This window comes from Rattus norvegicus, chromosome 18 (genome assembly GCF_021556685.1).
Source record: "Rattus norvegicus strain SHRSP/BbbUtx chromosome 18, alternate assembly SHRSP_T2T, whole genome shotgun sequence".
Classification (NCBI taxonomy): Eukaryota; Metazoa; Chordata; class Mammalia; order Rodentia; family Muridae; genus Rattus; species Rattus norvegicus.
This window is the reverse complement of record NC_141551.1, coordinates 12,156,212-12,299,239: the sequence shown is the minus strand read 5'-3', so window position 1 is coordinate 12,299,239 and position 143,028 is coordinate 12,156,212. Positions and strand designations below refer to the sequence as shown.

At 44.7% G+C, this 143,028-nt stretch overlaps 3 protein-coding genes, 2 long non-coding RNA genes and 1 pseudogene across 21 annotated transcripts in view; 3 read left to right on the top strand and 3 right to left on the bottom strand.

Moving 5' to 3' along the window:
* Positions 1-2,564, top strand: part of Trappc8 (trafficking protein particle complex subunit 8) — a 76,394-nt gene extending 73,830 nt beyond the window's left edge. For all 9 annotated transcript variants that reach the window (XR_015642225.1, XR_015642224.1, XR_015642223.1 and 6 more), the window contains 2 exon segments: positions 539-628; positions 1,498-2,564. Coding sequence is in view for 6 of the 9 variants with exons in the window: in NM_001437437.1 (NP_001424366.1) it covers positions 539-628; positions 1,498-1,732 (325 nt within the window). In the remaining 3 variants the exon portion in view is untranslated.
* LOC147999678 (uncharacterized) lies at positions 2,173-39,922 on the bottom strand. The gene is made up of 2 exons (XR_015642802.1): positions 39,709-39,922; positions 2,173-2,855 (listed from the first exon to the last, which is right to left on the bottom strand). It is a non-coding gene; the product is annotated as an uncharacterized LOC147999678 (long non-coding RNA).
* Positions 39,923-59,478: 19,556 nt separating this feature from the next.
* On the top strand, positions 59,479-61,557 carry Ipo5-ps1 (importin 5, pseudogene 1; annotated as a pseudogene).
* A 13,590-nt stretch (positions 61,558-75,147) lies between these two features.
* LOC102551486 (uncharacterized) lies at positions 75,148-84,961 on the bottom strand. 7 transcript variants are annotated; one of them, XR_015642795.1, is made up of 7 exons: positions 84,742-84,961; positions 82,326-82,369; positions 81,848-81,928; positions 80,888-81,047; positions 80,051-80,177; positions 77,775-77,873; positions 75,148-75,779 (listed from the first exon to the last, which is right to left on the bottom strand). XR_015642795.1 is itself a non-coding variant. In XM_087593661.1 (5 exons), exons 2-5 carry the CDS (start codon positions 82,355-82,357, stop codon positions 80,136-80,138), a joined length of 315 nt encoding a protein of 104 aa, XP_087449787.1. In that variant the 5' UTR covers positions 82,358-82,369; positions 84,742-84,961; the 3' UTR covers positions 80,027-80,135. The 7 variants fall into 7 exon arrangements, 1 of the variants encoding a protein (XP_087449787.1); XR_015642798.1 differs by having other exon boundaries at positions 75,149-75,779; positions 79,159-80,177; positions 80,809-81,047; XR_015642799.1 differs by lacking the exon at positions 75,148-75,779 and having other exon boundaries at positions 76,268-77,873; positions 80,742-81,047.
* On the top strand, positions 83,983-142,162 carry B4galt6 (beta-1,4-galactosyltransferase 6). 3 transcript variants are annotated; one of them, XM_087593460.1, is made up of 11 exons: positions 89,045-89,146; positions 92,263-92,380; positions 100,008-100,213; positions 101,406-101,522; positions 111,006-111,119; positions 122,465-122,589; positions 127,791-127,907; positions 135,956-136,143; positions 137,502-137,624; positions 137,806-137,907; positions 138,288-142,162. In XM_087593460.1, the coding sequence occupies exons 4-11, from the start codon at positions 101,423-101,425 to the stop codon at positions 138,433-138,435; spliced, it is 1,017 nt and encodes a 338-aa protein (XP_087449586.1). In that variant the 5' UTR covers positions 89,045-89,146; positions 92,263-92,380; positions 100,008-100,213; positions 101,406-101,422; the 3' UTR covers positions 138,436-142,162.
* Positions 117,618-129,764, bottom strand: LOC147999677 (uncharacterized). Its single transcript, XR_015642801.1, has 3 exons — positions 129,694-129,764; positions 124,541-124,695; positions 117,618-118,887 (listed from the first exon to the last, which is right to left on the bottom strand). It is a non-coding gene; the product is annotated as an uncharacterized LOC147999677 (long non-coding RNA).
* Positions 142,163-143,028: the final 866 nt, after the last annotated feature.

Sequence of the window (143,028 nt, the reverse complement as noted above, 5' to 3'; positions counted from 1 at the left end):
AGGCTAGCAGTCTAAAATGCCCCAGAGAGGTCTGATATTGGTGGGCCATAATGTCAGCAGAGTCTGCAGGTTGGACGGCAGCAGGAGGAGAGGGGGTGCTGCACACTGGTGCAGGAGGCTCGCAGATGTCTGAGTCTTAGAGCATTAGAGGGTCAGGTTGGACTGGCATAGTGTAAGTTCCAGGGCTTCTGCTTTCCTGTGATCTACACATCTGTAGTGGAAATGGAAGAGCTGATGCAGGCTGCGCACAGCACCAGCACACCCTGGGCCGTGCGTGTCTCTAGACACAGCGCTTCAGCTTAGCAGAACTGCTTATAGACGTGCACGTTCTGATACTTATCATGGAGAGAGTTTACTAGTGAGTTTTATTTACAAAATAAGTTACCTAGAATGATTTTGTGACTGAGCTTTTTTCCCCCCTTACTTGAGTTTTATTTAGACCTGTGTTCTGTTAAGTCTCCTTGGGTTATTTTAAGAAGCCTGTTTCTGACAGGAAAGTGTGTGTATGGCTAATGGCCTTGTTTGTTGTCTTCCACAGCCTTTGCTTAGTGCCAGTCACCCTTTTACTTTCTAACTGTTCTAAGGCTGAGGTAGATGTAATAGTTGATCTCCGGCATAAAACAACAAGGTAAGAATTTATTTTGTGAATGGTTATTTTGTAGCCCAAAGTTTCAGTATCCTTTAAAGCAATTCAGTGTTTTGAAATTATGCAAATCCTTGCCTAATGTGGATAAAGTTAACTCAAACATGCTTGAGATTTGCTTATATGGCATCAAAGAAATGTTTACAGAGCTATTAAATATGGAAAGTTTTTTCCCCCTGATTTGAAAATAATACTTTACAAGGGAGTCTACATTATACTGCAAGAGCTGCCAGTAGGTTTGTCTCAGACATTTTTGTTTTAGAAATAAATCTGGGGTTGGAAAAACGTCTCAGTGGTTAAGAGCCCTTGCTGCTCTCGTAGAGGGCTCTGTGTTCGGTTCCCTGTATGGTGACTTACAGCCAAGGTCCAGGGAATCATACCTGCTGGCTGTGCAGGTACCGAGTCACCTGAAGAATACTCTGTAGGTTGTCATGTATACCTCAGTGATCCTTAAGGTCCAAGCACAGTAGACGGTCTGTGTGTCACACACCAGATTACGCTGTGTTGTTAGGCACTGCGTTGTTTTCACTGTGTGGTTTTATAAAGTTTAATATCATGGACATTCTTTTACACACAGCTTTTATATGTGTACCACCAAGAGGTTAAGAGCTCAGTTTCAAATCATGCTCCATTGTTTACTAAATACCATTATATAGGCATTAAATGAAATACTCTACCTTAGTATTATTCTTAGAGAACAGCAATAACCATTAACACATGGTTGATTATTTCAGTGATAATGTTATTGTTATTAATTTCATAAGAATTCCTAGGCATAAAAGGATTTGATGAAAGAAAGATGTAACACTTCAAAGGAAAAAGTTTACATTTTTACCATTTCCTTCCTCCTTTAGTCCAGAGGCATTGGAAACTCACGGATCATTCACATGGCTTGGACAGACACAGTATAAACTCCAGCTGAAAAGCCAAGAGACGCACAGTTTGCAGCTGAAGGCATGCTTTGTTCATACAGGCGTTTATAACCTTGGAACTCCAAGGGTATTCGCCAAGTTATCGGACCAGGTGACAGTATTTGAAACAAGTCAGCAGAACTCCATGCCTGCTTTGATTATCATCAATAACGCGTGACAGCCGAGAGTCACAGACTCAGTCTGACTTTGTGGAGTTGGTTTTACAACAGCGTTTGAAATACCCAACTTGTTCAGGAAGTTCTCTGATCACTGCAAAACACAGGGGCTTGGCACTTAGCTGACACAGTATGCTGGGCTGAGAATGCTTAGACTCCCCCTTTTTTTTTCCCCTTTTAAACCTGGTAATAATTTACATGCTTATAATACAGAATTCAATGTATCCATACACCTTAAGCCGTGTCTTAAAAAAACGTCCAAGTCTGTTGCAACTTAACGGATGGTTGTGACTCTTAGGAGTGGTTTTGAGGAATGAAAGGCCTTGCTGGTAATACTCCTGTTAAGCCATTTACCACTTACCTTTACTGTGAAATTCTAGAGAGTGTTAAATACAGATTGTCCTGCCTTGCCCCAGACAGTCCTGTGAGATGGGTTTTGAACTTCGGTTGTGGACACTCATACTTCAGTGTGGTGTCCTCTGGCTTATACATAACTGTAAAAAAGCTTTTCTGATGCTTTGAACATAGTTTTGGAAGGAGTTTGACTTTATTCCCTTGCTCATCTCTTACTGTCACACTATTTCACAATAAGATTTTTGTCATTAAATCATATTCTTTATTATAACTAACAATTAAGTTGATCTGTTTTAAATATAAATCTACTCCAGTTAAAAATAAGCTTTTCAAAAATGTATTATATTTATAACAAATTTACTGTAAATAGAATAAAGACATACTATTCACTGTATAAATTTATTAGATGCCTTTTTTAAAACCTGCTTTGTGAGGACTTCATATATTCTTTATTTAAAATAAAGTCAGACGTGTACAGTAGGCCCCGGCCTAGTTTTCTGTGGAGGCTTCATTGCCGTTGTTCAGAAATGAGGCATGGCCTTTGTTCTTGAAGAGCGATGGAGTTTTTATTTGCACATGTCCTGTCTGGTGCTGCACTCAGTCTGCACGGTCTGGCTTTGCGCTGGTGAGAAGGGATCAGCACTTGCACACCTGCCATCCCAGGCGCTGGTGCTGGTTACTCAGACTTCCTGTGGGAAGAAGGTACAGCTGAGCTGAACAGGAAGCAGCTCCTCGAGCAGTAGCCAGCCATTCTCTTCCGGTGGGAAAAATCTAGAACAAAGCACAGAGCCAGGACGCTGGCATCGTGGAGACTGCTCTCAGGATCTAGTCCCTTCCAAGAAGCAACGCAGAGACAGGCATAGGCTTTGTGTGCGTGGAGGAGACGATGTGTAAGTCAGGAGAAACGTGTGACTTGAAGCAGGGGAAGGGGGAGGTTGAGCTAGTGGGAAGAGGTAAGAGAACGCTGACATGGTGGAGTCCGGGAAGAAGAGAAACACAGGCAGTGAGGAGAGAGCCTCACAGATGTCCAGATGATTGTCACATCATGTCACTTCTGTCTGCATGTGTCCAGGAAAAACCGCTCAAGGTGGAGGAAGGCAAGCCCTGAAGGCCAGAGCACTTGCGTTCCCTCCCTGCAGGGCCTGCCCGCAGACGGGGGGCCTGCCCGCAGACGGGGGGGGGGGGGCCTGCCCCCAGACGGGGGACCTGCCCCCAGACGGGGGGCCTGCCCGAAGACCGGGCGCCTGCCCGCAGACGGGGGGTCTGCCCGCAGACGGGGGGGCTGCCCGCAGACGGGGGGGGGGCTGCCCGCAGACGGGGGGCTGCCCGCAGACGGGGGGCTGCCCGCAGACGGGGGGGGGCTGCCCACAGACGGGGGGCCTGCCCACAGACCGGGGGGCCTGCCCGCAGACCGGGCCTGCCTGCTGGGATCTCATGCACTTAGACAAGTCAGCCCAGGGCCAGAAGAGCAGCCGTAGTTTTACTCTGAAGTTCAGATTGGTCCTGAACTTTACTACTACAGAACTTACTTTAATTTTTACTACATTACTGTGCTTCACCTTAATTTTTAATTTAAAGAAATTACTCTAAGTTTTGAGTGGCCTTTAATTTTTGATCCCGTCTCTTCCTTCCAAGTGCTAGCTAATATTACAGCCATTTATCTGCAGTGTTGGGGCTGGTACCAGAGCAGTGATTCTGTCATTCCTGCCATAAATAAGAGGCTAAAAGAAAAGCGGATTTATCAGGCAGGGGTTTAAAATTCTCGGTGCTCTCCCACTCTTTCACAGGGAAAGAGTTAGGCTAAATATAGCACGTGATGAGGAACCATGCGAAGCCAAAACTGAGCTACACCCCCAACCCCTAAGCCGCAGATTTAAACTTAGCAAAAAGATACCCTTGCAGAAAGGGAGTGAATAATATCTTCAGACCAACCCGGAACGTTCAATTCAGGTGGCTGTTAGCTAATGGCAGCTGCCCAAATCTTCCCATTCATTCTCCAGATATGTGTATGATCCCACAGTGAGAGCAGTGGGGCCAAACCTAATTCTTAATTTCAGTATAGCTAGGAAGAGGATGCTCCCAGCTCCAAAGTTTACACTCGTGGGAATTCAGCGCACAACTCCAGCGAGCTTGTACTTGGAGCCTTGTAGAGACTGGAAGTGGAGACAACGGGCGTGCAGACAGATTGGAAAGGAGAGAGGCAAAGGCTGAGCTGGAGTCACTGGAGAAGTGATGCTGGTGCGTTTGGGGGACTCCAGGGAGAGAAGACTGTAGGACCAGGAGTCCCTCTCCAAGGTTTCACCATAGCAAGGGGTTTGTGAAGCCATGGCCACAGGAGGGCGCTAGAGGCACAGCTTTCAATCGGCCTGCCAGGAAGGTGTCTTTCAAGCTGAAATTGGTGTTGTAAGAAGTGACACTTGGCTGAGGGGAGAGGTGAATAGCTCTTGCTCTTTAAAGATTCTTACTAAATCCTGTGTGTGTGTGTCTGTGTGTGTGTATGTGTGTGTGTCTGTGTGTATGTATGTGTGCGTGTGTGTGTGTGTGTGTACCGTGTGTGTGTGTGTGTGTGTGTGTGTGTGTGTGTGTGTGTGTGTGTACTGTGTAGAAGTTAGTATAACATGTGAATGTTGCTCTATTCCCATCATATGGGTCCTGGGGTCACACTTAGGTTGTTGGACATGGCAGCAAACACCCTTAATTGCCGAGCCTCCTCTCCAGCCCTATCCCTCATTTCTTTTTCACAGTGTATAGTCTTTAACCAGCTTCCTTTCTCCTCCATCCAAGGATGCTAATCCTACCTATCTGGCTGTCCTTACGACAGTTTCTGGCTTCTGAGGCTGCCTGTGATCATGGGGCAGGCAACAGGCTTATCTTCTGCAGCTTTACCCATGATACTTTGCACCAGCCTTTAGCAAACCCAGTTCACTTTAAGATCCCACAGACAGCCAATCTTTGGCAGTGAATCAGAACTAAATGAAAGCTTGTTAAGAAAAACTAGCTGTGAGACTGTTCCAAAGGAAATGAAACAACTGGAATAATACCATTTCCAAGTTTAAATTAGCCATTTCTGTAGAGCTATTTGTCCCAACGGGCTTTCACCAGTTGAACACGAAGTATCAACAATTTGACCTATGTATTACAAAGTGTTTGTAGCATACAAGGCTGCAAGCGACCTGCAGGCCTCCCTGCACATCAGTATGCCAGCTTTGTGACACCAGACAGGAGGCATCTCTGTTCCTGCAGGCTCTTGGAAATTGAAGGATGGGTGATTCTGCCAACAGGAGTACTAGGGACCCAAGGAGAATCGTCTCCCCTACTCTTGGACATTTAGAAAACTGTCTTGAGGACTATCAAGAATAGCAAAAGCGGTTTGAGAACATACTTCCGGAAAATGACTCCTACATCTCACAAGTGATGGAGCCTGAGCAGTGGTGGCGCTCGCCTTTGATCCCAGCACTTGGGAGGCAAGGCAGGCAGGTCTCTGAGTTTGAGGCCAGCCTGGGCTACAGAGTGAGTTCCAGGACAGCCAGAGGTGCACAGAGTGCTGTGAAAAAAAGGTTGAGGAGGAAGAAGGAAGAAAGCGAAGACAAATGTGAAGATGTGAAGAAATTGTCAGGATTGCTGACAAGTGCTGAGGTAGGTGGGCAGACTTGGACCACTCTGGTGTAACATCACGAGCAGGTTGGAGCAGGTCTGGTGGGATTTGTTGGTGCTCCACACCTGACAATCATCAGAAGGTCTCTGCAGATAGAGAAGATTGCTCTGCAGTCTATGTTCTCAGTGAGTGACAAAGCAATTCCAGATGTCCTACCCATTGTAACTTCAGGTCTAGGGCCATCAGAAGCCCTCTCCAGGCACTGCAGTACATATGAATTCATACAGGCACACACAAAAACATACTTTTAAATCTTTAAAAAGTAGTTATTTCTATGGATCAGAGAATAAATTTATAGATATAAACGATGTCTCGGGTTGGAGAGATAGCTCAGTGGTTAAGAGCACTGACTGCTCTTCCAGAGGTCCTGAGTTCAATTCCCAGCAACCACATGGTGGCTCACAGCCATCTGTAATGATATCTGAGATCTGATGCCCTCCTCTGGTGTGTCTGAAGGCAGCTACAGTGTACTTATGTATAATAAGTAAATCGTTTTTTAAAAAAAGATGTCTCATATACACATGTACATGGCACTTTCTAAGTCATTTTTTAAAGGTTTAAAATACTACGAAATGGACTGTCTAGATGGCTGAGGAGTTAAGACTACCGGCTGCTTTTCCGGGGATCTGCATTTAATTTGCCAGCACGCACTCAGTGGCTTACAGCTGTCTATAACAGGACACTCTCTTCTGATCTCTGGGTATGAGGAATGCACGCGGTGCACGGATAGACTTGCAGGAGAAGCCGCATGCACATAAACGCAAGTGAACTAGAAGCTGTGGGAGTGTTGCTCCGTGCTAGGGTGTGTGCAGAGCAGGTGCAAGACTTCGGGTCTTATCCTCAATACCCCGGCCACACCCAACAACTACGAAAGAGCCGTGACCCTCCTGTCATAGATAAGAGGCTAAAGGCAATGCTAGTTCATCTGGCAAGAGTTTGCAGTAATGCCGCCCAGTCTCTCACAGGGAAGGAGGAGCCACGCTGTGTATAGAACGTTTTGATAAAGCACGCGAAGCCAAGTGGTGTATAAAAAGAAGGAAATAACAATCTGTGAACCAGGTGTCCGCTTCCCAAATAGAAAGCTGCTATGTATATCTGGGTGCTGGGAACTAAACCAGGTTGTCTTCAAGAGCAGCAAGTGTTCTAAATCACGGAACCAGCTCTCTGGCTGCAGCAATAACTCTAAATTAAAATTTTGGCTAATGTACAAAGGAAATGGGTTTCATTGGAAATAGTTGTTTTGAAAATTAAAACTGCAATCTAAATTAACTCGTTTGGAACTGGTTAGGAGGTTTATGCAAATGAAGTTCTGCAGTTTTATTTAAATTAAATTCAAATTTTCACTTGTTAAACTCGAAATGCACAGAATCAGTTGCTGGGGTCATTTTATTAGGCCCCAGCTGGTGGAGAAGGCTGACCATGGCCAGAAGATTTGCTGCTCCTTTCTGCTTTCAGAATGTGGTATTTACCTCCCAACATTCCCTGCTCATAGTAGACAATTCCAAAGCCTTGCCCAGAAATGAGATTCTTTAATCGAAAAACAAAGAGGAAATGAGTTTATTGTATAGATGTGTAAGGCGTGGTTCTAAGTCCAAAGGGCATCTGCTCAGATATCCAGGTTCTTGTATCTTAGAACAAAGAGTTGGACCAGAGCCATGTGGGTAGTTTTAGAAATAGAGATAGTTCAGGCAAGCCAAGAACAGAAGCAGGCTGGAGAGCCGAGACATGGAGGAGCTGTGGTGACCTCCAGCATGCAGTAAGGGGAGCCCATGTCGGTCATTTGCACAGCACCCAAGTTTTCCTGTTGGGAATCTCAGGCTTTTTCTGCACACAATCTGTTTCATTACATGTAGTTCAAAGTGTAGGGGTAGGTCTTCCTCTGCCATTGATTTCTGACTTGATGCCCTGTTCTCCTGCCACATTATGGAATCCTCTAATGAGGATTTGTTTTATTCCCCCGTCCCTTTTAAATACAGGGTCTCACTGTAAGCCTTGACTAACTTGGATCTCATAGCAATCCCTTGGCCTCCTAAGTATTGGCATTACCGGCATGTATCACCATGGCTAGCAGAAGTTTCTTTTTGTTTGTCTGCTTGCTGTTTTTCTTTCTAGACAGGGTTTCTCTGTGTAGCCCAGGCTGTCCTAGAACTCACTCTGTAGACCAGGCCGACCTCATACTCGAGATCTGCTTGCCTCTGCCTCCTGAGTGTCTCTTCTCTACTTCATATTCTTATATTCTATTGTATGAGTCTGAACCTGTGTCTCTCTGTCCCTGTGTCTGTCTGTTGGGTGACTGTGTGGGTCCATTGTGTCTCTCTGTCCCTGTGTGTGTCCGTTGGGTGACTGTGTGGGTCCATCGTGTCTCTCTGTCCCTGTGTGTGTCCGTTGGGTGACTGTGTGGGTCCATTGTGTCTCTCTGTCCCTGTGTCTGTCTGTTGGGTGACTGTGTGGGTTCATTGTGTCTCTCTGTCCCTGTGTGTGTCCGTTGGGTGACTGTGTGGGTCCATCATGTGTCTGCTGTTTCTCTGTGTGTGTCTCTGAGTGATTGTATATGTCTGTCTGTGTCTGTCCCTAACAGAGGATTTGCTCTGTTTATTAAACAGCAGAGAAGCACCAGATGGGGACGGAGTGGGATACTTCACAGCAATCTTGAACAGAGTTTTACAAGGGATTAAGTCACTGGCTCCAACTGTTCCCAACTGACCCAGATAACAGACATCCCTGTTAGCCAATCGCTGTAAATGGTTGCTTTCAAACTTTCATGGTGGATTTTAGGAAGTTACTTCCAACTTTTGTATTTTCTGCTTCCAGCAAATGACACATGGACATTGCCTGGGTCAGGGACATGGAAGAGTGTATAACTTAATATTACAGCTATGCATTAGCTTAGGTTATAAAGTTGACCTCGTAGGAAAACCAAGGCGTGCGAGGTTGGTAGTTCGATGTTCTTCTCTGAGAGGCAGGTTAAACAGTTTGAGCACACATACAGTAGGCTAACCATCTTAAATAACCACAGGGTATATCATTAACTCTGCCTGTGAGGTCCGGCAAAACTTCCAGTCTCTTAGAATGTAAAAGATATTTTTAGAGTATTGCATTGCTAGGTCTCTTGATTAAAAATACACTGTAGGAACCATGCCTTCTTAAGGAATTTGAGCCATTAGGTCTGGGCTGGTTCCTCTAGGATTTGTTTATAAGAAACATCTAGGTGACTCTGCAGTCCTGCTTTAGATGGCTGTGTTGGGGCCAGGCAGGCATGCATTTCAGGTCTAATCAGTTATGTTTGGACTGCAGAGTCAGCCACCCAAGGAATGAGGTAGAATTATTTGGCAGCTGCTCTAAGAGGGCGGTGCAGTCCTTGGGCCCCACATGGCTTTGTCTTCCCAGACACCGTGTCAGAAACAGATGGTGCATTTGATGGGCAGGGGGCGGGGGGAGGAGCTACATGTTGGAGTTGACTTGCAGAGCATGAACGTTTGCCTTATTTGTTGCGTTTTGACACTCGGGCAAATGAGCCACTAAGCTCGTCTGTGGTTTGCTGTGGAGAAGCTGCTTGTCTGCCACTGCTGGGTCCAGAGCTAGCTACACTGTATGCTCACAAGGGTCAGCCCTATGTAAGGCACACCCACAGACAAAGGAAGACTGAACAAAACCAGCCAGGCCTTTTAAAAAAATCTTACACATAGAACTGGGCAAGCATGTTGTAATCCCAGCATTTGGGAGGTTGAGAAGCTAGAGGATGAAGATCAAGGTCAGCCTTGGTTACTTAGCCAGTTTGAGGCCAACCTGTGCTACATGAAACATCTCCAAAACATATCGAATATGAGGTATTCGCCATATATTCACTGAGATCCTTGGGAGGTAGAGAAGATAACTCACTTCCACGGTGGTTTTTGGGGTGGGGTGGGGCTTGGTGATTCCCACAGGCTGTTGAAGGGTTTGGAGGAGGAATGAAAGACCCATCCCTGCACTGTGAAAGGTCAGTTTGCGAGGTACCTAGCATAGGCCACGGGCGGCTGCTCCTGTGTGCCAGGCGGGAAGCAAGGTTCTCTGCGTGGTGTCTAGTGCCTAATGGACTCTTAGAAGAAACGGGATTTGGGTTTGTTTGTTTGTTTGTTTGTTTTAGAGACAAGTTCTCACTATGTATCCCTGCCTGTCCTGGGCCTTACTCTGTAGACCAGGCTGGCCTCAAATTCAGATCTACCTGCCTCTGCCTCCCTTGTTCTGGGAGTAAAGGCGTGTGCCAGCACCGCCCTGCGGTGTTTTTTTTTTTTTTCCAGAGGTGGGGACCGAACCCAGGGCCTTGCGCTTGCTAGGCAAGCGCTCTACCACTGAGCTAAATCCCCAAACCCCCCCCCCCGCAGTGGTTTTTATTTGTCCGTTTAATCACATTTGTGTATTTATTATGTGTGCTTGCGTACGCACACACGTGCACACATACCCCAGGCAATTGTGGAGTTAAGAGGGCAGTTCACAGGAGTCCTCTTCCACCACCATGTGATCATGTCTGATCATCCGGCTTGGCAGCACCTTACCCACTGAACCATCTTGTTAGAGTTTGTTTTAATTTTGAGAAGAGAGTCTCACACGAAGCCCTTGCTGCCTGGAACGGGAGAGCTCCTGCCTTAGCCTCATAGATGCTGAGATTGTAAGTGGGAACTACTGACCTGAATTTTTTTTTTTTTTAATTTGTAGGGTTATTTCTTTTTTAAGGAAACTGAATCTCAGTACATTTCCTAGGTCGCCCTCAGAGCTCTGGGTTCCAGGAAGCCTCCTGCCGGAGTCTACTATGTGGTAATGCTATAGTCATGCACCTTTGTGTCCGATGGAATTTAGCATTGTATGAAGAATACATTCATTCATTCTTCTGTTTGAAAGGGAGAAAACCTAGTTACTCAATCCCCAAACCTCTTTTTTCCCCTAGTAAAACTACATCTGTTTAAAAAGTTTTCAAGCAGGCACTCTCAGTATACACCTTTAGTCCCAGCACTCAGAATGCACAGACAGAAGGATCTCTATGAGTTCAAGGCCAGCCTGGTTTAGAGGGAATTCCAGGACAGCCAGGGCTGTTACAGTGAGAAACCCTGTCTAGAAAAAAACAAAAAAAAAAACAAAAAAACAAGATTTCATAAAATAAAAATCATTCTTTTGGTAACCAAACATCTTTCATGATAGCATTTCTACATGACTCTACCTAGAAGGCTCTAGAAAGTAGTCTATGCATGTCTGTAACTCTATAAGGTCTGGGCAGTCAGTATGTTCCTCACTACATCCCAAGACTACAAACCAGAGGAATGGACCTGAACACAAGCTGAATGTCCCTGAAAAGGGACGTCCTTGTCTCGGCTGCTCAGCCAATGTTCTGGCCTGGTTTAATGAAATGCAGCCAGGATAAAATCAGTGACTTGTGCCAAAGCAAAACACCATGGCCCTCTCTCCTTCCAGTGCAGGCCTGGCATCTGTCCATGTGAACCTACAGACAGTTAATGACCCCGCATCTGCACAATGGCTTTCCCTACTAGCTTTCATTGTCCCTGATAAACGTTTCAGAACGCTTGCACTGCCCCCATTGGGGTTTCTACTTTCTGAACAAATCTGAACCCCCAATCCCATTTACGCTTGAGAATTTACCACTCACCGACAAGTTTGGAACATGGACTCTAAATGTTTGTTTGTTTATTTATTTTATGTATGTGAGTGCACTGTAGCTGTCTTCAGACACACCAGAAGAGAGCATCGGATCTCATTACAGATGGTTGTGAGCCACCATGTGGTTGCTGGGAATTGAACTCAGGATCTCTGGAAGAGCAGCAGCCAGTGCTCTTAACCACTGAGCCATCTCTCCTGCCCCCGGAACATGGACTCTAAAGAAGAAACCCAGTCGGATTCCAGGTGACGTATTTGGTACACTACTAGGCAGGTTATAAAGCAGAAAGGGCAAATCACTACCCCAGCTTGGGACTCACTTTAGACACTTGTACCTCCAGGGAGAATTATCTAGTTAGAAGAGGGAGAAATGGCCACCAGATGAATTATAAACCAGGAACTGTGCTAGCCGACCTACATGTTTTCATTTATGGAATAGAGGACAGGGTAAACAGTTTTCAAGTTCTCAAAGAAGGCTAATGCATCAAGTCTTGTTCCTAGAAAGTTTTTGTTTGTGTCCATCTCACTTATGAAAGAAAATGCTTGCAGAAACTTAAAATCCTCTAGGAGTTCATTTTAGACAATAAAATGCAAAACATGATAATGTTAATTTAAGGGAAACTTCTCAGAACAACAGTGATTTTTCTCCCACTTGTGACTCACCGATTACCACAGATGAACTCCTGCTAGCAGTCTGAGGGCAGCTCCTGGGCAGCAGGGACAGAGCTTGGGCTGACTGGGGGGATGCGGGGATGAGGGGATGAGGTGATGCCGGGATGGACCACTCGAAAACTTAAAATCATCAGCAATGTAGCAAGTTGTGGAGAACGGCACCATTGTCGCAAAAGTTAAGCATGACTTTTTTTTTTTAATTTCATTTTGCCAGCAAACCCATAAAGAAGAGGGAGATTTGGCTTGACAATCAATTTCTCAATCTGCTTCAAGGTACAGATGAGAGAGAGAGAGAGAGAGAGAGAGAGAGAGAGAGAGAGAGAGAGAGAGAGAGAGAGAGAGAGAGAGAGAGAGGAGTGTAATGGTGTCAGCATTTAATACCAGCACTTAGAACCAGAAGCAGGTGTCTCTCTGAGAGTTTGAGGACAGCTCAGCATGCATTTTGAGTTCTAGACCACCCAGGACAACATAGTCTTTCTTGAAAGAAAGAATGAAGAAAGAGAGAAGGAAAGAGATTTTCTGGATATTTCAGAATCACCTCATTTTGCTTCTTTTTTTTTTTGTAAAGAATTCTTTTCACTTTTTAAAATATTATCTTTAATCCTTTTTTTTTACAGTCCCATCATTATCCCCCTCCCATTCTGCCCTCCCACAGTTCCTCATCCCATTCCTCCTCCCCTGACTCCAAGAAGATGTTCTCACACTCCCACATCCCGCATACCCCACCAGGCCTCCCCACTCCCTGGGGCCTCAAGTCCCTCGAGGGTTAGGTGCATCTTCTCTCATTGAGGCCAGACCAGGCAGTCCTCTGCTGTATATGTGTCGGGGGCCTCATATCAGATGGTGTCTGCTTCCTGGTTGGTGGCTCAGTATCTGAGAGACCTCTGGGGTCCAGGTCAGTTGAGACTGCTGGTCTTCCTCTGGGGCTGCCCTTCTCCTCAGCTTCTTCCAGCTTTTTCCTAATTCACCCACAGGGGTTCCCGACTTCTGTCCCCTGTTTGGGTGTAAGTATCTGTTTCTGTCTCAGCTTGTTGGGCCCCTTAGAGGGCAGCTATGCTAGGCTCCTGTCTGTAAGAACACCACAGCATCGGTAATAGTGTCAGGCCTTGGAGCCTCCCCATGAGATGGGTCCCAATTTGGACCTGTCACAGGACCTCCTTTCCCTCAGTTTCTTCTTCATTCTTGTCCCTGTGGTTCTTTTAAACAGAGACAATTCTTAGTCAGAGTTTTTGACTTTGGCATGGCAACCCCATCCCTCCACTTGATGCCCTGTCTTTCTACTGGACAAGTTTCCTCTCCCCACTGTTGGGCGTTTCGTCTCAGGTCCCTCCCTTTGAGTCCTGATACTCTTTTACCTCCTGGGGCTCTGGTACATTCTGCAGGGTCCCCCCCCCCCCGCCACCTCCCACCTCCTGAGGTTATGTATTTCCATTCATTCTGCTGGCCCATGGGGCTTCACTCCTGCCCCCTGCCCAATACCTGATCCTGTTCCCTTTTTCCCTTGCTCCTCCTGCTCCCCTCTCCCACCCAATTCTCTCTCTCCCTCTGCTCTCTGGTTTCTTCTCCCTTTCTAGTGGAATTGAAGTTTCCTCACTTCAGTCCTATGGCTCGTTAATCTGTGGATTGTCTCCTGGGTATTCTGTGCTTTATTTATTTATTTATTTTTGGCTAATATCCACTTATTAGTGAGTACATATCATGATGCCCTTTTGGGTCTGAGTCACCTTACTCGGGATGATATTTTCTAGTTCCATCCATTTGCCTGCAAAACTCATGATGTCCTCATTCTTAATAGCCAATAGTATTCCATGGTGTAAATGAACCACATTTCCTGTATCCATTCTTCTGCTGTGGGACATCTAGGTTGTTCCAGCTTCTGGCTACCACACATAAGACCGCTATGAACATGGCGAAGCATGTGCCCTTGTGGCGTGATGGGGTATGTTTTAAAAAGATTGATTTATTTTTAATTATGTGTGTGTGTTGCATGCATGTATGCACCTATGAAGGCCAGAAGAGGGCCTTAGATCCTCTGGAACTGGAGTTACAGGGTCATGAACTACCATGTGCATGCATGGACCCAAGCCCCAGTCCTCTGAGGGAGCAGCAGTGCTCTTACAGCAAGCCATCTCTCAGGCCTTTCTTCGTTTTCTTTTTCAAAGACGGGTAGACCAAGCTGTCCTCAAACCCACTCTGTAGATATCTCTTTGGAGAGAAATAAGTCCCAGGTGCTCCAATGTGGGCTCAGACTCACTAGACAGCTGAGCTGAAAGCTGGCTTTGAACTCCTCACCTCTACTCTCCAGCTTCCAAATGTTGAGATTCTGAACTTGAGCCACCACAGCCAGCCTGTCTGTGGGACCTCTCAACACCGTGTGATCTCATCTGGCCACTTCCTCAACACCGGGGCCTTGACCAAGCTTCATACCTTTTTAGAAGAAGAGTGAAATCATAAACACAGTTATCTCCCTATTGGTTGGTTGGTCGATCGATTGATTGATTGAGACCTGGCCTCACTTTGTAGCCCTGACAAGACTGGAAAACATTGTTTTCTTGATCCACTTAACTCTAACATAAGATCAACTTCTATTCCTCCAAGCCCAGAAGGAGAAATGCTCTTTTTTCTTATCTCAGGTAAATTTCTCTATGTGGCTTGATAGAAATCTTGCTCTGTGTTCTGAACCTGTTTGTTTTTTGTTTTTTTTTCCCAGATACTTCCTGCCTTCAAATTCTTCTCATTAACCCTTTCTAGATGTGGAAATACCCAAAACTTACTTTATCCCTATCAATCCCAGTGCCTTCACAGGAACAGATACATCACGTAGCCCGGACATGGAGCAGCCCAGAGAATTGCTGTAGAGGTGGAGATGTGGTTAGGATTCACAGAGGGCATTGCCTGTGTTTGTAGCCCTACCCCACACACAGCTCTGGTTTTAACCAGGGGACTTTTAACAATGTCTGGAAACTTTTTGGGTGGTCTCAACTGAGAGCGTTTAGAATGTGTGTGTGTGTGTGTGTGTGTGTGTGTGTGTGTGTGTGTGTGTGTGTGTGTATTTAAAAAGAAAGAAAAATATTAAAAAAAAATAATTATCCAGTTCTGCTCTGTGAGCGTGTGAGAGAAGGGGTGTTTGGAATGGAAGAGAAAAAACGTCACACTATGGAAATGCAAAGACTCTCAGAAGAAATGCTTCTGAAATAGAGTCTGGGGAATCTGGTGCTTTAGAGAAGACAGGGTGAGAAGAGAGGAAGGGAAGGCGCTGGAGTGGGGAGAGGAGAGAGAGAGGAGGGAGGCAGCAGCAACACAGCAGGCAGGTTGTTCAACTGCCCTGCTCAACAAGAGTAGCGAGAGCCATTCACTGCACTCACTTCAGACAGACACATCCAGGGATGGCTGAGCTCAGGAACTAAGCATCCCCATCGTTTGCTTTCAAAGTGCCAAGCTGAAGAGGAGTTAAAGGTTAAAACTAACCAAGTCATGAGGCATAAGACTCCAGGGGAATGACAGCTGTCCCCCACCCCGATGGGAGTTTATTTGAAGACCTTTTTCATTTGTTTACACTTTTTAAAAAATAGTATTTAATGTATACGAGCACACTGTAGTTGTCTTCAGACACACCAGAAGAGGGAATCCGATCCCATTACAGATGGTTGTGAGACACCATGTGGTGTCTGGGATTTGAACTCAGGAGCCCTAGAAGAGCAGTGCTCATAACCCCTGAGCTGTCTCTCCATCCCCTTGTTTATACTTTTAACAGTACAGATGAATCACAGTATCTTGTGAAAAGGTAACAATGTATTTAAAATAATTTAGGCACACAATTGGCATTCTACAAAGGTTTGTGTGCGTGTGTGTGTGTGTGTGTGTGTGTGTGTGTGTGTGTGTGTGTGTGTGTGAGCAGACATGGCTTTGTGGGTCCCTGCACCTGTGCACGGAGACCAGAAGAGGATGCTAGGTGTCTTCTGCCACTCGTTGGCCATCTCTTTGAGGCAGGATCTCTCACTGAACCTGGGCTCATGTTTCCAGGGACCTTCCTATCTCTGCCCCAGAGCTGAGAAAACAGATGTATACAAGGTGCCTGACTAGTTGGGTGAGTGAGTGCTGGGTTCTGAACTCTGGCCTTTATGGCTGTGTAAGAAGCTCTTTAGCACCGAATCATTGCCCCATCCTCATGATCAGCATTTAAAAAAGGAAAAAAAAATAGCTTTTATCCTTTCCAGTTAACTTGCATATCACCAGAGGCAAAAGGGCAAAGAACAAAGAACAGAGCCACCTGCCACCCAGTCGCCAGCAGCTTGGTTGAACATGACCATGCCCTGCCTGTGCACACGCAGCCTCCTGAGCTGGTACAGTGTGCAGCATGCCCTCTCAAACGCCGAGCATTCACTAATTCACTCACTAATTCACCGATGACCCAGAACACACTGCACCTGCTGGATCTGTTGGTCAAAGTTGTACTCCTGCCTTCCTTGGGGACAGAGTTTTCACAAAACTAACACCAGGTCTCCAGCTGGAATTACTGGCAGAGTTACAGTAGAAATTCTCCATTTCCTTAATGTCCAATTTAAAACGAAACACAAGGCAACAGACTGCACTCTGTGTGGCATTTTTTGGGGCCTGTTATCAGAGGTAGACTGCTAGGGTATTAGCGAGGAGCTGGGTTATCACTGCTTCACTGTAGAAGAAGCAGAAGGCGCCTGTGCCAGCGCCCTTCTCAAATCTAAACCCTTTTCCTGTCCCTGCATCTCCCCTCTGAGGTCAGTCCAATCAGCAGGCCCTAACTCAGCCTGGCTGGAAGGACACTCACATGCGACCACACTCACGTAGCCACATGTGAACACTCCTCACCCCTAACACAGAAGACAAAAAGAAAATTACAAATGTAGCAAGGGGGGGCACTAATCTGCAGTCTGTAGTAAATATAAACACTTGGTCCTTAAAGGAGCCCTTCCTTCCTCCTCTCTGTTCTCAAACCAAGTGCACAGGTACAGAATGTGCAATGCTCACTCGCAGTTTCACAAAAATCCAGTACAAATCCATTGCGGGGGTATCCACCGCATGGATCTTCACAGAGCGGTGTGAAGTGTGCTGATGTAAGTGCTTTGCCGTGGGCTGGCAGCCGCTGTCGCACCCGGAGGTGAGAAGCTGAAGGGCTTCTTCATAGATGTCCGTTACATACGGTACGTATGTGCATACATGCATGGAACATGCAGAGAAACCGCATGTGGGCAGGTCCGAGTGTAAAAGCGCTAGCATGTTTCTTTTGCAACTGTTTCTTTTCCACGCCTCCTATCCCCTGAAGGAGGGCAGACGAGTTGCACACAGAAGCGGTGTCTCAGTTCTGTTCCCCGAGGAAAAGACTTCCTGTGAATCTTACTTAGTAAAGAGTTATCTACAAAATGGTATTCACTGCCTCACAGTTCGCCTGCCTGGGTCCTTCTAAATATATCAATACACTTGACGTTAAAAAAAAAGACTCAAGGGCTGGAGAGATGGCTCAGCGGTTAAGAGCACCCGACTGCTCTTCCAGAGGTCCTGAGTTCAATTCCCAGCAACCACATGGTGGCTCACAACCATCTGTAAGGAGACCCAATGCCCTCTTCTGGTGTGTCTGAAGACAGCTACAGTGTACTTATATATAATAAATGAATAAATAAATCTAAAAAAAAAAAGACTCAGTTTGCCCACTGTGTACAAGTCAGCCTTCAGCCCACTGGATATTTATCACAGTAATACTGGGCTGCTGGAGAGATGGTTCAGTGGTTGAGAATGCTTCCAAAGGTTTCCAGAACCCATGCCACATGGCTCACGACTTTCTGTAACTTCAGGAACACCCCCGACCAACACACAACAGCACAGCATTCTGCCTGTCTGTCTGTCTCTCTCTCATGCATACTGTGATCTCTGTATCTCTGACCATGCATATCAATAAATATTTTTAAAAAACCCTTTCAAGACAGGGTCTTATTATAGAGGTGTAGCTGGCCTCGAAATTATGATGTAGACCAGGCTAGCCTCAAACTCACAGGGATTCACCTTCCTCTGTGTCCTGAGTGCTGAGATAAAAGTTGTGTGCCATCGTGCCTGGCCCATCATAACCTCTGGACACCCTATGGTCTTATGACCTAAATTGCAGGTAGGCTAGGGAATTTGTTCATGTCTTACCTCAGGAATAGGAGTGGGTATAAGCACAGGTCCCTGACCTTTTCTTCTGCTCTTTGTTTAAAAGCTAAGGTGTCATGTTTGGAAGTAACGTATTCTATGGGCTCTGGGAATCAGGAGGAACTTTGCCAAGACTATCGCAGAAGCGATGGTTCTCAACCTATGGGTCGAGACCCCTTTGGCAACCCTGTCTCCAAAAACATTACGATTCATAATAGTAACAAAGTTACAGTTATGAAGTAGCAATAAAAACAATTTTATGGTTGGGGTCAACACAATATGAGGCGCCGTATTAAAGGGGTGTCTCATTCGGGGGCATTGAGAACCACCAATGTCTGAGTCAGAAATTTAACCCCATCTTCAGCATGCTGAAGAGGACTGAGGCTGGGTTGTTAGAACATGAAAAACTCAAGCCAAGGTGTTTTGAAACCCTCAGCCCCACAGAACTAACCACTGTGGCTTCCTACTCCACAGCCATCTGCTTCATAACTGACGTAAGGATGTGCTTGGGTCTTCCAGACTTGCAGCTAGTAAATCTCACTCAGTTACCTCCTTCCCTCCCCTCTCCACCACTCTGCACCTCCGCCCTTTTGCACAGCACCCCACCTACTCCTTCCGAGGTCTGCCTTGGGAATTATTAAGGAGCACAGCACCTGCTGATGTCAATCATAGGCGAGCAGCTGCTCTCAAAAGACTGTTTCTTTCTCCTTCTATTTTGGCAGCTATGTAAAATTCTCAGGCAGGTTTGGGAGACGCTGTGTAAGGGCTGAGGCGGACATGACTCATCCTGGAGGCCCCAGATGCATGGAGGGAACGTGGTTCCCATCTCCCCTTTACAAAGCAAATCTACGTAAATGCAGCTGCTTCTGAAATTGACTTGCAGTCTAGTGTGGCCAAGAAAATGGTCAGCGTCCAAGCCTGGTTGGGGACCTTCTTGGCTTCTACTAATATGAACCATTTCTTCTCTGTACATTGTCATCTCCTCGTGTAGCTACATTACGTTCCTCTTTATTTCCATGGTACACAGCCTGCTAACACCTCACCTTGAGGATGGAACCCTATACGAGGCTCTGTGTGTGCTGTAATGTATGCCCAGGGCGTCAGATCACGTACTGCCCAGAGTTCTGGTGAAATTATGGGCATCTGTTACACACAGGTCATCTTAGTCTTGATATCTGCACACACAGCATGTATTCACTCTAAGGACGGAATCTCGACCTTAGTTTTATGGTGTAGTCATTTTCATAACTCTGCTGATCTGCTGTTGGCACGCAGGGAGTGGCTACCCACAGCCATACTTCCTGTGCTGAGAACTCTGCCCTGCTTCAAAGTCTAACCATGTTTGTGTGAGGAAGAGTCACTTCCCATCTGAGATGTGACTAGATCCTCCCCTCCCCCAGGACCTTAACCTGTCCCTATAAAGTCATCATACTATTTCCTAGGAGTGGGAGTGGCTGAAGTTTTCCTATCTCCCATCCACAATGTCAATCTCCCCAATGAGCAGTCTAAAAATTGTTAAAAGTATAAAAATAGGGACTGTTGAGATCGCTTGCTGAGCAAAGACACCTGCCACAGAAGCCTTGTGTCCAAGTTAGGTCAAGGACAGTCTTAAAGATGGGAGGAGAAAACGGATTCTACGAAGTTGGCCTCTGATCTCCACGTGTGTGTCACAACACACATCCCTGCATCATATCATATGCACAACTCACAACAAAAATAGTCAGAGACCACAGAATGTTATTCTGGCCAATGGTGGATGAAGAAATTGGACCCATGTTGGTGTGTACGATGCTGAGATGTTCACATGATATCGGATGTGTGTAAAGACTCATTTCGAAACGTGGTTGAATAGTAAGTACATCGATGACTTCAAAGGAATAGGACTCAGAAATCCGGTTTGTGCTTCGAATAAACCATTATATCACTGGCGCCTTTTGATTAGCTTTAGAATTAATCAGTTAAAAAGATATTTTTAATGAGACAGATACCAGGCCGAGGGCTTGCTGGATAATGCTGCCTAATCTATTTTTATATGAGCTCAGCTGCTTTGATTACACAAATCGCCCGCTTTCGGCAGGATGTGATATTGTTTTCTATAATTAAAATATCATACAAGGAATTGCAAGATGGCTCAGCAGGTAGGGGCACCTGCCGCCAAGCCTCACGATGGGAACTCAGTCTTTGGGACGCATATGACTGAGGGAGGAGCTGAACAGGAGACTTCAGCTCTGACCGTCACTCGCGCACCCTTCCCCCGACACAGAAAAGAATAAATGTAATAAAAAACTTAAGTGTCATCTAATATTGATTAAAAAAAAAAACACTATGTAATGTTAGTGCTGTAAATTTTCTGTTTTGAAATAACTTCAGAAAGGTTTCCCCGGTGCAAATAACATACTCGGCAGTTAGAACGAAGGGTCTGTACTTGATGGGATTGCCTACAGAGGGTCACAAGGACGAAGGAGCACAACTCTGGTCAAAACACACAGTTTGGTGTAAAAGAATAATCAGTATTTGGGCTTTGTGGGTATGAACCCTGGCCACCATGCTGGACGGCCTGAATTTGATCCCCAGGACCTGCTCTTCAGTCCTTTCCCTCAATGTTAGACTATGACTGGTAAGATAAATGAACCCTGGACTCCACAAGTTCACGCTGAACAGAGTGGTTTGTCAACGACAGGAAGCAAACCAGGAGGGGGGGAGAGTAGTTGAAGGGAGGGTTGGGGGCAGGAGAGGGAGGGGCCCTCCAGCAATGAGTGCAGTCAAATACGCCATCCACGTCAGAGAACTCCTGTCTGTGAAACTCACCTCTGTGCTTATGATGGACACAGAAAAGCTTGCCGGGCTGGGACTGGAGATCAGATGGTAGGGTGCCCGCCTAGACTGCTTGAAGCCCGGATTTCAACCCCCACCACCCCATGAAAGCAGGTACGGTAGTGAATGAAGCACCTGAGGGATAGAGAGGGGGAAAATCACAAGTGCAAGGTTTCCCTTGGCTACCGGTTTGAAGCCAGCTTGGGCTAAAAGAAATATTATCTTAAAATTTGTTTTAAAGTAAAAAAATCTAATAAAATTAATACTAAAACTGGAACATTGTAAAGTATGTTAGACACCATCACCAGACTCTATAGGACTATAAACCTTTGACCACGAGTTTTGGATTCAAAAATCCTAGGCCTTGAAAACTCAGAATCCGAATGAGCGTTTTGGTTTATACTTGCGATTCACAGTTTCCACTAGGAGTCCATGAAGATCTGGGGAGATCATTAAGCATTCCAGTCCCTGCTCCAGCACTAACTGTGGCTGGCAGCAGTTCCCATCCAAGTTGTCAGAAGAGGCTCATTGCCAACGCTCTCACGCGGGGCGCGGTGGTACACACTTTCATACCAGAACTCAGGAGGCACAGGACTCTCTGACCTGGCTGAGTTCTAGTCTAGCAAGAACAACACACTGAAGTCTCTGTCTCAAACAAAACAAAACAAACAAACAGCCACATATAACTGCCCCTAGAGGGCTGGAAAAATGGCTCTTCCCCCCCAAGAAAGCCTGCCGCTCTTGGAGTGGCTCTGAGTTCAGTTTTGAAGACTCATGATGTAGGGGTTCAACTATCTGAAACTCTATCTCCTTCTGAGCTCCTCCGCCCTCCTCACAACTCTGTGGCCTCTGCACTCAGGCAGATGTACCCACATGCGCACACGATTGAAATTAATGGAAATGAATCCCTGAAAAGCATCTCGTGAAATCTTGTGAGCTCCTTTGTAGGCCTGCAGATTCTAACTCGATGTGGAAAATCCATCCGTCAGAGCTCCTCTCTGCTCACTGTGGTATTGACAGCTTTCGTCTTTTGACACACACACCCGAAGCTCGTTTGCTGTATGCACGGGGCTTCATTTTGTGGTTGTTGTGAGTACTTTGTTTCTTAAAGGCTTACTAAAACTACAATGCTTTTAAAGGTTTGTTTACTCTGTGTGTGTGTGTGTGTGTGTGTGTGTTGTGTGTACATGCACACACTCGTGAATACTATGGCAAGTGTGTGTAAGTTAGAGGACAATTTGTAGAAGTCAGTTCTCTCCTTCCTTTACATTTTTCCTAGGGATGGAACTCAGACTGTCAGGCTTGATGGCAGACATACCTTTACCAGCCAGTGGTCCAAATGTCTCAAAATATGTAGACATTATTCTTATGGGACAGTTCTAGATTTATAGAAAAGAATGGAGAGGAGTTTGTTAGCTTACAGGGAATTCCACTAGGCTCCTCCCAGGGACCTAGCAACAGCTTATGTCATCATCTGCCAGGACCAGGTGTACCAGGTGTGGGCTGTGCATGAAAGGACTGCCCTCCACCACAGCTCGATCTTCCTGCTCGCTCTCTCTCTCTCTCTCTCTCTCTCTCTCTCTCTCTCTCTCTCTCTCTCTCTCTCTCTCTCTGTTCCAGGCCAGTCTTTATTTCCGTACACCTCTCCCCTAGCCCGCTACCCCACCTTCATGCCTTTACTTCTGTCTGTCTGCTTGTGTACATGTCCCATGTCAGTCTCCACCCCTTCTCCAGGTCCTCACTCCCCTCCCTTTCCCCAGTAACCCCCGCTTATGCCAGATCTGTTGCAAGGAAGGATTTCTCGGGGCACACCTTGGCTTGCCAGGTACCCCTCATTGCATTATATTTCAAAACAGTGTTGCCTTAAGTGGTTTCCCCACCCCTACTTGCATTCCTGTTATTGCACTAGTATGATATATTTGTTACAAGTGTTGAGCCGTCATTGACACATTTACCAGCTAAAGCCCATAATTCACGTGGTGTCCTCCTATGACTTGTGTTTATGTGTCTCTGTGTGTAGTACTTCATGTGTGCTTATGTTGTGGAAGCCCGAAGTTGACACCAGGTGTCTTCATCAACCCTCTGTACCTTATGGTTTGAGAAAAAATGTCTCCAGTTGAACCTAGAGCCAACAAACCTGGTTAAACCAGCTGGCCAGAAAGCCCTGGGATCCTTCTGTGCCCCCCACCCCCATAATGCAGGGGTATGTCTCTGTGTCTGCTTTTATATGAGTGCTGGAATCAGGTCCTTGTGCTTTAATAATCAAATCATTGCTCCAACCCTCCCACTGGTGTTTGACAAATACACTTCTAGCATCATAAGAACTTTCAGGATAGTTTCACTGCCCCAAACTCCTCCAATTTACCTTATCACCCTCCCATCAAACCCTAGTGGCTGTGGGCATTTATCATCTTCTTCATGGCTCTGTCATACAGTTAGAATCTCAGTGTGAGTGTTGATTTAACAGTGCTCAAAGGGACCCTGACCTGAGTCTCCTTCAGCTTGACAGCTCTTTTCTTTTCTCGTCATATAGCTATAACAACACACCTTGGTTATGTCCAAATGTTGTCACCTACAAAGATAGCTGCCATAAACACTTGTCTGCTGAGTTTTACTATATGGATGCAAACTTTCATCTCCTCTGAGAAACCATCTAGGGTTGTGTTCACTAAATCACATGCTCATAGTGTCCTCCTCCTCTTCCTCCTCTTCCTCTTCCTCCTCCTCTTCCTCCTCCTTCTCCTCTTCCTCCCCCTCCTCCCCCTCTTCCTCCTCCTTCTCCTCTTCCTCCCCCTCCTCCCCCTCCTCCTCCTCTTCCTCTTCTTCCTCCTCCTCCTCCTCTTCCTCTGCCCCTCCTTGACTTTTAAGAAATTTCCAATTTCCAACATATTGAAGGCTTCCTGTTACTTCCCGTCTTCATTTTGCTGGATTACTGTGGCTTTAATGTACACTTCTCTAACATCATATGATACTGACTACCTTTTCATATGCTCTTCTGACATATGCGTTTCTTCTTTAAAACTATATTTATTTAATTCTAGTCTTTTGGGACAGGGCACCAATGTGTATGTAGCTCAGGCTGACCTCAAACTTATAATCCTCCTGCCTCAGCAAATCTCAAACGTTGTGATTACAGGTTTGCACCATATCTTCTCTAGTGAAGTAGCTGTTTAGATTTGTTTTTATTTTAAAAGTAGGTTGTTATTCATAGTAATGATATTATAGAAAAATCCAGGCATGGCGTTACTTCTCACCTTAGACCATTTACGTTCAAACACACGCACACAGCCTTTATATTTCAATATGCCTTGAGCAACACACTAACTGGACACCTGCTGGCTCTCCATGCTGTTAAAATCTACTTTCCCATTGATAACCCCGAGTTATTACTTACTATTTACTGTGTCCATCTGGGCTGCTCTTAACTGACTTGGGCAGCCTCTGGGCCACCTTCTCTTGGCCCTTAGTCCATGGCGGCTGTCCTTCTGTCTCCTGCATGCTCCTCTCTATCCCATGGCAGCTTCTTATCCCTCTGCCCCTCCTTCATGGTCGCTAGCCTGGGAAACCTAAGCCCTGCGTAAGTTTCCTTTCTCCAGCTATTGGCTGCTGGTATCTTTATTTACCAGTCAGAATCAACTCGGGCAGGGTCCCTCAGGCTACGTGCAGATTCCAAATCTTGGATGCCAGTCCTTAGCATTACAATAAACAATAACAGACAAAACTCAACAGTTATAGGATATGATGGCTCACATTTTATTCCAGCACTTGGAGGGCCAGGACAAGAGAATAACTGTGCACTGAAGGTTAGCCTGGGCTACAGAGTGAGGCTTTGTGTCAAAAAAACAAAAACAAAAAACAAGATGTAGTGACACACTTGGGAAGCAGAGGCAGGTAGATCTTGATGAGTTCAAAGCCAGTCTGTTTTACCTGGTAAGTTCCAGGACAGCCGGGGTTATGTAGAGAGAACCTGCCTAGAAAACAAAACAACCAAACCAATCCACCCAAACAAACAAAACAAACAACAAGAACAGAAAAAAGTCGTTTCCTTATTGTTGAGTTTTAAGAGTGTTTTACATATTTTAATAATGGTTCTTCATGTAATATGTGTCTCAAACATTTATTGCCATATATATTTTTTTTTACCAGAAAGATTCTTTTTGTGAGAAGATTTTACTGTGTAGCCCAGGCTAGCCTCAAGGACATGATCCTTTTGCCTTAGTTTCCTTAGAGCTGGGATTACAAATGTGCAGTACAAAGCTTGGCTAACTTTCAGTTTTAGACAAAGCTGTCTGCAAAGCAAAAGTGTGTCATCTCGAGGAAGTCTGCTGTGCCAACCTCTTTCAGTAAATCGTGCTTTGAATATGGCTCATAGGAGAGCATTGCTGGTCCAAGATTGCCTAGATGTCTTTTATGTTTTCTCCTCGTTTTGTGGTTTGTAAAGGACATAGGTCTTTGCCCCATTTTTTTCTGGTTTTGGTTTTTTTGTTTTGTTTTGTTTTTGTTGTTGTTGTTTTGTTTTGTTTTTGCCCATGGGTGTAGAGTTTGTAGAAAGCTGACCCTTTCTTTATAGAATTGGGGTTTTTTGCTCCTCTGTCCAAGGTCGGTCAACTGCATTTGTGAGGTGCTCTCTCTCCTGTTTTTTTTTTTTTTGTTTGTTTGTCAGTTATTTTGTTGTTTTTGACCATCTTTCTGCCAAGATCATGCAGTCTCAGAACATTCTTGTGACAGGAGATTGTCGAGAAGTGAACAACTTCACATGTCAGACCAAAGTGGGGAAGGGCCAATGTATTTGTCTTAGGGAATCACCTGAAGGAGAGAGGGGGCTGCTGCCGATCTCTAAGTGAGTCACCACCTTACAACGTCCGTTAATGAGGGCAGTATTGACTGGCCCCTGCTGGACATGGTAAGGGGCTGAGTGGGCTCAGAGTGCAGAGCTGTAATAATACTCAGTCATGTCCTGCTGCTGCTGTTTCCTCCCTTAAAATGTGTGTGTTCGTGTGTGTGTGCGTGCGTGTGTGTGTGTGTGTGTGTGTGCGCGTGCGTGCGTGTGCATGTGTGTGTGTGTGTACAACAAAGCATACATATGAAGGGTTGTGGGTGAGAGGGTGAGAGGTGAGGGGAGTGATACTCAGCGGGGATGGGATGCTCTCTTCTTAGAGGAGAAGAGGAGGGCTACTGGGTAGAGGATCTGTGTGAGGGAGTACTGGGAGGAGATGGGGGCCTGATATTGGGATGAACGAATAAATTAGGAATTTCATCTACCTGTTTCTAGGTTTCATTTCCAAGGATTCCTTCCTTACCCCGGAAACACCCAATAGAGCCCATAAGCTTGCGTTTCCCCTCCCGCTCTGCTCTCCATGTCATTCCATGCAGTGTAGAAAGTTACCAGACCACCCATCACCTGAGCAGGGGAGTTGTGTTTAAGAGTCAGACATTTAGTGGGTGAGCCTGACTGCGGAGAGGAATGGCGGGTGAAAGAGCAGGCAGAGGTATGCTTGCATGTGTCCCAGGCGCCTGGCTATGGGGGATTAGTGACAGAGAAAGTGAATGAGGAGGGCAAGGCAGGGAGGGAGGGAGGAGAGAAAGGAAAAGAGAAAAGAAACAAGGTTCCAGGAGGAACAGGCAAGGCAGCACAGCTCAAATAAAGATCAAGCACACTCCCCGGAGAATAAAGAGCCAGGCTCGGATTGAGCAGGCCCCGGCATCACCTTGGAGAGAGTCAGAAGATTGAGTGAGGATTCTGTCAAGCCTGGAGGATGCCAGGTCACTGCGATGGATGGAAAGGAGCTGCTCGAAGCTGTCCAGTGTAAGTCTGTGGCCGTATGTGAAATTTCCCTCCTTTTGCAGTCCCTATAGGTATATATTTTCTATCAGATCTCGTTTATAGACAGAGATTCAGTAACTTGCCAAGGGACCATGGCTAGTGTCGTGGCTGAATCTGAAATGTTTCTCACAGGCTGGTGTTTGGAACGCTTGTTCTCCAGATGCAGAGTTAGCGTAGACGCTTTGGCTTTGGAGTCTAACAGAGGAAGTAGCTCTGTCACTAGAAGAGACTTGGGAATGTCTTATCCCTGGCTACTTCCTGTTCCAGTCTCTGCTTCCCTCATGAGGGGAGAAGCTAGCTTCTGTGACATGCTCCCACCCTGACAATGTCCTCTTCAAGTTCATGGCATTGGAGAAGCTATGGATCAAATGAGTGGCAACCCGGGTCAACATAAGCACTCATCTTACTTTGTTATTGTCATTCATTTAGTCACATCTGTGTGAAAATAACAAAACAGGGACCAGGTGGTAGCAGTGAATGTCTTTAGTCACAGCACTCGAGGCAGAGGCAGAGGCAGAGGCAGAGGCAGAGGCAGAGGCAGAGGCAGAGGCAGAGGCAGAGGCAGAGGCAGAGGCAGAGGCAGAGGCAGAGGCAGAGGCAGAGGCAGAGGCAGAGGCAGAGGCAGAGGCAGAGGCAGAGGCAGAGGCAGAGGCAGAGGCAGAGGCAGAGGCAGAGGCAGAGGCAGAGGCAGAGGCAGAGGCAGAGGCAGAGGCAGAGGCAGAGGCAGGTAGGTCTTGGAGCTCTAGGCCTGTTGGTCTACAGAGTGAGTTCCAGGACAGAGAACAGAGAAATCCTGTCTTGAAAAACAAAAAGTAAAAACTGTAGTAAGAACAATCTAAGCTTATCCCCGACTAGCTTACAAAGAAACGAGACACAGACTGTGGTTATTTTATTTGTCTTTAACAATTACTGGGGGTCGCCCCTAATCTACTCTTCTAACTGCAGGCCTGGCTGCCTCCCAGATGTGTACCCCAGATAGTTGCTGTTTCTCCTGGTCATGTGCTCATGGTTCTTCCTCCCTCATGGTGGCTTTCTCCTCATCCTCGTCCTCGTCCTCGTCCTCGTTGTCCTCCTCCTCCTCCTCCTCCTCCTCCTCCTCCTCCTCCTCCTTCTTTCTTCCCCTACTCTCCTCCTCCAACCAGGTCACTCCAAATTCACATGCCTCTAATCCCTCCAGTAACTGGTGTAACCAGTTTTATTTATCCAATAGTTTTAAATCAAGGAAGAAGGTTTACATAACCAAAGCTTGTAGACTTAGAAGTCACCTAGACCTTCAGGTACAGAATTAGCCTTGCAATACATAGCAATAGAGCAAACCTCAATGAAAAACAAAGAAAGAAAGAAAGAAAAAAACCACTAGAATTGCTATGAGGAAATTGGGATTTTTGTGAGAAAATCTGACCATATGGCCCTTCGACCTCTGTAAACAGTCTGTGGGAAGTGTTTGGAGATGTAAGCTAGAGAAGCCTTACTGTGCCGATAGAGCTTAGTGGGCATTCTATTGAATGTTCAAAAGACCAGAATGCCAACAGGAAAACAGACAGTAAAGACTGGCCTCATGAGGTTCTGGGCATGAATGAGACTTCATTTGGAGGCAGACTGGTGGCCATTCGCGTTACAGTCTGACAAATACCTTGTCTCTGATTTATCTGTCATCTTGAAATTTTGAGTGATGCTGAATTTAAGAGCAACGACCCAGAGCCTTACAAATACAGAGGTGGATGCTCATTGAACTGAGAACAGAGTCCCCAGTGGAGGAGTTAGAGAAAGGACTGAAGGAGCTGAAGGGGTTTGTAACCACATAAGAAGAACACAATATCAACCAACCAGTTCCCCAAGAGTTCCCAGGGATGAAACCACCATCCCAAGAGAACATAGGATGGTCCTATGGCTCCATTCATATATGAAGCAGAAGATGGCCTTGTCGGACATCAGTGGGAGAAAAGGCTCTTGGTCCTGTCAAGGTTTGATGTTCCAGTGTAGGGGAATGTCAGGACCAGGAGTGGAAGGGAGTGGGTGGGTAGGTGAGGAAGCACCATCATAGAAGCAGGGGTGGGGTGGGGTGGGATAGCGAGCTTCTGGAGGGAAAACTGGAGATTTCCCAGTGGAGATTTCCCAGTGGCAAAGCACTCAAGTTGTTAGGGTCCGAAATCACTGGGGGAAGACTGCAGACAAAGAGCGTTTATTTTTGCAGAAACAACCAGTATGCAGAGGCTATTCATCCTCTAAAACAGCTACCACCGACAAGGCACGCAGGCCTTGTTACAAGGAACTAGAGAAACTCTCCGGAAGGATTGAGTATTAGGCGGTTACAGGTGGTTAGTGGTCTGCATTTTCTATGCCATGAACGTTTAATCGTGTAATGAAATAGGGCTGCCCGGAACAGATGGCCCATTCTGAGGTAAGATATTTCCCCATTTTTGTGGTTATCCCCAGGCTGTTCTTTAGGAGGGGGGTTTATGATCGTGTTCTGAATTTTATGGTCTGTTCCTAGAGCTGGTGCCTTACGGCCTTTTTAAAAAATCAGGCCTGGTCCTTAAATAGAGACAAATGGGGTTTATGTTGCCCTTTCAAAGCCGTAGCATGGTTATTGCTGGCTTCTTTTAGCCAGATTTACAGTGAGAATCAGGAACGAGCAGTGAAGATGTAAAAAGAAATCAGCTCAGAATGAAAAGGATTACACTTAAATTTGCAAACAACGAAACCTGTTTGTTAAAGAGACCTACACACTTTGTACTGGAGCAATAGAAGGGTCCTTCAGAAATAGGCCAGACTCTACTCATTGTAGGCTCAAAGGAATTAGAAACTGGTTTTTGTTCTTTTTAGATGATTCAGAGTGACTGAACTGGACTAATTTACCTTCCAACCAGCACTGTATTAAAGTTTTGTTTTTGTACATACCTGTTGAACTTTGGTCTGTTGCTATGTATTGTAATGTTAAATTCTGTATCCCAAGGTCTAGTTTGAGTCAAGTCAACTGAATTCTCACATATACCAGCTTTTGTTGTTGAAAACTTGCTCCTTGATGTAAAACTATTGATTGAATAAAGATGATGACAGACTGTATCTGGGAAGAAGAGAGATAGATGGGGCTTCAGTTCCTGGTCTTAGGGTCTGAAGCAAGACCATAAGGAGAGAGGAGGAAGAAGGAAGAAGGTGCCATGGGGCAGGTGGATTGTGAGTGCATAGCCACAAGGGCCAGCCAGTTGGAGTGGCTCAGGCAGAGCATGACAAGTCATATCTCAGGGTAATTGACAGGGAAGTAGACAAAATAACATAGAGTGTAGCTATCACTCCATGCTCTAATGCTTTAAGGCTTATTCTAAATATAAAAGTTTTATATCTTTTATTTGGAAACTAAAATATCAAAGGTGGGGTAGAAACCCCCAATTAATATTTATGGAGACACATACCCTCACTGATATCTTTAGTCTTTTGTTTTTTCTCTTTTCCATGACGGCCACTCTACTGGGGAAAGATGGGATCTCTATAGTTTTAGCTTGCGCATTTCTCATGTCTGGGTAGGTTGAACATGTTCCCTATGGGCCTTGGCCGTTTGCATCTCACCTTTTGAAATCTCTCTGCTCATTTCATCCTATTTACCGATGGAGCTGTTTGATTTCTCACATAGTTTTTAATCATGTGTATATTCTAGGTATTAACCCTTTGTCACATGTACAAAGATGACCCAGCTGTACAACTCCTGTGTATTCACCCATAAGACTCCAAGGAAATATCATATCAAGGCTTATTGCAGAACTACTGAGAATAGCTAAATTATATAACTAACCATGTCCCACAACAGAGGAACAGACAAGGAAAATGTGGTTTATGCACACAATGTGTGTGTATGTGCGTGTGCGTGTGCATGTGCGTGTGTGTGTGTGTGTGTGTGTGTGTGTGTGTGTGTGTGTTTAGTGGAGCACTTCATGCCTTTCAAAGGTGAATGGCTATCACAGGAGATAATCACAGGAAGTGAATCTATCTCAAACATTGTATATCTATCTTTGTAAAATGAATTATATATTCTTGCTAGCCCATATAAATGACCCGAAATCCTGGTGTTTTCTTTATAAGCTATAAGCCTAGATTGGGCAGATTTTCGGCTATTCTAACTTACATCCCAGCTATATGTCCCTTGATACTTGCTCTTTTAATTCTTGTTGGGGTGTAGGGCGAGGAGCTGATACTAAAATATTTTCCTAATTGGTTCTTGGTAAATAAAGACCTGGAAGCCAATTGCTGGGTGAAAGGAATAAGGTGGGATTTCTGAGTCCCAGGAGGAGGGAGCACAGACCAGGATGAGAGAAGGGGGAGCTCTTCAGGCTTTGGAACAAGAAGGATGCACAACAATGTAAAGTCCTGGGGCCTCCAGAACCAGCAGCCTCACCACCGCCAGATGGCTGATACAGGCTAGCTGATAAGGTTAGGGCGGGAGATTCTTTGCCCACCAATTATGTTATCTGGCTAGTTTTAAAGTAATAAAGCTGTCTAGTGTTACTCTTCTATGGAGCTAAGGTGGGCAGGAGAAAGAGAGAAAACGGGGGTGGGGGTGGGGGAGATTGTTGGAGGCTTGGCAAAGCCAGCAGGAAGGAAATTACACACAACACCGCGGTTATCCTCATGGTCCACTTCTCCTAGTCACATGCTTATGGTCTAACTCCTCTCCTGGAGGCCTTCTCTCTTCATCCCCTTCCTCTTCCTGCTGCTTCTTTGGTCTCTTTGAGGCCCCCACTTGATTCTCCAAACCCGCCTTTTTCTCTCTACTGCCCAGTCGCTGGCTCTAGCCTTTTATTAACCAATTAACTTTACATAGCAAGGTTTTCACAGCATCACTTGGTACACATGAGGGTCTGCTTGTTGAGGGCAGTCAGATCTTGGAGTCAGAATTTAGTATTTGAAAACATAGCCGTACCAGAACCCCACCCTCCAGCACAGCTCTTTTGTGGTTCCTAGATTTTTGTGGATGCATAAAATCATGTTTGTCTATATGATATGAAAGGGAAATGAAGCTGTTTTAGGAGATCAAAAGGGACTATCAAGAAGAGCAAGGTGGGGAAAAGGGAGTGTAGAAACCTCAGGATAGGAATAATAGATACTTGCTTGACAGCTTTAATTTTTTTTTTAAATAAAACTTTACAAATTCATTTGAAATATTTTCCTTTCAAAGGTGTTTCCAGAGTGCTCTGCTCATACAAAGATACACACGAACGTCATTTCCTGAGTTCAACTGTTCAGGCATTGACAGACCTGCCACAGCCATGGGCCAAGCGTCTGCCTGGGTACTGCTTTGGCTGGAAGCTGCTTTTCAGGAGATTCAGAATACAACAGTAATGTCGCAATGGAGGCTTGTACCAGCATGACGAAGGACAGCACATGGCAGCCAGCCTGTCAGAGGCTATGAGGACAAAGCCTCAATGGAAGGACCATAGGATAGCCAGTAATGTGGAACGCCTGCCAACAAAAGCTTCAAGCAAAGATAGAGGCTGTGTAGGCTTCAAATGGAGAGGCTATTAAGGTGGATCTACCCGAGTCTGCTGGGGCTCACACCGTGACCACAGCTACTGGATGTGGAAGTCACATGTTTTAGTGCTGGGTTCTAGTCTTGGTCCCACCCCTCCTGTCTGTGCTCTCCTTTTCCAAGTGAGGATGTTTTCTGTGTGTGTATATTTTCACATCGCTTTGATTCACAGACCTGACAAGAACACCTAAGCAATTGCCTAGAGTCTCAGACTTCAGACTTAAGACTTTTGGATAATGTTGACATCGCTAAACTATGGGGACTTGAGGTCAGTGTGGCAATGCCTGTAATTCAGCACTGGGGAGGTAGAGGCAAAAGAATCAGGAATTCAAGGCCAGCCTTGTCTACAAAGCGAGTTTAAGGCTGGTCCAGGTCACCTGAGAAAGACTTGTCTTAACAAAGGTGTATGGGCACTGTCAAAGTAGGACTGAATGTACTTTGCATTTTGAGATGGCCTTGGAACAGGACGGTGTGGTCCAAACTCGGAACGTTTATAATGTGCTCCTGTCCTGAATGTTCTGCAGTTGGTGGAGGTCATTTTGGAAGGTTCTGGAACCTTTGGAAGGTGGAAGAGGAAGAGGAAGTAGGCCTCTTGGGTGGCCTTTGAGGACATTATTTCTGTCTACTTGTTGCCCTCCCTGTTTTCTCATGTGCTGCTATGTGAGCTGTTTTGGTTTTGCTATTCCCTCCACACCAGGATGGATAAAGAAATGTTTAATCGGATTGGATGCTCTGTGCGGGCTCCTCAGTACCTGAGACTGTTGGGGACAATCATACCCTCCTCACTGTGGTTCTTCTCAGGGCAGTTCTAGAGAGGGAAGCAGTGGGGGTTTCTCATTCCATGCCACATAAGGAAGCCGATTTCTTTCAAGGAATGCCTGATGGATTCATTCACCATCCTGAGGCGGGCAAAAAGGCAGCAAAGACAAGGATGTCTGCAGCTCACCGCTCTCAAGTTGGTTTTATTTTATGTCTATGGGTATTTCCCTTGTCTGTATGTCTGCACACTGCTTGCTGGTCTTAGTGACCATAGAAACCAGAGGAGGGCATCACATCCTTTAGGACTGGAGTTAGAGATGTTTCTGAGCTGCCATGTGGGTTCTAGGAATTAAACGCCAGTTCTCTGGAAGAACGTTTAGAACTCTTAATCATTGAGCCATCTGTCTAGCCCCATATTTAGCTTTTACAGATATTACTCTATTTATATTTTATTTTTCCTTCGAGGTAGATCTCCTGTGGCCCAGGCTGGCCCCAAATTTCTTATATAGCTAAAGGATAACCTTGAACTACTGATTCTTCTGCCTCTTCAGCTCTAACATTAGAGCATGTGCCGTCACGCCCAGCGTGGCTACTTTTAACTGGCGAATAAAAGTTACATGTATTCGTGTTGTTACATGTATTTGTGTTGCGTAACATGATGGCTGATGAGTTCACACATTGTCAAATGATTGACTCAGGCAAATTAATGCACGTGTTAAATCAAAATTTAATCTTTCTTGGCAGGTTACGTTGCTAGGAAAATGTTATAAATTATTGTTTTCCCTTTCGATGTGGTGAAGAGCGGGAAGAAAGGGCGTGGTCGGGGAGCTAAGAAGGGTGGATGAGCATGCTAGCACCTGATATGTACCAAAATAGCCCAAGTGATAGCAAGCCGGATCTGGGGGTGATAACCTGGAGAACATACTTGAAGGTCTACCAGCTGGGAAGAGAGTCTCAGTGGAGATCTGTCTACTTTAGGTCGCTCTGTGTGCATGTCTGTGGAGGTTGTCTTAATTGATAGGTATAAGGAAACCCAGCCCACTGTGGGCAGGGCCATGCCCTAGGTCAAGGGTCCTGAAATGTGTAAGAGTAGAGAAGTCTAGCTGAGAACCACCAGACATGGTAGTTTCTCTTTGCTCTTGACCGTGGACATACTTTATTAGCCGCTTCAAGCACTTGTCATTATGACTACCCTGCTGTATTAAGTAGTTTTCTGTTACTGGGATAAAGCACCGTGTCCAAAAGCAACTTATCGGAAGTTTGTGTCGTCTGACGGTTCTGGAGGGATGAGAGTCCATCGAGGAAAGGAGCGGTGGGGTAAAATGGGAGCATGAAGGAGAGAAGGCATGAGTCTGAGACAGTGGACAGGAGGAAGGCAAGGCTCTGTACTTTCCAAACCCACCCTCCCTGAGGCCATTCCTCCAGCAAAGCTGTACCTCCTAAGCCTCCCCAGACAGTGCCAATCCGGGAACCAAATGCTCAGTTACCTGGGCTTATGGGTGACTCACACCAGCACACCCGTACTGTATGGTACATTCATGTACATGGTGCACTGATAGCACACTGTATCACAGAAATGCAAACTGAATAAACGCTTTTATCCTTAAGTTGCTTTTTGCTGGGGGTACTTCTATTACAACAACAGCAATGACACCAGAAAACCCTGTGGCACTTAGCTACAGTACATCTTAGAACAGCGACTGTGGGAGCTGGCAATGAACTTCACTTGTAGTGGGGTTAAAATGTATTTGTTTATATTTTTATTTTATGTGTATAGGTGTTTGCCTGCTTGTATGTCTGTGCACCCCCAGAAGAGGGCATCAGGTCCCCTGGGACTAAAGTTATAAAAATATGGAACCAGGGTCCTCTGCAAAAACGTCTGGTGCTTTTGACTACTGAACCATCTCTCGAGCCCCTTGGAGAAACTTCTTAGTGACTGATGTGCTGCTGTCAAATTTGCTGATGATTTTGGAGGTTTACAACCCTCGAAAATGGCTTAGGAAATAGCATTGACTCACTGTGTATAAAAATACACTTCTCTTCCTGCCTATGCTCACAGAATTTATGCTGCCTTTGCAGAGTCGAGCTGTATGAAATGCTCTGTGGTATGTTTTAATTCTAAGTGAAAGGCTGCAGGCTCTTTCCTCGGTCTGGCTGACAGGATGAGCTTGGGGTCAGCAGATGGCTTCCTCCTATTATGTTCAACTCACAACACGCACATCAGTCCTCTCATCTGGATCACTGTGAGAAAGACTGGTGGATGAGGCCAATTTCCTTCTCCCACCTAGTGACGCAGAGAAGGAGCCGGAGGAAGGCTGCTTATCAGGAGGGGTTCCTCAGAAGACAAAGGGGAGGCTTTATGGATGGCCATTCAAAGAGTGGGCAGTAAACAGGCAAGGAGACCAGCAGACTGGCGTCCATTCGCAAACTTCTTCGTAACAGAAATGAGCAAAAAGCTGAGACGCATGCTCCCAGGAGCAAAGGGGATTAGCAATCAAACCAGATTGGTCTACAGGCAGCCACGGTGTTTGAGGTGATGCAGCTGCCGTCCTGTGGGGGGCGCTGCAGAGGCAGGTGGAGCTGAGTTTGAGGCCAGCCTGGTCTATAGAGAGTTCCAGGACCACCAGGGCTACACAGAGAAAATCTAACCTGAAAGACAGTTAATTATGAAGAGGACGTGAGGTGGAAAGGAGCTGTGTGGCAGGGCGATGTTGGTTGGAGCCAGGCATGGTTATGATCAATGTTGTGTAGGTGGATAGATCTGTGGAGCTTAAGTAAAACATTCTAAGAAGATTTTTCCCTGTCCAGAATTCAGGAATCTTTATTTATTTTTTTTCTTCTTTTTTCTATTTTTCGGAGCTGGGGACCGAACCCAGGGCCTTGCGTTTGCTAGGCAAGCGCTCTACCACTGAGCTAAATCACCAACCCCTTTATTTTCAACAATGCATTTTGTTTCAGTTTCTGCACTGTTGATTCCCATTCGACTCCACTTTGTCACAGAAACCATCTGTAATGAAACAGTTCGGATCTTGAATCCTCATGCCTAGGCACAGGCCATTTTGCTAATTCTATAATCATATCAACAAACAAATTAGTGTTTATTCAATTTCTTAGGAAATTTGGGAGCTCTCTCGAGCAGCTGGCTGTCTTCCCTGCCAAATTAATCGTAATGAATAATCTAATTTCTTACAGAAATGCATTGGAAACATTCTTGGATTAAACAGGTCTGTGACTAAGAAGGATAATTATTAGTTTGCCCTGTGTCCTGTCGGGGCACTGTAGAAATTCCATTTGAGGCCTTGAGGCTAGACTACTGAATGTCACTTCGAAATGAGATTTTGCTTTGACCATCTGTTTACCAGCAAAGCTAGCTGAATGGAGCCATCGGGATCTAACACATCAGTGAAGAGTCCTGGACCAACCCCGCAAGTGGTGAGGCGACACATGACTGGGTTTTCACTTCCTCTTGTTAAACGGTTGAAAAGTTGGATTTGCCTAGGTCTTGGGGAATCAGAGCTGAACATCTGACCTTGAGATATTTATTGGCGTGTGTACCTTTTTAAAGGAACTTTTTAAATAGGCTGGAGAGATGACTCAGCTATTAAGAGCAAGTCCTGCTCTTGCAGAGGACCTGAGTTCAGTTCTCAGCACCCAGGTCAGATGGTTCACATTCACCTGTAACTCCGGCTAGCTCTAGCAGGACATGGGTGAAAGGAAATTATCTTCCCCTGCATATTCACCCATGCCCACACCCATATCATGTAAAGACAACAAAGAGAAATCTTTAAAGTTAGACTGCAAAGCAATGAATTTATTTAAGATTTTGTATCGCATTTATCTAGTGTTTGTGCACTTGATCCATGTTAGCTCCAAATTGGGTCCCCCGACTCGGCTGAGCTGGTGACAATGTCCTAAACCGGAGGACTCTGACCAGATAAACTGAAGGATTGTTCTGTTTTTGGGTTAACAGATGCCAAGCCTTAATTCGTCCGATTCTTGTAATGTGGGTTTTGTTTATCAGGAAAGGCACTATCCTACCCTCGGCACGGCCAACTACCTGGTTTCCAAACAGCCTGCTACAGATCAAAGCCCCCATCCTAAATCTTAGACTGTTCAGGCCTGAACCCCTCCTGCAGCTACTTGTTTCCCACCATGGGCAGCTGGTCTCTGCCCGCCCTCGCCCCCACCCCTACCCCCACCTAGAGACAGCCGGGCAGACTGTGATAAAAACAAACTTTTCTTCTACCCAAGGAGTAGTCCAGGTTGGTGGCTTCACTGGACCCTCACTTACGACTCCATTCCCAGCCCTGTCACCACCGTGCTCTCTTCCAAGTCCACGGATAAGTGAGAGCATACGGTCTCTGCCATTCCAAACATGCTTTATTTGTGTGTGTGGGTTTGAGGGGGCGGCAGCGGCGGCGGCGGCAGCGGCGGCGGCGGCAGTGGCGGCCGCGGCAGTAATGAGCTCTGTGGAGTTCATGGGATATCAAGGGAAACCCTAAAGAGTTACAGAGGCCCAAGTGGTCAGAGAAAATCATACAAGAGTTCTTTAAGCGTTAGGAGGGGGGAGATTCCAACTGTCCTGGGTGTGACAGGAACTGGAAATAGAGTACAATGGTTGAGGCAGTTTTAGCACATAGAAGGGCTGGACGGTCAGCATTACCCTATTGCCAACTGTGAGGGGCAACAGGGTTTTATATATATATATATATAATATTATATATATGCATGTATATGTACACACACACACACACACACACACACACAAACTTCAAAGCATCAAGAAGACATCATAGTGTTATTTGGCTCATGCCTTTTCATAGCTCAAATTTTAGTACTACCTAAATTGTTAGTTTCCCTCTAGGCTTGAGTGTTCAGTTCGTCATCTTAGCTGCACTATGAATGAAAGTAGAGGCAGAAAAGATTGGGTATAAGCAGAACAGAATAACCAAATAGTAATTGAAACCCTGTGGGAAAGAGCTGTCTACATCCTGGTATAAACTGGAGATGCTGTGCGGGGGGAAATGTTAGTGGTACCTGTTAAAACAGACGGGAGTTGATCTGACGCAACTCACAGCAGAGTCTTTACTCTATTCGAGCTAGCCTCTCCCCCACCCCAATGCAACACCATCATGCAGGATGGTTTTGGGGGTGGGGGGAGCTCCATCTACGGGGCAAAGCAAGTAGTGAGCAGCAAGCAGACAGTACATGTGCAAGCCTCGAATTGGAAAGCTACTGTGACCTTTGACTCAATTGGCTGGTGCTGGGAGTCCTATCATAAACTTAATTTCTGTTCTCTTCTGCATTGGTGGTCGTTATGCAGGGGTGGGTCAGCTTGTAACCTGGGGGTGCAGGTTTGTTGGAATAACCTGGAGACGCTGGTCTTGTTGGAGGTGTAGTCTGGAAATGCTGGTTTTGTTGGGGATTAGTCTGGAGACTGGAGCTAGGTTTTGTTGGGGGAGGGGCACAACTTGGAAGCTAATACTAGGTGTCAGCCTCTTAGTTTTTACCTGAGATCAAACTCGGGTCAGGTCCTCTAAAATGGAGTCTGAACTTGAAAGAGTTGGCGTCTCTGAGGCTTTTACACTGCTTAGGTAGTAACAGTTTACCTCTGGGCAGAGGAAGAATAGTCTAGGACTAGGTAAGGTGATAGTGAATTCTAAGTAGGTGACAGTTTCGGGGGTGCAATGGTGAGCTCACTTTTAGACTCCCCGATGTTTGATGTACGTGGGGAGCAGTCCCATGAAAAGATTCAACCGGCCTGTAGCCTGGCCAGTTAGAGGTTAAGAGCTGGTCGCATGCACACAGGTGAACACAAAGACAGGACAAGCCAAGGGCTCTGCCCCGTGACCTTGTAGAGGCACAGCATCCAGGAAGCAGGGAAAAGCAGCCTGCAGAGCACAGTTAATGTTCACACAGACAAGCTGAGGAAATCAGAATATGCCTTTAACTTGAATAGTGGTGAAGTATCTGAACCAATCAGTTTGCTTCTAGCTACACAATACTCTTCAGTAATAAACATTAACTACTTACAATACACACAAAATAGATGGCTTCTTCCCCCTTTGGTCCATTACTAACGTATGCCCTTACATAATAGTCTACTAGCAATTTAGCATCAATTAAAATAATATTAAATCAACTTATAAAAGACTTAAAAGTTATGAATATTGGTATTGACTTAAGAGTTTTTATTTCAAGTCAATAAAATCATTTTAGCCAGTTTTGTACTAATTTTGCCAACCTTGCCACATTATTAAAACCTTCATAGTTCAAAAATCTATCATAATTGCTTAACCAGGAAAACCTAAAACATCTTTTTTTTTCCCCTTCTAAAAATGGCAGTTAGCCTTGATTTATTTCCACAATTAAATTTATTCTCTGACAGTTTCACACAGGCATGTGTCACATTCTGATTTTTTAAAAAAGAGGTCGGTTGGAGGTAAATTGGGAAAATGCTAATCATGAACAGGCGATGGTGGAAAGGTGATAGTCGTGTGGTTAAATTCTAGTATTTACTTACATTTCAAGAAGTTACATAGTTACTCCCCGCCCCGCCCCCTTCGTTACTTACCTGTGGCTGCACACAGAGCCCAGGAGTCCAAAGTCCTTCGCAGTCCACAGTGCGTCAGGGTTACAGCCGGTCACCGCTATAGCTTAGTCATTCGACGAGTGGGCCAGCTCTTAAGTATGGATGAATAATCACTCCCCAACGTTGTATTTTTTTTTAAAACCACAGTTGAGTAACAAAGAAGTATGGGTGTTTCATTCGTGACTGAAGAGCGTCTGGGTTCTATTTGAACAGGTGACTGGAACAGCCCCACTGCAGGTCATGGCGGGGGATGGGGGTAGGGAAAGTGGGGACGGGGGAGGGTGGGTCAGGGGAGGGGAAACTGGGTGCTGACTGGTGGATGAGGGCTCAAAGCCATGCTCACCTCATGTTGGCAACCTGTAGAGGACAAAGCACCTCCTGGCTCAGCCTAAGGAGAGGAGACATCATCCAGTACCACAGGCACTTTCAACGTGGCAGGCACTGTACTCCCCCCCGCCCCCCGTCCTCGCCACACACACCCCAACTTGATTTTTTTTTAAGACAGGGTTTTTCTGCATAGCTCTGGTTGTCCTGAAACTCTGTAGACCAGGCTGGCCTGGAACTCGGAAATCAATTTGCCTCTGCCTCCTTCTCTCTCACCATCCTCTGTGCTGTGATTAAAGGGCGAGTGTCACCACTCCTGGCCAGGCACTGTACTTTTAAATGTCTTCTGTATGTTGACTTTTTCTTTTTTTTCTTTTCTTTTCTTTTCTTTTTTTTTTTTTTTTTTTTTGAGATTGTGGTACCACACTCCAAAGTTACAGGTGTAGTCTCCAGAATCAATCAATAGAGCTGTTTGACAAGTTATCTATATATCCTTTCAAAACTTGCATGCATGTGTTATGTGTAATTGTATAAAACAAACTATAAGACATATATGCCTCCATCACTGTGTGCTTACTTGTGACTAAAGCCACAATGCTCCTCCTGATAGAGCTCAGGCAGAAACATAAACTTCTCCCCTTGGCTGAGTTCCTGTGCAGGGAATTGCTAAGGTGTGCCAGTAAGCACAGCCTTTCCAAGTATCCCAGGACTGACTTAAGCAGGGGCGCAAGCACATGTGCGCACACACACACACACACAATACACACACACACAAAACACACACACACACACACACACACACACACATGTTCTTAACAGTTCACACACTCTCATTCAGGTAACTGGTCCAATTTAAAATTTTCTCCCCTCATTTTCTTGGGTTGATTTGATATTTGAGGGAGGTTTTTCAAAGAGCCTGTAGCACGGAGGGATTGGAGAGTCTGTGTGAATGTGCACAGTCGTCTTAGGTCTCACTGCTGCCTGCCCTGGATCCTGTCTTCTGAAGTGTTGCTGACAGGTCAAACTGAATGTGACAGCCACAATGAAACCCTGACATCTGTGCCTTCTCCCTCTCTCTCTCGAGCCTCAGACAGTCGCTGCTTATCTTGGTCCCTCTTTGCTCTTCCCAATGACACACATCAAGGTCTGGTCACACGGACATTCTGCTCCCCTTAAACCTCCCCAACAGCTCCATCAACTGCTGTTAAAATAGCTGAGCCCATGGGACACATTCTCCATCTTTAATTGGCGCTTTAAAAAGTATAGGGCCTAGTTCACTCACTAAACCTCTGCCTAGCTGGTGTACCATATACACAAAGAGTAGGCAATCATTTCTCTCCAGCAATGTACAACAAAATCTGGGTGAGTCCTCCCCTTTCTGGTAATGTCTGCTTCTAGGGACTGGAGAGGAGAAATGGGATGCAGGGTCACAGCCACCATCCTCTTAAAAGGCTCCTGCCTTTTCTGGCGTCCCGTCACCGTGGAGTCAGGGTTGGACCTTAGTGGTCTTAAAGAGCTATCTCAGACACCATCTTCTCAGACATAGACAGACAGTTGTGTGAGGTGTGGTAGGTGGCTGACTGCCACTGGTATTTGTGGCATCTGAACGTCTATTAATATTTCCTTTTTAAAATGGAGTATAACCCATTATTGAAATAGCACTTACACTGTATCAAGTGCTAGAAGTAACCTTAAAGGTTACAGAAACATGCACACAGGAGAGGTAACAAGACTATGCTTTGCCCGATAGTTTTATGTCAACTTGACACAAACTAAAGTCACCCAAGAGAAGAAAACCTCAATTAAGAAAATGCTTCTATAAGATCCAGTTGTACTGAGGACTGCAAGGCATTTTCTCAACTAGTGATCAATGGGGGAGAGCCCAGCCCATTTTGGTGGTGCCATCCCTGGGCTGGTGGTCCTGGGTTCTATAAGAAAGGAGGCTGAGGAAGCCATAATGAGAAGCCAGTCTGTAGGGATCCTGGAGCCAGTCCTGGGAGGTACCAAGGGTGACTAATGATGGCTTATCTGCCCCACTGTACAGCATCATGCTTGCTCTGGGGAGACTACTGCTGTCCCCCTGGCCCCTTTCCTTCGTCTGCACCCATTCCTTATACTTATTGCTTGCAAAGGCCTCAGCTGCTGATGCAGCGAGGGTCCTCATCTCAGAGCAATGTATTCTCAGTGCACACGCTGGCGTCCTGTTTCTCTTCCCCACCTAGGATTCTGGCCAGGCTTTCCTGGGAAGACTGTATATGTCTAAGTCAGCATTGTACATCTGTCTCCTAGTTTTGCTAAAAATACTTTGTGGACATTAATTCATTTTTCTTTCTGCCTTCCTTTGATTTCCACAGTAGCAGGGGAACGCCCCAACTTAGTCATGCCGGTCCTGGAAGTCCTAACGTTTTAGTTACTCCCACTAAAATGAATAACCTGCTTTGCAGTCTAACAGTTGTTAGTTCTTGGAATTTGGGGGAGCCATTAGGCTGGGGACACAGCTCAGTGCTTGTCTTGTAAGAACAAAGACCTGGGTTTGACTATGGAGAAAAACTGAGTCTGATGGCTCCTGCTTATGATCTAGGGATGTGAGACAGAGAGATCCCTGGAACTTGCAGGCTAGTCAGCCTGGCCTAATGGGCAAGGTCCAAGGCAATGAGACAATCTGTGTAAAAAAGGAAGAAACAAAGAAACAGAGCTAAGCTGGACGGTACCTGCTGAAGGCTGACACCCTTAGCTCCACAGCTGCATTACAGCATGTGCTCTCATAGCCATTTGTTACTTCTGGGGTATATCAGCATATACTACATGTATTTATCAATATATATTATACATATGGTCTATAAGTATATACTATATGTATATGAAACGTATACATATATCCATTCCATATATACACATATATTCATATATACATATATGCATATAGATATATATTCGTATATACATATATGCATATATATGCATATATATATATATATATACACACACACTTAGGGTTTTACTGCTGTGAACAGATGCCATTACCAGGGCAACTCTTATAAGGACAACATTTAATTGGGTCTGGTTTACAGGTTTAGTGGTTCAGTCTGTTACCATCAAGTCAGAAGCATCCAGGCAGGCATGGTGCAGGAGGAGCTGAGAGTTTTGCATCCTCAACTAAGGCCACAAGGAGAAGACTGGCTTCCACATGGTTAAGAGGAGGGTCTCATTGGCCACCCCCACAATGACACACTTCCTCCAATAAGGCCACACCTACTTCAATAAGGTCACATCTCTTAATAGTGCTATTCCCTGGGCCAAGCATATTCAAATCACCACATATATTTATATTTATACACACACACACACACACACACACACACACACACACACACACACATGATATAGTTTCTATTGAAATGAAATGACTTGCAGGTTGCAGTCCAGCTAATCAATAATGGCTAACTGTGAATGGGAAGCCCAAGGATCCAGAAGTTGCTCAGTCCACAAGGCTGGATGACTCAGCTGTTCGTCTGGACATGCTGGACTCCCACAGAACTAGGCTCCGATGTCAGTGGAGTGATGGATGAGCTAGTAAGGCGAGGGCAAGCAGGCAAAGAGCAGCTTCCTTCTTCTATGTCTTACATAGGCCTCCAGTGTTGTGGTATAATATAAAAAAAGGGCTCGACCTGGTTCCCGTGAGTTCCCACTCCTCACGGATCTACTCATTCTAGCTGTTTCTCTGTCAGCCGCTTTCACACACTGTCCCCTTGGCAGGATTTTAGCATGCCTGATACACATACATCGTGTTCCACGGGCCTTGCTAGCATGGTCCTACGCCATGCTAGCCCCAAGCATTCTATAGCCTAGCACGGCTTTCTGTCATGGACTCTGCTCACACTCCCAACAATCCAGTGAAATCATGACTCAACAGACTGTAACCCAACAACCAGATTTAAGTGTTAAGCATCAATGTACAATACATCCACACAATTAACTCACAATCAATTGATAAGGATATAAACAACCCACCTAGATAAGATACAGTTTGCCCATCTAGACACACAAAATCCTGTACACATCCATCCCTTAAGCCACTACCCAAAGACTATACATGGACTGACCCTGGACTCTGACCTCATAGGTAGCAATGAATATCCTAGTAAGAGCACCAGTGGAAGGGGAAGCCCTGGGTCCTGCCAAGACTGAACCCCCAGTGAACGTGATTGTTGGGGGGAGGGCGGTAATGGGGGGAGGATGGGGAGGGGAACACCCATAAGGAAGGGGGGGAGGGGTTAGGGGGATGTTGGCCTGGAAACCGGGAAAGGGAATAACAATCAAAAGGTAAATAAGAAATACCCAAGTTAATAAAGATGAAAAAAAAAAGGAAAAAAAAAAGAATAGTCATAAATCTTAACATCCGCCTCCATGTTCTCTTGGCTGCTCTCCCTCTCTTTTCACTCCAGTCTCCTTTCCTCTCTAAAACTTTTCTCCCCCATCCTTCCTTCTCGTCCAATGACAGGCCTCGTTCTATCCTGTGCCTGCCTTCACCTGCATAATGACATCAACCTACACTCCAGCCGAAGGTGTGGCCTGATTATGTCCTACTGTCACAAAAACCAGATTAGAGATGTGGTTTTCCCAGTTCAAAAGATGGAGATTAAAGGTGTATCTGTCTACCTCAAAGATCCAGATTCAAAGCAGATCTTTCTGCTTCAAATTAAGCAAAAAACAAAACAAAACAAAACAAAACAACAGCAACAACAAAAAACCTGTCAAGGGTGTGCCCTCCATTTCTGGGTTGTAGTTCATTCCAGATATAGTCAAGTTGACAACCTAGAACAGCCATCACATGGAGTAACAGTGTGCTAGGTACTTTTCTGTTGCTGTGATGAAACACCATGACCAAGGCAACATATAGAAGGAAGGGTTATTGGTTCCAGAGGAGCAGAGTCTGTCATGGCAGGGAAGCTTGACTGCACGCAGCAGGCATGGTAGCAGGAGGAAGCTGAGAGCCCACATCCTTTCCAGGAAACAGGCACGAGAGATCACGAACAGCAAGAAGATAACTCAAAGCCTGCCGCCAGGGAGTTACCTTCTCCAGCAAAAGCACTCTTCCTAAACCTTCGCACACCGCACCAACAGCTCAGGACCGAGTGTTCAAATATCGGAGCTTATGGGGAACGATCTCGCTGAAGCCAGTACAGTCAACATGTTCTCCAGAAGTAAGGGCGACTTGTCATGGCCTGGTTAATTTTCTATAGCACACAATTCTTCTCCATTCTTATTGTTTAGCTAAAACTTTTCAGAAATCATTTAATATTGATGGTGTCGATTTGTTTCGTTTTCTTTGTTTTTAATTTTATTTTTCTTGGATATTTCGTGTATTTACATTTCAAATGTTATCCCCTTTCCCCCCTCGCTTATACCCCTTCTCCCTCCCCCTGCTTCTATGAGGATGCTCTCGCTTCCACCCACCCACCCACCCACTCCCACCACAGTGCCCTGGCATTCCCCTACATTGGGGGAAATGAGCCTTCATAGGACCAAGGGCTTTTCCTCCTATTGATACCAGACAATGCCATCCTCTGCTACATATGTGGCTGGAGTCATAGGTCCCTCCATGTGTACTCATTGGATTGTGTTTTAGTCCCTGGGAGCTCTGGTGAGGCCTGGTTGGTTGGTGTTTCTGTTCTTCCTATGGGGTTGCAAACCACTTCAGCTCCTTCAGTCCTTTCTCTAACTGCTCCATTGGGGTCTCCTTGTTCAGTCCAAGGGTTAGCTGCAACCATCCTCATCTGTACCAGTAGGGCTCTGGCAGAGCCTCTCAGGAGACACCCATATCTGGCTCCTATCAGCAAGCACTTCTTGGCATCAGCAACAATGGCTGGGTTTGGTGGCTGCATATGGTATGGATTCCCAGGTGAGGCAGTCTCTTGATGACCTTTTCCTTAGTCCCTGCTCCACTTTTTATCCCTATCTTGCCTCCCGTGAATATTTTGTTCTCCCTTATAAGAAGGAATTAAGCATCCACATTTTTTGTCTTCCTTCTTCTTGAGCTTAATATCATCTGTGAATTTTTTCTTAGGTATTCCAAGTTTTGGGCTAATATCCACATATCTGTGAGTACATACCATGCGTGTTCTTTTGTGACTGGGTTACCTCACTTAGGATGATATTTTCTAGTTCTATTCATTTGCCTAAGAACTTCATGAAGTCATTGTTTTTAATAGCTGAGTATTACCCCATTGTGTAAATGTACCACATTTTCTGTATCCATCCATTCCTCTGTTGAGGAACATCTTGGCTATATGTCCTTGTTATATGTTGGAGTATCTTTAGGGTATATGCCCAGGAGAGGTATGGCTGGGTCCTCAGGTAGTACTATGTCCAATTTTCTGAGGAACCACAAGACTGATTTCCAGAGTAGTTGTACCAACTTGCAATCCCACCAACAATGGAGGAGTGTTCCTCTTTCTCCACATCCTTGCCAGCATCTGTTGTTACCTGAGTTTTTGATCTTAGCCATTCTCACTGGTGTGAGGTGAAATCTCAGGGTTGTTTTGATTTGCATTTCCCTGATGACTAAAGATGTTGAGCATTTCTTTAGGTGCTTCTCAGCCATTTGATATTCCTCAGCTGTGAATTCTTTGTTTAGCTCTGTACCCCATTTTTTAGTAGCATTATTTGATTCTCTGGAGTCTAATTTCTTGAGTTCTTTATATATATTAGATATTAACTTTCTATCAGATGTGGGATTGGTAAAGACCTTTTCCCACTCTGTTGGTTGCCATTTTGTCCTATTGACAGTGTTCTTTGCCTTACAGAAGCTTTGAAGTTTTATGACAGCCCATTTGTCTATTCTTGAACTTAGAGCATAAGCCACTGGTGTTCTGTTCAGGAAAATTTCCCCAGTGCCCATGTGTTCAAGGCTCTTCCACATTTTCTCTTCTATTAGTTTGAGCATATCTGGTTTTATGTGAAGGTCCTTGATCCACTTGGATTTGAGCTTTGTGCAAGGAGATAAGCATGGATCGATCTGCATTCTTCTACATTCTGACCTCCAGTTGAACCAGCACCATTTGCTGAAAATGCTATCTTTTTTCCACTGGATGGTTTTAGCTCCTTTGTCAAAGATCAAGTGATCACAAGTGTGTGGGTTCATTTCTGGGTCTTCAATTCTGTTCCATTGATCTACCTGTCTGCCTCTGTGCCAATACCATGCAGTTTTTGTTTTTGTTTTTGTTTTTGTTTTTTGCTTGTTTGTTTGTTTTCTCACTATTGCTCTGTAATACAGCTTGAGATCAGGGATGGTGATTCCCCCAGAATTTCTTTTATTGTTGAAAATAGTTTTTGCTATCCTGGGTTTTTTGTTATTCCAAATAAATTTGCAAATTACTCTTTCTAATTCTATGAAAAATTGAGTTGGAATTTTGATGGGGATTGCATTGAATCTGTAGTTTGCTTTTGGCAAGATGGTCATTTTTACTATATTAATCCTGCCAATACATGAGCATGGGAGATCTTTCCATCTTCTGAGATCTTCGATTTTTTTTCTTCATAGACTTGAAATTCTTGTCATACAGATCTTTCACTTGCTTGGTTAGAGTCACCCCAAGGTATTTTATATTATTTGTGGCTATTGTGAAGGGTGTCACTTTTCTAATTTCTTTCTCAGCCTGTTGATCCTTTGAATAGAGGAAGGCTACTGATTTGTTGGAGTTAATTTTATAACCAACGACTTTGCTGAAGTTGTTTATCAGCTGTAGGAATTCTTTGGTGGAATTATTGGGGTCACTTAAGTTTATAGTATCATATCATCTGCAAATAGTGATATTTGACTTCTTTCTTTCCAATTTGTATCCCTTTGATCTCCTTTTGTTGTCTGATTGCTCTGGCTAGGACTTCGAGAACTATATTGAATAAGTAGGGAGAGAGTGGGCAGCCTTGTCTAGTCACTGATTTTAGTGGGATTGCTTCAAGTTTCTCTCCATTTAGTTTGATGTTGGCTACTGGTTTGTTGTATATGGCTTTTACTATGTTTAGGTATGGGCCTTGAATTCCTGATCTTTCCAAGACTTTTATCATGAAGGGGTGTTGAATTTTGTCAAATGCTTTCTCAGCATCTAATGAGATGATCATGTGTTCTTTTTTCCTTTGAGTTTGTTTATATATTGGATTATGTTGATAGATTTTCGTATATTGAACCATCCTTGCGTCACTGGGATGAAGCCTACTTGATGATGATGAATGGTTGTTTTAATATATGTTCTTAGATCTCGTTTTCAAGAATTTTATTGAGCATTTTTGCATCAATATTCATGAGAAATATTGGTCTGAAGTTCTTTTGCTTTGTAGGGTCTTTGTGTGGATTAGCTATAAGCATAATTGTGGCTTCAAAGAACGAATTGGGTATTCCTTCTGTTTCTATTTTGTGGAATAGTTTTAAGAGTATTGGTATGAGGACTTCTTTGAAAGTCTGATAGAATTCTGCACTAAACCCATCTGGTCCTGGGCTTTTTATTTTGGTTGGGAGATTTTAATAACTTCTTCTATTTCTTTAGGGATTATGGGACTGTTTAGATGTTTATCTGATCCTGATTTAACTTTGTTACTTAGTATCTGTCTAGAAAATTGTCCATTTCATCCAGATTTTTTCAGTTTTGCTGAATATAGGCTTTTGTAGTAGGATCTGATTTTTTTTTGAATTTCCTCATTTTCTGTTATGTCTCCCTTTTCATTCCTGATTTGGTTAATTTAGATACTGTCTCTCTGCCCTCTGGTTAATCTGGCTAAGGGTTTATCTATCTTGTTGATTTTCTCAAAGAACCAGCTCCTGGATTGTTGATTCTTTGTATAGCTTTTTCTGTTTCTACTTGGTTGATTTCAGCCCTGAGTTTGATTATTTCCTGATTTCTACTCTTCTTGGGTAAATTTGCTTCTTTTTGTCCTAGAGCTTTCAAGTGTGCTGTCAAGCTGCTAGTGTATGCTCTTTCCAATTTCTTTTGGGAGGCACTCAGAGCTATGAGTTTTCCTCTTAGTACTTATTTCATTTCATTGTGTCCCATAAGTTTGGGTATGTTGTGCCCTCATTTTCATTAAATTCTAAAAAGTTTTAAATTTCTTTCTTTATTTTTTCCTGGACCAAGATGTCATTGAGTAAAGTGTTGTTCAGCTTCCATGTATATGTGGGCTTTCTCTTGTTTTTGTTGTTATTGAAGACCAACCTTAGTCCATGGTGGTCTGATAGGATGCATGGGATTATTTCAATCTTTCTGTATCTGTTGAGCCCTGTTTTATGACCGATTACATGGTCAGTTTTTGAGACGGTACCATGAGGTTCTGAGAACAAAGTATATTCTTTTGTTTTAGGATGAAATGTTCAATAGATGTCTGTTAAATCCATTTGGTTCATAACTTCTGTTAGTTTCACTGTGTCTCTGTTTAGTTTCTGTTCCCATGATCTGTTCATTGATGAGAGTGGTCTGTTGAAGTCTCCCACTATTATTGTGTGTGGTGCAATGTATGCCTTGAGCTTTAGTAAAGTTTCTTCTATGAATGTGGGTGTCCTTGCATTTAGAACATGTTCAGAATTGAGAGTTCATCTTGGTAGATTTTTTCCTTTGATGAATATGAATTGTCCTTCTTTATCTTTTTTGATAACTTTTGTTGGTTGAAAGTCTCTTTGATATTAGAATGGCTACTCCAGCTTGTTTCTTCAGACCATTTGCTTGGAAAAATTTTCCCAGCCTTTTATTCTTAGGTAGTGTCTATCTTTGTCACTGAGTTGTATTTCCTGTGTGCATCAAAATATTGGGTCCTGTTTACGTATGCAGTCTGTTAGTCTATGTCTTTTTATTGGGGAATTGAGTCTATTGATGTTAAGAGATATTAAGGAATAGTGATTGTTGCTTCCTGTTATTTTTGTTGTTAGAGGTGGAATTATGTTTGTGTGGCTATCTTCTTTTGATTTTGTTGAGAGACGATTACTTTCTTGCTTTTTCTAGGTGTAGTTTCCCTCCTTGTGTTGGAGTTTTCCATCTATTATCTTTTGTAGGGCTGGATTTGTGGAAAGATATTGTGTAAATTTGGTTTTGTCATGGAATATCTTGGTTTCTCCATCTATGGTAATTGAGAGTTTTGCTGGATATAGTAGCCTGGGCTAGAATTTGTGTTCTTTTAATGTCTGTATGACATTTTTCCAGGATGTTCTAGTTTTCATAGTCTCTGGTGAGAAGTCTGGTGTAATTCTTATAGGTCTGCCTTTATATGTTACTTGACCTTTTCCCCTTACTGCTTTTAATATTCTTTCTTTGTTTTGTGCATTTAGTGTTTTGACTATTATGTGATGAAAGGAGTTTCTTTACTGGTTCAGTCTATTTGAAATTCTTTAGGCTTCTGCTATATTCATTGGCATCTCTTTCTTTAGTTTAGGAAAGTTTTCTTCCATAATTTTGTTGAAGATATTTACTGGACCTTTATGTTGGGAATCTTCATTCTCTTCTATACCTATTATTCTATGGTTTGGTCTTTTCATTGTGTCCTGGATTTCCTGGATGTTTTGGGTTAGGAGCTTTTTGCATTATGTATTTTCTTTGACTGTTGTGTCAATGTTTTTTATGGTATCTTCTGCCTCTGAGATTCTCTCTTCTCTCTCTCTGATGATTCTTGTCTATGACTCCTGATCTCTTTCCTAGCTTTTCTATCTCCAGGGTTATTTCCCTTTGTGATTTCTTTATTGTTTCTATTTCTATTTTAGATCCTGGATGGTTTTGTTCAATTCCTTTACCTGTTTGGTTGTGTTCTCCTGTAATTCTTTAAGGGATTTTTGTGTTTCCTCTTTAAGGGCTTCTACTGTTTACTTGTGTTCTCCTGTATTTCTTTAAGGGAGTCATTTATGTCCATCTTAAAGACCTTTATTATCATCATGAGATGTGATTTTAAATCCAAATCTTGCTGTGGTGGGAGAACTTGGTTCTGATGGTGCCAAGTAGTCTTGGCTACTGTATCCGGCAAAACTCTCATTTACTTGGTTCCTGTTGTTTAGGTTCTTGTGCTTGCTTCTCACCATCTGGTTATCTCTGATGTTAGCTGGTCTTGTTGTCTCTGACTGAAGACCAGCTCTCTCAGGGCATGTTTTGACCTGAGAACTGTGGGACCAGCCCCAGTTCTGGGCACAGATGGAGACTGGAAGGGTCCTGTCCTAGGCTGCCCTGTGGCTCCTACACCCTGTGTGCTCCCAGCAGGTCTCTCCTTTGACAGTCAGTGGAGAGAACATGGGATCCTACTTGTGAGCTTAGGAGGGAGACTGCTCCTGGCAGAGTAGCTCTCTGCATGCAGGTTTTATGTCCTGTTTCATTTTCTTTAACCTGTGAGAAGAGCACCTCATCTTAAGAAGGGTGTTCTATATTTGATGACATTATCATTATTAAATGAATACTCCGGGATTTCACAAATCCACTGTTATGTATTAAATGTATTATAAGCTTTAGGTGTGGCATCATTTATATTCTAATTACAATGTGTTTATTGCTTAACTAATTCAGTGTGTGTGTGTGTGTGTGTGTGTGTGTGTGTGTGTGTGTGTTCATGCACATGCTAGGGTACATTCATGAAAGTTTGGAAACCATTTATTGGAGAAAGTGGGTCCTAGAGATGAAACTCAGGTCATCAGGCTTGATTGGTGGCAGGAGCCTTTATCTGCTGGGCCATCTTGAGGCCCCTGACCTATTCCTTTCAAACCAGTAAAAGTGAATAATACCTGGGCTATATTCTGGCTCTCAACACTCCCTGACCTGTGTCAGATTACATCCCAGCCCTGGATCCTCACAGACATAAAACTCTGTCTGCCATTCTTGTTTCAAATGATAAAGAATTCATCTCTAATTTGAAGTGTCAAGGTAGGTAGTCCACCTGACTGTACCCAGACTCTCACTTCCATCAACAGAGGGTATTCAGAAAGCAGAAAACTAACCATGTAAGACTGAACCCCCAGTGAACTAGACTGGTGGGGGGAGGGCGGCAATGGGGGGAGGGTTGGGAGGGGAACAGCCATAAGGAAGGGGAGGGGGGAGGGGGATGTTTGCCCGGATACCGGGAAAGGGAATAACACTCGAAATGTATATAAGAAATACTCAAGTTAATTAAAAAAAAAAAACCTAACCATGTATCTTGTCCTTGGCTCACACACGAGGACAGCCACAGGAGCATGTGGGATTACCCAGGGGTGCAATTCTCACGAAAACAGAGATACATCCCAAAGCTTCAGAGAGATAGCAGGCCTGGGCTGTGCCAGCATAAAACCATTGCTTTCCTCTGGCAAATATTGGGTTTCTATAAAGCCCTCCTCTACTTTCCTTACTGCCTCAGTGTGTGTGTGTGTGTGTGTGTGTGTGTGTGTGTGTGTGTGTGTGTGTGTGTGAGAGAGAGAGAGAGAGAGAGAGAGAGAGAGAGAGAGAGAGAGCCAGACCTTGAGCACACCAGGCAACACCAGGCAAACATGCAGCCAGGAGCTACAGCTCCAATGTGTCTTCTCCTTGGTTCCCAGTGCCCTGCTTCACAAGGCAGGCTATTCCCCTGCAGTTCTGAATGCCGACCTCTCACTCACTGACTTTATACACACAACCTGTTACTTAGCAACTTCTGCCAAACCTGAGACCCTCTGACCAACCTTTCTTGCTAAAATGAGAGAAAATAAATTGAAGAGACTTTTTACCACTAAAGAGATAATGTTTATTCAATAATAGGTTTTTTACAGATTTAGGGGTTAGAACAGATACCTCTTTAAAGGTTTTATTTTGGGAAGTACTCACCCAGTACTGTAATACTGGTCTGGAAATAATGCATGAGGTCATCTGGTCACCAGCCCTTTACTTCCCATGTAAGATGACTATTTTTAGGCAAGTGTGTGAGCTCACGGCCCCTACTTCTGTTAAAGTAACAATAAAGACAGTAACCATGCTTTTTTGGCTACTTTATTGGGTTCTTATATCTACTACCTTTCTCTATCCCAATCCTTTCCAACTCCCCAACACTAGGTTGGAGAGGATAGTGAGAGGGAAAAGAGGGCATTAAATCTCTTTAGACTACTTCCTTCTGACTAGAGGTGTTGAGTTTCTAGGGCGAGTCCAATCTTCCTGGCCAGGATATCTGCAACCAATAACCAGAAAAGGCAGCAAAGCAGCAGACCCGCAAACACAACCGCAGGGACCAGGAACAGCAGCTTTAAATCCTCTCAGGACCCTCTCCCAGGATTCCAAACCTAAACTCCCTGGAGCTGGCAGAATCACAGCCCTGCAAGAGCACGAGACGAATCAGTCAGCTGCCGCAGACAGTCTGAAGCTGCCGCATATCCCTGCTCTCCATTTTAACCCTGGGATTAAAATGAAATTATATTCACAGAACATAACTGGGTTTTAAAATAAACCAAATTTCTCACTACAGATGACTATTAAGGAAAAACTTCTTGTGGTCAGGAGAATAGTCTCTGGTCTGGGAAAGCAGGCTCACCTTAAGGCATGCCAAAGAGATAGGCAGAATAAATTTTCTTTTCATGAGATGCTATACTTTCCCTCTCGGCAATCACACCCTCCCCCAGTAGTCCGCAGGAGCTACCATGAAGTTTGAGGTTTGACTGAGTCGTCCCATCTTTCTGAGGCTTGAGCTTGAGTCAAAGGCACGATTTTCCCTTTCTCTGCCTTTTTCTTGATACTTTGGGTTTCCTGTGTAACGTGTAATTATTAAAAAACAATCCACACTATCGCAGATTAGGCATTGGTGGTATTGGGCTGGGAAAAATCGGAGACCAAGACTACGTGTTTCTCCGAACCAATGCCTCTCCACAAACACTGGCTCTGCCTCTCCAGGGCTCCGAGGTCAAGATTGCTCCAAACCTCTCCACACTCCCGATTTTCGCAGTTAGCTGGGGGCACACTCTCGCCAGCGCGCGCCCCACTGCGGTTACCTCTCCCCGGAGCCCACCTGAGTCTCTGCGAATGTAAAACACCAGTCAATCTTAGTTTAGAATCAACCTCTGGGAGTGGACTCTATCGTCCTAAACCATCCACTATTCTATGTTAGAAATCTTCCGGTGGTGGAATTGGCCACCAGATCTAAGGGTCCCTGGTCTACATTTTGCCTGCTTTCACTCCGGCATCACCGTCCCTTCCTGCCTTCCCTCTTCCTCTCTCAGACCCAGAAGGCCTATCCCTCCTTGCCCAGCAATTGGCTTCTTGTCGTCTTTATTATCCAATCAATTAATTAGGGGGAAATTCCGCTACATCTGTGACTCTCTCAAGCTTCCTTCCTGTTGTGTGGTGGTTAGTTCACCATGTGTCTGACCGCGTGGCTTTTTCCTCTTGGTTCCTTGGACTCACAGCTTACCTGCTGTGCGCGTTTAACTTTTGAACTCGAGTACAATTGTCCTTGAGCGTCTGTTTGAGTCAATTCTTAATTTTTTTTGTCAGCGAAACTAAGAACCCCCAAGAAGGGACCCCGATTTCTCCTTTATCATTTCTACCAATGATTGTTGTCTGAGTAAAGACAACAATAGATGTTTCAGCCTCATTCAGAAGTTTTCCTTGGGCTAGAGTTTTAGGACCTTGCCTAGCACACTCAAGGCCCGGAACCACCCCCAAAGCATATATTGTTTTTCCTGGTCTAAGATGGGAAACGATTTCAACTTTCTAGACTTCAAACTATTACTGTATTGAAAATGTTTTCAGTTAGGTCCGGGAAATAGAGCCCATCTGTAATCTCATCGCTCCCTACAAGATAGGAGGCAAAGAAAAGAGAGCTGTCCAGAGGTCTGAGGGCCAGTTAGCCTGCAGTACAGCAGTGAGGGGGTGGGGGTCTGGGTCAGCCGAAGGTGAGAACGGAGTCTCTGAAGTTACCTCCGTAAGAGTGAACTGCTAGGTTCTAGCCTCTGCCCCACCTCTTCTCACAGATGCTGACAAGCACCCTCCTGGGAAGATTGTCCAGTTAACAGACTTGCTGGTACCATGACGTCTCACCTGGGAATCAACTTTCTATCAAAGGGGTACCACAACTTGCTCCCTACTGACTTCCTTATCCTCTGTCTAGGAAGCAGAGAGCTTAGCTACAAACTCCTCCCGTGAAATCTTTCTATCCTCAGAGAGCTAGAAGAGATGTCCACTTGTGCCACGTGGGCCCTGATTCCCTTTAGAGACCCTACCATGGGGTTGGGGATTTAGCTCAGTGGTAGAGTGCTTGCCTAGCAAGCGCAAGGCCCTGGGTTCGGTCCCCAGCTCCGAAAAAAAAAAAAAGAACTAGAGACCCTACCATTCTGTCTGTCTCTGCTGGGGCCCGAGCTCTCCCGGAAGCCCCCGTCATGCTGATGCTCTCTGTCTGTCTGTCTGTCTGCCTGTATCTCTGACTGTCCGCAGCATTAATAACTTCTTTTTTTTTTATTAACTTGAGTATTTCTTATATACATTTCGAGTGTTATTCCCTTTCCCGGTTTCCGGGCAAACATCCCCCTCCCCCCTCCCCTTCCCTATGGGTGTTCCCCTCCCAACCCTCCCCCCACTGCCGCCCTCCCCCCAACAGTCTAGTTCAGTGGGGGTTCAGTCTTAGCAGGACCCAGGGCTTCCCCTTCCACTGGTGCTCTTACTAGGATGGCATTAATAACTTCTAATCAGCCCCTTAGTTTTCAGCAATCCATCTCAGTGTCCTCCTGAGCCATCTGACACACCCAAGCGTAACAGTCCTCTGACCTCTACCCACATGCCTTCATGTACTGTAACGTGTGCGGGCACGCACACATACAAAATGAAAATAAATAAATAAACTTCACTTGTATTGGCACAAACGAGGAAACGAAGAAAGCTGAGTACTAGGTGTATTTTGCCACACAACACAATAAGTAGTATTGTGTTATTTGGGGGTAACTGTTCAAGTGTTTTGGAGGCTAATAAAGTCTGTCTTAGTCAGGGTTTCTATTGGTGTGATGAAACACCATGACCAAAAAAGGGAGAAAAGGGCTCATTTGGGTTACATTTCTGAATTGCTGTTCTTCACTGAAGGAAGTCAGGACAGGAACTCCAACAGGACAGAAACCTGGAGGCAGAAGCTGATGCAGAGGCCATGGAGGGATGCTGCTTACTGGCTTGCTTCCCTTGGCTTGCTCAGCCTGCTCTCTTATAGAAACCTGGACCAGCAGTGCAGGGATGACTCCACCCTCCATAGGCTGGGCCCTTCCCCATTGACCACTAATTGAAAAAATAAAATAAAATGCCTCACAGTTGGATCTCATGGAGGCATTTCTACAACTGAGGCTCCCTCCTCTCTGATGACTCTGGCTTGCGTTAAGTTGACACAAAACCAGCCGGTACAAAGTCCAACATAATTCTTCTTGCAAGCTCTAATGGAGTCAGATGACCGTGTTCGTAATGACTGATTCACTCTGCTGAAGGGCAATATAGGTTGCTGAGGTGCAGGAGAGCCTGCTAAGCTACAGCCTCGTCTCATATCCATGTTCATCCCATGCCTCCTGTGGTGTCGTGCATGGTATCATCTGTTGAATCTCTGCTCAGACGCAGAGAGCTTATGGAGATAAACACCTCAGCTCCTTCCGCCACCCGCAGGAGTGCAACTGAGGCAGGCCTGTCATCTCTCCTCTGAAGCCTGAGAGCCTGAGAGCCTGAGAGCCTGAGAGCCTGAGAGCCCAAGTCCATGGCTTTTCCCTGCGCCCTCTCCCTTTGCATAGGTAACCTCTTTTTGACCTTGTTCACTGTAGGGCTCCTGGGGCAGAACAGGCCCAGGGCTACTCATTACCTGGCTGTGAGGAAATTCTAGGCTTCAAACTAGGTGACTGAGGTAAATGAGAGGTTGAATATCTCATGACTGTTTAAGAACAGTTCTGAACATAAAATATTCTTGCAGGCAGGCTCGGCCTGCACTGCTGCTTCTAGTCCAAAGGCCGATCTATGCGTTCCTTTGACTTTATTGTTCAGTATGAACTGTGTCTCAGACCCCTACATGTCTGAGACCTTGGGTTTTTCAGCTTCCCTCAATTCTTTCCCTTTAACCTTATAGTTGGCTGGTGGGTCAGAGATGTGACCCAGTGAAAACGTTAATTCGTTCTGTCTCTGTCTCTGTCTCTGTCTCTGTCTCTGTCGTGTCTGTCTCTGTCTTTTTCTAATTCTCATACCATGACTACTTATACAGGAGTTGAGATTGGAGCCAGAAGACCCTCTCTGGGGTCCTAGGCTGACTCATGTAGTAACAGCATCAGCTTCCTCATTAACAAAATGAAGTAACTCTGCTGTTATTACAGTTACAGTGGTGATCAAACAGAGTATGAAGGTGACAGCCAAAGGTTGCCTCAGATTCCTCCCCAGGAGCCTGTAATTCCCCAGAAACAGACAACTTTTTAAAAGGGAGGAAGTTTGGGGTTGGGGATTTAGCTCAGTGGTAGAGCGCTTGCCTAGGAAGCGCAAGGCCCTGGGTTCGGTCCCCAGCTCCGAAAAAAAAAAAAAAAAAAAAAAAAGAACCAAAAAAAAGGGAGGAAGTTTGCCTGAGAAATAAAACACATTCCAGACACAAGCAAATTAAAAATGACCAGAGCTCATACGCCTGAGTGAGCTCATAAGCATTAGAATTAGTGGGAGGATGTGTGTGTGTATGGGGGGGTGCTGTGAGGGGAGGGTTTAGACCAGATGTGCATGTCAGAGGGGAGGATTTAGACCAGATGTGCATGTGAGATGGGAGGGACTTAGACCAGATGTGCATGTCAGAGGGGAGGGACTTAGACCAGATGTGCATGTCAGATGTCTGCCTTGATTATTCTTCACCTTATTTTTTTAACCTGATATTAAGGTTTATTTACTGTACTTTATTTGTATGAAAGTTTTGCCCACATGTATGCATGCATGCTACATGTGTGCCTAGTGCCTGAGGAAGTCGGAAGAGGGCACTGGATCTCCTAGAACTGGAGTTACCATGGTTATTTCTTATCTTTTGTGACAGGGTCTTTCACTGAACCTGGAGTCCAGGGATTGAGCTGGGTGAGCTGGTCAGAAAGCCCCAGGGGACCCACCTGTTTCTACTACTGCAAGGTAAGCAGTTTATTGAGTCATGCTTCCAACTCTCAAAGCCACATTTGTATGTGAGAGACATTAGTATAGATTTCTGTTAGTGCATGGAAAAATCACACACGAAATAATATTAATTGTTCAACTGAAAATCAAACTTTACTTATAATACCTGGCAATCTTACTCAGCTGATTTTCTTAAGCAACCTGCTTTTGCAGCTACTGGCACAGCCCCTGAGCATAAAACCAGAGAAATGAATTCATGGTCTCTATGGGCTCTTCCTCTTCCTACAAGGGTGAAAATTGCTACTTTATCCTCCCTTCTAAGCCTGACATTTTACTCTTGGATTTTCATATACTGTATATGCATAGTATATGTATATACAGGCACCCACAGTATAGATACTTCAGGTGAGTGGTATCTATGAAGGGTGTTCTTAATTGTCAACTTGAATACATCTGGAATGAACTACAATTCAGAAATAGAGGGCACACCTGTGACACACACACACACGCACACACACATAAACTTTCTGCTGGAAGTCTATATAAGGGTATGAAAAAGGGAAGATTTTGCTCTTTGCCTGCTTGCCCTTCCCTTGCTAGCAAGCCCATTTCTTTACTGGTATTAGAGCTTACTTTCTTCAGAATTCTAGCCTCTAGGGAAGACCAGCCCAGACAACTAGCTTTGTGGACTGAGAAATGTCTGGATTTTTGGGCCTTCTGTTCATAGGCAGTCATAGTCTTAGTTGGACCATAGTCTGTAAATCATTCTAATAAATAAGTTAATTAATAAAATGTAAATAAATAATTTATACGGGGATTTATTATATAATTATATTGTCTATTATTATATGAATATAATATGTATGGTGGTTTATTATATATATGTACACACATATGTGGGAATTTATTAGAATGACAAACTATGGTCCAACTAATCCAATGAGTATGTGTGTGTGTGTGAGAAAGAGAGAAAGAGAGAGAGAGAGAGAGAGAGAGAGAGAGAGAGAGAGAGAGAGAGAACACAGGTAGCAGGGACTAGTGGGAAGGGGAGACTGGGGCCAAGCCCTTCCTTGGGATTGCTCACCATATGCTTTCCTATTTCCTAGGCCTGCACCATTTTACTGTGTCCTCAGTGACAGCCAGGCTCAGCCTGGTATGTTATTTGAGTGTAGGCGTCCTGTTTTAGAGGAAGAGAAATGCCAGGGACAACCTGAGGGCAACACGTCCACTCTGTAGTGAGAGTTGGCAGATCTTCCCGAGGACAGCAACGCAGCTCAGGTTCCCTAACTCTGGGAATTCCTCTGCTCAGCATTGCCCGACAGAACTTTCTACTGGTAATTCCACAGAATAAGGCCACTACCACAAGTGTTGAGTCAAATTTGAAGCCAGAATGATGGACCTTGGCCAGGTCCCTATCCAGGGTTCCCAGAGAATGGCCATGAATCATGAATTATGTTCATCAGGTAAACCAAAGGCAAACCCCACAAGCCATGTACTTCCCACTTTCATCCAATCAGAGGCAAGCATACATCCTGACATACTTCCTGCCTACATACCTCCCACCTATATATGATCAAGTACATCCTGTGCAGCTAGGCAACCAAGCTTGTTTACAGAAGCAAAAACATGTGACTTGTTGTCTTTTCTTTTCTTTTATTTTCGGAGCTGGGGACTGAACCCAGGGCCTTGCACTTGCTAGGCAAGAGGTCTACCACTGAGCTAAATCCCCAACCCGTGACTTGTTGTCTTACATGAACAACAGCTCCAACAATCCAGGAAGTTGTCTGTCCTGGGTAAGTGGGGCTTAGAGTTTAGAACTGTTTTTGTTACATAGATCTCTTAAGCATAACAATTTAAACTCAAAACATAACTTTATCCCCTTTAAGTTGTATTCCAAGTCAAATCCTTGACTCTGTGGTGAGTACCTGTTCATATTGGGATCTAATAACTATCAGCTTAATGGCTGCCAGAATGGGAATTTATGTATCTGGTTAAGGCATCAATCATTCAAAGGCCAATAGCAATTAGCAGAAATAGGAGGACCAAAGGCTCTGTGATGGTGACACAGAAAAGACAAAAGGCAGCAGCAGATCCCATCCTGTCCTGTAAACTCTATTCTAAGCCACTGTCCCTGGGAAACTTTGGGAAACCTTGGGAAAGACTGCTGTTTCTTGCCCTTGGAGGAAGCAGAGGCTGCAGTCTCCTGTCCTTGGAGTGATACTGCTACTAACCCAGACATAACTCTTCTTCAGTATGTAGATGAGCTCATGGTTGTAGCAGAAACTAAAGAAAATTGCCAGAGAGGAACTCAAAATCGTCTACAGGCTCTGGGGGACATGGGATATCAGGTATCTGCTATAAAAGCTCAGCTCTAGTCCGGGGTCCTGAGCGTCTTACACAGATTTGGCACTTCATGTACGACACTCTCATCAAGGCCATCAGCATGGAGCCTGACCCAGTCATCCTCTCAGAAATAATGCACTCCTTTGCAAAGTGCATTGAAGTAATGGGACATAGGTGCCTCACCAATGAACACTCTGAGGAGCTGGAAGGTATAGTGAAGGAGAAGCTTGACAAACATTTCAAAAATCAGAGTTGCGACAAGTTAAAAGACAAGATGAAGATTATGAATGAACAGGTTGAAGAGTCACAAGATGAGGATGATAATGATGTTTATATACTGACTAAAGTGTCAGATATTTTACACTTGATTAGCTACAAAGAGAAGGTGTTGTTGTGGTTTTAACATCTGTTCCCATTAATTGTCAACCTGATTTGTCCACATAGACCATGGCCAGACAGACAATGGGCATTGTACATCTTCGATGATATCATAGAACACTGTAGTCCAGCTTCATTTAAGTATACAGAATATTTCTTAAGGCCAATGCTCCAGTAGGTATGTGACAACAGCCCGGAAGTCAGGCAAGCTGTCGTATGGCCCTGGCGCCATGGTGCAGTATGGTGGACATAACTACTGCCCCTTCTGTACAGAAGCACTCCCACTGCTTGCAAGTGTCATTCAGTCTGCAGATTCTGACACCAAAGAAAATATCAATGCCACAGAGAACTGCATCTCAGCAGTGGGAAAGATCATGAAGTTCAAGCCCGACTGCGTGAATGTGGAGGAGGTCTTACCACACTGGCTGTCTCGACTCCCCCTCCATGAAGATAAAAAAGCTGTCCAGACCTTCAGTTACCTGTGAAACCTGATTGAAAGTAATCACCCAATTGTGCTTGGCCCAAGCAATACCAATCTACCAAAAATATTCAGTATAATTGCAGAAGGAGAAGTGCATGAGGCCATTAAACATGAAGACCCCTGTGCCAAACGCCTGGCCAATATAGCTCACCAAGTACAGACCTCTGGAGGATTGTGGACTGAATGCATAGCACAGATCAGTTCAGAGCAGGAGGGAGCCATACAGGAGCTCCTGAACTCTGCCTGAAGGGCCTTAATACCACTTGACAGAAGACTAACTGCAAATAAATGTTTACCCTTTTGTTTAAAAAAAAAAAAAAGCAGCTCAGCTCTGGGAGACTGAAGTCACCTATCTCAATTGTATTCTGGAAGAAGGCCAGCAATGGCTTTCCATGACAGGAAAAGGGACTGTCATCAACATCCCTTCCCTCCCCCACCCCAGAGCCCACGATAGCTGAGAGAGTTTCTTGGGGTCTGTGGGCTTTTGAAGATTATGGATTTTGGGGTTTGCTGAAGTAGCTAAACCTTTGTATGAAGCCACCAAGGAAGCCAAGGACTTTGTTTGGACTCAGGAACACCACAGGGCCTTTCAGAAAATAAAACAGAACGCACTGTTGGCCCCTTGCTTTGGAGCTCCCAGACATTATTAATCCATTCCATCTGCATGTTGATGAACATAAGGGAGTAGACAAAGGGGTCCTGACCCAAACTCTAGGGCCATGGAAGTGACTAGGGGCTTATTTGTCAACGAAATTAGACCCAGTGGCAGCAGGATGGCCACTTCGCTATGTATCATCACTGCTATGATGTTACTGGTTAAGGATGCAGATAAATTAACTTTGGGACAGAATTTAATCATAACTACCCCCTATGCAATAGAAAGAGTATTCAAACAGCTGCCAGAATAGTGGCTCAGTAATGACTGTATGATTCAAGCTACGAGAATGCCAAAGCTTTACTGAGGTCCACGGTATATATACACCAAGTCCATCACGTGGAAAAACCCTGGAGGCACAATGGAAAGACAAGTTTATGTTCTCAGGATAAAAACAGGAACTGACTCGACGGTGTTACTGCCCATCAGCCAAACAGCAAAGGCCAAGATGTTCTTTTCCTAAAAACAAAAGCTTTTGGGGTTGGGGATTTAGCTCAGCAGTAGAGCGCTTGCCTAGCAAGCACAAGGCCCTGGGTTCGGTCCCCAGCTCCGAAAAAAAAAAAAAAAAAAAGGAGAGAAAAGAAAAAAAAATTTCACATGCATCAGCAAGGCTCAGCAGGGGGCAAACACTGAGGGAGCCCAGGAGGGTCCGACAGGTCCCCCTTTTTTTAGTTTTTAAAGTAGTCCTCTCTTAGGTCACTCTGGGAAAACCAATACCCTTACCCGTCATTTGGAGTCTCTGCTAGTCTCAGAGACCCTGTCTTAGGTGGTTGCTGATCCCAAAGGGTTGTCCGTCATATGCTAACTACTTCTTGTAAAGGCTGAGTCAGATTTTGGCAGAGTGAGTGTCTCCTGCCAAGGAGAGCAACACTTGCTTAGTTGCTGCCTGGGAATGTTGTCTACGCATGTGACAAAGAAGTAAAAGGTCAACTACTGAGGCACCGAGAGCCATAAGCCACTATAAGGTTTTGAACTCTAGTTGGAGTCACACAAACATGCGTGAAAATAGGAGAACAGGAGGCCATATGAGATCAAGCCATTCCTGTAAAAGTGCTGTCTGTTGATTTAAATTTAGAGTTCCCAATTGTCAGCAACTTTTCCTTTAAATTTATGTACTGTGCTTGCCTTAACAACAGGCTGGGAGAGGGCAATCCCAGACACTGCAGCTACAGTGGCCACAGTGGCAATGGCTGTTATAATAGAAGTGATGATGTCAATGTCTCTCCTATGACGGTTCAGGATCAGCTGACTCTCTCCCAAATGACCAACAGGCAATGGAACCATGCCTGGGATCTGCACAACCAGGGCAGACTACTCTGGTCCCCAGTAACCTCACATAGATGGCAATTCCTGCAAAGAATAGTCAAGACTATCTCCAGCACTAGTACCATTCCAAACCACAAAGAAAATGGAGGAATTACACAGGTGAAGGAAAAGATATTAAAATTTTTACTAAACCTACTATTTTCAAATTAGAGGGAAACTTCAAAGGTGATAGATGTATTCCAAGAGGCAGTGGAATTAAAAGCTACCCCCTGTCTTAACATCAGAGGAGCAGCATCCAGGCATGTAATAGGACCACAAAGAAACATTCCAGGGGGAAGTAGAGGGAACAATGTGTGCTGCCTGCAACTGCTCCCACACAAGTCCATGTGCTACCTCCAATCCCCCAGAGAAAAGGGACCAGTGCTCCACCCACACAGGATAGGAAGCAACTTAGCAGTGGCCCTCATGAAAAATCTCCCAATCCCATCCCATCTACATGGGCTCAAACAATCAGGTCCTCAGTAGACACAGATTGAGCATCCCCCTGTCTTACCTCCCCAAACCATTACAGGGGGCAAATTCCTGTTGATGCAACATCCTCAGCACTGATTGGGGTTGACTGGCAACCACTGCTCCCATGTCAGGAAAAATGTCTCTCCCCCAACCCGCAGAGCATCTCCTTGAGCTGTCTGGGCGCACTGCTCCCGACATTCTCCTCTGCATATGAGTCAATCTCCCCCAGACAGCACTGCCCTACATAATTGTAAGTAAAGGGAGCAAGAGAACCATAAGCAAAGCAACTCCTTAAAACTTAGAGGAACATGTTATCTAATAAACTGATCTACATTGGTGGGGTCCGGGACCTCAACAACAAGATACACTGCTACCTGTCTAGGGGGAGGCTCAGGAAAAATTACCCCTCTCCTTGTAGCCTTGTCTTCATAACAGCACTCCAAGGAAGGATAAGGTTCATAGGCAGGAGGAGCAGTAGCTCCCTCTTCTTTACTCAAGAAAGAAAACATCCTTGATCAATCTCCACAAAGAGATCATGGCGAGAGGAATGCTCTCAGGGCCATCTCTCAGCAGTGTGTTTTGCAAATCTGTCTTAATATGTTCCCAATCAGGAATATTAAGTCCTCCTGAATGAACAAACCAAGAACTAGTCTTTTTTAAAGTTTTAATAAATTCTTTAGCTATTTTTACCTCTATCCCTGTTCCCTGGTGTTTGAGCAGAGCTACCATCTGATCTGTTAGCTGTAATGTGGAGCTCGAGGTTCCCCTGGCCCGATCCTTTTACTTACTCCGAACTAAACTTACCTTTGGTTCGTCGCTGCACCACTCACCCAATATGTTCCTTTTACTTCACCAGCTGGCTTCCTGGAATGATCCTGTCAGGGGCTCCTCACTTTCCCAATCTCGGTGGGACCTCCACTTGATGGTTCCTGTGCTACCATGGTACTAAGAACTGGGAGTAGGACTGGAGGATTTAACAAAAGACAGAGACTTGGGTCATTTGTGCTATGAGAATGCAAAAGCTTTGCTGAGGTTCACAATATATATACACCAAGTCCACCGGGTGAAAAAAAAAAAAACCCCTGGAAGCACAATGGAAAAAACAAGTTTACATTCTCAGGATAAAAACAGGAACTGACTCAACGGTGTTACCCCTCATCAGTCAAAGAGCAAAGGCCAAGATGTTCTTTTCTTTTAAAAAAAAGTTTCCACATGTGTCATCAAGGCTCAGGAGGGGGCAAACACTGAGGGAGCCCAGGAGGGTCCGACAGAAAGGACCTTTCATTATCCTGCTAACCATGCCCACTGCCATTAAAGTGGACAGGATCACTGCCTGGGTGCACTACATTTATGCCAGATCAGCTGATCCACTCTCTCCTAAAGAAGATTGCTGAACCCTAGGGGTGCCGAATGAAAAGTTCAAAAGGGCACCACCCCTCTTAAGTTAAAATTAACTCGGTCTTGAACCTATTATTTTTGTTAACTGTATGTATTACATCAGTTTTTTTACTTAATCTGGGAGATTGAAAATCCTGAGGCTGGCTATCATGCCCAACTAGCCTGTACAAAGGGACCACTTAGAACACCCTGATTTGACTTTTGATTTAGGCCAGCTAGCTGATAACTCATGGCCTGACACTCAGACATGAGATTCACATCCCAAATGTAGATGGGAGACTTTTCATATATGTCTGGAGGCAGGGCTGCCACATGTAAGGGTCCCGAACAATAGTACTGTGCTGCTTGGGCATGTGAGACATCAGTCACAGGAAACCGGGAGTGGAGGTGTCAAAAGGAGACCTTATCACAGTCGCCTGGCAGGGAGATGGCTCCAAAGTTTTACTCAGGTTCACTGCCAAAGAGAGGCACGCTAAAGGATGGGGAGGCACGAAGTTGTGGGGCCTTAGGCTTCACACTGTCAGAGGTAGCAATCCTGGATTGCTTTTTACAGTTAGACTCTTGATAAGGCCAATTGTAAACCCATTGCCAGCAGCTGTGGGCCCACATCAGCTGCTATAATAATGTCATCTCTACATTATCAACTACCTTATCCCCGGTTACCCAATTGCAGGGACCCTCAGCTCTACAACTTCTCGTGAAACACTCAGAACCAGTTGCTCCACTCTGGTCACTCTGGTCAATGATGTTAAAGACCTTTCAAATTCTGAATGCCTCCAATCCAGAGCTTACCACCTTTTGTTGGTTATGTTATAGCTAGACCCCCCTTTTAAGACTATTTCACACTGTGTATAGATGGTCACAAAAAGTTCTAGCTTTAACCATGCAAGCCATATCAGGGCAAGGTTTCTGTCTGTGGAAGGTCTCTGTGTCACACCAACACCTCTACAATTAGACCATTCCTACAGTTCATTCCAAATGGATTATTCCCTTGAAACAGGCATGGTGGGCCTGCTCAACAGGACTGACCCCTTGTGTGCATAGAGAAGTTCTTAATTCCTCTACCCCAAAAGGGTTTTATATTTTAGTTCAGTTAGTGCCTCATAACCTTTTATTCAGAAAAGACAGTATTGAAAACTTTGATGGGGCATGTTGAAGGAGACCTCATGGAGCAGACAAGGGAACCTATATCTTTAGCCTTAACTTTAGTTGTAGGGACAGTTTAAAGGTTAACATTCATTTACCCCTTACCTAATCATGTGATAGCAAGGCTTGATAGCCCCAGCTTGTGAATTTTCCCTATATAAACCCTAAGCCCCTAGGCCCGAGTGTCACATTCCTAACCTGTTGTGCAGGGAGGATTACGGTCCGAGTCCAAACTCGAATAAATGATTGTCGTGTGTTTGCATCAGAGTTGTGGTGCCTGGTGGTCTTTTGGGGGTCTCACAAACTGGGCATAACAACACCAGAATTATTGTCCAGGAGGAGCATAAAAAATGAGAATGGGAGCCAGTTATTTATTTCATCTCAGAGCCCCTATTTTTGAATTTTTTATGAAGTTCAGCCAAATTATCTCTAAAGACTCTCAAGAGGTTTGAACTGAATCAACAATTTTCTCTTAAAGCTACCTAATAACCTGGCTTTACATGCACCCAGTTGAATGTCCTATCATACTGTGGAACTGTTTCAGCTAATCAATCTACCTGTTGATAGTTCCTGGTCTATTTGGTTTTAACAGGTATCTTTCTAATAGTGAGAGAGCCTGGAGGCTATTATGAGTCCTGGCATGCCAGTAGGCACTAGGGTAGCCATTTTGTCTCCTGTGCCAGGCAAATTCCTTTGGATTGTACATTCTAGCCTTTTGCTGAGCATACAGGATGACATACTCTTTTTGTAACTATATCCTGCTGAAATTAGGATGCTGTTATCAGGGCCCGGCAGGCTGGAGTGCCAGTTAAAGGACAGGTGGGGACTCAGGCACTGGGGCATTCATCAGAAGAATCTGGTTTGTTGACCCAGTTGAAGAGACAGGGAACAATATGGACTGACTCACATTAGCTTTCAACAAGCCCAGGGCTCCCAGATATTTGGACCAGTTTCTAGCCCATAGCTGGTTTCTGGATGGGGTCTGCCAGCTGAGTAGAAATCTGCTGGACCAGATATAGACTAGAGATAGGAATCAAAGTTAAGAGACTTAAAGAGAAATCTTACATTTTAAACTTCCTCCTTAGGAGTTAGTGGTCAGTGAGGAAGCCGAGACTGTTTATTGACAAGAACACTTACCCAGAGTCCATTTGAACAGTGACAGGTGGATTCAAATTGTGAATCTCCATTCGTTAGTTTGCAAAAAGAGAAAAAGTTTTAGATACATTAGCATTTCTGTGGCTTATAATCTGTACTGAAATCCATGTTGTAGAAAAAGCACCTAACAGGTGTCCGTAAACAGCTGGAGTAGACCTTCACCTTTGAGTAACAGCTAGAGTTTTATTTTGGGTTTAAAAAGCATGGGTACTCTTTCCTCTGTCACAGAGGACTGGATATACTGATTTTTTCTCCCTCCCAATGATGTTTTCAATCCAATGAGGTCTTTTAAGTCTATATTTAGAAGAGAACCAAAGGAAATTTAAAATCTTTTGAAACTTAAGAGTAGTCAGAGCTTCACCACTTTGTCAGATCAATGTTAAAACTCTGAACTTTAAAAGTTATACTTTAAAATCGTAGTCTAGCAATAGCAGAGAAAGGTGGAATGCAAGCTGAAGCATTTTTTTCCTTATCCTAAACCATGTTCTTATACCTTTATAGCTTGTATTTATATACCTTAAATCACGTTTTAAGCTTTCACATTCTCAAATGTTTACAACTTGAATTTGCACACCTTAGATTTCTTTTTAGACCTTTACCTTTATATAAACCTTAAACTTTTTTTCCCTATCTAATCACTTGCCACAAGACTCAAATAGTTAATTATTGAAAGCAGTCTTGCAAAGTGACTGCCTTTAAATAAAGGAATAGCAAAAAGCTACATCTAAACCCTGTTTGTCTTTTAGTATGAAGGAGACCAAGAAGCTTTAGGAAAAGTAAGACATGATTTTTTGTATATGAAATGAAGTAACAGGATAGCTACTTAGGGGAAACACTTGGTACCTGTTGCTGCCAAACTCATTATGCTACAGTTAGCTGTCAATACCATCAGAGACCTGAGAAATATAAATTAGAGCAAGACGTATAAATGAAATGACCTCCATACTGGTTAGAGAGACTTTCCAGCTATCTGGATGATTACCCTAGTGGGCTATGTGATCTCTGTAGCTTTCTTGGAAGGCTGAGGGTGTGCGTGTTCAGCTGTTACACAGGACAACATTATATTTCCAGTTGCTGCACAGATCAGCATAGGGCTTCAGCTGTCAGACTCGGAAGATCTGATTTTCCTGTGGGGAAAAAACTTTGGAAAATTAGCCGACCCTGACTTACGAAGAGTAGGGTAGACAACAGTGACAGCAGTTTGTATGGGGGCCCTATCAGCTGGCAAGGCAAGGGACAGCTTGTCCAGTGGTTAACATCTGTGCTCCAACTGTCTTCTTGGGAGACCTTAGGTTTGCTGTTAACACTTGGCATTTCTGTCTGTTACAGGAAGCCTTTTCCATTAAACATCTTAAATGCCATATTCAGCAGACTTCTGAAGATTTTGAAAATGATAATCTATTAAGTATACCTGCTTTTAAACAAAATTCACTAGATTTTAGTTATTTGATTTAGGCTTGAAAACATACAGGAAACTAAACAAAGCTTGTCCTTGTAATTACTTGCATTAGTCCTGAGCATGACCACGAGTATCGTTCTGAACAATTCGATCATTTACAAGGTAACTGACTCTTAACTTGGATGTCTTCATCATCTTTAACAGTTTACAAATTAGTAGCTTTTATAAGACTAGGATTTGCATTTTTTTTGTCCCTGTTAGATTAGCCTTAAAAATACCCCCACCCCTTTTTTTTTGGTTTTAAAAAAAATGAAACTCTTTTAGTATGAAAATAAAACTTGAAATTTTAATTATAGTCCATAGGGGGACTGGCAACCTTAGTTACCTGGTCCTTTCATAGTGCACATTACAGAACACCACAGTTTCTTGTATGACTCAGTTTATCAAAATAGCTAAGGCTTAACAAAGTTAGCAACGGCTAACATTCTTAAGCCAGCCTCTGTTAGCCTACACTTTCTCAGGTAAAGAGAGACACCCTATGGCTCCTTGGTTAAACCTGGGTTATTGTTTAGCTTCATCATAAGATGGTTAGGGTTTGGTGTTCGTATCTGTGGCCCTAACTCCTTAGCCTTTTGTTTAAGATTACACATTAATAAAAAATGATAAAATAGTCTTACAAATGTAAATATTTTAAAAGATGTTTCTTTAAAAAAATCCAGGGTTTTTTTTTATTTTAATTTTTTGGGTAAAATTTCAAAATTACATCTCTTAATTGTGGAATCCTATTGCTGAGTCTTATAAAATGTTGGCAGTGTAATTCGGTGGGAGGGAGCACCTCAGTGGCTGGCCAAGGCTACCACTCCAGGCCCCACCCCCCACCCCGCCGGAACAATCAAACCATCTGACAGGCCTAATATAAAGAGGTTTATTGGCAGGAAGGGAAGGGGACCTGGAGAAGGGAGTAGAGGCAGAGAAAGAATAAGGAGGAGGAGGAGGAGGAGGAGGAGGAGGAGGAGGAGGAGGAGGAGGAGGAGAGAGAGAGAGAGAGAGGAGAGGAGAGGAGAGGAGAGGAGAGGAGAGGAGAGGAGAGAGAGAGAGAGAGAGAGAGAGAGAGAGAGAGAGAGAGAGAGAGAGAGAATATGCCTGGCTCCTGGCTTTTACCTAGAGGGCAGAGAATCAAGTTGTTGCTAGGTAACTGTTGGACTAAGCCACGAAGAATTGCTAACACCTACAATATCAAAAAATAATTCAAGTATCTTTTTCACCTCAAGAGGGAAAGGGCGCAACCACAATCCGGAGAAAGCAATACAAACTCCAGCAGCACAAACAACTCAATTGCTCAACAGCCAGGACTCTCCGGGCTCCTTCCTCCAAGGGACTTGGGTCAGCTCTCAGCTCTGCTCTTGGCAGTGTATACAACCTGTTGTCTAGACTCCAGCCAACTCCATTTCACTGAGGCAAGGCTGTTGTTTCTGGTGGCTAGCACAGGGCACTAGCATCTCCAAAACAGCTGGGGTTCCTTCCTATTCCGAGGATCTCATTAAGAACTCAAGCCCTGCCACACCACCCAGCCTCAGCTGCTCCCCAGGACTCCTTCATGCCTTTAAAACCAACAAAACCCAGGTGACTCGGACATTACAAAGTTCGGCTCTCAGAGCGAGGTACATTCTTATATACGAACACATGGAGATGCAGCTTTAATCCCTTATTTTAAAAGCACCGAGATGAAACGGATACAGCCCTGAAGATCTGTGGTTGATACTGCATGTAAAATTCAGGAAGCAGCTTATTTTAGGTTATACTCGGTTATTTAGGTTATTGTATTTAGGTTATCTACAGCTTTTGTTTTTGAGGCAGGATCTCACCGTGTAGCCCTGATTTTCCTGGAACGTGTAGCTCAGACTGACTTCGAACTCGGGATTCTACCTGAATGTGCCACCACAGCTGGCTGACTTACAGTTTTCATACAGAACATCAATTTTGGGGAAAAAATGATAGAAATTAAAATAGTGTAAATAGTAGAGTGTCTTTCTTGTTAATAAATAAAAAATAAAGTTCAGAGGTTTGTGTATAGGAAATGTAGGGAGCTGTATTGGATTTGGGCCTGGCCGGTTTGTGACTGTATAGCTCAAGGTGGCTACGTGACTCTGGGCTGTATGGCCACAGATGCTCACCCCTAAGATGGCTGCTGTAAGATTATGAGATTGTTGGACAAAAGCCTCTCCCAGGAAGATTCAGGGAGCAATCACAGGATGTTTCAGCCTGAGCAAAGCTAGTGCCCTGCCCTGAGCAGATTCCTGAGAAGGGCTCGACCTTTTCAAAGGATATGTCCCCGGAAGACTGTTGCCTCTTTGTTTAAGGAGGATATCTTGCAGTTTAGTGATTCACCTTATATCCTTGGGCACTTCCCAATACTCCCCCACCCTAAGCTTCAGTTCCTGCTTCAATTCCTGCCTCAGAGCTTTAAATGCTGTACATTCCTCTCAATAAACGAGACCTTGACAAGGACACTGCTTAGTCTCGCTCCTCTTTCTCGCCCGTTCTCCAGCAGGTATGGGTCCCTCTCGACCCCCACAAATAACTGGGTCCCCGCTGGCGGGGGCAAGGAAACAGTGTTTTCATATTCTCATTACTCATAGATTAATAACTATACGTGAACCTGTATTTCGAGCCTACCAGGATGACAGACTCATTACCATTCCATTTCTGGCTTCATGCCATTCTTAATCTAGCATTGAAAAAGAACCAGATTTTAAAACACAATCAAATTTAGACGGAGCATAGCGTCATTAAAAATTCTTTAAAAGGTGGCAGTGAGTATCAATATGAACGCAACAAAAAGAACTGTGCAGGAAGACACGGGCGTGACCTTTGTAAAGAGTACTGCAATAAGAAAGCTAAAGGAGAATGGACAACAGTGACAAGCACAAACTGTTGCAGAAATCCAGCAGTAAATAAGAAACGACTTCTACTACAGCTGGTTTCCAAGTCGTTAAGAGAAGTGGCTAGGCAGAATTGGTCAGATTTTAATGTAATTAATTTTGTAAGACAGCAGTTTAAACTTTTTAATTACAATCCTTTTTAAGATGTTTGATTATTTAAAAAGTTAACATTTGAGTAAGCTTTAAATGCAGAGCAGTGGGAATAAATAATCAGGACTCGGCTTTTTGTAGAATAATCGGAATTATTCCTCTCCCCTTCTAGTTTACAAATGCACGAGACTCAACTACGGTTTATTTACTTGGCTTTGGCAATTAATGGGCGGTCACCCGTAAGCTACTTTTCTAACTGCTGGACTGGCTACTTCCCCAAAATATTTGAAAACGTTTGAATCTTTTTGGGTTTTCTGTAGTCTGGTAGTCTGGTGTCCTGGGTTGGGGTATTTCATTTGGGCACACAGTCCACCGTGTTTAATGGAGACTTCCTGTTCTCCCAGTCTACTCCTCCTCTTCTTTAAAGATTTATTTATTATTTATGAGTACACTGTAGCTGACTTCAGACACACCAGAAGAGGGCATCAGATCTCATTATAGATGGTTGTGAGCCACCATGTGGCTACTGGGATTTGAACTCAGGACCTCTGGAAGAGCAGTCAGTGCTCTTAACCACTGAGCCATCTCTTCAGCCCACTCTGGTCTCTCTCTCTCTCTCCTCTTCTCTTCTCTTCTCTTCTCTTCTCTTCTCTTCTCTTCTCTTCTCTTCTCTTCTCTTCTCTTCTCTCTCTCTCTCTCTCTCTCTCTCTCTCTCTCTCTCTCTCTCTCTCTCCTCTTTTGTGGTCCCTACCTTTGATCCCAGCCCTGTAACTCAAACTTCACTTCTCTCTATTTTCCCCAGTAATTCATTGTAGCCATGTTTATTTAACCAGTAGTTTTAAAGTTGGGAGCAAGATTTGCATAACAAAGGCTAGTGTACAAGGGAATTTGCTTGTCTTAGGGAAACCAGATCTTGGGGTACAGAATTTAGCATTTGAATACATAGCAGCATTAGACTATCCCCCAACAGTTTGTTATTACAAAAATGAAATTTAAAAAGTATTAATTTTATTTAATTTACTTACTTTTTGAGACATTGTATCACTTTGTCACCCAGACTGACTTGGAACTCAGTGTGAGGAAGTAAAAGAATAGAGAGCCAATGTGGAGACATGACACAATGAAACAGTCGCACATTTGATATTGCTGAAAAAGAAGCAAAACGAACTTAATGGAAAAAGCTCAAAAATGGAATTGAACTAAAAAAGAGAACAAGGACCTCTATTTAGTATAGATTTTGCTGGTTCTTTTAGTCTTATCAAGTATTGATTAATCAAGTTTTATTTTATTGCTATTTCTTCTTTGCTCTTCTCTACCTTCTATTTCAAACATTTTATTGACTATGCTCAGATTTTAAAACACATAGCTAATTTGTTTATGTGTGTGTGGTACAAGCTAGTCCAAACTATATAGTCCAAAGTAGCCTGGGAGACATGATTGTCTTAGTTCTGCTTCTGAATGCTAGGATTTTAGGTATACTCAGCCACAGCCCGCTTTTAAATGGTTACTAAAGCAGAGTAATTAAGAGGCGCTTTCTATGGACTTATCTGTAGAGAAATACCAAGTCTTCAGGAGGGACGAAACCACAGGATCTGTTAGAGTCAGATAGCCATGAAGAACATTCCCGATGATGCATCATTTTGGTAAAAACATCTTAAAAGATGGGGCTGGGAAGATGGCTCAGAGGTTAAGAGCACTGACTGCTCTTCCAGAGGTCCTGAGTTCAATTCCCAGCAACCACATGGTAGTTCACAACCATCTGTAATGGGATCTGATGCCCTCTTCTGGTGTGCAAGTGTACATGCAGGCAGAACTCTATACATAATAAATCAATCTTAAAAAAACAAAAAACAAAACCTCTTAAAAGATGACTCTTTAGGACAGGATTATAACTTTGCAAAACAAACAACCCCCTAAACGAAGGCCAGGCAGCTTCCTGGCAGATGCAGGGCTTTCAGGGTAGATTATCTGTGGTTGCAGGCTGTGCGTTCCAGGAGCTCTTCAGTTAGGGAGCCTACACGGCAAGCATACTGTGGCCTCCTAACCATGAAGTGAATCTAGGAACGCACACATGCATTTGCTCCCTCTGTGAATTGCACTACATCTTAAAACTCTAACATTGAAGGTATTGTGTCATGAAATTTAATAAAACTACTGAGAATTTACTATGCTCTAAGCACATTGTCTTATCACTACCTTTCTGAATATACTTTATAAAAATCCCCAAATATAATTCTCACTCTGATACGGAATAAATTTATCATTTAACTCTCAAATGCCTGAATCAGCAAGATGATAAAGCTGTTAGAAGAGTATTTTGAAGAAGCAAATGTGTGGGTGTTTGAGGAGATTGTTAGATAGATTATACTTTGTAACTATAAGACAATATAACTCTGAGCACAATCTTTCAATCCTACTGAAATTAGTTTAGGTCTGGTCCACTTGCAAGTTAATATATAATTCCACTCTTACTTCCTGTGTGAGTCATACAAAAAGCTCTGTACAAAAGTCACAGGAATTGTACCCTGATAGTTCAGTGGAATGTGAGTGAACAGAGTTAAATAATGATCTAGTGTGTCACCAAAGGCACACCCTGGGTTCTCTCTGCCTTAGATGCAAGCTTTCCACATGATTTAAGGAATTCACGCTGCTGTTCTCTAGAGGAACAGATCCCGAGGAATCTATTGTTATAAAAGGGATTTTCTAGATTGGTTTACACAGTCTAAGGCTAGGTAATCCCATGATGCTTGCTTGAATGCTGGAGAGCCAAACAAACAAAACCCAAGCTGGAAGCCTCAAAAAGTCACTGTTTTACTTCTTTTTAAAGGCAAAAGTACCTTAACCAAGGCAACTTACAAAGAGAAAATTGTAGTGGATTGGCAGAATGTTGCTTGTATTCTAATTAATGCTAACTTGGGACCCCCAAGACTGGTTGCGCCAGAGGCGAGCATGTCCCTATGTAAGACACGGACAGAGTGGTCTGGCCCCAGTTAATTGTGATTGGTAAATAAAGATGGCAACAGCTAATATCTGGGCAGAAGAGACATTGGTGAGGTTGAGGCTTGGTGAGAGAGGACCATGAGGTGGGAAGGAGAGAAAAAGAGCCACCATGAAAAAAAGGAAAAGTGTGCATGAGGGAGAAGGAGACCCACCATAGTAAATAGTAAGTGATACCTCAGGCTTATCAACAGGAAAATAGATTCTCTCAGCATGGAGGGTAGGTAGCTACCCAGCTATTTAAAAATATAAAGGCTGCGTGCTTCTTCCAAGAACTCAATAACCAAAGGCAGGGTAGAGACCCCATGACTGGGTATTCGATATTTATTGCTACTGAACATGTTTACTGGGACTCACAGTTCCAGAGAGTTAGAGTCCATGATCACGTGACAGGGAGCGTCACAGAAGACAGGCGGGCATGGAGGAATGGTGTGAACTCTTGAAACCTTGAGTCCCATCCCCCTAGTGACACACCCCCTAAGCAAGGCCATACCTAATCCTTCCCAAACACTTCCACCAACCGGGAACAGGTATTCAAGTATATGGGTCTATTGGCACCGTTATCATCCAAGTCACCACAGGCCAGGAGTAACAGCGCAGTTCCCGAGGCCCGGGTCGCTGAGGCCCGGGTCGCTGAGGCCCGGGTCGCTGAGGAGTGGCCGATATGAATCTGAGTTAGAAGGCTGCAATCTGTGGATGATGTAGCAGCAACAGCTTCCCTGCTGCATGAACCCTGAGCTTCTTGCCTGCTGGATCCTTCTACTTCAGTGCTCACGGGACGACTGGGTGGTGCTGATCATTTTGGGAGGGCGGTTGACAGAGCTGCTTTTATTTCGTGAGTGTGAACTGGAAAGCACACTCAGTCAGTCTACCCTTTTTAGCGAGCTTTCTTCTCGTTGCGTGAATAATACTTGTTTGATTCCCTTTTCTGTGGCAGTGGAGAGAGACGGGCAGAACAAATATCCCAACCTTATTTTATTTTTTAATTTTTATTAATATTATTTATTTATTTTTAGAGATTTATTTATTTATTATGTATGAGTACACTGTAGCTGTCTTCAGACACAGCAGAAGAGGGCATCAGATCTCATTATGGATGGTTGTGAGCCACCATGTGGTTGCTGGGAATTGAGCTCAGGACCTCTGGAAGAGTGGTCAGTGCTCTTACCTAACCACTGAGCCATCTCTCCAGCTCCCCAACCTTATTTTAATGACATACTTCAGAGCATTAATATTCTCTCTCTACGTCACAGCATGGTTTAAGAATTAAGGCATGGTGGTGCTTAATCCCGGCAGTCAGGAGGAAGAACCAAGAGGGTTTCTGTGAGTTCAAGGCCAGCCTGGTCTATATAGTGAGTTCCAGGACAGACAGAGCTACATAGTGAGACCCTGTCTTAAAAAACTGAGCCTGGTGTGGTGGTGAACACCTTTAATTCCAGCACTAGCAAGGCAGAGGCAGGCAGATCTCTATGAGTTCAAGGCCAGCCCTATACAGAGTAACCCTGTCTTAAAAAAACAAAAGCCAACAAACAAGCAAAAACCCCAAAAGCCAACAAACAAACAAAAAACCCCAAACCAAAAAGCATTGCTGTCCTCGATAAAGACTTCTAGAAGATCTTCAAGTCATTCTACTAGTAGGGGTCAGGAGCTGGGTGTAGTGGATCTTGCTTGTAAGCTGGCAAGAGGGTGGCTGTAATTTGGAGGCTAACTTGGGCTATATGAGTGCCAGGCCTGCCTGACTTGGGGTACATAGTAAGGCCCTGTCAAACCAAACAAAACAATACCCAAACAATCTTGGAATTTACAGGTTTGTTCATTAGTCACTATGTGACACACATTGCTAAAATTATCCTAACATGTGCTCTGGACTTTGCTGGATTAAGATGTATTTGTCGTTTCTTTGTGCTGTTGATTTTAGAGTTACACAGGTTATGTTAACATTTAATATTGGTCACGTGACATTTTAGTAAGATAAGGTTGCGTATACGTGTGTTTGCATATATAATATGTGTGTATACATCTATACTACAGTGTTGAGAACTGAGCCCAGGGTCTGTGTGTGCCAGGTAACCCTGTATTACTGAGCTGTATACCTTCCCTTAGTAGCTTTTTATCATATCTATGAAAAATCGGAAATTTTTTTTATCAAAGTAAGTTGATAATCAAAATGACAGTGTTGGCCACTAACTTGGTAAAAACTGGCTTTCTCTTCAAGTATCCATGTGACTAGAAACCCCACTGGTGCTTTTCATTCCGACCTTTGATAACAACAGAAGTATGTTTGTGTAAATACTTACCTTAGACTGTTAAGGTGACCTGGGGATGATGGGGTTGCCCAGCAGTCCGAGAACTTGTGCAATGTCTGTATCTCCAGAAGGCATATAAATGCTGCATAGCATGGCTGCCAGGCATAATTAATACCAACCTTGGCAGGCGAGACAGGGGCTGGGGCTGGGGATGGGGCACGGTCTCTGGAGCAAACTGGTTGACAAGACTAGCATCCCACAAGCTCTGTGCTCTACTGGGAGACTCTGGTCAGTGAATAAGTTAAGTGAGTGATGGTGGATGTTTTCTTTTCTTTTTTTCTTTTTTTTCTTTCTTATTTGTTTATGACAAATATTTTCCCACCTTCACTTTGAGACAACAGTGTCAGCCTTAGCCAAGCTGAGAATAGAATTGTCTGACTGACCGAGCCATTCTTCATTAAAACTGCCTGTGACCTTGTCAGCCTCAGTCACATTCATCTGGACGGACATGTGGTCCTTGTCTCCAGTGATGCTTTTGGTCTTGGAGCATTTTCACAGCACACACAGGTCCACGAACTCTCAGGTGTCAATCTGCTTGTCTGGGTCACGTCTTCTCCTTCCACTATTTTTATGAACAGGGCTGTTTTGCCTGTATGTATGTGTGTCTGTCTACTCACTTGCATGCCTGATGCCTCCCGAGGCTGGAAGAGGGTGTTGGATCCTCTGGAGCTGCAGTTGTGAGCTGCCACGTGGGTTCTGGGAGTGAAACCCGGGTCCTGTGGAAGAGCAAACAGTGCTCTTTATAAATGAACCTAGCCTGAGGATGATCGTTGAAGTCTCCATACATGCTTTAATATCAAGCTCTGATCTCCATACATGTTCATCCACACACCTGAATGGATATCCACATACATATGTACACATACACACAAGAAAAATGGAAAAAGGAAAAATTACTGCATTTTCGACTTGCTATATTATATTACCTATTTGCTTAGTGTTGCGAGATGTGTGTCATCTGGCCAAGGCTCACTGGCCGTGGTTACCTGGTGTTACTCTGACTTTGTAGGCAAAAGGGCTTTGTTTCTTTCTTTTAGGTACCTGTGACATATCTAATGTTCTTGCCTTTTATAGTAACTTATTCCCGTTTACAGTAACATTGTCCTTCCTGTGGCTGTGCAATGAAACCCTAACTGCTAGTCTGGAACCCCTGCTCATTCCCCCGACCCCAAACAAGCTAGGGAGCCCCATCTCTGCCCTCCTTCCCCACAACCCATCCCCACAAAGAAAACTCTGCCTCCCACTTGGAGAAAACTCCAGACGAATACATTATCACTCCTCATCTCTCTAATTTCCAGCAACCCACCCAATAGTATCCACCCAGGGGCTCAGGTTCTGACCATGTATGAACACCTTCCCAGCTCCTAGCCAGCACATCCTCACTCCTCACCTAAGCTCTGTAAAACCCCCTTGCTTTACCCCGGATGTGCGACTTCACTGACCTCCACCTGTGAGATCAGGAACCCACCGGAGAGCTGCTTCCTAGTAAACCTGACTTTATCTACTTTTTTTTTTTTCTTCTTTTCGGAGCTGGGGACCGAACCCAGGGCCTTGCGCTTGCTAGGCAAGCGCTCTACCACTGAGCTAAATTCCCAACCCCGACTTTATCTACTTTTAATCTGGCCTGTATTTGCACCAAAAGAGAGAAGCCTGTCAGTAACCAGCACCACCAACAATAACAGCAACAACAAAACAAATAAACAATGTGTCTTCTCTAAACCAGAGCACACTAGCAACACAAGTGTTATACTCACAGGTGAATGCCTCAGATAGAAGATTTAGGCCAGTGGTTCCCACCCTTCCTGAAGCAGTCGTCCCTCATGTGGTGGTGACCTCAACCATAACATTAGTTTCATTGCTACTTCATAACGGTTATGAATTGTAATGCAAATATCTACGTTTTCTGATGGTTCTCAACAACCCCTGTGAAGGGGGTCGAGACCCACAGGGTGAGAACTGCTAATAGATGGAAGGTCATGTGTTATGAAAGAGGCCTTTTACCTCAAGAAGAGAGCCAGGCAGTGGTGGCACTCTCAGAGCAGCTTCCCAACGCATCTGCCTTTAAGATATTCTAATCTGGCTTGAATTGGCTCATTTCACTGGTGGAGAAATAATCTATAGCCAGGAGCCGTTTGCCACTTCTCTGAAGCAGGAAAAAACAGAGAGAGAAAGAAAGAAAGGGAGAGGGAGGGAGGGAGGAAAGGAGACTGTCTGCCAGGCAGAGTCGAGGCAGGGCAGGGTCTGTCGGCAGATTTCCCGGCCTGCTAAGGCATGGACCCATAAGAGGAGGTATGCTTGAGGCTCAGGGTGAGGGACTGAAGATTCTATTGACCTTGGCGTCCTTTTGAACAGGGAATTTTTGGGGTGAGAGCAAATGTCTTTTATGTAGTTCAGCAAAACTGTTCCTGTTGGCCTGTGGCTTTGCTTCCCATGGTACTGTAGTATAAGACGGCTGTGAGAACTACACTCGGGTTTGGTGTGGTGATGACCCGCAGCCCTCCCATCAGTGGCTTGCATCGTTTTTTCATCTTCCCTATAATCAGCCTCACTCCCCCACAGAGGACTGTCTGACTCTGTACCAGCCTTACAGGTACAACCCATCCCTTATTATATACACAACTTTTGCTTAGGAAAACACGTTTTTAAATAGCAAGGATGCGCTTTGCCTCCATTGCGGCAGATGACGCCATCAGCACGAAGCCACGGTGTATGCTTCCATTGCAATAAGTAACAATAAAACCCTCCTTGGCAACCTTGTCTTGGAGAGGTCATGTCCTTATTTTATCCACATGCATATGTGTGTGGGCAGGGGGACTTCACTCAGTCTTTTTGGGCTGCACAAGCCCCACGTATTTATAGCCTCAGAGGAGCAAAGGCAGGCTTTTTATTCAACCTGGGTGTCTAAGACCACCCCTTCCCAGGGAGGACGATGGGCTTTGCTTTCTGTGGGCCAGTGCAACACTTTGATCCTTCTATCTTCATTCTTCAGCTGGGCGTGTCGGCGCGAATGGGTGTAATCTCTGAAAGGCAGAGCAAGGAGGATCAGGATTCAGGGTCATTTTCAGTTACACAGTGAGCCTGAGGTCGACCTGGGCTATTCAAGACCATGTTCAAAGTAAAAACTAAAACTAAAAAGTTTTAGTTCACCCGCCCCTCCCCCGACCGCATTCACTCCTCCTGCCTGTCTGCTCAGTGCACAACCCGAGGGTGTTCTGAATGACTCTTCATTTCCTCCAGGCAGGCTTCTTACTCCAGTCAGCCTTGGATTTGCTGGCCCTGGACTGGGGTCCATCGGTGACTATCAGGTGGTTCAGATTCTCCGGGATGCAAACTGCTCAATAAACCTGCCACACTCTGCTAATCTTCCATTTTGGTTTATGGACCAGATGGAAATGATCTAACTCCCACAAGGGGCCTGGCCTTCGTACACTACGCTTCCCTCCCAGAACAGTTCCATGTAGGACCGTTGAGACAGAATCCTGGCACAGACGCTTATGACAAAACTGCTACAGAGAGCTGGAGCCACAAATCGTCCCTATCAACCCCGACAGAGACGATAAATGCTCACTCGCTAGAAGCCCTACCGTGACAAGCGAAGGAGCCCAGGGGAAGATGGTGCATGTGAGGCTAGCAGGAAGGGCAAGAGGTCACCTTGGCTGATAACAACTGGCGGAGTTCCCAGCTCTGTTCCTCATTCATGCTTGACCTGAGGTCAGTTGTTTTTGTTCACCTGTCTAGCTCCTGTTTCCTTATCCCCAAATGTCCTATAACGCTCGCCAACGGGGTGTCGTGAAATGACGTGCAAGTAAGTCATCTGAATCCTTGAAAATCTGACAGGGTGTTCCAGTGATACGCGAGAACTGTCTCGTGTTAGATGAGCGACAGAAGGCCTGTGGAGGTCAGCACAAAATGTGGGTCAAATGTTGAACTAGGGATTTTCTATACATTTTTATTAGACATTATTTCATAAATGCTGTATATCTGAACATGAAGGTATGGCTTTAATGTGACCAAGTTTCCATGTCGATATGACATTTATTTTAAAATTTCTTCAATAAAGCCTAAATATTGAAGAAATCGATATCTTTTTTTACTCAGCAGAATTCTGACCATTTATGAGGGAAAATTTTATTTTAAGAGAAGGTTCTGTACTGCAACATATGTATAAAGAATTGTATAACTCATGCTAGTGTCTAACTTTCAGGTGATTTACATTTAATTATATAAAAATTGTTGTGAAATATTCAGTTGTTTAAGCATAATTTATTAACCCAATATTATTTCCGAGTCTCAGATAAAAAGACCGCGCATAGAACAAGGTATAATACTATCTATTAATATGCTTATCAAGTTAAAATCGATTTTCTGTGTGTGGTATATGCATGGTGTTGATTGGTTCGGATGTGCAGGTGTCTTTCTGTCTACCTCTTGGCTTTAATTATCGAGGTAGGGTCTCTCTCTGAATCTGAGCTCCCTGATGCAGGTAGTCTGGCTGTCCTCACTCTCCCAGAAGTAAGATTGTAGATGAGCCTCACCACGTGCAGCTTTTTACCTGGGTGCTGAGGATCAGAACCCAGTCCCTCATGCTTGACTAAACGCCTCAGCAACCATAGCCCGAGCCCCATAATTACCTGTTCATCCAGTGATATGGAGGATTGAAGCCTTAGCAACAATAAAAATGAGATGTTACCTCTTTTCTTTGAAGAAATAGGATCTTGTTAGGTTAGCTTGGCGGGCTGGATATTTGCTGGTCTCAAACTTGTAGCATTTCCTGGAATTACAGATATGTTCTACAGTGCCTGGCCCGTGAGAGACTATATGCTATTCTATTTCCCATTCCCTCTTCTATCATATAAAATATTTTTAGCATGCTCATAAACTTGGATACTGCTCTTTCTTACTTTACATTACACCAAGTAGAGACAGACAATAAACAATTTCTCTATCCTCCCACATTTTCACATTCTCTCCTTCCTCCTCCTCCTCTTCCTCCTCCTCCTCCTTTCTCCCCCTCTTCCTCCTCCTCCTTCTCCCCCTCTTCCTTCTCCTTCTCTTTTTCTCCTTTCTTTCTTCTTGGCTTTTTGAGGCAGGATTTCTCTGTGTAGCCCTGGCTGTCCTGAAACTCACTTTGTAGACTAGGCTGGGCTCAAACTCAGGGATCCACCTACCTCTGCCTCCGGAGTGCCGAGATCAAAGGCATGTGTCACCACACCTGAGGAATAAATGAAAAAAGGATTCCATTAGTGCTCACAATGTACCAGGCTCCCCTGTGTCCTTTAAAGGCATCAACTTGTTTAGTAAAGTCACCACATGCACTTGTTTCCATTTTTTCTTAATTTATTTTTATTTAATGTGCACTAGTGTTTTGCCTTCATGTTCGTCTGTGTGACGGTGTCAGATCTTGGAGTTACAGACAGCGGTGAGCTGCCATGTAGGTGCTGGGAGTTGAACCCAGGTACTCTGGAAGAGCATTCAGAGCTCTTAACCACTGAGCCATCTTTCCAGCCTCTAAACTTGTTTTCTGATGGAGTTGTGGAGGGGTGTTTTATTCCAGAACAGTCGGTCTTTTGTACCGGAGGTTCTGTGTAATGTGCGTATGTGCATGTTTGTGTATGCATACAGCTTCATACGCACATGTATGTGTCTGTGCAGGTGGAGGGCAGAGGTTGACATTGGATGTCATTCTCTACTCTACCTTGGTGTTTGAGACATGGAGTTGAGTAGTCTGTCACCGAATCCACAGCTCGCCGATTACCCAATAGGTATCGGGACAGGGATCCACCTATGTCTGAGCTGCCCAGGGATAGGATCATGCAAATAACGATACAAGAGCACACAACCGTTGCTAGAATCGTTAAGATCAGAGTCGGGGCCCTGGCTGTCCAAGCCCCTGTCCTCAACAGGACAATTAAACAGCTAAGTAGCAGTGACAAACAACACAAAACAAAACAAAAGATTTACTCAATGTGACCACAATGGGAGAAGACGCAAATAAAGAGATGCAGTGACCCCACCCCACCCCACCCCACCCCACCCCACCGAGTCCTGACCTGAGGTTTCGTTTGTAATGCAGGGCAAGAGATATGCCTAACTAAGCAGTTCTGGTCAGAGTGTGGTCCCTACCATCTTGACCTAGTTCCTTCCCCAGCATGATACTACGGAGAAATTCCATTTTTTTTGTTTTTTGTTTTTTGTTTTTAATAGTCTGATGGCTAAGGGAAGGAACACATGTCTCTTTGGAATCTACCTGTAATCCTGCTGGGATGGTTTATGTAGTCATGATCAGCTGAAAAGAAACACCTGCACACAATATGCGGGGAACGTGTGCTGTAGGTAAGGAACCCAGTTACGTAGCTAGCAGCAAGAAACATTCGAACCAAGGGTAGCCTTGTGCCTAGGAGATGTATCCATTCACTGGTCAGCTTGGGGGTTAGCTAAGTGAATGGGGCTGCCGTGCTGGTGGGCCTAGTGACTGTATTCACCTTCAATGAGAAGGCTGGTCAAGGCATAACGGATACACACAGGCCCACATCGCATCGACAGTCCATAAATCCACGAGAGAAATGTGTCTCCTTCATCCTTCTCCATAAGGTCCTTGTTTCCCACAAACGTCATCCCTGGTGCACAGCGCATCCCATGCTGAGGACCCAGTACTTGCTTAGTGTCTGGTCCACCAGGGATGGTGACCGGGTGGGCGGGGCGAGGTGGGGATGCTGGCGCGGAGTAACAGGACCAATCAGGATCCGCGGCGCTCCAGGGGCTAGGGCTCTTGGTTCCTCTTCTCCCCGCGCAGCGCCGCCTGGCGAGTTGTGCACGGGCGGGCGGAGCCTGCAGGGGTCTCGGGGCGCACAGGGCTGCCGGGATTGTCCTCGTGGGTGTCCGCAGTCCGAGATCGCCGCGTGTCTGTCATCTGTTTCCTTCGTCCTCCGGGCCCCGGCCGCGCGCATCCGCCGGGTAGTCCGGGGTCCGTGCGGGGGCGGCGCCGCCTCTCCCTCGGGCCGGGCGGCGGGAATGCGGTTGCCTTGGCCGGCTGGGCAGCGGGCGGCGGCTGCAAACGGAACCCGGGTGCACTCGCCGCTGGCCGGGACGCCGCCCTGGCCTGCTCTCGGCTCCCGAGGCCGCCGCTGCGCTCTGGGGCCCGGCGCGGAATGAGGTGCAGGCCGCGCACCGGCGAGCGCCCCGCTCCGCGGCCCCCTGGTTCAACGCGGCCGCCCGCGCCTCGCGTGCCCCAGCGCCCACGTTAGAGCCTCGCACTGGCAGCGCTCGCGGAGGCACAGGCCTGCAGAGCGCACGCCACTCGGCCCGGGTCCCGATCGCGGGGACTCGCCTCTTGGACACCGCCCCAGGTGCGGGGACCCCGACACGCTGCAGCGCGCGGGCCGCGCTCCGCATCGCAGAGCTCCTCCAGCCTGGCCCGTGGCTTTGGCCTCCACGGAGCCGGATCTCCCTGCCTCCCTCCACATTTCTCCGCATCCTTTCAACACCCTTCCCGCTGCTCTACCACCTCCCATTCATTGCATCCATTTCTCCTTCCCGGCTCGGTTCTTCTTCCCATAACCTCCCCGGCCGGACCCCGCTACCCACCCGGTACATTCATGGAAGTTTAGGGCCTGGACCGTGGCTCGGAGTCTGGCCTGAGAGCGCAGCCGGAGCTGCTGGTAGGGCAGAGGAAGATGTCTGCGCTCAAGCGGATGATGCGGGTCTCCAATCGCTCCCTGATCGCCTTCATCTTCTTCTTCTCCCTCTCCACGTCCTGTCTCTATTTCATCTATGTGGCTCCAGGCATCGGTAAGCACCCAGACACACCCTCGCCTCCTATGGTCAGAAGGAAGGTAACTGTTGTGTTGAGGGGTTTGGAAGCTGAACCAAAGCATCTGATTTGACTTATTTATTTCAAAACTGTCGAAGATAATGCTTGGGCGTATTCGCTTGGTTAAAAAAACCTTTAGATGAACTTAAAAGGTCGCACTCAGGAGATGCAAGAAAATGAGGGGCCTGGTGGCTGGTGAGTGGGGTGTGTGTGTGTGTGTGTGTGTGTGTGTGTGTGTAGTGCCTCTTGTCCCTTTCTTGAGTATTCATCACTACTTTATTTAATGGGGTAGCGTTTAATTGTAATTTTACCCAGACACCTTTATTTTATTTTTATTTTTATTTTTATTTTATAAAATAACAGGTAGGGAAAATATGAGGTACCAGTCTGTAGGAACTGCGGGAAAGGTCAAGAGTATCTATCGTGGCATTGCAGGTCAACAGACGTTTGCAGCACACTTGAGACATTTTAGCCGTTGAAACCCAGCTCTGTAAATTGGCTTGAGTCTTCTTGTTAAATTCAGCCTCTACCTTACCTGTGAGATGCCTGCTCAGACAAAATACCGATGAAAACAATTATGCACGGCAATTTGTGGGTTTAAATTTTTAACTTTCTGTGAGTTACTTTTGACTTTTGCTCCAAATACACCTTTGATCTTGGCTTCTTTATCGAAATATTCTAATTCCTCATTTCTCCTGCTGCTGACAAGGGATCCATATGGCTTTGTTTTAGTGAATGAAAAATTCTATGGATTTATATGGTTGTTAAAACACATCCTGTTCACTAAGCTTGGCTGAGTCTTCTTGTCGTTGGGCATTTAATGCTGAGTGACTTGGTAACAGGGCATACTCTGTCATTTTTCATTAGATATTCAGTTGTCTTCTGTTGAGTCAGGGTTTCTCCCCGGAGTTATCCAAAAATGTCATTTCTTTCAGAGAGGAAAAACACCTGCAGAATTTTAAGGTGAAATTCTTATCCCTGAAGAGGGCGTGTGTGTGTGTGTGTGTGTGTGTGTGTGTGTGTGTGTGTGTGTGTGTGTGTGTGTAGTTTCAGGGGAGAGACTAGCCTCATCCAGACTGTTTCTTATGAAAAAAAAAAACACTATGTGATCTTTCTCCTTGTTGGATTTAATAAGTATACAGTCAGATGATAATACTTAGAAAGACCTTCTCGTGTCATTGCCAACTAGAAGTTTTGGGTAAAGTTTGAAGGAGTATGGATTTATTTTATTATTATTATTATTATTATTATTATTATTATTATTAATTTAACAATTTGGTCCTTTAATGTGGGCTTTCTTTAGGTAAACATGAATAACAATCCATTCTCTTGAAATTTTTGATACTTATGACAGCAACTCACATTTTAGCCTGAATTGGGCAAAATTTTCATAGACATGGTACATAGACTATGTAAGACTTTTTTATTGACCCTAAGTTGGATGTTTTGAATCTCTATTAGGAAATCTTTATTAATTCTACCACACTTAATATCTTATCATTTAGAAGTTGGGTATTGCTTAGAACATTTAGGAAAAAGTTTTAAACACAACTTGTTTTCTTTCTTGCCATTTTAGACATCATAAATGGCATTTAATCCTATAGAAATTTTTTACTTTTCCATGTAACTCCTTAAACGTTGAACTCCTTTGAAGAACATTATTTTACCAGATATTTAACTGTGAGATTCTGCACAAGAATATTTTAAAGTATCTTTATAGGGTTTCACTAGGAAATTCAAATTTTGTGTTTGGCGACAAGGACTGTCAGGTCACTTTCTTAAATGCAGGTCTGATACCACAGTCTGTCAGCTGTTTTCTGAAGTGAAAATGATGTGGCAGATGTGGTGAGAGAGTTCACAGTGCCTCAGCCAATTGCATGAATGCTTTCCCTTGAAGCCACAGGTGCCTTGTGGGGCTCTCCAGGCCATCACCTATTCCTTGTAGTTCTCCATTGGATAAGCATACTTCTCTCGGTGCTCGGAATTCTCACACAAGTTATACCCCAGAGCAAAACTTCCTAGTGACTGGAGTGTGCTACATGGGAGTTCATTTTATTTTATTATTTTTTTTTAAATTATTTTATGTGCTTGAGTATTTGCTTGTGTGTCTGCATCATGTGCATGCAGAAGCCCAAAGGGATTGTTGGGTGTCATGAAGCAGAAGTTATCGATGATTATGAGCTGTCATGTGGGTTCTGGGAATTAAACCCCAGTGTTCTGGAAGAGCAAACAGTGCTCTCAACCATCTTAACCACTGAGCATTCTCTCTAGCCAGCTGGCCCCTCCCCCCAAACACACACACACACACACACACACACACACACACGGTTTCTCTGTGTAGCCCTGGCTATCCTGGAACTCACTCTGTAGCCTAGGATGGCCTCAGACTCAGAGATCTGCCTGCTGGATTCCTTTCAGTGATTAAAAAAAAATGTTTCCGATCTACTCCATTAAGTCCTTACAAGCCACGTCACATGAACTTGTTAGCTAGGTGTTACGGTATTTCTCTACTTTTTGGGTGTAGACAGGGTTGGTCATGTATGTTCCTACACACAGGTCTCCCATTGTTTAGTTAGTTGACTCTTCCTTGGGCCTTTTCCCCTATGCCCATCTCTTCCTCTCTTTCTTTCTTCTGTGCTGACGGGTCACACACTGTCAATCTGGTTAATTCTCATTCTGTCTGTCTGTCTGTCTCCCCCCCCACCACACTGCTCTGCATTCTCTGGGCTCTTTGGGCCCCAGTCTACGGTGTGTTCAATAGAACTCAAAGCTCATTATTTTAAGAGTAAATCGAAACCTTTTCCCTAATACTTCATTCAGGAAACACAAGATAGCGTCTTCCAGTTAGGAACTTTAGTGCTGAGGAGAACTGGGCTGTAGCTAAGTCTCTTGGAACTATCTGCACAGGAAGTCTGCGAAGACTTTGCCCTGGCCTTTCCAGCTCCAGGAGAGGCCAAGCAACTTGTTTTGTTGTCTGCCCTTGTGTATGACAGCCAAGGTGAGTGCAGTGTCCACCCAAGGCCTTGAGCTGTCTGTATTGAGAATAAACTTACATTTATTAAGAAGCCATTTCCAGTATAACTTTCCATGCAACGTAGTCATGTCAGACTCCTGTCATATCAGAGGAACAATTGGTTTGCCTGGAGCACCCAAGAGAAGCTGGACCACGAGGTCTGGAAGACATCAAAGGAGATCATCTTTGGAGGTTGGCCCCAGAAGGAGCTCCGCTGTACGTGATAGAAAGCATATAGAGGGGGAGGTTTGCTTATAGGTTCCTAGGATGGGTAGCATAGGATTGGGGTATATTGAACGCAGAAAGCACTTCTAGAAAATGTCAGTACTCAGGTTCTCTAAGGCGACTCCTTAGGGTGTGGAGAGGTAGGTTGCAAAAGGACTTTAGAGCTCCAAAGTGCAGCCCAGTGGAGTTCTTGAGGTCATTAACATTCACAGCAGAGTGGGCTGGTCTGGCCCTCACAGCTTTATCTAAATGATGATAAGAAAGGCCGTGCCTGCCCCTGGTAAGAGACGGCATAACTTCCTTGGGAGTGGGGAGTTTACTGTCCTTTTGACTCACCAAAGTCCTTGACCTTTTCCTGGAGAGGCTTTCTTGGTCTTTGGGGGTGGAATCTGGTTAGACCACAGGAGTCTGAAGTCCTGTGGGTCTCTTGGTTACTTGGGCCTCCAGGGCATTTGTTTGTGGCCTGCAGGAGAAGGTGGAGTGGGTGTTGTGGGGTGTGTAAGAAAACAGATGTGTTCCTCAGAGGCAGCTCAGATATTTTGCTTGCAAGTCTAGCCTGGGGTCTGACTTTAGTTTGCTTTGGGCTACCTCAGCAGGTAGCTAGCTACTTGCCTTGCAACCTTTGTGTGTGCTGTTTTAGACTCGGATCCTCAGGTACCTGTCAGGGCTCTTTGAGCAGATTTAACCTGCTTTGTTTGGCAAAGGCCCTTTGTTTTTCCCTCATCAAGTTCCCTGTTCTCTGGGGCCTCTTCCTGCGGTTCTTCTGATTGGGTATTGGTCACATTTTTGCCTCTGGGCCTCTCTAGCTGCTACACGCTATTTTTGTTCTGTGAGTAGCAGGACTCAGCAGGAGCTTTGCAGAGGGAAATGAGACAGCCCTTTGTTTTGGAGTAATCCTAGCATGAAGGATGGGGAATGTAGGGCAGCGACGGGGAGACCAGGTAAGAAGCTACAGTAGTGGTTCCAGCACAGGAGATTAGATTCAGGTCAGACCATCTAGCCAGAGCAGTGGAGAACGAAAGGGACGTTTTCCTACGACGCTCAGATTCTAACTTAGACCCCAGGTGGCCAGTCTCAGATGATGTCCAGGTGCCGAGGTTGAAGAAGCAGTTTTGGCTTTAGGATCCTGGAATTGGTTGACCCTGGAATATCCAGGAAGAGTTTGTCAGTGGCTAGGTAGGTGGAAATAAGGTCTTGAAGCCCCAGGAGCAGAGTAAAACAGAGCCCACCTACCCCGGGATCCCCTAATGTGCTTTAAATCGGGCCTGCAAGCCCAATTGCTTATCTCTCCATCTTGGAATGAGAGACCCCCTCCCCCCAATGTGGATTTCTGCAGAATAAAATGCTCCTTGCTTTTGCATATAATTCGGGTCTGGGGTATCATTCTTTGTTGAAAAATGGACCTTACACAGCGTATAGGAGAGTTCCATTTGGCTGTCTTTGGCATCACAGCTGAGCAGTACTCTCCCTTCTGCAAGTGCTTTTAACTCACCACGGTGGTGTCCCCTAAGCATGGTCTAGTGAGGGTACTGCCCAGGAGGCCAACGTTCCACTTGCAATCATTCCCAGAGGATCTGCCATCGCTTCAGCCCCTGCCTTTTAGAAAGGAATCAGCAAAAGTTTTCAGATTTGGGCCCAAGGCAGGGGGAGGGAGGCACTGTGTCAAATTGTCCTTTAGGGTAAGATGTATTAAAAAGAGTTATTATCACCTCGAACATGGTGTGACAGGGGCTTTGAGGAGACAAGAGTGATGATCCCTTCTTATCGCTCAAAGGAAGGGAGTGGCTTCATGTGAGCATGTGGTCAGGCTGTCAAGGAGAAGGAAGGAAAGGCACTGCGGGTAAGAAATGTACAACTATAAGATGGGGAGACAGGGGGAGGAACACATCTTGTTGAGAAGTAGTATTTTGGAGGGGGGGGGGAATGTGCCCTCATAGTAGCCTTGTGATTGATGTGTTAGTGGCTGGCAACTTCCCTGGGGAATTGGGAAGGCAACAGGCCATTGTCCCCGAACATGGGTACCTGTTAAGGGGTCAGAGATTCACCCACCTCCTCTTGGTGGGAGGTTTAGCTTTCCCTTTACCAGGCTGCCGCAAGTCGGTGAGCAGAAAGGCAGTCTGGTTTAGATTCTAATAGTTCGGAACTGTCCCTTGTTCATGACAAGCAGTCCCTCAAAAGGACGGTCCGAAGCAATGGGATGGTACACTCAGGACTTGTGACTCTGCCCTGAGTGTCAAAGACAGTTGATGTAAATCATATGTCCTGGTGGGAAACTAGCTAATTTATTGATCCATAGAAGTCCATCACAGCCCTCCCCTCCACCTTGTTTGGTGATGTGTGCCATCTACAACCCTGCTTTTTATTTCTGCCTTGACTGTTTATTGAAGACAAAAATAGCCGTGTCTGAAAGAGAAATCCTAGCCTGGGTAGGGTAAGTGTCTCTGTGTGATAGATCTCTTCAATGCTGTAGACAATGCTTTCAATCTGTATAAATATGGTAGTTAAATTTGGAAACTACCGAAGCCATAGTGAATGTAGTAGCTTTTTGTTGTTTTGTTTTGTTTTGTTTTATTTTCTTCAAGACAAGGCAAGGTCTCTAGTTCAGGCTGGCTAGAATTCTGTAAGGGTGGCTAAGGCTGACTTTAACTTCTGCCCTCTCCCATCTCCCGAGTGCTGGGACTGCTGCTCTTGTGGCTCTTTTTGTGCATGGCAGGCAGGCAGACACACTCTGTTTCAGCTGAGCTACCTCTCTACCCTGAGGTACACTCTTTTAATAACCCCTTTACTACATCTTATCTCGCAAGAGCTTGGTTCTTACTGTTTTGAAAACAATTCATCCCGTGCAAACGACTCCTCCTCGACTTTTCGGTCCTTGGACCTCAAGCCCGTGGTTCCATGGGTGGCTGCTTCTGTCCTCCTCCTGGTCTTCCTGTTTTCTTTGTGCAAGGGCGTGGAGCCGAGAGAGCCTGGAGCGTAGATGATGCTTTGGTGTCCTGGCTGCCACAATTGTTCTTCAGACAGTATCAGGGTCGAAATTCCAAAAGTGGCCCACAGGCAAATCTTATAAAGACAATTACTACACCGAGACTTGGCCCTTTTTTTCTGGTGATGCTAGGCTGGGTCAAGTTGACAGTCAGTGCTGACTACTGCACTCACAAACTTAAGGTTTAACGTTACTAGACATAGCTTTATCGACATTTTGCTGTGTCACAGCCAAAAGCATAATGGCTGACACAAACACTCCAACTCCTATTTCAACTAAGCAAGGTTTCTGTAGCAGCTCAAATCAAACGCTGGCAAACTCTGCTATGACCGAAAAGGCAGATATGCCCGCAGGAGTTGAACCATAAAACGACTGATCAAACTGGCCACGCCATGGACAGAGAGTACACTCTGAGCTACCAGTGGAGGAAGCTGGTATTTTCCCAAGGCATCCCCGGCCGGGCCTTGCGGAAGCCTGTACCGTCTGCTTCCTTCCCCTCATCTGCTTGGTCTTCACATCCACTCTGTATCACTCACACAGTGTGCTCTTTGTTTCTGTTCTGGCAGAAGGCTTTTTAAACTATTAAGTCATTGTGTGCACTGGGAACAGGAGGCTCTGCAGGTCCTCCTCTGTGGCCTCCCTCACTGGTTATCTTTTGATACTATTAAAAGTGGCTCTCAAATGTGAGCGCGTGTAAGCCTTATTTAAGGCGGTCTGTTTTAATGAGCTTTTTTTTTTTTTCCGGGAATATTTTTCAGATATACTTTTCTCCCCCTTTCATACCCTTATCTTCTTTTTGCCTTTATTGAGGCAGGGTCTCGCACTGTAGCCTTGGCTTTTCTGGAACTTGCCATGTATAGATCAGGTCAGCCTTGGATTTAAAGATATCCACCCGCCTCTGTCTCCCTTGTGCTGGGATTAAGGTGCAGCCACAATGTCCTGCCATACATTTTTTTTTTTAGCTTGCCTTTGCTGTACAAGATAATGGGCCCCTTTGTAGCAACTGTTTTGTATTACACATATATACTATGTACCGTGATCTTATAACCATCCTGAAGCCTTTTCCACAAACAGGTCTCTTCTATGCACATCTGTCAGTAGAGCTATTGATTGTAGCTCCCACTCAGTACTCAGATCATTGTGCAACGTGGCGGTGGCAGTGGTAGTGGCGATGGCGGTGGTGGTGGAGGTGGTAAGTAAGTACCTGCTAGGTTTATTTTTGTTTTGTATAGTTGAGAATGACCTTGGACATCTGATCCTCCTGCCTCTTCCTCCAGAGTGCTGGGATTACGGGCGTGTATTATCAAGTTGGTTTCTGCAGTGTTGGGGGTTGAACTCATGGTTTGGCGGGCGCAGTGGAGCTCCATTTCCTACCCCTGTGTTTACTTTTCAGAATTGATGACTTGAGTCCCTTTGATCTTTCGAAGAACTAGTCTTAAAGTTTGAGAGCCAAACCAGCTTGTTTTAAGATAGAAGTGGTGGGCCATTCGTGGTAAACCATGTTTTGCATCCAGAGAACTGGAGAGTGAATGAAAAGACCGTGTCATGTGTCCGTTTATAGGTTAGCAGTGTCTAGGGGATTTGGCCGAAAGTTGATCCTGAGTGCTTTATTTACCATTCTTAATTATTAGAGAGGCACGTAGCAGTTCTTTAACACAATTAATAAAAATCTGTAAAACCTTACAGGTTCCCCGGTAGGTTTAATTTTAAAATAGCATTTCTCAGCATTGGGCTAGCAAGCTTCTTAAACTATCTTTACAACAGCTGGCTCAGTGGTTAAGTGCCCTGGCTGTTCTTGTAGGTTCAGTGCATAGAACCCAGACGGCTGCTCTCAACCGTTGGTAATACAGGTTCTAGGGGATCTGATGCTCTCCTCTGAACTTCCAAGAACACCTGGCAACACACTAAACAAACAGACCTAAAAGAAAATATAAAATATCTTTAGAATGTACATTTTTGGGGTGTGGTGGTGGGTTGAGGCAGGGCTTACTGTATAATATAACCCTGGCTGTCTTGGAATTCATTCTGTAGACCAGGCGGACCTCGTATTCAGAAATCTGCCTGCCCATGCCTCTCTAGTGCTGGGATTAAAGGCATTTACCACCAGTGCCGACTGCAATAGCATATTGAGTGATTGCCTAAAGTTTGTTACTGAAGCTCCATACCTTGGTTGAAATATTCCGTTCTATTGGTCCCCACTCCCCAACCCCCAGACAAGGTTTCTCTGTGTAGGCCTGGCTGGCTTAGAACTTAGAGAGCTGCCTGCCTGTGCCTTAGACGTGCTGGGATTAAGGGCATTTGCTGCCGCCACCTGGACTATTGGTTTTATAATATGAATATAACTTGGACTAATATTACTTGTTGAATAAATAATGTTGCATAGGTTGTCTGTGGTAATTGAAGAGCTGGCAGGCAAATGGCTTGGTTCTAACTGTCTAGCATACTGATCCAGGAGGATTGCCTGAGTTTGAGGCCAGCCTGTACAATATAGGACAACATCTCTTGAGATAGAGGAAGAAAGAAGGAGAAAGGACAGAGAAGAGCCTGACTTCGCAGGCTAGTGGAACTTCCAGTTTGACTCACAGGAAGGAGGAGGAATCTGATAGTTTCCACTTGAGTCAACAAGTTGAAGGGACAGAACCGAAAGCTGCCTTGCTTCCTGGTCAAAAACATCCTTTTCTTTTGGAAGTTGCTAAAATCCATTTTTATTATCCAGTGTCCTCTCCTCTGTGCCTGGCTTTAGAGTTCCTCTCTTCTTGCGAATAAGTTGAAATTCTGAACTGTTATTCATTAAAACAGTGTTTGGGATAGAAAACACAGCGTATACCATGCTTGCTCCGTCTGTTTCATGTAAGTCTTAAGTGGGAAGAGATTTGCTTCACACTCAACTTGTGGACGTGGAAAACACTGGCTCTCCAATGCTTTCAAGGTATGTCTGATTGCTTTGTCCTCCAGTCTGTCAGACCACTGGGTTTCCTGATTAGATTTTGCCTTCCTTTCTCTAGCCCTTCCCTTTATCCTGGTTTCATGTGTGCTTAGCTCTGTTAGAGTCCCCGGGGTCCTTGGAAGAAGCTATGCACACATCCTAGACGATTAGCGCTATAAATTAGCAAGTGCAGGACACGTTGTCCTTGGTTAGTGTTTTCACACCAGTAGGTTGGTTCCAAGTGTACTCTTAAAATACGTTTGTTGCCTTTAAACAAGGCTGAAGCCACGGCTAGCTGTTTGTCTTTCTTTGAGATCTTGATTTCTTTCCCCCCACCTCCCTCCCTTTCTTCCTTTCTTTCAGATTTGTTTTTAAACTAAATGAAGTTTAATGCTTAATTTTGAGGCAGGGTCACTCTGTGGGTCATGATGGCCTTGAACTACTCAGAGATCCGACAGCCTCTACTTTACAAGAGCTGGGATTAAAGAGGTGCGAGTTATAGGCAGTTATAAGGCATCCAACATGGGTGATGGGATTGCACTTGGGGTACCCTGTAAGAGCGCTATGTGTTCTTAATTGCCAAGCCATCTCTTCAACCCTGTTTTATTTTGTTTGTTTGTTTGTTTGTTTGTTTATTGTTTTTGAGACAGGGTCTCGTGTAGCTCCAGTTGGCTTTGAAACTACCAGGTAGCCAAAGATGACCTTGAACTCCTGATCCTTCTGCTTCGCCCTCTTGTGTAGGCTCCAGTTTTATGCAGTACTGGGTATGAGACCTTTGTGTGCCAGACAAGTGACCCTCACAGTGAACTCCACAGCCTAGAATCTAGGTGCCTGGTAAATAGTAGATAGTATATATCTGCTGGATAAACTTGTCTCCACGCGACTAGTTTTAATATGATAAGGCTGTTGGAAAAGTCAGTTGTTGTTTAAAAATGAAAGCTACGACCAGCCCTAACACACATGCTCTCGGAGCATAAGCTGTTGCCGGCTGCCCAGAAGTGATAGACACGTTTAAAGGCACTCCTGTTAATTTGTAGTCTCCATCAGCGAAGCTGTTGAGTGGGATTGGAGATGGGCGTGCTTTGCCTGTTACCATTGGTTATTATCAGTTGACGAACTGGAGCTCTGAACACAGGGTTCTTTCTCTCTTCATGAGTCAGTTCATGACTAAGTTGGAAGATGGAGTTGAATCTACAGGCTAATGGTTTGCACAGTAGATTACCTTGAGACCAGTGTAATGACACTGAATAATACTTTGGCCTAATGGGAATCGTTTATCGACCTGGCATAGTACCACCATTTATTTTTGTTTTTAATCCTTTCCCGTAAGCAATGGCTCTCAACCTTCCTAATGCTGTAACCTTTAATACAGCTCCTTGTGTTGTGGTTCTTTTCGTTGCTACTTCTTATCAGTAATTTTGCTACCGTTATGAATCGTAACGCGTAAACAGTTGTGTTTTCTAATGGTCTTAGGCTACCTCTGTGTAAAAAGGTCTTTTGATCCTCAAAGCGGTAACAATCCACAGGTTGAGGCCCGCTGCAAAATACAAATCCTGTTTCATGCTTGATCTGGCCTAATCCTAGTGTAGCCATGATTATTATAAATGTAGCTTTGTTTTGGTGAACATGGATGAGTAATTTCCAGAGGACCGTTGGTTATGGCACTAAATATGAAAAGAAGATAAGTTTGCGGTGTCTGGAACATGTAGACTATTGTAATTTGTAGAAACTCTGAGGTACCTGGCTCGGTAGATAATGTTGGGTAAGTGGTATGGTGTCTTCTGAGATACTGTCTTCTTGTGTGTTCTTGGACTTTGTGAAAGGCAGCTTTTCGCCTGCCATCCCTTCTGGCTTTTGAAATTAATTGCAGTCTGTTTATTGTGCTGCTTTCTTCATGATTGCTTTCATTTACTTGTGTGTGTGTGTGTGTGTGTGTGTGTGTGTGTGTGTGTGTGTGTGAGAGAGAGAGAGAGAGAGAGAGAGAGAGAGAGAGAGAGAGAGAGAGAGAGAATATGAATGGAAGTGTCTGAGTGTGTAGTATGTATGTGAGGTCAGAGAATAGTTCTCTAGAACTGATTCTTTTCTACCCTGTAAGTTTTCAGGTTCAAACTCGGGTTGTCAGGCTTGAAGACACCCCCAGAAAGTTTTGTCTTGAATCCTTTTTTTCCTTACTTGCTCCCTGTGTCTTTGCTGCATTGCTTTTAAAGTCCCGATTCTCAGGCCCTTCATAGCTACCCTTGAATGTCAGTCTTCAATCTACTTGTAAGGTACCTCTGGGTTTCTTTGTCTTCCTGTTTTTCTTACTGATCTCATAGTAAACAAAGTTGACTCCCCTTCAGCTACTACACTGGTTTCCTAGGTCTACACACCTTCCAACGAGCTTGGCTTAAAATACTAGGAATTCTCTCTTCCCAAGGCTTAAAATCTGGAATGGAGGGCCTTGGCGGGATTCGTCCCCCTGAGATTGCAGGTGCCTGCTGGCTTCCTGGGTTGGTACCACACGAGCTTCTTCTGCTTCTGTGTTCCTGTGCCTTCTCTGTGTATATCCACAACACATCCCCTCTCCCTTTCTCTTATAAGAGCAACTGCCCTTGGGTAATCCAGATGAACCAGAATGGTCTCTTCATCCTGAGACCCTTGACTCTGCTTTGCTGAATGCTGGGTGTCAGTCAGCTCCTCTGGCTTGCCCTTCCCATCCTCTAAGAACCCAAGGCTCTTCCTCAGCTTAGTTGATTTTCCACCCCATCTGCTCACTTCTCTTTCGGCACTGGGAGCTGTCCAGCTCATCTTCCTTTCCTTGTGACTCCGGGAGGGAGTGGCACTATGAGGAGGTGTGTCTTTGTTGGAGTGGATGTGGCCTAGTTGGAGGAATTGTGTCACTGTGGAGGTGGGCTTTGAGACCATCCTCCTGGCTGCCCGAAAGTCAGTCTTCTAAGTGCCTTCAGATCAGGATGTAGAACTTCTCCAGCACCGTGCCTACCTGGATGCAGCCATGCCCCCCACCACGATGATAATGGACTGAACCTCTGAACCTGTAAGCCAGCCCCAATTAAATGTTGTTCTTTATAAGAGTTGCCTTGGTCACGGGGTCTCTTCACAGCAATGGAAGCCCTAAGACACTACTAAACTCTCCTGTGAATCTTTTGCACTCCCTTCCACCCCAGGCACACTCAGGCATCCCGCTTCTAAGGAATCTTCCCTTCATCTTGTTGGCTGCCCACTTTCCTTTAGTGAAAGGTGCCATCTACTGAACCACAGACTATTTTACTTTCTCTTCCAAAAGACACCGCCCTCTCAAAGGTTGGAAAGGCCCGCCTCCTAGCATTGTCAGGAGGTGTGGCGATGACTGCTCCGTCGCTTGCAATAAGGATGTGGTTATCCCAGCGACCTGCCTCAATTTCTCGATCTATGAATTGGAATAATATTAGTTTCCACAGAGTTGCTTGAGAGGGTTGATCGAGATGACATCATCAAGGGATGGTGCCTGGAACACGTGTCAGGGACCATGCCCTGCAGTAAGAAGAAATCTATTAGTTTATTTTAAATCATTTATAGCTAAGACAGTACATTCCTCAGGTAAATGGGCCTTGGAGGGCTGGTCCCTAAAGACGGGAACCCACTTGGGGATAAAGATCTACTTAAACACAGGGCAGCCAACAGGGACTCAGTGGTGTATCAACAAGTCACACTAACCAACCGTCAGGACACAGTCCCCAACATCAGGCAGCCACACTGACAGCCACGCTGACCCGAATTCAGCTAAATCCTGGCTAACTATCACTTAGATGAAGTGTAATCTCTCTCTGGTAAGACTTAAAAGAGAAAAATCCTCGTCTAAAATTCTCATTCCAACTTGTGAGAAGCTATAATTCAGGAAATAAGTAAGGAAATCTTTCTCAGCTTCGCCCTGTGTCTTGAGACAACTCAGAAATATACTAACGAACGCTGCTGCTTAATTAAAACCATGCTGTGCGTTCTTTAATTAGCTCATTTTCTACTTTCCTCTACACAGTGAGACATAGACCCAGTCTGTTTGCCAGTTATCCTTTCAGAAGGAAGAAACACATCTTGGGGAAAGGAAAGAAAAACTTCAAAAGGCAATAGTTTACAAATGCAGCTAGGCACTCTACCAGGGCTTTGGACAGGAGCCTCCTGAACCTGTCTCCTTCTCCAAAAACAATAACAAAAAAAACCTCGTGTTGACCACCCTTCCCATATCCAACTCTGCTCACTACAAGTGTTGAGTGTTACGGTGAGGGCTGCCCATGTGCGGGGACACAGAAGTGCCACTGGACAGAGAGATCTCCAGCACTGACACCCAGTTCCTGACCACTGAGGTTGCCTGCCCACGAGGTCCCTTTGGAAGCAACTGTTCACCTGACACTAAAGTACCTAGCAACAGGTATAATGGTAGGACTGCAGCTAAGAGGAAAGACGAGGAGACGGGCAGATAATAGCACAGGCTGGAATAGACTGGTAAATCGCCAGAAAAAGGATCCAGAATGGATGTAAGCAGGTGACAGGCCCATGATGCAGATGACACGTGGGAGGTCCCCAAATTAATTAACTTCAGAAGAATCTACAGACTAAACAGAAACCATCTAGGTTAGATGCTACAAAGGCTACAGAGGAAGTACTGTGATGGCCTGAATGTTGGGAAGATGGCTCAGTGGTTAAGAGTGTTTGTTGTTTTTGTAGAGCCCTAGGGTTCTGTTTCCATCATCCATGTCAAATGCTCACAATGACCAGTAACTCCAAGTCCAGGGGATCTGACACCATCTCTGGCCTCTGTGAGCACTGAAATAAGTCTTTTTTGGTTGTTTAATATTTATTCATTTATTTTATGTTCAATGAGTGCACGGTCTTCAGACACCAGAAGAGGGCATTGGATCCCATTACAGATGGTTGTGAGCCACCATGTGGGTGCTGGGAATTGAACTCAGGACCTCTGGAAGAACAGTCAGTGCTCTTAACTGCTAAGCTATCTCTCCAGCCCCGAAATAAAAGTCTTAAAACAATAAAATAAAAGGATAATTTAGGAGAAAATATCCAACATCCGACATCTGACACATGTAGGGACCATGAGCTATTTAATAATTATTAATGAGACATGCAAATAGCATTAATAAAATAATTAATAAATTGGAATGAGAATTTTAGACGAGGATTTTTCTCTTTTAAGTCTTACCAGAGAGAGATTACACTTCATCTAAGTGATAGTTAGCCAGGATTTAGCTGAATTCGGGTCAGTGTGGCTGTCAGTGTGGCTGCCTGATGTTGGGGACTTTGTCCTGACGGTTGGTTAGTGTGACTTGTTGATAGCTATAAATGATTTAAATAAACTAATAGATTTCCTCTTACTGCTGGGCATGGCCCCTGGCTCTTCCTTATGCCTGTTTCTTCATCCCTGGTGTAGATATAAAATGCATTTCCTTTGGTTAAAAAATTCATTTACGTCATAAAACATTTTTTATAGACAGTTTTGTTACCTGTAACTGGAAGTGTGTGGGTTTTAAAGATAATGTCTCCAAGATCTAGGAATGCCCCTCCACTCTTAGCATCTTAGCATCCATACAGGTGCAAAAGTGGGGTATAATCATGTGGTCTTTCTAACTGTACGTAATTCATGCAAGTCTAAACAAGCTAAGTCCAGTTATAAGACTGCGTTCTAGAAAGGTGAGGGTAGCCCTTTACATTTATTTTATTGTGTGTATGCGTGCACATGCCCGTGTTCATGTGGAGGCCAGAGGACAGCTTGAAGGAGTTAGTTTTCCCCTATTGTGTGGGTGTATTTACCCTCTGAGCCATCTCCTAGCCTAGACCTACATTCAGATGTATGACTGCGGTAACTGAAACCCAGATTCCTGTTTATCTCCTTCTTGTGCATTGAAAGTGAAAGGGAAAAGGTATGCAGTGCTGGATTGAACCGGGGGCTTCCTGTGTGGCAAGACAGTTCTCGCTCAATGACATGTCCCAGCTTGGGCGTTCGTTCTCTGGGAGTGTCACCACTCTGAACAGTGACAGCTTTTCATCGGGTGGACAGTCTTTGGTGTTTGACTGCTGTGGGAGTGAACTTCTTGCTTGAATGGAGTCCTGAAGGTTTGTCCTTGTGATGAAACTAGTTAGCATGGGAGGGGCTTTAGCGGGCATCTAGTGTGATGTTACCTCCTTAAAAAGACGGAATTGGGGTACTGTAGGCTATCCTGGGTAGGGCTTCCAAGAGGATCTCCTGAATTAGTTCCCCGCCTGCTTAAAGGAGTATCACACCTGAGTCAAGGTGTTCTGAAGTCTGTCCGTTTACTGATTTCCTCAACAGATAGAAATTATGGGCCTGCTTTTGAACACCACAAATAATTAAAGAAACCTTAAACTGTACACTGATGGGTGATTTTTTTTTTCATACTTTATATGTGAAAGGAATAATAGTACTTTAACTCATAGTGACTTAAGAACTATTAGTTCTAAGTTACTGCTCCTTTCAGACACTTTAAGGCTTTGTGGAGCTCCAGAACAGTGACCCCATCTTGGTGTTATGATGATCTGAAGATCCCATCCCAGTGTTATGGTGATCTGCAGATCCAATCCTCATGTTATGGTGATCTGTAGTGTATTAACTGTCAGGTAACAGATTCTTACCTTTGTGGAATATTTCATTTTAGGGAATTAATATGGAATTTTTAAAAGTGAATTTTAAGCTACAGGACTGTGTCCTTATAATAAATAACTTTTTTTTTGCAATGACTAGTTTATATGTTTTGTAGAAGTTAAGGAATTTTATTACAATTTGTGTATGTAGTCTTATTCTGTTAGCTAGATGGATATTACCTGTTGTAGAAAATTCCAACCTGGGGTTTCTACCCCTCCTTGTCCATTTATTGAAAATTTTAATCATTGCCACATAACTTTTTTCATTTTTATTTAACAACTTGATATTTATTTTGTGTGTGTGTGTGTGTGTGTGTGTGTGTGTGTGTGTGTGTGTGTGTATGTACATATGTGTATGTGTGCATTCAAATGCTACAATGCACATGTGGAGGTCAGAGGACAACTTTTGGGACTCGGTTTTCTTCAATTATATGGGTACCAGGAATCAAACTCAGGTCACTTTAATCTCTGAAAGTCCATTTGTTCTTAAGTTTTAAAGTAGGAAAGAGGCATCTTGTATTTTGTTTTCTCCTTTGGCATGGTAAAAAATTGAGTGTCCACTTTCTGGATACTTCAGTAAGTCTGAATATATCGAAGAAAGTCTTATTGTATTGTGACCTTTTTCCCTTTTGCCTTTCCCTTCTAGCCAACACATACCTCTTTATGGTACAAGCTAGAGGCATCATGCTGAGAGAAAATGTGAAAACAATTGGACACATGATCAGGCTGTATACCAATAAAAACACTACGCTCAATGGGACAGGTAAGACTGAGTTCCAGATCAGTAAAGAAACCTTTTAAATTCTAGCTCCTTTACCTGCACATAACTCTGTTAAAGAGGGATCTGCCTCCTACTAAGTGCACTGAGAGATGATTAGCATCCCCTACTAAGTGTACTGCTGAGGGGGTGTCTTCTAAGGGTGCCTGTTACTAGATAGGCGTCCTCTGAGCAGTATGGCCAGGTTGGTCCATTACTTAGTATAGCACTAGGTCAGTGTATTCATTGCTGATTGTTGTATCAAGGTTTAGATCCCCTCCTAAGTGTTCTACTAGACTAAGTGTTCTACTAGACTAAGTGTTCTACTAGATTAATAGGCCTGTCATTTAGCTTTGGATGTACTTCTTAGTAATTTTATGACCTTTTAAAGAAACAAAGGATACATTTTTATGATACTGGACATTACTGACTGACTGTTCTTTCCTGTTTACCGTGTTAACTGAGAATGGGCTCTCCCATTAGAGTCACACAGGCTAATATCAAGCTGATTCAAGGAGGGATTTTCTACTAGGAAGTACTTCATGGAAAAAAAGTGTCTCCCAGAGTATTATGGGATGTCATATCATCATTGATAAGATCAAGATCTTATCATCATTAGATCTTTGGTTAGATCTTTGGATCTTTGCTTTTAAATAGCTAAAAATATCAAAACTCTTTGTGCCACTGCAAACTAAGTTCTTATCAGTTCTGCTACCTTCCTCCCAGCTAGAAAGCCTCTGTCCCCACCCGTGGTGGTATTTCAGTCTGTGGTAGGTGGGTGGAGGTTTTAGGATGAGATGTGTAGAGAATTCATGGTACTCGTTTGTCTGATTTATTTATGATTTCCCCAAATCTAGGCATAGGTTCTTTCCTTTAATCTTCAAACCTTAGTCTCCCTTAGAAAGACTGGGGAGCTGGCCCTATGGCAGTACAGCGCAGGCCCTGGTGGGGATACTCGTTGGTCTATTGTGCTGGAGTGTAGACTATGTTTAGGTTACTGTATCTGTCTGTGTGAGTACTAAGAGTTTCCTGTGCCTCACCCCCACCCTGGGATATGAATAAATTTTATGTGTGGGTGCTGGGCTTGGCTGGAGCAGTGGTAACTTTAGCAAGCAGATGTTCCCTCACAGCACCCTGCAAAAACACAAGGGAGTTCTTCCCCACTATGAGCCACGGTCTTAATAAAGACGGAGCAACTGGTGGGTACTTTGACAAAGAGTTACTTACTTGGTGAGCCTCTTAGAACCTTCTGGAGGACTCCCTTGCTGATGGGAAATGTGTTCTAGAGTGCACACGCAAGGCGTTCCTTTCCAGGGGAAGTCTTGTAAGCGGGTAGCCCGAGGTTGTTGTGTCCTGAGCACAGACGTCAGCAGGTGGCTTTCCTCCTTCCCCATCTGCCCCACCACATTACCTCTTAGTTAACTACAGCCCCAAGCAGTTGCTAGCGCTCCACTCGGCCGCCTTTCGGCACGTACTTGGTTCGGTGGGGGTGGGGGTCAGGGGACTAAAGACATCTTCTTTTAAGGAGGCTTCACAAAAGTGGCAGTGTGTTCTTTCACCACCTCAGTGGCCAGACCTGATTACATGGCTGCACGGTGCTGGGAGTGAACATTTGAGATATGCACACCCGGGTTCTGAGTGAAGCTGGGGGTCCGTCATCCAGGGAGGCAGAAGTAGAGTGGGGTGGCAGCTCTGAGGCTCTGACAGTCTCGTTTAGGCAGCGTTTATTGAGCAATTAGTGTAGGCCGTGCATGAGTAGATATGGGAGATGCAGTGATAGGAAAAAAAATCCTCGTTCAAGGAGGAGCCTTCCAGGCTTCTGGGAGAGACAGAGACATGATAGCTGAAAAGCACATAATTATTTCTGCAAACACTTATATACAATTGACCAAAATTAAAAAAAGAAAAGAAAAGAAAAGAAAAGAAAGAGGGCAGTAAAATGTATAAAGCTGTGAGCCCTATAAGAGAGCTGATCAATGTATTTATAACTTACCACAAGAAGGCACATTGACTGTGGTGTTTTATGAGTGTATTTGGTCTCAGAAGGTTCTCAGAGCTGTCTGATAGTCGTCACCATCAACTGCAAACAGAATACTTTTGTGTAGAAATTCTAAGTTCTCAGAATCAAATGATGCCTTTTTGAGTGGCCTGTGGAGTTGAGGAAAGGAGGTGTTGTTATTGACAGTGGGTGTAACAGGCGACCAGGGCTGTGTGGGGCAGTGATGAGGTGACCAGGGCTGTGCAGGGCAGTGATGAGGTGACCAGGGCTGTGCAGGGCAGAGATGAGGTGACCAGGGCTGTGAGGGGCAGAGATGAGGTGACCAGGGCTGTGAGGAGCAGTGATCTGGTGACAAGGGCTGTGAGGGGCAGTGATCAGGTGACCAGGGCTGTGAGGTGCAGTGATGAGGTGACCAGGGCTGTGTGGGGCAGTGATGAGGTGGAGGTGACCAGGGCTGTGAGGGGCAGTGATGAGGTGGAGGTGACCAGGGCTATGAGGGGCAGTGATGAGGTGACCAGGGCTGTGTGGGGCAGTGATGATAGGTTTGTTTGAACGAACCTGGTGCACATCCTTATTTAACGGATGCTTAGAGTGAGGCCATCGGGCCTGTTAATGAGGAGCAGAGCAGAGCTCTAAAGAGCTCCCACAGCACCTTCTAGGGTTCCTCTTGTAGACAGGAAGCTGTTGAGGGGTGTCCTTTGGTCCCCTCCTTTTCTCTGTGTTTCCACTTGAGAGTGGTGTTGGGATCTGCTTAGCCCATCTCTGCAGGAGCCTTCCGCTTCTCTGGGTGTGGTTGTGGGAGGAGTAGGCAGGCAGGTTTCCTGGGGGCTGGTTCTGTTACCATCCATTCATTAGATGAAATCATGTCTGCCTTCACAGAAGCTGCGGTGAGGCCAATGGTGTCTGTCTTTGAAAGTGGTGGTGGCACTGTGAATCCTGCCCACAGGGGTAATGACTGTGGGTTTTCAGTGTCCTTTCCGCAAGCTTACATCAGGCTCCTTTATCAGAATTTGGTGTTGATTTGCAGAATGTGCCTTGGATGCCTTAGGTGCCTTATTCTGGAGGTTAAGGACAGTTAAAGTGATTCCAGTTAAAAGTGATCCTTGAGAGCATGGAAGCATTTCCGAGTCTCTTAATGACTGGTGCTCTTTACGGTCATTTATTTAGCTCCAACACCTGATGCTCAAGTGATTAGCCGGCATCCCATGCCTTTCAGGCACTTAAAAAAATTATTGTTGGATTTTATTAAAGCTGGTACAAGAGACGATTGTGTCCTTTTATGAAATATGTAATCAGCCTAGCCTAGATTACCCATTTGGCCTTCTTTTTGTCCTCAGACTCCCTCTAGGGAGTGATGGTTAAATTTGTTTTATAGAAGTCACCAGAGACCTTGAAATTTAAGGGGTTAGATGCAAGTCTGTAGAACTGTAGAATGAAGAAGAGGAGAGGCCCGGATACTAGTGACACAAATTAATCAAGTATGCAGAACAAGAAAATACCGTGATTTAAGTTAACACGTAACACTAAGGAGTTACTAGGTGGGGCTGGAGAGGGGTCTTCAGTGGTTACTGAGAGCAGAGGACCCCAGGTCAGTTCTCAGTACTTAGGTAGGATAGTTCACTTCCGGTAACTCAAGTTCCAGAAGCTCTAATATTTCTTCTGGCTGCAGAGGTACCCACACATGCTGTACAGTCATATACTCTCTCTCTCTCTCTCTCTCTCTGACAGACAGACAGACAGACAGACAGACAGACACACACACACACACACACACACACACACACACACACACACACACACACAAGCAAAACAGTTTTATAACAGAGAAATCACCCCAGCATTAGGGAAACTGGGGCAGGAGTGTCGATGCAACCTCAGGCTAGCCTGGGCTACAAAATGAATTGAATTGCAGGCCGCCCTGAGCTAGAATCAGATCTTACCACAAACCACCAAGTAACCTAAAAACAGACGAAAACAGACTTGAGAGCTGTACGAGAATACAAGTAGTTTTTAGTCTTGGCATCATTTAAAAAAGTCTGGGGAGCACACCAAGGCAGCGGGCCCAGGACGGTCTGGATTTCCACTCCCATCTGTTGTGGGTAAGCATGTGCAATAGAAAAGTGTCTAAGAAAAGTGGACGAGGTTAAGAACCGTCATTGACAGAACTGGACAGGCCGTTCTCCTGGCAGTGTTTGCAGAAGGAAGCAGTGAGATGTGCATATGAGAGAGGTGTGGGGGGGAGGGAGGGAGGGAGGGAGGGAGGGAGGGAGGGAGAGAGAGAGAGAGAGAGAGAGAGAGAGAGAGAGAGAGAGAGAGAGAGAGAGAGAGAGCGCTCATATCAAAAAGCAAGCTATATGAAATGCTTTCTTCAGTTTTTACTTGGAGTTGGAGTAATCGTTTATTTTTTATAAGGTAGAGGGGGGTTATGATTTAAAAAAAAGTTTCTGTGACTGGCCCTCTCAGTTCTAGTACTCAGAGAACAACCTAGAACTTCACAATTTATTCTGTATTTATGTGGATGTCTCTTCCGCCCTCCCTGCCTGCCTGGCTGAGCCCAGGGCTTCAGCAGGCTGTGCATGAGCTTTGCCTGCCCAGATTGCTCTGCCGCTACCCTGCTGTGGAAGAAATGCGTTTGAGCTCCCTCGGCTCTCACAGCCGCCACACTAGAGTAAAGATAGGACTTAGAGTCAAATCCGCAGAGTTCAGAATATAAATAGTGGTTTCTGAGTTCCGGGGCCAGCTGTTTCAGTGGCACTGCTTGTCCACCCCCCACCACACCCTCCATCCCCCCCTCACCCCCCACCCTTTCACTAAGCATTTCTGCTGTCTGTCATCAGGATGTTCCCTGGGCTGTTTAGACAGACCGTGAGCTGTGCTTATGAAGGGTTCCAGGTGCCCCTGTGGTATTTTCTGACCTCTGTTGTTACTTTTGAGAAAGTGGCAGACATTCTGATGCCAGTTACGTGTTTGGACTAACTGTTTATTTGATTCTCCCCTTTCCTGGGGTTTTGGGACACTCCCTCTTCCTTTGCACTCTCCTCCTTCTAATGTGTTTTATAGAGACCCTTCACGCTGTCTCTTCTCTTACATAGTTGATAGCCATGGCTGTGGGCTCTCTGTGTGCTTCTCTGAGGTACTGATTGCTTGGTTCTTTTGCTGCCTGCTTACGTTTCTGGTTCTCAATTTTTGTTTTCTTTTATTTTTAGTGTTGTTGTTACTTGGTTTTTCTTGAGGCAGTGGCTCTCTTCATAGCTCTGGCTGTCCTTGAATTCACTGTGTAGACCAGGCTGGCCTGGAGCTCAGAGATGAGCCCCGGGATTAAGGGCATGTGCCAACAAGTTCAGCTTGTTTGTTTTTCTTAACTGTGTTTGAAATAAGAATCCCTTTCCTGTCGAATGAAAAAGGAAGCTTCAGTTATGGCTCAGTGGTTAAGAGCACTGACTGTTCTTCCAGAGGTCCCGAGTTCAAATCCCAGCAACCACATGGTGGCTCACAACCATCTGTAATAGGATCTGATGCCCTCTTCTGGTGTGTCTGAAGACAGCTACAGTGTACTTGTTATACTTGTAATAAATAAATCTTAAAAAAAAAATAAACAGGAGAGTCTATTTATTGATTAAATAATTATAAGCAGCTCTAATGTATAAATCTAAGAATTTGGCAAGAATCTGCTGACACCCACAGCGGTAGTAATAATTAAGTATTTTTAGTGGAAAGGGAGAATTTTTATTTTTTAAATTTTGAGATGGGGTTTCTCTGTGTGGTCCTGTTCTATATGAAATTGCTCTATAGACCAGGCTGGCCTTGAACTCAGAGATCCAACTGCTTCCAGAGTGCTGGGTTTAAAGGCATGCGCCACCATGCCCAGCAAGAATCTTTTTTTTTAAAGAGTTATTTTTACTTTTGAATTATGAGTCAATGTGTATGTCTCTGTGTGGGCACATGTGTATGTGAGGGAGATGCCCGTGGAGGGCAAGAGAAAAGGAAATGCAGTTACAGGCGGTTTAAGTTCCCTTGTGGGTGCTAGAAACCGAACTGGGGCTCCTCTGCAAGAGCTCCATGTGCTCTTAAATACCGAGCCATCCCTCCCCGTGTGCGGCCTCTTCATGTTTAGAGCACCAGTTCCTCCCACTGGCAGAGCAGAATTCCTTGTGAAAGAAGAGATGGTTTTAAAGATATCTGCATTTGATATATCCAGATACTTTCTTATAAAGCTTGAAGCAGTGAGCCTCATTGGACCTCCTTGTCTTGGATTATGTTGAGCATAGTATAAGTCTCTCAGATACATTAGGTGAGAGTATAGAGTGTGGCCGCAAGAGGTTTTATGATTTTGGTCTGCCCCTGGCACGTTAAATGTTGACTGCTCGGTCTCCCCTGCCCCTCTGGCTTGGAGCAGCTCCCTGCCTGCTGTTTTCCAGGGCTCCTCCTGAGAGCAGCAGGGGACTGGCTGTCATAGGGGTGGCTTCCCATATCCGGGTGAGATATACCATAGTGTTCTCCGATCTGTTTATCACGTTAGGTGTTCCTGGCAGGTGAGCTAATGCCTCACTGACAAGCTCCTCAGTTAACGGGAAGTGAAATGTAGCTGCTCAGAAATGTCTGTCTGGTTCCCACCAACTTAACTTCATTGATGGTGACAACCTCTGGTCTGGGGTGGTGCTTACCCTGCAGTGGCTTTTGTCACACGTGATATAACCACCACAGTGCTGCTTTCCCACGGGTCAGAGGGTTTAGACTGCAGGAGTTTGTCCACATTTTCTGTGCCCATGGTTGGATGTAGCAGGCACAGCAGCTGGGCAGTTGTTTCTGTCTCTTATCTCTAGTAACTACTCTAGGCCAGCTTCCTCCACACAGCAGGAAATGGGCACATCCTGGCCCTCAGATTTATTTGCATTTTGCATCCATGCCCTAGAGAGTAAACTAAATTGCAATCCTGGATTCCATGGTCAAAATCCTGTTTGTTACTGTCTCCTTTTGGGTTTGTATTCTGTCACTCACAACTAAAGCTATTGAAGTTTCATGAGATTATTCTCTCTCTCTCTCTCTCTCTCTCTCTCTCTCTCTCTCTCTGTGTGTGTGTGTGTGTGTGTGGTGTGTGTGTGGGGGTGTGTGTGTGTATGTGTGTGTGTGTCTGTGTGTGTCTGTGTGTGTGTGTCTGTGTGGGGGTGTGGTGTGTGGTGTGTGGGGGTGTGGTGTGTGTGTGTGTGGTGTGCATGTGTGTGTGTGGTGTGTGTGTGAGAGGAGAGAGAGAGAGAGAGAGAGAGAGAGAGAGAGAGAGAGAGAGAGAGAGCATGCTATGCATTTGTGTACAGGTTTACACTGGGTATCTTCCTGTGACTTCCACAGTCATTTTTTGAGACAGGCTCTCTCACTGAACCTGGTTGTTTCAGGTAGACTGGCTGGTCACCAACCCCCTGGAACCGTACCTATCCCAGTGCAGGATTTGTAGACGTTTCCATGGTTGTTTGGGATCCGAACTCAGGTTCTCATGTGTGCACAGCAAGCACACTTTATCCACGTGGTCAACTCTCAGGCCCTCATAGCGATTTCTTCTTATTAAAATCCGAAAATGCCAGTGGCAGGTAGCAAAATGAGAAACGGACTATTGCACTCTGAAAGGGAGTGCACGCTGGAGCGGGGTTCTAAGGTGAGCGTTTGCTGGTGTTCTAGGCCATTGCTCTGGGCGTGGTGGAACTTGATGACTTTAAGGAAAATGGGCCTAATTTAACAGTTACAGACAGGTTCCTCAGGGGAACCTGAGATTAAGAATGTGACTGTCTGAACTGGATACGCAATGAGGACCCTGCATTCTGCTGCCTACAGGAAACACACCTCAGAGACAAAGACAGACACTACCTCAGAGTGAAAGGCTGGAAAACAACTTTCCAAGCAAATGGTCAGAAGAAGCAAGCTGGAGTAGCCATTCTAATATCAAATAAAATCAATTTTCAATTAAAAGTCATCAAAAAAGATAAGGAAGGACACTTCATATTCATCAAAGGAAAAATCCACCAAGATGAACTCTCAATCCTCATCTTCGGTTGGTTTATATACAAGTGTGCAATTTCTAGGCTTGAAAGCAAAATGATGCTATCTGGTGCTGGATAGAGGAGCCTTATTTTTTATTATGGCAGCTTGCTATTTTTGTAACATGGTGATTTGGTTGAACACAATAAAGTACAGTAGTAACTGATCTCCCCTTCTTCCTGGATGAGTGAGGAGATGATTAAATGTTGATGTCAGCATCCTTGAGCATATTCAGATGAGCTTCTGCTTCTGTTGAAAAGGATGCTGTGTTTGATTGTGGTCCGAAGCTTTGAAGCACTACTTGGCATCTCCTTCCTTGGAGGTCTCACTGTTTAAACATAACAGATTTGATAGCTTGTTGGTAAGGTGAGGTCCAGCTTGTCTCCACTAGGTCATCTTCATGTGAATCCGGTGGTTATACGGTTTTGTTCTAGGGATATTTCATTTTTTTAATAACGGTTTTAGCTGACATTCATGGAGAGAATGAATCCTTAGAACTGTGCCACTACTGAAAGGAAATCCTGTCTAGAGTATGTTTCTTTACAAAGCTGTGTCACACCATCCTTTGGGCCCTCTGCTGGAAAAGTAGAATCAAGTCTCAAATAATGCCTTTTAAATTGTATCCTCTAGTATTATAGATGTAGGACAGTACTATATCATACCTCTGTGGATGTAAAATAGCTTGTACCTGCTTTATGATACGTAGTAGTGACCGTGCTTTATCAGAGCTGTTTTTAATTTTAATGATGTTGCTCAGAATGTTTTCTTTCCAGATGATGATTGAGAAGCTAATTTAAAAAAAAATGGTGCCAGGTACCACAAGAGTAACAGAACTGTGCTGTTTTCTCGGGTTTTGTTTTTTTACTTTTTTTTTTTTTAATGGAGTGTGCTGGATGTCTCTACAGTTTTGTTCAGATGACTGCAGAACCTGGAAAAGCTGTTGCTGCTGTTGATGCATAACACACTGCTATTATTGGTCTTTTTATATAAATATAAATATATATATACAGATATATAATTTGAAAAAAAAAAAAAAGAATGTGACTGTCTGAAAGGCTGTGTTCCAGAAGTGAGTTCGAAGGAGAAATCTCGGATTTTTCTTCGTGCTCTGTACTCAAGAAGCAGTGCACAGATGGTGTGGCAGTCAGAAGGCTGAGGGAGTCCATGTTCCTTTAGGTTGGGCTCAACTGTGGAGGTAACGGAGCAAGTGGCCTCTAGCCACAAGAGGCTCTGTTGTGTTTGTGTATAAGGGGAAGGGCCTGTGGCTTTCTGCTCCTCCCTAGGGAAGTCCTGCAGAGTGTCTGGCCTAGCTGTGGTATGCTTTATTTCATATTCTTTCCAGGTCGTTGCTTGTAGCTACTGCTGTGCATCCCGCAGTCTGCCATACCGTGACATACTTCACATTAGAGGCAAAGAGAGGCAATATTGGGTTGTAAATTTCTTCTTCTCTCTCTCTTTCCAAGATTATCCCGAAGGCAATAATACAAGTGACTATCTTGTTCAAACAACAACGTATCTTCCGCAGAACTTCACGTATTCACCGCACCTCCCCTGTCCAGAGAAGCTGCCTTATATGCGTAAGTGTGACCGAGTTCCTTTCGGCTGAACTGTTCTGCTGTCGTTATAAAAGACATGGTTTAAGCATGTCGGATGGGTCATTATTGGGGGTGCTAATATTCTAATATACTGCATGGGTTTCCTTTTTTTAATTTTAATTTTTGGAAGTGTAGTGGACACTGCTTTTGAAAACGGATAATTAATTGAAACGCTGAAGAAAAATACAAAAGAAAAAAAGATAACGAGAAATACCTGTGTTTCTCCCATTCAGATTTGAAAATGAATACTTTGACTTAATTCTCTTAAAGCAGACTTAAAAAGAATACTGTGGGGGTTGGGGATTTAGCTCAGTGGTAGAGCGCTTGCCTAGCTCTGAAAAAAAGAAAAAGAAAAAAAAAAGAATACTGTGTTATTCCCTCTGGATTTATTAGAACATGGTAAATTAAGACAAAGTCTCTCTCTTTCCTTGCCCTCTCCCAAATGTTAGTTCCTCATCCTTCCCTCGGACATGACCGGGTGTCTGTTTGATGTGTGTACATGTAGATGTTTTTATGAACTTGGTTTTGCATAGGTAAATGGAGAGATTACAGTTTTAAAAGCCTTAGGAATATTCCAACCCTAGAAACTCTCTCCCATTGGCAATCACTTACAAAGGAAAAATCAGTTTTCTCCAGTGGAGTGTCAAAGGGTACACAAACCACTCTTAAGGGCAAGCCCCATGTCCGGCAGTAGGTGGCCAACACAAAGCTGAACTAAATAGTAGTTTTTGAGGTTTTTCATTTTTATTTTATAAACATTTGTCTGGCCTTTTTCTTTTTTAATCTTACAGATATATGTATATATATATATATATACATATATATATATATATACACACACATACATTTTGATTTCTGATTTCTGATTTTTGGTTTCTGATTTTGTGGGGTTTTTTAGTGGAATTTCCATGGGCAAATACACATGCATATGCTCGTGTGTGTGTGTGTGTGTGTGTGTGTGTGTGTGTGTGTGTGTGTGTGTGTGTGTATGTGTGTGCGCCCGCGTGTGCGTGCGCGCGCGTATGCTTTTTTCCTATTTGTTTCTTTGTTTGTCCTGATCTGGTGGTTAGTTTTTGATTCTGGTTTTTAATGAGATTCCTATTTGTTTAATGAGAGAAAGAAAAGATGTGGACTTGGGTGAGCGGGGAGGGTCTGGAAGGAGATGGGGAGGAGAACAATGACCAGAATATATTCTGTGAAGAAAAATCTATTTTCAATTAAAAAATGAAATAAAGAACTCCCACTCCCAATTAGAGGGTTGTATAAATGACAGGCTCTTATGCTATGTCCCTCTCCTACAGTTCTATAGTTCCTTGTAAGAGGGCTTCTCTGCCCGGTGCTTGGCTGCTGTGGGCTTTGTGGCTGCCACTCCACTGGGGTCTTAGAGCTGCTGCTGCTTTTTTTCTGCCCTCCCCCACCCACACTTAGAGTCCTGTATTGTTTTAGAGCCCTGCGGGACAGCCCCCCTTTCACAGCAGGGTTCTTCATGGTTCTTCGCTTCAGACTGGGCAGCAGCCCCATGAAAATGTGACTGTGTACAGGTGATATTATTTCAGAAAGGGACTTTGAGTCTGACCAACACAGTGAGGCTCCTGGGTGCCGGGGGGGAGCACTCTAGCCCTTCACTGACCATATGACTCTGCCCAGGACACCTCTAAACCCATCGGTAACACCCAGGATGGCGGTGTCACCTTCATTGTGAACGAAGACGAAACTCAGTGTGAAGGGCAAAGCTCAATGGCTGTCAATTGGATTCCTTCCTTCCTTCCCTACTTCTTTGATAGAACCAGACTTTCCAATGATCAAGGGGATGAGACGTGCATGTCCTCCTGAAGCTTCAGACCGAGTCATGCAGACTTAAAACAATCTTCCCTCTGACAGCAGAGAGCAGCATTATGTGATGTCTGAGTGCAAACTCTTACAGCATTCAAAATAATTGACTAGAATACCTTTCCAAGCTGTGGTTGGATGCAAGACATTCATGGTGATATTTAAGCTACCTGTGCCTGACAGATGTGAAGTGAACTAGTAGTGTGTAAGTTTTTCTGGATTCTTCTCTAGTGTAATTGTAGGATGGCCAGCTCCAGGTTTCCATAGTGTAGAGTCTGGATTTCAGTAGTGTGTGGTATTCGATAGTGGCCAATCATACTAGAGTCGATCTTTTTTTAAAAAAAGAGTTTATTTACTTATTTTATCCATGAGTGCTCTCTCTGCATATACACCTGAATGCTAGAAGAGGGCATCGGATCCCATTGCAGATGGATGCGAGCCACCATGTGGTTGTTGGGAATTGAACTCGGGACTTCTGGAAATGCAGACCGCTGAGCCATCTCTCTGGTTCCTAGAATCTATCTTACTGCATGTTACTTGTTTGAAGGGGGTGAGTGACTCCTTCATTGCTATTCATATTTATTGGCTCTGCAGAGGACAAGTCTATGCTGTTTTGTTGAATCTCTGTGATTACCAAGCCCAGTAGCAACCTGTCCTGGGGGGGGGGGCATAAACACAAGTGCTTTGCATGCTTGTTCTGGTTTTGATTTTTCTGGGTGAGGTAGAGAAGGGAAATGCCAGTTGTGCATGGCACATAACAACGAAGGTAGACTTCCCCCTGATTGTCTTGTCATCCAAATAGAATACACTCGAAGTGACTTCCTTATCCTGCCCTTGCCTTGATAGTTCCCATAGTTACAAACCTTATGAATGCAGGAACTTTCTACGACGAATTTAATAAGTGAATTGAAAATAAGTGAAGAGGGAAAAGCACATAGACTTTAGAAGAGCTCAGATAATGCTAAATGTGGCAAACTGTCATGTTACATGGATGTCAGTTGTAGAGACAGACAGCCTTTGAGAGTGATTGAGAGTAGTTGGTCAGGGGCTGGGCTGCAGGCCTGGGTGTACACGGGGGCTCTCAGTGCCATCTTGTAGGACTGGCCAGCCAGCAGCAGGCGGCACCAGAGAAATGCAGTATTCTGCTCTCAGAGTGAGGCTTAGGGCAGAGGGAATAGACACTGAGGGAACTTTGAAGGTAGGTCTTCAAGACAATCCAGCACAAGGCTACGAGAGAAAGCACCGTGGGGCTGACAGGCAGCTTATATGTTCTGGAGTCGGGAGGGCAGCTCCAGCCAGAGGGCTGTGTGGGTTACACTGAAGGTGACTCTAGAGTAGAAGTGTCTGTGCTGGGGAACCTTCGGGCATCCGTGACATGGCTTTGGAGGGTACCAGACCTGGAAAAGGGTTGATCATGAGTCTGCAGGTTTCAAAGGTGATAGAATGGGGGTGGGGGAGTTGGGAGCACTGCTGTGGGGGAATGAGGCCATAAAGGCGGGGCGGATGAATGATGGACTAGGTGTGTTCTTCACAAAGGTTGTTCACTTGGGAATTTCAAAGATATTTGGGAGAGGCTGGATTCAGGGTCACTGGTGAGGAATGGAACTCCCTTGCCCAGATGTCACCTCTGTCTGAAGGATGTCTGACTTGGTGACCCTTTACTGACGCAAACAGCTCACAGAAACATCCCACGTGGAGAGTGGGGAAACTCATGAGTTCAGTTGCACATGTTTTATTGGAAGTTCAGAAAATTAACTTGGGGTCTGCATTTTGTAGGAGGAACGGAGTTGGAAATCAGAGGAACTGAGACAGGAAGAAGGCTGAGGATGGGCTGCGAGAGGCCCTGGAGTGATGGGGAGAGCTGACTAAGAGAGGGGACACGGGGAAGGACACGGAAGTCAGGATGGGGTCCCAGGCGGGATGAGGGACTGTGGACTGACTGCCGTGGAAGATGTGTGCAGTGACTGGGAGTCTGTAGAGAAAGGGAAGGGACACAGGGATCCCCTCAGGTGTGTGAGTTAGCTGTGTGGGTAGGAAGCCTGGTCCCCCAGGCCACCATAAACTGTCCCTGTGGAGAGGAGTCCTGAAAGTTAAGGCCTTGCTTCTATGGTGTGTGATACAACTAAGATGTCTGTGTATGTGTGAGACAGAGGGGTGGAGTAGTAGGAAGAGGAAGAGGAGGCAGGGAGGGAGGGAGAGGGAGAGAGAAGATGGGGTCAGGCAGGGGAGACACAAAGAAAACTAGCAGAGTAGGACCGAGTGCCTTGAAAGGGAGGAAGAGTGGACAGTAGAACCAGCTAATCACACAGGAAGGGTGACTCACCAGACAGGGGCGCCTGCCAGAGCACTCACAGGGTGAGTCCTGGCTGGGTCTGTTGGAGGCAGTGATGAGGGTTTGTCACGTCATGGTAGGATTGCTCTGTGCTTTCCTTCAGTGCTTTGTGTTAGCTAGAGAATTCAGGCACAGCCTTTGCATCAAGGTCAGGTTTGAGTCCATCTTGCCAGGCTCAGAAAGGGAGTAGAAACAGGTGTGGGTGAGGGTGTGGGTACTGTGCTGGGACGAAGGCTATTGACTATGTTTTCCTGAATGTGGTTTGGGAGCACAGGTACTGGAATCAGCTGGGTAATTTATTCAGATCCAGGCCCCCAACAGCCCAAACCACTTAGACCCCTAAGCAAAGGTTTGCATCCCTTGTTGCAAAGCACACTGTGTATGGTTTAAGAAGACAGATAGAGACTATGGAACAATACTAGAGAGACTCTGGGGAACTTGGGTGGACAGTTAGGTTGAGAGATTGAGTAGCACAAACGAGGCCCAGCCCGTGCTGTGAAGAACCTCTTGGTCGCCTCTTGGCAGAGCTCACAATCCCTTCAGTCACACTCAGGTCTGAAGACGGAATTGCCATTGTTTCGTGTCCCCAAGCCACCACGTTTACTGCAAACCACATTGCAGAATGCCCTGTCTTCATACTATTTATTGTTTTTCTGTCTTTTGTGGTCATGTGACTGTCCTTTCCTGCTTGAGATGCTGAGGGTTGAATTCTACATCCTTCCTTTGGGAAGTCAGGCTCAGCAACCAAAAATATACACGGGAGAGTTGGTCACCATGGCCATGCCTTGTGGGCCTCCATTGACACAGAGATATTGAAAACCCAAAACTCATATTTTAAAGAAGAGCACCCCCTAAGCTGTCAAACCTTTTTTTATGAGGCTGGATAGAGAGGTCATACTGAAACAGAACCAAGACGACATGACCATCAAGATGCCGAGGAAGGAACTTCCAGGAAGAGAAGGGGTTGGGTGATAAGAGAGGAACTGTATTGATGGTCCATCGGAAGTCTGTGCTGAAAGGCCATTTCCCAGGATGTGCAGGGCAGGAGGCACCTGTCAGAGAATGGAGCGGTGTAGAATAGCTGGTGTGGCTATTGGCAGAAACCGTAAGGTGTTGAAAGTGTGGCACAAGGAAGCAGACAGTTTGGAGAAGGCAGGTAGAAGTGTGCAGACACCTCCTTTGTGCTTGGCTTTAGGGTTACGGATTTGGCAGTGTGACCTTGTGTTTTGCACTCTTTGGAGGCAAGAGAAGGGTTTCTGTGAGATGAGAAGCTAGGAGTGGTGCTAATTTATGCAGATCATTGAGACACAGTGCATGGGAGTTTCTTGGCATGTGACTGTCTCCGGGAAACACATTTGAAAAGGCAGAAGCAGATGATGTATTTTCTTGATTTCATTTGCATAGTGGCTTTTGGGGACAAGAAAGAAGCATTGTGTGTAGTGCCCATGTTGTACCCTGTGTCAAAGCGAAAAGGAAAGGACAAGTGAGTGTCTCAGAAGCAGGGGAAGAAGAGGTAAACAGTAGTGGCAGGTTATGTCTTCTAAGGGAATGGTCAGACTTTTCGTTGTTGGGGAAGGGGAGACAATTGGCAGCATTTGATGAAAGATAATCTCCAGCCCTCCCAGGGTGGATTTCAAGGCAGAGTTGGGAACAGAACCAATGAAATTGACTGGAAACTCAGTTGTTTATTGTTTGTTTGTTGTGCAGAACAAATCAAGGAAAACAACAAGTGAGTGTGTGTTGGGGGCAGGGTGAGTGCTAAGAAGTGTGTACTGTTTAAGGGACAAGGGCCTGGGAAGTTATGGGATGTGTTAGATTGGGTCATTTACACATTGAATATTTTTGGTACAAGTGCTTTCAAAGATGTGTTGTAGCACCTGGGGGAATCAGAATACAAATACAGGTAAGAAAGGAAGGGGAGTGTAACAGCTTTACTGCCACCATGCACACGGATATCTATCCACACAATCTATTCATACACACACACACACACACACACACACATCCATCCATACACACACACATATCCATCCATGCACACATCCATCCATCCATGCACACACACATCTATGCATACACACATCCATCCATGCACACACATATCCATGCATACACATATCCATCCATGCACACAAACATCCATGTACACACACATCCATCCATGTACACATCCATCCATGCACACAAACATCTATCCACGCACACATACATCCATGCACACACATATCCATGCATACACATATCCATCCATGCACACATCCATCATCCACCCACCCACCACCCATTTATCCATGCTGAAGGCACTGACAGTGTTGGAATTTATAACTGAAAACCACCGTTTTATGCTTAGAAAGCTCTAGTTTGGTCATTTAAAAAACAGCTGAGTAAGAAAACATTTTGAAGTCATGGAAATTCGAGAAGTCCATGTACGACATTTGAAGGAGTGCTGGTGCTAGCTTCAAAGAGGACAGTAGGTGAACGGTGGCAGGGTGAGTCATCTTCAGCCGCAGAGCCAGGCTGGGCAGCTGAAGGGTCAGGGAGAGAACATCCTTCTCGTGAGAGGAATATTCCTGGAAGTCTTTCACGCTGTCACTAGAGGTCTGGACAGTGCATATTTAAAACCCCGGGGGGCAACACAGCCAAGCAAAGAGTCAGGAATCAGGCTTTTTCTACTCAAAACTGATAGAGCCCCCGATCCCCATCCCCACCCTCTGTGTGAGTGATGAAGTCATTTCAAACTGTTGATTTATAGGGAAAGAGCCCTCTGCCTGCATATTAGAAGTTACTTGAGCTGTAAGAAGGATTTAAGCTTGAGTAATTCACACAAATCCAATGCTTGTACATCAGAGGCTTGCATTTAAGAGAAAAAGAAAACAAAGCCCTCAATCCTGCCTAGAGATATGTTATAATCCACCTTGCCTTAGCCCATCTGTGGTCATTGAGGACCCAGCAAGCCCCAGATGCATCAGGTCCAGCTTCAAGCCAGGAGGCATTGCTTCACGCGTGCACACACACACGTTCAGGAGGCTGGAGTCTTTGTCCACAGTGGAATAGATTCTCATGCACAGCAGCAGTCCTGGGGCTTGTGGGCGTGGCCGTAAGACTGACAGGTGACTGGCCTTGGCTCAGATTCCGCCTTCCCCTTTGCTCTGTAGGTAACTGGGAGAGCCTCATAGACACCTGGCTCCTTCGAAGGCTCTCGTAAAGCACTGAGACTTGTAGGGGCCAGCTGTTACACAAGAAGTGGAAGTGGCTTTCCTTAGGGACCAGCACACCCACGCCAGAAATGGTGGTGCTGCTGCTGGCAGGATGACTTCAGACACTGGGTCACCTCCGCCCTTCAGAGCGAGGTGTTAGGATTACAGAGCAAAGTGCAGGGGCTGCACGGGAAGCTGATAGCAGACAAGGTGGGTTGCAAATGAAGGAAGCAATCAAAGGGAAGATGAAGCCCGGTGCCTCTGGTGTCCTTCAGCAGGAGCCCATAAGGCCTGACTCCTGATTGACTGGAGCATATAAATTCATAGGGAGATGGAAATTAAACTGCAAAGGATGCTGGGAAACCTGATGATGATAATTACAGCTGCCGAGCTGAGAAAAGATAAAAAATTGTTTAATAGTGCAAGAAAAGTCCAATTAGGTAAGCTGCTTATAATTTTGCCTGATCACTAGCTATCATTTTAGTAAGGCGCTTACTTTAAAATGCATCTGATTTATTAGTGTGATTTATTTACTCATTATTTAATGTATGTGAGTACACTGTTTTCTTCAGACACACTAGTAAAGGACGTCGAATACCATTACAGATGGTTGTGAACCATCTGTACGTGTGGTTGCTGGGAATTGAACTCAGGTCCTCTGGAAGAGCAGTCAGTGTTCTTAACCACTATCTGCGAGATTTTTATTTGATGAATGCTAAATTCTCTCTGTGCTTTGTGACCAAGTCTGGGTATTTTATACCTGATGCCGGGTTTCCCTTACATTTGACTTGCCTTCCTCTCTTATGTTTGTAGGCCTCATTCTGTTTTACATACATAAATCTGACTTTTTTTAAGATCAGCAACTTTGCATATCTTGTCTCCTGAAATGGTGGGTATTTGTTTATAAATTTGTCAGTAGAACAGGCTGGTGTTAGAAGATAGATTTTCCTCTTTGTTCACTCTGGGAAGCTTAGGCATTTACATCGACAGATGCGTCTCTGTAGTGTGCGTGAGTGTGTGTGTGTGAGTGTGTGTGTACGGTGTGCAGTGTGTGTGTGTGTATGGTGTACAGTGTGTGTGTGTATGGTGTGCAGTGTGTATGTGTGTATGGTGTACAGTGTGTGTGTGTGTATGGTGTGCAGTGTGTGTGTGTATGGTGTACTGTGTGTGTGTGTGTATGGTGTACTGTGTGTGTGTGTGTATGGTGTACTGTGTGTGTGTGTGTATGGTGTGCAGTGTGTGTGTATGGTGTACAGTGTGTGTGTGTGTGTGTGTATGGTGTGCAGTGTGTGTGCGTGTATGGTGTACTCTGTGTGTGTGTGTGTGTGTGTGTGTGTGTGTGTGTGTGTGTACGGTATGCAGCCTCTGCCAGGCCTGCTTCATCAGGTGAGGTGGGATGGGAGGGGAGACTGTGTCTAGACCTGAAGAAGAGGAGGGGACGCCTAGAGAGGGACCAAGTGTTTCCTGTGTGCAGCTGTGGCTGTGTGAGGTTCTGAAGAAGCAGTAACATGGCATCCAGTTGGTTTAACCTTACGAGATGAGGAAGTTAGAAGAAAGACTTGACCAGAGGGCTTTCCACACCACTTTGTACCCATTTCGAACTTCAGCAGGTGTCGGGTTAGTAAACTGCTACAAGACGACATGTGATTCTATGTTCCCGGCTTTCACTGAGGATAGGAGGACAGCATGTCTTTGAGGGGTGTTAGTGAGTTGTGGTTCTATGGTTCAGGATTCGACTAGGTTAAGAGCAGTTCCTTCTCGTTGCAGAGAGAGAGCTGGGAGTGTTCTGTGGTAGAGTGGATGCTTGTGAGACCAAGAACATCTTAGAAACCCTTAGCTTTTCAGCTTCACATAACCAGGGGCCTGATGCGCTGCAGGTACTCAGAATAAATGTGCTGTCTTGGATGTACAGTTCTCGCTTAAGAACTGCTGGGGTGGGGACTAGAAAGATAGCTTAGTAGTTATCATCACTCTTCCTGTGAACACAAGTTTGGTTCCCAGCACCCTCTTAAGGTAATCACAACAGGGAGATCTGTGAGGTACACACACACACACACACACACACACACACACACACACACACACACTTTTATAAAAGAAAGATGTATCAGGGGTCAGCTGTGACGGTGCATGCCTGTAAGCCTAGACAGGAAGCTGAAGCAGGAGATTTGAGAGTTCAAGGCCAGAGCTGTATTGGTGGTTTGGGTCTGCTATCCCAGCTTTTTGGGAGACGAAGTCAGAAAGATTGCAGTTAAGAGCTCAGCTTGGTCAACCTGGAAAGACTTTGTTCTGTACTTAAAACAAAAAACAAACAAACAAACAAACAAATGGGGTACCACACAGAGACCTAGGTTCCATCACCAGCACTGCACAACCCAACCAACCAACTCATGGGAGTTCAAGGCTGGCCTGGGCTACTACTTAGTTAGACTGCGTCTTTATCATCACCAACAAACAAGTCAGTAACTGAGGGCTTAGAACAGGGAGCTGCCACAGAAACTTCTCAGGCAAGCTGGATCCTTGACTGCACTGCAGAAGAGTTCAGGACCAGCCAGAGTGAAGCAAAGATATTTAGACAGAGCTGTACAGGAAAAGGTCACACACCAAAGACGGGTGTGAGGGTTTCTTAAGAGCAAGAGTCCCCCAGAAGTGTATTTAGGTGACTGTATACATGATCGTGTTGCTTTGAACATTACATTATTCAGTGGATATAATTTGCGATAAGGTTTAAACGGTGTACAAGTAAAGCTTAAATGTATATGAGTTGGTTTGTATATTTATTTATCGTAAAGAATTCTTTTGTTTTTGTTTTTATAAAAATATTTGTAAGGCAGTTTTCTGAGGTGCAGTGTTTATTTGGGGGGAGGGTGTCTAGCTCAAACCCACAAACATTCTGGCCCCAGGTAAGCTTCATTTTTCTGTTTTCAGCACCTTGGAGAACTGAGCACTGCTTTTGCAGCTCCTGTAATGTTATCAGTAGTGGTGCAGATTCCTGACTGCCAGCCAGGAAGAAATGCAAAACAGCTAGGACGAGAGGCTTCTCCTTCCTCCTCTCTAGGGAGTGGGGGATTGACTTCAGGACCTTCTGGTTCAGAGGCCCAAGTCCGGGGACTCTTTCGTTCTTTAGGTAAATGTTGTCGTGTTTGCGTGTATCCCGTGCATGGACTCATGCACACTTTTAGTTTTCTCCAGATTGGTTATACTGTCTGATACATGAAGGTATCATGTATGTTGTTTGTTTAGGGAAGAAAAAAAAGTCTACATGACATTCTTTTTTTCTCCCAAATGTTTTGAATCAAATGGGTCTAACCACTTTGGATGGTGCCTTTCTACAGAAGAGGACCTAGAGTCAGAGAAAGAACGATGTCCCTGGGCTAGGGAGACTGATGGTCTGGAGAGTTCTTGCCTCGTAAGCACGAGGACCTGAGTTCAAGTCACGGGGACACACACAAAAAGTCGGTTGTGTCTGTGCACGCTTGCAGCTCTGTGATGGAGAGATGGGGGGATGGATTCCTGTAAGCTTGCTGGTCAGAAGGTGGGAAGTACGTTAAGGACCTAGACCAGAGGAAGTTAACCTCTGACCTCTATATCCACACACACACACACACACACACACACACACACACACACACACACGCACACTTTAAAATACTTGATTTGTTGTAAGAGTGTGCTGTGTTTGAATGTGGTTCAACATTTTCCATTTTTTTTTTAACTCAAAAGCAAAGGAAGGGCTAACGATTTTCATTTTCTTAAGCCAGTGTGTTAAGTGTAGTGTGGTGGCCATAAAGGTTACCGTCTAAAAGTGAAAGGAGGTGCTATTCGCTGACTACATGGTGGCGACGGGAGTAACCCAGATCGTGCATCGCTCTGTTACTGACGTTGATACTTCATGCAGTTTGAGGCTAAATAAATGAATGAATAAATAAATAGCTGGAAAACAGTTCCTTATGTGTTTTGGCTTGCAGGGGGATTCCTCAGTGTCAACGTGAGTGAAATCAGCTTTGATGAAGTCCATCAGCTCTTCTCCAAGGACTCGGAGATTGAGCCGGGAGGCCACTGGAGGCCCCAGGACTGCAAGCCTAGATGGAAGGTGAGGGAGTTCTCCTCACGGCGACGTGAGGCAGTTCTCCTCACGGCGACGTGACAGTGACTGAGCATTTGGGGACAGGCATGTGCCTGGTTCAAAGTGGAGGCATTCGAATGTATGCATTCACCGCCCCGCAGCCCCGCAGCCCGCGCTGTCAGTTTGAAGGCTGTAAATGCATTCGTGCACAGAGAGAGTGTGTGCGCATGCGCTCCGGGCCTCGGAGCTGCCGGTAAAGAAATAAGATAGAGACTGGATTTCTCTTCGGAGCCGTCTGTCTCCTGCGGGTGTCTCCACCAGTTTCCGGAACTGAGAACTCAAGGGGGGATTCTAATGTCTTTATTTTCAGTTGGGTCCAGCACTGGGCCACCGGGGGCTTCTCAGAGACCACAGTCAAACTTGAAAGAGAGGATTTGAGCCCTTTGCTTGGCTTAAGGCTGAGCACAGTGCTTCACATGTCAGAATTCTGCTTAGTGTTTTGTTTGAAAAACCGTGAGGGAGTATGTCAGCCTCTTGTGCACGAGGACAAACAAACAAACAAATAAACCAACAGCAGCAGCAGCAAAGGAAACAGGTTGGCCGTTGTTCTCAGCCCTGTGAAACGGATCCTGGATGAACATTGTGTAATGGTGCTATGTTTGAGCCAGCCTGGCACTGTGCACTTGCAGTGAGAACCAGGAGTCATTACATCCGGTGTACGTCCTCAAGGGATGTGATGTGACTTCAGCCTGGAAGTAGTCCTTTTAGAAAGTACCAGTGTCCTTCTAACATACTTGTGTGTTTGTTCAGATTAAAAGTAGATATTCCCAGTTAAAATGATTTAATTAAGGAAAGAAAAACCTTTCCCACGTGTACTCGACCACTTGGGTTTTAGATAATTCCAGATGTAGTCAAGTTGACAACCATCACAATGAGACATATGTGGGTTTTAGTTTTAGGCTGAAGGTCCTTCAGAGGTGAGCTATCCTTGCCAAGTTCAATTCCAACCCCACCCACCCCGCCTTTGCGTGCATGTATGACTGTAACAACGCCCATTCGAATGCCATGCAAGTCTGAGAGAAGAAAGCAGTTAGACACGTGTTCCTTGAGGCTCTCCTTCCCTGTTTTTTAATTAAGCCCCAAGTCAGTCTGTACTGCAGTCTTCCAATATTAGAGATTCTAGAGGTCTGTGGGTATTCCAGATACCACAGGTTTGAGAGGAAGGTTCTCCACGGGTCCGGGATCTTCTGGGGCAGGCTATCTTCCACATGGGAATCGTGGAGGGACGGATTGGTGCTTTTCAGGCGGTCACCTGCAATGTTGGCTTTCCATGCAGGGCTCGCCTGAGGTCCTGAGTCACTGCTCTGACACCTGCAGGCTCAGGTGTGATGATGCTGTCCTGATTAGAGGCTTGAACTTCCTCATGTCACCCGGGGTCCTCGGGGATGGGTCTTAGCCACCTGTGTCAGCCCGAAAGAGCTGTTAAGGCACAACATGCCAATTCTTGAGCAAAGTCATCAGACCTGACCCTAGTAGAGGAAACAGATAAGAACTGCCCTCTCCCTTCTTTATGAAAATGAGGAAGAGGAGGAAGGGTGAACTACAACACCCCAGGAGGTGAGAATTCAGTAGCTCACGGCTTGTTTCCATCTAGTTCAGTGGCAGCAGCTAGCTGGGCTCTAAACCAGCTTGGTCTAAAGCCCCGCCTTGCTGGAGCATGTAGGTGGTGTGTGATTCAGAGTGTGAGAGGGGAGTATATACACATCATACACACAAAAATAAATACATTTTAAAATCCAAATTATAGGGACTGGAGAAACGACTTAGTAATTAAGAATTGTTGCTGTTCGTGCAGAGGACTTGAGTTTCATTCCAATACCCAGTTTCGGAGGCTCACAGCCACCTGTAACAGCGTGCTGGCTGGGCAAATGTCTGTGTGGCAGACATTTTCCTGATTATCTTTTCATAGTGTACTTACAAGGCAGTGAGGAAGGACTTGGGAAGATAAAACATTGTTTCCGAATATAGTGACCAAATGTCCTTCATGGTGCATCCAGAAGAGAGGGGCTCCGGCAAGTCCGCACATCCGGAAGACGTGCCGATGACCCCACAGGACACTGTGCTTTCTTCTTTCTGCACAACAAATTACAAACTATTAAGAATATCCTTCTATGGGCTGGAGAGATGGCTCAGTGGTTAAGAGCACTGACTGCTCTTCCAGAGGTCCTGAGTTCAAATCCCAGCAAGCTACTGTGTCCTTATATAAAATAAATGAATAAATTTTTAAAAAGAAATGCATTTAAAAAAAAGAGTATGGAGTACAAAGGGAATGCCAAGTGAATTTTAAAGATTTATTACACACACACAAACACACACACAGAGAGAGAGAGAGAGAGAGAGAGAGGAGAGAGGGGGGAAGGGAAGGAAGGAGAGGGAGAGAGAGAGAACAAGTGTGTGCACTTTAGGCCTGTCACTTAAAATGTGGATTGACCTTGTGTGTTTTTCTGCATGCTCGTGTTTTCCTTCTGGCCCTGCTCCTGATAGAACGGCTCTGAGGCTCAAATAGATTTGCAGATACTTAGGCCATATGCTTTGGCTGTTCCCCAGCTAGTTCATAAGTTAATCATTGGGTTGCTCTCTTCTAAGGTCTGCCATGTGGCTGGTTACTTGGTCCTCGGTTTTTTGCTGCTGTCTCCATCTGTGTTCTGGGGCCAATCTCCGACCTGCCTCTATCCCAGCATCCTTCTCTCTCTTTGCTGGATATCTCACCTTCTAATTTCCTATCTAAACTCATTGGTCAATCAAGTTTTTATTGACAGGTGAATACTTTTTATATAATACACAAGAGATTATCTCTACATGATAGCATCTCATTGTAATTTGGACATGCATTTGCTATTAAAATTTTATTTGTGGAGGTTGGGGATTTGGCTCAGTGGTAGAGCGCTTGCCTAGCAAGCGCAAGGCCCTGGTTTCGGTCCCCAGCTCCGAAAAAAAAAATTATTTGCCAGAATGCTTTCTTATTTTCTTACTAAGATAAAAGACAAACAAATAAACGAACAAACAGCAGGGGACTGGAGAGATGGCTCGCCATTAAGAGCACTGATTGCTCTTCCAGAGGTCCTGAGTTCAGTTCCCAGCAACCCATTACAACCATCTGTAATGGGATTCAGTGCCTTCTTCTGCTGTGTCTGAGGACAGCAACAGTGTACTCACATACATAAAATAAAAATAAAGTCTAAAAAAAAACTAATACAAAAGCCAAAGAAACAGTAACAAACAAACCAAACCCTACACCAACTCTTGGTGTTTTAAGACCACTTAAAACTTCTCTACTTCTCTGAGGATCTCACGGCATTAAGGACTGTAACTTGGTACTTTCCAGTCCGTGTATAGTCAGCTTCTCAACCTAATTGTATTTAATTCATGGGGGCAATCTTTAATCCAGACTGCCTTCTCTGCTTAAATGTATATAATCTATTTCTTTAAATACTTATTTTCATCTGTGCATGTGTCTACGTGTCTGTGTGTTTGTATGTCCGATGCCCTCAGAGGCCAGAGAAGGAAGTCAGATCCCTGGGAACAGGAGTTGCAGGTGACTGTGAACCACTTATGCTGGGTACTCAGGTCCTCTGCATGGGCAGCAAGCACTTTTGACCACCAAGCCATCTCTCCAGCCGCTATAATTTGGCTTTGGGAGTTTTTATTTATTTTTGTGTATATGAGGAGCATAGCATGGGTGCTGTGACCTGTGGGGAGGGGTCTGGCTTGTCAGGCAATTTCCCCGAGTCATCTCCCCGATCTATCTGTAATTTCTCTTAAGTGCTTTGGAGAGCCTTTGTATTATGTCGTAGGTAGGCAGCTTGTAGCCAGAGGCAAAGCCAAGAGAGGCAGATTTTTCTACAGTTCCACTGCTAGACCCTGGGCATGGAGGTAACACTCACTAACTGTCCTCCTACCCTCGTATCTACTGTCACCCCACGCCCTGTGAGCTGGTTGGCTGCAGATCGAGTTAGGAAATCCTCAAATGTGCCAACCATCAGAAGCCCACAGCAAGTTCCCGCTTGGCACCTTCTGTGAATATCAAGTGGGGAGCAGGGTAGGAGTCTTGGATGCATCGTGCACATAGATCCCCAAGAGCTAAGAGATATCTTCTGGGGCAAGTCAGACAGGTCCTTAGGGGAAGAGAGTCATGGTGGTGCCCAGGACTTAGCAAATGTGAAAGCATCAATGGGAATGCCAGCCTCTTAGCATGGTCTCTGTCCTAGCTGTCACGTCAGTCAAGGAAGGAGAAGTGTGGTCTTCTAATCCCGGTACCTTCTTCTCTTCTTAAGTAAACCCTCGATAACTCAGTTTGTCCCTTTTGTAAGTCTGGTAATAGACTTGTCTTCTTCCCCCGGTGTTGGGGGACTGAATCCAGGACCCACACACGCTAAGCACGCGTTTCACCTTTGACTACGCCCCTACCTCCGTTGATGACTTTTGTGGTTGTTGGCAATACCTAATGTCGCGTCCCGATTTCACAAGTAGAATGAGCCCCAAGGCTTAGCATTCTCAGTCAGTGTTTCTGGTCTAGATTAAAAATGTCCACAAACGCCAGGTTTGTGGTTCTTTCAAAGCCTAGACTATGGAGTGGTACAGACACTGTAGTAACCTTTTTTATTTGTGAAAATTCGGTGATGTTTGGAATTCATGTATAGAAAGTTTACTGTGCTGATTTCCAGTTATATTAGCAAGCTAACACTAAGGCCAATTGAACTCAGACTCAGGAAGTAAATTAGAAGACACTGGAGCTTTGAGAAGGTCAGAATCAAAGGTCTGGCCTTTGATTTGTTTGGATCCTAAGAAGTTAAGGATGGGGTGGAGGGTCGTGGGGATGATGAGGGGTGGAGGATGGGACTCAGGGTGGGTTGGGGAGGGTGGCTTTGTGAGTGATATTTAAGAATTGTTCAGGGGGTTGGGGATTTAACTCAGTGGTAGAGCGCTTGCCTAGCAAGCGCAAGGCCCTGGGTTCAGTCCCCAGCTCTGCAAAAAAAAAAAAGAATTGTTCAGAGGTCATCTGTCTTCCCTAGCTTCACAAGACCAAGCCTGTGTGTGTCTGATAAGACAGTCGTCACAAGGTTAGTGACTTAAAGGCTGGTGTCCAAGGCCCAGCTGTTGTACGCACTTGTAGGCCTTGCTGCAACAGTACCTTACATGTGCTGCAGGGGTTCTGTTTTGTTTTGAAGGTGGCAGTTCTCATCCCCTTCCGTAACCGCCATGAACACCTCCCGATCTTTTTCCTGCACCTGATCCCGATGCTCCAGAAACAGAGGCTGGAATTTGCCTTTTATGTCATCGAACAGGTGAGGAGAGTTTTCAGAACGGCAGTAAATATTCTAGAGCCTCACCGATAGAATCAAACGAGATCACTGGAATGGAAATTTGTTTGTTTTTTTTTAATATTGCAATTTGGTCAAATGAATTGAGCAATGATTATGCTTGATGTTGAGATGATAGTATTATATTAATGGCTTTATATGTTTGCCTTAATTTGTGTTTCTCTGCTGTGATGTGACCCCATGGGTACAGCAATTCTTATAAAGGAAAACATTTAGCTGGGGCTGGCTTACGGTTTCAGAGGTCTAATCTATCACCGTAGTCATGGTGATACAGTACTGGAGAAGGAGCGGAGAGTTCAACGTGTCGATCAATAAGCAGCAGAAGGAGACCGTGCCGCACTACGTTTAGCTTGAGCATAGAACTCAAAGCCCACCCCACAGTGACACACTTGCTCCAGTAAGGCCGCACCTCCTAATAGTGTCAGTCCCCATGGACCAGGTATCCCTGGGACCAAGTATTCAAACTTGGGGGTCCATTCCTATTGAACCTACCACACCTATGATTGTGTTGTCAAATTGTTTTGTAAGTACCCGTGGCTTCCTCTGCAGAAGTAAATGCTGAACTTGTAACATTGATCCACTTCTGCTTTCCGGATATATGTGAGCTTGTATTGTTCTTAACCTGTGCGAAGGGCAGTTTACTAGAGGGTACTGCTTCTTATTAACGTCAGCTACTTAGGAGTATTTGGTCCTATGCAACTGTCTGGGACTCATGATGGTGCAACTTGGAATGCCATCCCTGCCCTGTCCTATCTGAATTATGGATGTACTCACTGTGTGAAAGCCCTCAAACACACCCACTGTGTTTTCATTTCTGACCTATTGTTTTATTTCAATGCATAAAACATAGGATAAAGATCTTTATTGTTTTTTTTTCAAGGTAAGTATTGATAGTCTTGATAGGGTATTTCTGTCTGGAAGGGTTGCTGACTAGCCTTGAAAGTTAATATTGCCTTGACATTATTAGGTAATTAGAGGTTCTTGACTAGAGCCAGGTAGTAATCCTTGAAAAGAGAAATGGTACGTGACGGACATCTTCTGTTCTGATGTCATGGTTTGCTATTTTCAGAATTATTGTTTCTTGGGAGCAGAGCTGTATCTGGTGTAGACACACGTAGCTTGTCAGCCACACATAGGCTGATTTCAGTGATAGAACACTATCCCTTTCACAGTAGGGACCAGCTCGGTAAGTCAATGCTCATCCAATGATGGACAGACAGGCCAAAATAAATTACATAAGAGAATCAATCTGTAATGCCCAGGATCTCTTCCAAATGGGAGTCTAGAGTTCTTTCAGAACAAGAGATAAACAGGAAGTGAGTAGAATTAGTAAATACATGTTGAGTGGCTACTATGCGAGCTGGCATGGTCTACATAGACTTGAAGTGACTTTGCCTTTGTTTAAAGACCACGATTGTAAGTGTAATGAAACAATGTAGTTGCTTCATTATATTCTCTTAAGTGGAAAGTGCTGTGTCAGAAACCTAACGTAGTCTAAGACACCTTAAAAAGAGAGCTCTCTACTGCCTTCTGCCTCTCCTACTGCGACCTCAGCTGTAGGCGCTGTATTTTGTCCTAATGCACACCGTCCGAATCATTTCTGTGGCTGTGATAAATACCCTGACAAAAGGCTGAGGGGAAAGAACTTACTTCACCCCACAATCCCAGCTTATAGTCTCTTACGGCAGGGACTTAGACTAGTTGTCATGTCCTCAGTCAGGAGCAGAGACAGAAGGGCTTATGTGCTCACCTGCTTGCTGGCTTGCTTGGCTTAGCTACCCTTCTCCACTCATGCAGTTCCAGACAGGCAGGAAACGGGGGGGGGGGGGGGGGGGGGCACTCACAGCGAGCTGACTCCACCCACATCCATTAACTTAATTATCCCCAGGACAGTTCCGTGGGCCAACCCGATCTAGATAGTCCCTCCTCGAGATTCTATTCCCAGGTGACGATAGGTTGGGTCAAGCTGACAATCAAATCTGACCTGCCTCCTGGCTGTTCCGGTCACAGAGCACTTTCCCACGTTCCCCGGTTACGTCTCACTGCATCTTTCATTTCTCTTACTGATAAATTGATCTTTTAAATGTCTTTGCTGTTCATTCGAGTCGGAAGACTCTGTTTATTCTTTTTATGATATTTTAATTGCGGTGTCTTTGGTTGGGTTGAAGAATGTTTTGTATGCTCACGGTAGGTAATTGGTGAGTCATGCTTGGCAAGTGTTTATCTACAGACTGTGGGCTGCCCTTTCATTCTGACGGTGTTTGTTTTCCCCCGTTCAGTGCTGGGATTAAACCCAGAGCCTCCCCACCCCCCACCCCTGCTATACAGTCCATACAGGGTTTTATTGAAAAGCAAAGGTTTTAATTGTAATAAAGTCCTATTTATTGATTTTTTTTTTATTTCGTAGTACCTGCTTCTTGTTTTGCAGCTGAGAATGGTTTTCAGATACTCTCAGAGTATTTTTCTCCAGAGCATTTGTGGTTTTTGACTCTGATATTTAGGCTAGTCCCTCTGGTGTGAGGTAAGGAAGAGGGGTTGGTGTTGGTGTTGTTTTGTTTTTCTCTTGGCTTTGGATTTCAGCTATTTCCTCATATTTTATCACCATTTATCAATTAAGTAATCTTTTCCTCATCAGCCCTTTTGTTGGAACTGAGTTCCCATACACATATATACATACACGGAACGTGTATAAATCTATTTCTGGTCTTTCAGTCCAGTTCCATTAAATCTACTTGTCTGTTTCTGTAAGACACTTTTTTGGGGATTTCACCCTCCATTTTTTTAGTAAAATATGGAACAAAATTAATAATGGCCAAAGTGTGGCCTAACTTGTATTACTAAAGGCTGCTTCTTTCTTTCTTTCTTTCTTTCTTTCTTTCTTTCTTTCTTTCTTTCTTTCTTTCTCTGTTTTCCTTCCTTCCTTTCTTCCTCCTTCCCTCCCTCTCTCCCTCCTTCCCTCCTTCCCTCCCTCCTTCTGTCCCTCCCTCTCTCCCTCTCTCCCTCCCTCCTACTGTCCTTTCCTCCCTCCCTCTCTCCCTCTCTCCCTTTCCTTCCTTCCTTTCTTTTGTAGCAATTACTCATATTTTTACTGAAGACTAAATAATATCCAATTGGAAGTTTTTCTTCTATGATTTATTCTGAATCTTTTAAAAACCTTCTCAGCTTTTTGTATGCGCCTTACTCCCTCCCTTAGAACAATGCCCGCTCACCCCACATTGAGAGCATCTCACTGTGTGGCCCGCCTGGCCCAGCCGGTGTTCGGTATACAGAGCAGACTGGCCTTGAATTCACAGAGCCTTTACCACCCAAGGGCCAGCATTAAAGGCCTGGGTAATGAGGCCTGACCTAAGTGTGTGCACTTTTTTTTTTTTTCCGGAGCTGGGGACCGAACCCAGGGCCTTGCGCTTGCTAGGCAAGTGCTCTACCACTGAGCTAAATCCCCAACCCCGTCTGTGCACTTTTCAACACGGCAACTTATCCTGTAAAAAAAACAAAAAACAAAAACTGACCTTTTTAAAAAATGGTGACAAGTCGGAACTTTAAGCCACCTTCATGGTGGCTGTAGTTAGGGGTCTGCGTGGTTTCGGGAACTGCGAGTTTTTGTTTCTGCGTCTCATTCACCCATAACGCGCAGAGGTGAGCTAGCACTGCACTCTCAGAGGCATGCAGTCTGGAGTTCAGTGGATTCTGCATGGGATGAGGCCAGAGCAGCCGAGATCTGCATTTTAACTCTCAAGTCTGTTAGGTCTGAATGCCAGCCTTGATCGATCAGCAACACACGTTTGATAGCTGCGGCTGTTTTCACCTTCGCCAGTTAGAAGAGTCACTTCCCTGCTGGGCGAGCGCCCAGAGGTTCAGCACAACTGAAGAGCTCCCAGAAAGCTGGGGTATCCAAGAGTGTGCATGGCTTTGCCTCCTCTCTAAGACGAAACGTAAGGACAGAGATGAGGAAGGCAGTGGAGCTAAAGGGTGCCCAGCACGGCAGATGCTGTTTAGATCTTTCATGTAGAACACAGCTGAGACAAGAAAGAAGTTAATTCCCGGCTAGCCGATCGAGCACAGAGACGGGCTTGAACACTGAGCTGCTTATGTTCAGTCACAAGACAGCCGAGTGCCTCATTCATGCGGCATCCATGCTGGTATTGCTAGGTGACCGACACTCATAACCTACAGTGTAGCCTCCAGAGAAGCTATAGGGGAAGCCCTGGGCTGTCGTGGGGTCTAAAGACAGGAGTCAGCTTAGGGTCTCTCAGGTCTTTACCTTGCCTGTCTTTTTAAGAACAGCAAGGGATCCCTGTACTCATTCATTGATGACAAGGCACACACAGTGACTTCACCAGAGAGACGCTTTAGACGCAGAAGGAAGTCTAACCTAGACATCTGCAAAGGCCAAGACGGGCCACTGCCTTTTCGCTTGTGCAGCCCATGTCCCTTCACTCAATAAATCATTATGAAAGAGCGATCAGAGCAGAACATCAGTGCGTGTGAAATGTGGTTTCTGCAGTGAATAAACCAGGGCTCCTTTTTGTTGCTGTGGCAAAATGCCTTGGCAGAATGAGACTTAGGGAAGAAGGGATTTGTTTTAGCTCACAGCTCAAGATTATAGTCCGTCATCCCAAGGAAGTCAAGGCAGGAACTTGATGTAGTCAGTCACCTCCTGCCCACAGTCAAGAGCAGAGAGAGAGGAACATTCATGCCCACCTCCTCTTTCACCTTCTACTCCCTGATGTAGTCAGGACCCAAAGCCAGGGGATGTTGCTGCCCACAGTGGGCTTGGTTTTACCATGTTAATCAATACAAGGAAGATCTTTCACAGACATGCTGACAGACCAGCCTGACCTCTAGACAACCCTTCATTGATACTCCCCATCATACCAACTAAAGCCCCTTATTCTTCTGAAAGAGAGCGGTAGTAAATTGTCATGTGATGTGCAGGCTCGGTCTAGAAAACACGATGGGCTGGCTCTATGTAGAGAAGGAGACATAAGTGAGACCAGAACGAGAGGGAACACTTAACTTCCATAATCATCCTTAAAGGAGATGATAACGGCTTGGGTTCCGGTGGCCCAGGACATTGTGAACAGTGGCTGGGTTGGGTTTTAATTAGAGTGAAATTATTTACTCATACAGTGGTAAGTAGCTTGAGTGGTACGGAGCTCTCCTTGGCTTTTATTCTCAAGCATGAATAGGCAGCCACAGAGCTCCAGGTTTTAAAGAAAATGAACAGTCAAGCCAGGTAGCGGAGAGAACAAAGAAGACAGAGTCAGCAGAAACTCACAGTCAGGAGCCACAGAGCTAAGGGAAAAAATAAAAGTATTTCTGACAGGAAAATGGTTTATCATTATGAAAGAGCGATCAGAGCAGGACGTCAGTGCGTGTGAAAATGTGGCCGCTGAAAGCTTTTGAAAGAATAGCTGGGGGGCAAAATAACATCTAAAGCAGAACCAAAATGTCAGAAAGCAGAGGCCACGAGCATCACTGTCCTCCGAGAGGCCTATGGATAGCACCATCCTCTGAAACTGGACCTCTCACTTGCCCTGGTGAGGCTCTGCTCTGCTCCCAGAAGAATTCTGTTTCTGTCGATGACATGGTCAGCATCATAAGTGTTGGCTGGCCTTTGTCATTTCTGCTCCTTTTTTCTATCTCTAGGGATCTAGCATGGCCACTGAGTTACACGTCCCATCTATGGAGGTCACTGAGTTTTACTGCAGTTTTTAATACATTAATGTGTAACTGATACACACATTCATCAGAGTTCTAGAAGAACCACAGCAGAAACGTTTTTTAGGAGTGGGGAGAGAAGGAGCTAAAGAAGAAACTATAAGGAAAAATTCCAAAGCTTGATGGGGTAGTTCATGCCTTTAATCCTAGCCCTTAGAAGGCAGAGGCAAGTGGGTTTCTGAGTTCAAGGACAGCCTGGTCTGTAGAATGAGTTCAGGACAGCAAGAGCCACACAGGGAAATCCTGTCTCAGAAAAAAAGCATATGTCTTTAGGTGAGAGGCATCCTCCCTGGTGCCCATGTGACTAGAGCACATATCCACTATAAAGCATAGTATTTGTCAATTTTAGAATAAAAATAAAAAAAGAAAAATATTTAAATAGAGTATAGAAAAAAATGACAAGAATCAGGAATGTATGAACTATCCTGCCATTGCAAGTAGCTAGAAGCCTGACTTCCGGATTCTAAAATAAGAAAGGTACCATGCCCTAGAACTTTCTTTCTACTCATGGTATCAGTCTGGGGTAGACGGTGGCATGTTCAGTCATTCATGATGAAACACAGACACACAGACATACAGACACACACACATTTTTCAAAGAACCTTCTGAAAGACAGACATGAGCCCCATCAGAGACATGAGTGGGCAAGGGCATGAAACAGAGTCCTGGGTGATATTCACGTGGCTGGCCCATGAAGACAATGGGAATTGAGCTGAGGAGAAAAGGAACCGAGAGAGGTTTGAAATTTCTATAGTTACATCAGTTACTAAAGGGCTAGGCTGTATCGACTGGCCTTTCTAGTTATACAGAAAACCAATTATCTCCTTGATGAAGAAAAAAATCAATTCAGTCAGCACTGAGGAAAAATTTACACAGTATCCATAATAACGTTACCATTTATCTTCCTTTGCATCGTTTCTATTTCACTACAAAAACCAGTGTGCTTTCTGCAACCCATGCACCACACCGAGTAACATCTCTCAGGAGGCCACACGCTGGTGTTGGCCACACTGCACAACTCCTTCCCTTCTGCCACAGTCCTTTTTCCTGTGTTTCTGGGGGTGATTTTGTAACAATTGTTAAGGCATTTGTAAATGTCCTTAATTTTCTTTAGATGCCAAACCAAACTTTGCTGTTTCCTGTAGACAGGATCATCACTGTGAATAGAGGAAAATGGTTACAATATAGGAACTCGGGTTTTATGTAGTAAGTTCCTGTATTGTGTCAGTTTAAAATGTTTAGAGTGTAACAAAAGAAACCGTTGTCCACGCACTGTAATGTAACATAGTTACACTAGGAAGGGGGCTGGCTGTGTGTCGTCTAAAATGTTCTTGGCGTACTGTAAACATCAAGACTTTGAAGTCCTTCAGAGTACATCTGTCCTTCCAGGAAGATGTCCCGCTTTATTATATAGGAGAGTGCCAGCCTGTGGGTTGCCTTCAGTTTCCTGCCTTAAGTTTCTCCCCATCCCCCATGTTAGGGATCAAACCCAGGGCTCTAAGCATGCTGGGTAAATGTTCTCATCACTGAGCCGCATCCCCTTCCTCCTGTCTTAATAAAAATTGTTTTTATTACTTAAAGTGGGTGCGGGCAAATGAGTGCAGGTGCCCTAGGAGATGGAGTCACAGATGTTGTGAGCTCTGTGATACGGGTGCGGGAAATACACTCGGTTCCACTGTAAGAGCGGACGGGGCTCTTGAGGGGGCTGCTGAAAATTAACACAGCAGGGAAATACGGAATATACTTACTCTCAGTCGTTCTGTGTGTTCTTTGGTATAGCATCTCTACTATCTTATCTTTAGATTTTGGTCACACATAGTCTGCGATCCGGCATATTTGAAGTGAGGCAGAAATGCAAGTTGACGTGTTCATGGCATGTGCGTTGCCCCGGTTGAGTAGATAGCAACCGCTATTCTCTTTTCTTCAGTCACCAAAGGGGTCACGAGTAGATTTAAACAGTATGCAGTCATGCGCCCATATCAGCATCACCAGTCAGTGGCATCACTCATATAAAATGGCAGCACCCAAAGTGTATCACCCAATGGTACAGCAGCCACAGTTGTGTATGTGACCCTGGGACGTCTCTACGTCCATCAGTCCCTCACCCCTCAAAATGCACCCTCAACTGGGAAGTGGCGCCTGGCTGCGTCCCATACGCTTCTGACTTGTTTCTTTCGTTAACGAGACGTAATCATTATTACTTAACCGTGATACAGCAAATTAAGAAGCGATAGGAAAGCCTCACGTGACCGAGTCTGAGTACATTTCTGCTTTTCTCTGTTCTGTGGAGACCGGCACACAACCGTTCAATCGTGCCATGCTCTTTAACGTGGGTTTCAAAGAGGCCATGAAGGACAGAGCCTGGGACTGTGTGATCTTCCACGACGTGGATCATCTTCCTGAGAACGATCGGAACTATTACGGATGCGGGGAGATGCCGCGGCACTTTGCAGCGAAGCTGGACAAGTACATGTACATGTGAGTAGCTCGTCCCTCTCGATCCTAAGTGGCGTGTGCTTGCAGCAGCCTGCAGGGCGTCCGTCTGGGACTGGTCAGCGGACGGAGGAGCCTCATCAACACCATCCCCCGCTCCACTGTGTCCTAGGGAGCCGGGACGGGGACTGGTTTGTCCATTGGAGATTATACAAGGGTTGAGTGGGGGAGAAAACTGGCTCCTGTAGTAAGCACATGGATTTAAATCTGGGTTTTCACCCTTGGGTCTTGCTTAGACACTCAAGGTTGCTTTCCTTTTCCTTGGACAATGGAGCCCAGCCGCGGGGCGGCTTTCTTGGATCACACATCCTAATCCTACCATGCTAGCTCTTCCTGCTTCCCCACCCCTTAGAGACTGAAGACAACTCCCAAAAGGTGACTTGGGATAGTCTCCCTTCCTCAGGCACACACACAAATAAATAGATACAGCAAGCATTTAAAATGTTTCAAAGCTTGACCTGCTCCTTGGAATTTGAGTTAGAGGGAATAGGGAAAATAAAACCTAAAAATATTTTTCTAAGTGCTAGTGTTTTAAAAATAAATTATATTTGGGGCTGGTAAGATGGCTCAGCGGGCAAAAGTGTTTGTAAGCCGGCCCGGCAACCTGAATTTGATCTCTAGAACCCATGTGGTAGATGAGGGAACTGATGCCCACAAGTGGTCCTCTGACACCACACCCCCTTCCCCCACAATAAATGTGTGAAAAAAATGTTTTAAAAGTGTATATTAGGGGTTGGGGATTTAGTTCAGTGGTAGAGCGCTTGCCTATGAAGCGCAAGGCCCTGGGTTCAATCCCCAGCTCCGAAAAAAAGAACCCAAAAAAAAAAAAAAAAGTGTATATTAAGTATCCATGACTGTTTGGTTAGTTTAATCCAAGCAGGTAAAGTAAAGCCTTTTAGAAATAGAAATTCATTTCAAAACTAAATGCGTTTCTTTCTGGTTATATTTACGCTGTTCTGTGTAACTAATAACACACTTATAAATAGTTAATATTTCTAAATGTTTTCAGCTTAGCGACATTTAGCACTGCATTTGCAGTTATTAGTATGTTTAAGCCTGGCTTTCGTGAGAATATTATGCACCTTTTGAACACTGGAACTTGAGTCAGAAAAGTACTACTAAATTTCAGTTGACATACATGTTTTGATTTTACATTTGATTTAAGCACTTGCTTTGATATCCTATAAAAATGTTTCATTTTTTCAGTTCACATTCTCCAGAATCCTTTTATTTTTTTTAAATCAGCTTGTTTTTTTTTTTTTTTAAATAGAAGTACATGTTATAGCATATGAGGGGTGGGGCGTGTGTGACTGACCAGCCCAATGGGTGTTCTCTTTTTCCAGTCTTCCTTATAAGGAGTTCTTTGGTGGGGTGAGTGGCCTGACAGTGGAGCAATTTAGGAAGATCAATGGCTTTCCCAATGCCTTCTGGGGATGGGGAGGAGAGGATGACGACCTTTGGAACAGGTATGTTGAGCTCAGCACAAGTAGCTTGGTAACTCAGCTTCCAGATTCTGGAATGGGTAAATCACACCTCTCCTAAGAAAGGAGACTTTGGGTTGGGGAGTTTTGGAAGTTCCCAGATTTGTTTTTGTGGTAACCCATTTCGTTCTGAAATTCATTTAATCCATTTTATGTCACCCTGCAGAGTTCACTACTCTGGATACAATGTAACCCGGCCAGAGGGGGACTTGGGAAAATATACATCTATTCCCCATCACCATCGAGGGGAAGTACAATTTTTAGGACGGTGAGTGTAGTGCTATCCTGAGACTTCAGGGCTTCAAAATGAATGTGCTGCGTGGGCTTTTGTTTGGTTTGGGTTTTTAAGGGGAGGAACTTTTTTTCATGATCAAAGGTCTCTGGCAAATGTGTTTTTGGGTTGCAGTTATAGGGTTTGTCTCTGTGTATGTGTGTGGGGTTTTCTGTGTGCGTTTTGTGTCTTGTGTGTGTGTGTAATCTAAGTTGCAAAAGTAAAAAATTCTCTCCTTTTTTAGGGTAATCTGTTTCTGACTAGTAAAAGTCTAATTTAAAATAATGGCTTAGATAATTTAGAGTATGCTTTTATTAAAAGAATGACTCAATATATTTTCCTCTTCTTAACACATTCGCTGCTGTTTTTTTCCTTAGGTATAAATTACTTCGCTATTCTAAGGAGCGTCAGTTCATTGATGGATTGAACAATTTATTATACACACCCAAAATACTGGTTGACAGGCTGTATACAAATATATCTGTAAACCTCATGCCGGAGTTAGCTCCAGTTGAAGACTATTAAAAAGAAGTCATTCCCGTGGTGGGGTAGACCACAGCACTGAATCATGAACTTGGCTTGGAATGCACTCACCGTGGAAGTTAGAGATTGGTGTGTATCTCAGTGTCCCAGTCTGTAAAAAGAACCAGCAGTCCTTAATGTTTACAGCGTGGGCTCCATCTGTCACACTCCCCACTCTCCTCCCTGCTGGGAGCACCTCCCATGGCGAGCACTGTCGAGATACAAACCCATTGCTTGGGATTGGAAGTGAAGAAAACTCCCTACACAGAGAAGATTTTTTTTATACTGAAATCTATAATTTAATTCAAGAGAATGCTTTTATTTCCGTTCAAACATATTTTGTACATATGTGATGTAAATTAAATATGTTCAAATTGTTGAAAAATAAGATGTCATAATTTTGCATGTAATTGGTTATGCCTTCATTGGACTTTTATAGACATTTTTTTTATTTGCATGGGGGAAAAAACTGTAAATTTATGTCGCCAGACAAAGGTTAAGCCTTGTGTGAAATGAAGGGACTGTCAGCGACGGACAAAGATAATACCGTAACTGTTTCGTTGAACTGGTGTTCAGCTTTAGGCCTTCAGCCTCATGGGAAGAGGCACAGTCCTCTGAGGGCTTTGAAGGAAGGAAGGAAGGACTCGAATAGCTTTTCTTCCTGCCAGGATTACCTGTTTTGTTTGTTTGTTTTTTTCACTTGCTTGCAGTCTCATCAGATCTTGCCAAGTCAGCAGCCATATTGTTTATGCATACTGCATGAGTATTACCAAGAAAATCTTCAGAGTTGTAAAGTGACATGCTGTACAGGACCTCTTCGTGTTAAATGTCTCTATGTACCTCTGCTGTGTCAGGGATCTTGTGCCTCAAAAAAAAAATGTCCCCAAGGTTGTGTTTATACACGGTCTATATTTTTTTCAATCTCATAATGAACAGCATTATTATTTCCACTTTAGAAGAACCAAAAGAAGGTATCTTCTTTTAAAAACATTTTTTTTAAAGAATGAATTTATGGAAAATCCAGTAGTGCTTATACAGATGAATTATACTATTAGATGAGAAATTAGATGCTCTATTTTTATGAAGATAAATGCTTAGATTAAAACAGACTTTAACTTTAATTCTCAAACGTACATAGTTCCCTTTCACATCAGCCAGTCACTTGAACTGTTTTTTTTTTCTTTTTTTCCGCTTTCAAGAAATCTCTGGTGTTATTCAAATTTTTTTTTCACTACCAGTATAATTTAATGCCCCCCCCCCCCCCCCGTCCCCAGTGGAGCTGGGAATTGAATCTAGGGCCTGTAGACTTACCTTAAAATCATTATTGTATGTGTGGATGCTGTGACTTCTGAACTAGGTCTCACAGCCTAACGCCAGGTCTGCTCATCCTCCTCACTTGGGTGAGGCTTTTGACAACCAAAGAACAACAAAGCCCAAACAGTGTTCTGAAAATTATCAATTCTAAAGATTCTTGAAAAATAGCTTGTATTCTCATGTAAGATCTTATCTCCCATATTTAAACAAATTGAAAACATCGCCTATCTGTCAAGTGAACCCTCCCAAAGAGCAAAGAGTGAGAGAATTCTGAATGTGGGGAAGTTTGTCCCCTTGTCTGACGTGAGAGCTTAGCTTGCAGTTGTCCTTGTCTGTCACAGTTTTTAATGCTGATGGCCACAAGCCAAAGTAATTAGATCCTTACACCGGAGAAGACAGACACCCTATCTGTTGTGACAGCAGTCTTTCCAGGTTTCTTCTTAGACGTGCTTCTAAAATACTTACCTCCCAACTTTTTTGGTTACTCAAAGTAGTGGGGGGGGGGGGAATCACAACCTGTGGAAATGAAGATTTTTGTATGCTATCAGTTATTCTCTGTCTCTTGTGGCTAATGAGGTGTTTAATTCGACGGAATGACAGTAAAGTGTAATGTTAATGTTAAGGCTGGTGAGACAGGACTCTGGGTGTGTGGTGAGCCCAGCCCTGGTCCCTCCTCCTGGTTCTGTGGAATGTGGTACCACGTGGATTCTTACTGGGGGAAACACACTTTATAAGGTGACAGGCTATCCACAGTCAGCACCTTTTGCATTGATATATAGTTCACAGCTTTAGGAAAATTCAGAACTGGTGAACTGCCTTACTCTCTTAGGGTAAGTCTGGCATTAACATGGCTGCGGGAGTCGGATGTATTTCTGCTAAATCTTCATGCTGAATCTGCTGTGTCAGCTTGTGAGAACCGCCTTTTCTAATTCAGACCTGGAATTATTTTCTTTTTCTTTTTCTTTTTTTTTTTTTTTTTTTTTGGAGCTGAGGACTGAACCCAGGGCCTTGAGCTTGCTAGGCAAGAGCTCTACCACTGAGCTAAATCCTCAACCCCCTGGAATTATTTTCAGTAGTGAATAGTGATCTCTATATGTCACCACAAATGACAGTTTTGCCCTGTTACCATAACCACAGTGAATCTCCTCCTTCTATATTAGCCCAAGCAGACAGTCTGATAGAATCAAATGCACTTGGTGGCTTTGCACTGTCTGCCCACATCCGCTGCCTTGCCAACGGTGGTATTTAAACGTGGTTTTTGTTTTGCTTTTGCCTGAACAAGTCAAATCGAGACAGTTGAAACTTACCTGAGATTAGGAAGAATGTCCTCTGGTAACTTACCTGTCACTTGTCTTAGACTCGGAGCCAGTGTGGCCACAGATGCTGGGAGGCCCTCGTGGCACTGGGGAAATGATCGATGCCTTTGAACTGAAGAAAGAAAGCATGACTGACAGGCCGAAAGTTCCCACGTCCACTGTAACATTCTGTCTGATTTTTTAATGAAGATGTCATTTAATTATTTGCCAAAACTAGGGTTTTAATGAAGTGGCTTCCCCAGTCCCCTTTTTATAGTTATTTTCTGGTGTAGACCCTTGAGGTGGCTCAGGGTATAAAGGTGCCTCTCCCAAGCCTGACAACCTACGCTTGATCCCTGGGGTTCACACTGTAGAAGGAGAGGACTACCCTGGTACATTGTTCTCAGACTTCTGTATGTGTGCGCGCTCGCGCTCACACACACACACACACACACACACACACGCGCGCGCGCAAGGCAAATTAAAAGGTATATAAAAGTTAAATTTCTGTTTTATAAAACGGTGTTTAATAAGAAAATATTTATAAAATTTAAGTACAAAATTATCTATTAAAAATTCCTATTCCTGCCAGTCAATGGTGGAGTTTGCCTTTAATCCAAGCTCTCTGGAAGCAAGGCAGGTTCTCTGAATTGGAGGCCAGCCTGGCCTGTGGAGTGAGTTCCAAGACAGCTGGGGCGACACAGAGAAACTGTCTCAAAAACAAAACCAAATCAAAACAAAAACTGCTATTCCAGTTGATACTGATAACCATTGTAAAAGAGAGCAGAAATATCATCAATACAATATCGTCCCTTTGGGACTCCCTGGGGGGGAAGCAGATTGTATTTGTGTCATTGTATCTGCCCTGTTTCTTTATAAATAACACTCTAGATTTCTTGCCTTGGGTTTGCAGAGTTGTTGAGAAGCAAACTGTCGCCGTGTTTTTTGGAAGGTGGAAGTGTACTTAAGATTATTTATTATGAAATGGAGTACTTCTATGTAAGTGCGTTGATGTAAACGCTAGTGATTTCTCGCTTTTTTTTTTTGTCTTGTTTTGCTTCTCATGGAAATGTTTGTACTTTTTTTATCATTGTCTTTTATGAAATACAATGTTCTAAAGAGTTTGTGTGGTGGCGTCATTGTTTTCTCTCAGAACGTCTTGGGGATTATCTGGTTTTCTTCTCCCTAAATTTTGGGTGGATCGTTGATGCTTTAGTCGCTGTTAAGGACGCACTGAAAATACGTGGAGATCAAAGCGTAAATACACTCAGTGTTCACCATGACTCCCTCCAAAACACACTATCATTTAATACTCATGCGTACACTTGGTAATCCGTGATATCAAGACTCATTTAACTCAGAATTATTAATTAAGAATTAGTTAAGAATTGTGTAAAGCGTTTTCCCCACAGACGTGAAGACCTGACAAACTAAACACCAGAGTTATGTTCTAACCTGTAGCCTTTGCTTCATTTTCTAGGCATGGCTTCTAGGTACTGATCCGGATGTTACAGCTTACGTGTTTTTCAGATATTAAATCATTTTAAAGATATTTTAGGAAAAGCAGTCAATTTCAAATACCTTGGGGCTAGGTTTGTATTGGGGCTTTTTCTGGCTTGCTATTTCTGTACTCAATTCTGGTATTACTAATATTTAGACAACGTGTGATCGGCGGATCATTGTCACTGCATAGCAGAAATAATTTCAGTCATTAACCACCATTTAAACAATTAGTCATAAAGTTTAATTAGGTTCTTGTGCCTGGGGTTCATAGCCATGGTTTGTGCTCAGAGAAGAGGTTTTACTTAAATCGAGTGTTACTGGGGATGGAACCCAGAACCTATCACTAAGCTATGTCCTCAGACTACTGTTTCGATTTTCTGAGGTAGTCCCCAGGCTGCTCTAGAACTGACTGAGAGGCCCAGACTGACCTCTACATTATTCTAGTACCTCAACCTCTCAAGAGCTGGGATCACAGGGGTGCGCT

Excerpts from the sequence above, each read along its gene's own strand:
- B4galt6 (XM_087593460.1), top strand. The coding sequence starts at position 101,423 with ATGGTACAAGCTAGAGGCATCATGCTGAGAGAAAATGTGAAAACAATT. Across the intron at positions 122,590-127,790 it reads ACTGCAAGCCTAGATGGAAG|GTGGCAGTTCTCATCCCCTT; the intron begins GTGAGGGAGTTC and ends TTTGTTTTGAAG. Across the intron at positions 127,908-135,955 it reads CCTTTTATGTCATCGAACAG|ACCGGCACACAACCGTTCAA; the intron begins GTGAGGAGAGTT and ends TGTTCTGTGGAG.
- LOC102551486 (XM_087593661.1), bottom strand. The coding sequence starts at position 82,357 with ATGCCTTTGATCTCGGCACTCCGGAGGCAGAG. Across the intron at positions 81,929-82,325 it reads TCGGCACTCCGGAGGCAGAG|GAAATGCTACAAGTTTGAGA; the intron begins GTAGGTGGATCC and ends CTGTAATTCCAG. Across the intron at positions 80,178-80,887 it reads AGGAAACAGGAGCTAGACAG|AGATTACACCCATTCGCGCC; the intron begins GTGAACAAAAAC and ends TCTGCCTTTCAG.